Here is a 144,179-nt window from a genome sequence, read left to right as displayed (position 1 = left end):
AATTGTCGCCAGTGCTAGCCTCATACCCGTAGGTAGAAGGACCGAGGCGGGGAGCCGCGACCGCAACTTTGCCATGGTTATGTTCTCGCAGTGAGTACATGATCCATCCACGAACGCTGTCTCTGCAGAAGTTGAGAGGTAACGACCGCAACCAGGAATAACACACAAACGGAAAGGCATCTTTACAAAGATGCGTCTTTAAAAAGACATTCCGTGTATGCCACTCTTTTAGAGAAATATACTCTTTTAGGAAAATACACTCTCTTTTTTCTGCCGAAGCGCCCAGAGGCGTTCTCTGCAGTGCACCAGTGCAGAGGAGGTAGAAGCCGCTGAAATGCGCCGTCAGATCCAGCAGAGGTGAATGAACAGTCAGCTCAGTAAACATCGACCGTTCGGCTCCGAAGAGAAAATCTGAATGAGTGGTTGCATACCAGCTCCTTTTATACCCGTATGTCCGGAGGAGTGGTATGCAAATACCACTCGCCAATTTTCATTGGCCTTTTATCAAAGACCAGAGGTGTCTCGGGCTCCCAAGAGTGACCCCTAGTGTCACTACATCGACACAACGTCAAGTGAGTGACAGATAGGGAACTACAGGCCTATAGCATTAACATCGCACTTGTGTAAATGGATGGAAAAGATAATTGTTCATAGACTGTCATATTATTTAGAACAAAGAGAATTGTTAAGCCCATGCCAAAGTGGATTTCGTAAAGGAAGATGTACGGTAGATGCCTTAGTGAAAGTTAGTAATGAAGCAGAAAAAGCAATTAGTATGAAAGAGGTTATGACTATAGTATTTTTTGATATTGAGAAAGCATCTTAATGTGGAGAGAAGGTCTAATGATTAAAATGCATAAAATGGGTATTGGTGGAAGGCTATGCAACTGGGTTTTTTTTTGTTTTGTTTTTTGCTCATTAATCGAGTATTTAATATATATATATATATAATGTATAGTTGAGTGCACAAATTTGCATTCCCATTTTGCATTCCAAGTTTTCACACCCCTTTCAGAATTTATACAAAATAAGAGATAAAAGATATATTTTTTTTTATTTAGTACTGCCCTTCAGAATTTACATAACAGTATTTACATAAAGTATAATATGTAAATAGTAGTGTGTTGCCTTCTTGAGCATCAGTGAATGTTTGCACCTTGTGCAATAGTTGTGTATGAGTCTCTCAATGGTCCCAAGTATCAAAAGCTGGAACTCACATCACAAATAAATAAATTATATAATATGTACATATATATATACATATATATATATACATTAGGGGTCACTTGACTGAAATGTTTCACGTGATCTTTTTTTTTTTTTTTGTTATTAAAATTTTTTTATTGATTCATAAATTAACACAAGAAATACAACAACATCTATATAATGAATCAAAAACTTTTAACATTAAACCCCCACTATATCCCCTCCCCCTACCAAACTCTCAACCCACCCTGACCCCCCCCCCCACGATCACCCCTGTGGTCAATAGAATATAGACACACACAGAAAACTAAAACAACAACATAAAATAACATACAATAATCAAGTATAATAATAAAAAAAATAAAAAATAAAAAACTCTAAATTACTTCCTCCACTGCCCCACCTCGAGATTCCCTCAAAAATGCTAAATAATTGCTCCATTTCTTATTGTAAGTTTCCCTAACCCCCATCCTAATGCTTGACCCCTCCTCAAAGGCAGCCACCCTCCCCATCTCCGCGCACCACTCCGGGAACGAGGGTGCTCCATTCGACTTCCAACTCCTCAAAATAACCTGTCCAATCATCACAAACCAAGTCTTTCATGTACTTATCTACCAAATCCATGACCTCCCTATCTCCCAAAATACAGAGTCTGGGGCAGAACAAGACCTGAGTGCCCAACACATCACACACAAAATTTTGCACCTTCAGCCAAAATTCTTGGATCTTAAGGCACCCCCAAAAGCCAAAGCTTCGGATTTAGACCAATTGACTCTGTATCCTGAGAACTTGGAAAAGGAATGAATAATTCTGTGGAGGCAAGGCATGGATCTAGTGGGGTCGGAGACGAATAATAAAATATCATCTGCGTAAAGCAGAAGCTTATGTGCTCCTCCCGCCGTCACCCCTGGAAAATCATCCTCCTTTCTTATTGCGGCTGCTAAACAGGGCAAGACAGAACAATAATGGGGAAAGAGGGCAACCCTGCCGGGTGCCCCTATCCAGAGTAAAATAATCTGAAATTAACACATTTGTTTGTACCGCTGCTACCGGGTGTCTATAAAGTAACTTAATCCAACCAATAAATGTATTCCCGAACCCATACCTTTCCAAAATCTTAAAAAGATAATCCCATTCTACCATATCAAACGCCTTTTCGGCGTCAAGAGAGATGGCAGCAACCGGAGATTGTTCATTTGCTATTGACCACATGATATTAATGAAATGCTACAGAATGTGTAGATTCATTTACAGAACTGTTTTAAAGGTGAGATCTTCCACAAAACAAATTCCAGCTGATATAAAACCGTTCAGATTCCTCGGACAGACAAACAAATGTTCAGTGAGTCGGCTGTTATGAGTTCAGCGGATGACGTAATCATTCCAATATCCCGTTAAAAAAAACTCAGCAAAACAAACTACAGCCAGCAGGAGGAATAAGCACGAAGAACGAACAGATTAATCCACAACTGTTCCAAAGGAATGTTATTCAACAGAACAAGCCCCAGCCACTAGGCGGAACCAATACAAAAAGAAACAACACCGGCATCCCGGTTCTGCGGATGAACGAGTCAACTCACTCGGAGGCTGCATAAAAGTATATTCCCTGATTTACATAATCTGTCGACTTCATAAAAAACATCCTTTGTGTGAGCAGCATGTAGATATTTTGTGGTCATCCATAGTGTCCACTCTCAATCTGTCCGGGAACTTCAATGCAAAAGTAATCTTTTATCAATGCAAAAGTTTCTTTAAGGAAAAGTGTTATTCGCAAAACAAGCTCCAGCCGCTCGGCGCAAAAAATCCAAAATGTTGTCCAGCATCCTCAAGAGTTAGTAACAGCGAGTCAGGCCCACTCACCTGAGAAACATCCAATGGTTTACTCAGACATTAATTCTATAAAAGACATTGCCAGATTTGGACATGTGAATACTTTGCGACCGACATTCTTTTCTATTCTCAGTTTGGCAGGAAACATCAGAGCAAACGAGATCTTTTTCTGATGTAAGTGTTTCTTACATTCCTTGAACCGATCGCGTTTCTCTCTTGTCGAACTCACAAAGTCCGGGAACAAGAAAATATTACGGTTCTTCCAAGAAAGCTTCCCTTTGCTCCTCGCCTGGCGCAACACAAGATCTTTATCGGATGATCTCAGAAATCTGGCCAGAATCGATCTGGGCCTGTCTCCCTCAGCAGATCTGTGAGCTGGCACTCTGTGAGCTTGCTCAATTTCCAGCTTGTGGCCTGTTATGTCGAGCAGACTCGGAAAAAACTCGTCTAGGAATTTCACCATATCTCTTCCCTCCTCATACTCAGGAATTCCAACAATTCGAACGTTATTCCTGCGGCTTCTATTTTCAAGATCTTCAAGCTTTTCAAGGAGATGTTCCAGATCAACTTTGGTCACGGGTGGATTAGTGGTTAATTCCCTCTCCGAAGATTCCAGAAAATCGATTCGTTTTTCAACATCAGTCACTCTTGTACCTAACTCGGAGAATTTTATTTCCATCGCCGTGATCGATCGACGTATTACAGCGAGATCCTCCAAGTCAGCAAGATTCTTCATCAACATCACCGACATGTTGCACAACTGACGCTGGAATCCTTCTCCCGCCGCGCCATCCAAATCGAGTCTGTAGGCCTGTCGGGGCTTTCATCCTGAACACGTAAGTGTCTTTTAATGTCTCCCGAGCCCGAGGATTTTGACTTCTTTGCCATGTTTTGCAACAAAGGGCACATGTGTAACTGGGTGTAACAAATTTCACCAGATTATAATATGAAAATAATTGAAAATTCAGCAAAGTGCGCAGAGCTCGTCGCTCACATGTCTGCTCCTTGCATGGCGTCACGTGACCCCTTATGCAACTGGGTTTTAGACTTCTTGTCTAATCGGACATTCCATGTTAAAGTTGGAGATGCTGTTTCAGAAGATTTTAATAGTTTAAATGGTATTTCTCAAGGCAGTGCTATCAGCCCTATCCTGTTTAACATTATGATTAATTATATTTTTATTAATGTTGGTAGAGATATTGGGTCATCACTTTATGCAGATGATGGGGCAATATGGAAAAGAGGGAAAAACATTAGACATGTGACTAATAGCATTCAGAGTGCTATATTGAAGGTTGAAAGATGGTCATATGACTGGGGATTTAAGATGTCAATTGCAAAGTTATGCTACATGCTCTTTACCAGAAAGAGAAGGCCAGATAATGTGCAGCTTAAATTGTATGGTCAAAGTATGGAAAGGGTAACAGAGTTCAGATTATGGTTTGATGAGAAATGCATATGGAGGAATCATATTAAATAGGTTGAAACAAAATGTAAAAAGGTATTGAATCTCATGAGATCAATTTCTGGTTATGAATGGGGAGCAGATAAACAATCATTACTGGATATTTATAGGGCCTTAATACGGTCATGTAGTGATTATGGGTGTATGGTATATGGAGCAGCAGCTAAGTGTGTGTTGGGAGAACTTGACAGAATTCAGTTCAGAGCCCTAAGACTCAGTATTGGTGCAGGTAAAACAACTCATACTAATGCATTACTGGTGAAAGCTGACGAATTACCATTATATTTAAGATATTCAAAGTTGTCACTGGCATATTGGTTTAAGTTAAAAGGATCTGGAGAGGAACAGTCTGCAACAAAGGCCAAACACTTTAAAAACAGGAAGTTAACTAGCTAATTGTCACATTACTTTGATGTTACTACAGAACTTTAAGAATGGCTATTTATTTATATATAATATTATATAATATACAATCTGACTTTTGTCATTGCAGTTGTAAGACACTTTATAATTAATTGAAAGGTTGTGAGGCCTGGAAAATAAATCATAGCCTTAGTAACAGGAGTTTGCAACGTGTCTGCGTCTACATTGGTGACTTTAAACTACTGATTGCAAAGTTGTTATAAGGTGACTATCTTATGTATAATGTATGTAACTTTAGATAAAAAAGTAAATTAGTGTACATATCAATAAGCATGCAATATAAACATTTTAGAGGAAGCATTTTTTGTTTTCAGCCTAGATGTTGCTGTCTTGTCAATATGAGTGGTTGATTGTGTTTTATTATGCTTTCTATCCCTTGTACAAGGGTTCCTACTTACATGTCGTCCACAGCTATGCTTTTAGGCCTATGTTGTGCTTAAATTGTAATTAATAGCTGTAGTTTACTGCACCAGGGCATATTAGCCTTCTTCACCAGATACTTTTCAGAGATGACTCTTTTTAAATCATTGCTGTCATACAAATGTAGATAGATGATTTAACTCTAAATGAGAGGGAACATAAAAATGAATTTGTTATTTTTTTAACACATTTTCCAATACTCAAATTAAATTGCACACTATTTTAAATACTGTTTTTATTTTTAATCTTACAGTTTCTCCCATGAAAATAATATGTAAAAGATGACTAGGGTTGCAACAGTCTCAGAAAATATCATGGTAACATGGTGTACGGTATTACACAATTATTATTATTATCAGTTACAATGACCCTTAAAGGAATGAAAACAGAAGGGGTTTTTTTGGTTGAACAAATGTTTTATTATAATTGAAACTTGAAATATTTTTTTATTTATTTTTTTTTATTTTTATGAAAGTATGTGTAAAAAAAAAATCCTCTCCCTTTTCAAAAAAAATAAATAAATAAGAAAGCTGTACATCTCCTGTCTGAACAAAAGAAATGAGGAGGAAAAAAGGAGCGAGATCTTTAAAAAAGTAATCTTTCTTTAGAAATAAATAAATCAAACTGGACTTCCTTTTGAACAACATAAATGGGAGAGGAAAAAAGTGCAGGACCTTTTTTTTTTTTTTTTTAAATTTTCCTGAGATCAGATTATCATAGCAAAATGTATTTCTTGATTTCTTTTCAGGCCATGTTATGATGAAGAAATGTAAGCATGTTGAGATTTTCTACTGAAATCTCAAAATGCTATAATTACTCAAATACATGCTAAAATTCTACTAAAATTAACTACTAAATGAAAAATAACATCAGCTGTGTGAGATTTTAAAATAATGTCCTATGATTATTAACAATTAATATATATTATAGGCAGGGTTGGGGAGTAACGAAATACAAGTAACGGGACTACGTATTTAAAATACAAAATATAAGTAACTGTATTCCACTACAGTTACAATTTAAATAATTGGTAATTAGAATACAGTTGCATTCAAAAAGTATTTTGATTACTGAAGAGATTACTTTGCATTTTATTGTCATTTGTTTCATTTAATATTTAGTCCTTTCAGATGGAAAACATTTATACATATAAATGATGTGATCCAATGTGCATTTGAACAGCGGTGAAACACTTTCTTATGATGTGTATACGAGCAGACAGAGAAGTAAGTTTGAAGTAAATTTGGAACAGAAGAAATAGCGTAAAGCTGATAATTTACACAAGGTTTATTTCCAAGATAAAATGCTATTTCTAGCCATTTTACATGCACATGTTACCAGGCACAATTTCTTTTTTTCTAGTAAGAGCTTTGATATTAGGGCAAAAATTTTATTCTTGATAATAATTTTTTTATTGTTTTCCTGTAAAAATATCTAAAAATCCTTAAAACAAGATCAATTTGATTGATCTTGTTTTATAAACAACACTGCATAAGATATTTCGGTTTGTCAGAGAATGTAGTTTTAACATGTGTATTTTGTCTTACTGTACTGGCAGAGTTTTTATAGTCAAAACAAGTGAAAAAATCTACCAGTGCTGAAGAAGTAATCCAAAGTATTTAGAATACGTTACTGACCTTGAGTAATCTAACGAAATACATTACAAATTACATTTTACAGCATTTATTCTGTAATCTGTGGTGGAATACATTTCAAAAGTACCCTCCCAACCCTGATTGTAAGTGCGCGACAGCGCTGCCAGACTGCTCCTGTCTGTACCTTTAACTCACTCTCACACACACCTCAGCCCTCCATTTTTTGCAAACTGGATATCAGTCCTCGAGGACAACCGCCCGTTCGTTTTTGGGATATTCAAAGTAATCCCACTCTGCTGATTTTAAGTTATTTTTTGGCGGGGGATGGAGATTGATGATATCAGCCTCGCTTCTCGCTGACATTTTCTCCGCTGCATGTGTGTGTAGCGCAAGTTGACGAGTCTGACAGGCAGTCGAGGAGAAAAGGATGCGCACGCGAAGATTCTCCATCCGGTTGCATTTTTTTTTTTTTTTTTTTTTTTCAATACCGTAGACAATCAAATGTACATGGTATGATAACCGTCAATTTTCATACCATGGTATACCGGTGAAACCAGTATACTGCTGCAACCCTAGATATGACCATTTATTTCAAGGTCTGTGCTAGATAAAGATGAAGTAATGCCAGAGCTCTTATTCCAAGTCACTTGACCTGAGTAATTGCAGATCTCTTTTGAATATTTTTGTAAGATATTTGGCCCACTTACAGTCCCTCACCCCAGCCTCTCAAATATCTGTTGCCTCTATAGGAAACAAAAAAACATTTAAGGGTTAAGATCACTAGGTGATCACTTATTACTCTTACTCTTATATCTCATTTTCATACTGTCATAAATTATATTATTATTATATTCTCTCTTAACAACTTACTATCAACCGACAGCCTGAATGTCAATACAGTACAATACAACCTACTGTACATTCTATATATACTATATATACTATTTTTTTATTGAATAATGTGTATCTATATTGTGTGTATTGTATACTGTACAGTGTATGTTATTATTTGTATATTGTGTTGTGTCTAATTATGTGTATATTAGACTTTAAATTGTGTTGTGTTAATCTGATGTTATTGTAAATTGGTATATGTCTCATCACTGTCAGGACTGCTATATTGATCAGAACTGCACCCAAGAATTTCAAACACCATTGCACTAGTGTATATGGTTGTGTGACAATAAAAGTGATTTGATTTGATTATTACTTTGTTGCTTGTTTCAGTTATACTTGGCACTTCAGAATGTGGTGCATAATAAAGAGCAATCTTTTGGAGCAACTTCTCTGTGAGAGAGCACTTTTGAGAACTCCACTTGACCTGGATTACATGGAGTTTGTGTCGTTCCAAACCTGTATGACTTTCTTCTGTGGAACATATATTTTGAGACTTATGCAAGACTTTTCCAGGTCTCTCAAAGATATGATTTTTGGCTTCCTTATGATAAACACAATGGCTAATTTAATTGGTTTTTAGGAAAATATCAAAACCATTAATATTTATAATACATATTTATCCATTTTTAACCTCTACAATGTCAAATTTATTCGTTTATCTATGTTATTCTAATTTATTCTTGTTGACTCAGTATTTTGCTGTTTTCAAATGTCATCACTTGAAGGCACTGTTTGTACTCTGCTTGCTCAATTTCAGGAATAAAGTTAAGAATGAAAAATTGACACTGCTTTATTGTATATTGTGGGAAGTGTGTATAGTGTATATCAGCTCTTAAAGCCATCATAACTCATTGAATCATTCGAATTTTTGGGTTGTCAGAATACTAGATTAATGAAAAAAAAAATAATAAAAAATAAAAAAAGAATAAAAATCAAAGTACATTAACGGTTACCACGATGACTTAAAAACATGGTGTCTATTTTTTTATTATTATTATTATTATTTAATATTCTAACAATAACGACGTGCCTAGATCAGACGTACATAGTACACGTATAATTTTTTTAAATACATTTCTGATATACGCCGCCGTTACGTCGCCGCCGGTAGATGTTCCTTCCGTGCACTCGCCGTAACGTCGCCTCCGGTCTTACGTCAGCAGTCCCAATCAATCCCATTCAAAACTCGACACGGTCTGACTGCTCCTTCTTCTCCCGGGAAGCCTTTAAAATGGCACTATCCACTCGCAATACACGACTTTCTCCTTCAGTAGGGAATCGTGGCACAAAACTCTCGTCATACACTTGCGGGACATTTTTTGACATACGTGGTCATGATACCACAGCAAGTCGGAAAGATTTCTAGGTAATCGGTTCTGCGTAGAATATACTCGTCTCAAACGAGCCTAGTTATTCAAAGGAGCCGGTTCTTTTTAATCTACAGCGCAAACCATACGGTGCTTCCGGTATAGTCCGATCCCGAAAGAACCATTCCAATGTGCCAGTTCTTTTGAATCTACAGCGCTTCCGTTTACAGTTATGAATGTCCAACAAGAAATGCAATAAGAACTGTTTAAGTCTCACAAGCCTGTAGTACAAAATTAGGCTACATGCTGTTTATTTAATGATGACCTGCTGTGTCTCTATTAAATCAAGCAGTGTTACAGACTGATTGTTCATACGACAATGTATAATAATACACGAGTTTTGTTGTAATAAGTGGAATTTTATAAAATAATTAAATATGCTATCACATTTCTTGTTGGTTTAGATTTATTTAAAATCTAGTTAGGCTCAATTATTGGATTGTATTCATGTCTCTAAAAAGTCTGCAAAACAGTTTTACTTCTCTAGATTGTTTATATCTGCTCTGTAGAAATCTGAAATTATCTCATTTTTTGGTAACATTCATCACAGGGTAGTAAGTACAATAAAAAAATTGCATTTCTCATTTCCAAATAATTCTTTTAAAAAAGGTACTAAAAGAATTACTGGAATTTTACGATTCCTATTAACAATTCTGGTTCCTTAACGGTGAACCAGAATTGTTAATAGGAATCGTAAAATTCCTTTAAAAATTAATGGCTGCGATGCTCTTTTGGATCAGATCTTCAAACTGAGGTCTGCTGAACTTGTTGCACTGCTGGGATCTCTACAAACTCATTAATCCTGCCTAATATTCTCGTTCAGTTGGCTTCAGTCTAATTTTGTAACTGTAGAGAACATTAGAATTCAAGAATTCTTCAAACTGAGAGAAAAATCAGTTCTCAGTATGGAAGCATTCCATTCAAGAACAGAAGCTGTTCTAAAGCTAAAGTGTGGCTTAATTTGCCTACTGTTTCTTAATCTGTCTAAATGTATCAAATACTTCCATCACATTCAATACACAAATCAAACACACATGTAACTGAAGCTGTGCTGAATTTTAATTGAAGAAAAACTCCCAAAGAAAAACGAACAATCAAACGTAAAAGAGTAACACCAATAAGCAGTTCACCCCAGAAAACCCCACTACATTGCAGAGCCATGGGACAAATTTTTCTGTCAGGAAAGCACTACTCATCACCAATTCCATTTATCTCTTACAATTTGGAATTGTGGTTAATTTGGGAAAGCCAGGCTAATGTATACATTGTGATTATATACTGTTGCAAACCAACTATTAAAGAACATTCTTTATTTTTATGAATGCACCTTTATAAAACAGGGATAAATTTAAAGATTTCATATTTGTTGAATTGGGAGTGGAAAAAACTACTATGCATGACAGTATACAACTGGAGAATTTAAAACCGATGATGCATTCATGATGTCACATCACCCAGCATTTTGAACAGAAGTTCATGTGAAGAGCAGATGGGTCATTTCTACAGATGTGGGGAGCAAAACAGAATGAGACACATGAAATAAAGGTAATGTTCTTCAGTCTCATGGGAAACTGTCATCATCATCCTCTGCCATTTCTTTAGCAAATTCCAGATCCTGCTGCTCTCGCTCTCTTCTCTCCTGTGGACATACAGATAACATATGAATGTCTTGGCTTTTATCCAAAGTGAACAGGTGGGGAAGAGACATCTCTCTTACCTCTGCTGACTCAAGATCCTTGTTGTATGCCTTTGGTGGAAACCTCATTGCCTGCACAGAGACATGGGTTATGAAAACAAAAGTATAAAGTTTCCCACCTTTAGCAGTCAATAATGATCAATTTGATATGGAATAACCCTAATTTCAGAAACAATTTTTATTTTGTTAATACCTTTTCTGATGAAAGAAACAAGTGATGATGAAAGTCAAAATACAAAATGCAATGGATCAATATTAACTGAGTAAAAAATTTTTTTGTAGTTTGCTAAAAAAAAAATATATATATATATATATATATATATATATATATATATATATATATATATATATATATATATATATATATATATATATATATATATATATATATATATATCATTTTTTTGTAGTTTGCTAAAACATATTTTTCATATGAAAAACAAAAACATGTTTTTCCAAAATTGGTGCACCTATAAATGCATAAGTATTAAAGATATCTTAATATAGTTTTTGATTGTGGTTCAGAACAAACTTTCCCTTTAGTACCTTCTATTTTAGGCCCTATATGCTTAAAACCCCGAGATATGGGGCTCTCAATGTTGTTTTGTGTAAATTGTTACATTTTACACATATCCAATGGTAGAAAAGCAAATGTGTATGAAGCTAGTTTTTCATGTCGAACAAAATATTGATCCATTACATTTACATTTTGGCTTTCATAGTCATTTATGCATGTTTTACCAGTAAAAAAAAAAAAAATAAAAAAAAAAAACAGAGTTGGGGACCTGTGGTTGAGTTAACACTCATTCCAGCTAAAGACATTCCTTGTACCTTGACAGACATGTTGTGTATGTCCAGACAGAAAGAAATGCGCTGGTGGAAAGCAAGCTGTGGCTCTCGAGTGCTGTAGATATCCATGGTCTCTTTAGACTGAACGTAACCCTTCTCATGGTTTATGCTTGCCTCGATAACACCGTCACGGATCGCCTGGGAAATGGATGAAAATTATACAGCCTCACGATACGAGCACCAACAAATGTTTCGCTCAAACTAATTCAAGGATCCAACATAAATGTCTTTTAAATCATAAATGACACAACAGTGTCTGACATTAGCAACAAAAAGTTGAGCTCTATAATAAAGTAACAAACAAAAGCACTGCATTTATTTTGTTTGATTGTTATGAGAAAAACTCATGAGAAAATTAGTTTGTCTACACTCCAGTCATTTATATTTGTATAGCACTTTTCACAATACACAGTTTCAAAGCAGCTTTATAGAACATAATGCCTTGTTGTCTGAAAGCCCCCCGAGAGCAAGCTGAAGTGACTGTAGCAAGGAAAAAACATTTTCAATGTTATTTAGTGGTGAAAAAAAAGCACAGCTGCCTAATACAGTGTAGATCCCCCTCGTGCCACCAAAACAGCGCCAACCTGCATCTCAGAATAGCATTCTGAGATGCTAATCTTCTCACCACAATTGTACAGAGCGGTTATCTGAGTTACTGTAGACTTTGTCAGTTCGAACCAGTTTGGCCATTCTCTGTTGGCCTCTCTCATCAACAAGGCGTTTCTGTCCACAGAACTTCCACGCACCAGATGTTTTTTGATTTTGGCTCTATTCGGAGTAAATTCCAGAGACTGTTGTGCATGAAAATACTCAACCAGCCCATCTGGCACCAATTATCATGCCACGGTCCGAATCACTGAGATCACATTTTTTCCCCATTCTGATGGTTGATGTGAACATTAACTGAATCTCCTGACCCGTATCTGCATGATTTTATGCACTGCTGCTATATAAAAAAAAAAAAAAAAAAAAAAAACACCACTATATATATATATATATATATATATATGTATGTATATATATATATATATATATATATACACTATATTGCCAAAAGTATTCGCTCATCTGCCTTTAGACGCATGTGAAATTAAGTGACATCCCATTCTTAATCCATAGGGTTTAATATGACGTCGGCCGACCCTTTGCAGCTATAACAGCTTCAACTCTTCTGGGAAGGCTTTCCACAAGGTTTAGGAGTGTGTTTATGGGAATTTTTGACCATTCTTCCAGAAGCGCATTTGTGAGGTCAGACACTGATGTTGGACGAGAAGGCCTGGTTCGCAGCCTTCGCTCTAATTCATCCCAAAGGTGCTCTATCGGGTTGAGGTCAGGACTCTGTGCAGGCCAGTCAAGTTCTTCCACACCAAACTCACTCATCCATGTCTTTATGGACCTTGCTTTGTGCACTGGTGCGCAGTCATGTTGGAACAGGAAGGGGCCATCCCCAAACTGTTCCCACAAAGTTGGGAGTATGGAATTGTCCAAAATCTCTTGGTATGCTGAAGCATTCAGAGTTCCTTTCACTGGAACTAAGGGGCCAAGCCCAGCTCCTGAAAAACAAGCCCACACCATAATCCCCCTCCACCAAACTTCACAGTTGGCACAATGCAGTCAGACAAGTACCGTTCTCCTGGCAACTGCCAAACCCAGACTCGTCCATCAGATTGCCAGATGGAGAAGCGTGATTCGTCACTCCAGAGAACGCGTCTCCACTGCTCTAGAGTCCAGTGGCGGCGTGCTTTACACCACTGCATCCGACGCTTTGCATTGCACTTGGTGATGTATGGCTTGGATGCAGCTGCTCGGCCATGGAAACCCATTCCATGAAGCTCTCTATGCACTGTTCTTGAGCTAATCTGAAGGCCACATGAACTTTGGAGGTCTGTAGCAATTGACTCTGCAGAAAGTTGGCGACCTCTGCACTCTATGCGCCTCAGCATCCGCTGACACCGCTCTGTCATTTTACGTGGCCTACCACTTCGTGGCTGAGTTGCTGTCATTCCCAATCGCTTCCACTTTGTTATAATACCACTGACAGTTGACTGTGGAATATTTAGTAGCGAGGAAATTTCACAACTGGACTTGTTGCACAGGTGGCATCCTTTCACAGTACCACGCTGGAATTCACTGAGCTCCTGAGAGCGGCCCATTCTTTCACAAATGTTTGTAGAAGCAGTCTGCATGCCTAGGTGCTTCATTTTATACACCTGTGGCCATGGAAGTGATTGGAACACCTGAATTCAATTATTTGGATGGGTGAGCGAATACTTTTGGCAATATAGTGTATATATATACATATATATATATATATATATATATATATATGTGTATATATATATATATATATATATATATATATATATATATATATATATATATATATATATATAGTGGTGTTTTTTTTTTTTTTTTTTTTTTTATATATATATACACATACATACATATATATACATATATATATATACATATACATACATACATATACATACATACATATACATACATATACATATATATATATATATATATATATATATATATGTATATGTATATATATATATATATGTATATGTATATATATATATATATATATACATTTCAAAGTCAAAAGCAGAGAATTATAAGTCTCAGGTAATCGCGGGTTTCTTTTGCTGTAATTTTTTTTTTAATGAACCGTTTTCTTTCCAGCCAGGTCTCCTAAGCAACCAAATTGGCTCGGATGCTAGGGAGGGTAGAGTCACATGGGGTAACCTCTCGTGGTCGCAATAATGTGGTTCGCTCTCGGTGGGGCACGTGGTGAGTTGTGCGTGGATGCCGCGGAGAATAGCGTGAAGCCTTCACATGCACTCAACAAGCCACGTGATAAGATGCGCGGATTGACGGTCTCAGACGCGGAGGCAACTGAGATTCGTCCTCCGCCACCTGGATAGAGGCGAGTCACTACCCCACCACGAGACCTTAGAGCGTATTGGGAACTGGGCATTCCAAATTGGAGAGAAAAAGGGGAGGAAAAAAAAAGAATAAGCCATTTTCTTTTACGAAAATATTTATTTTTTTTAGTTATGAGCGTCTTGCTGTGCATGTCACACTCAAGTGTCGGCTGGGAGAGGCGGCTGTTAAACTTGCTGCTACTGCTTCTGCCTCACAAATCCACCGATTTGCACGGTGATGTTGGTGTAAATAAAACGACATGTTTGATGTACTGTAGCATCCGGACCTGACACCATTGTTTGGAAAATCGACAAGCTGTACCGCTACAGTACAATCTACTTGCCGTTTGTGTAAGTACTGTGTACTGTAGGTGTGCTGCTCTGTTGTCCTGTGAGTGCTCAACACTGCCTCTCCATGGAGGAGACTGTTCCGCCGCTCTCAATGTTGCGCTGCTTGGTTTTAATTACACTATAATGTGTTTATGTATCGTACAGTACATATGGTATTGAATCGTGAGCGTTGTATCATACGATACAATATTTTCTTACACCCCTAGTTGAAAATCATTCCATAAATACATCAAATTCAAAATCAAAACTGAAGGAAAACAGTGTGATTATCCACATTTTATCACTGCATCTTTGTGCAACAGATCCAAACAGGTAGGTGTGATAGTGACCTTGGCAACGATGAACTCTGCATCTTCAGGACTGTCCAGCTGCAGTTTTTGTGCAATATCAGCAAGAGATATCCGCGAGTATGACAAACTGATCATTCTCACACCTATACAAACACATCACAAACATCAGCTTTACAAGTGTTCTCTTTACTGTGACATCATCACCAACAAAAGAACTATACAATCTTAAAACATAGGCCCCGTTTACACCTGGAATTAAGATGTGATCGGATCACCTGAGACACATGTGGTCAGGCGAGACACACTGCCATTTACTAATGAGTATCCAGTGACCAATTGTGTTCAGATTTCAAGGGGAGGGTCTCTGAATTTCATGACTTTCTACATAAGTGTGTTACGTATGATGGTAAACTGCAAAAAATACATGGTTTTGACCACCTCAATATGTGGTTTCAGTGATCATATCACAATACGTTTTGCACCTCATCTACACCTGTTTTCACTGAACACTTGTGATCAGACCACCCGAAACACATTTTAATATCTGGTGCCAACAGGACTCATACTGATGTAAAACTAATCATAAGAATTAAATATTAAATTTGTTTCACAAATCGCTGAACTGCTAGCTAGTATTCAAGCTAAAAACACTGAAATGAAAATATTTAACACCAGTTATTCTAATTCAACATAATTATTTTTTTTTCCCTTTTCACCCAATTTGGAATGCCCAATTCCCCATGCGCTTTTAAGTCCTCGTGGTCGCGTAGTGATTCCCCTCAATCCAGGTGGCAGAGGACGAATCCCAGCTGCCTCCGCGTCTGAGACCGCCAACCCACGCATCTTATCACGTGGCTTGTTGAGCATGTTACCACAGAGACAGCGGGTGTGGAGGCTTCACGCCATCCACCGCGGCATCCACGCTCAACTCACCACGTGCCCCACCGAGAACGAACCACATTATAGCGACCACAATGAGGTTACCCAATGTGACTCTACCCTCCCTAGCAACCGGGACAATTTGGTTGCTTAGGAGACCTGGCTGGAGTCACTCAGCACACCCTGGGATTCGAACTAGCGAACTACTGAACTCCAGGGGTGGTAGCCTGCATCTTTTACCACTGAGCTACCCAGGCCCCCCTAATTCAGCATAATAAAACATAATACTGCCCAGCATAGTTAAATGTTACCCAACATTTGCAAAGATTCTATGTAAGTTTTGGTAAAAAATTAAGGTGAAGACAGATAACTTGCACTATGAGCTCCAGAACTGACCAGTTTTGATGACATTGTGTCTCAGACGGATGATCAGTGTGTAGGTGCCGTCGGCCTGGAACTTCTCTCCAAACTGATCCAATGCCTGGTTAAACTTGGCAAGATTTCCAGTTCTCACCGCTAGACAGAAAAACACATCAGCTCAGAATGCAAAAACACCACACAGAAATTTCTTAGGAAGGAAAATACAGAGTTTTTTGTTTTGTGTGAATTTTTGTTCAAATCTGCATAAGTATAAAATGACACAATGATTTTTTTTAGTGAATGTGCAGAAGCATTTGCAACAAAACAGGATGAAAGAACATTTGTGGCCACTGGATTCATGAGATTTAACATGTTATAAAATAAAACGATGACGGTGCGATTATGGGATGTACACATGGACAGGAGGATAGCTGATCAGAAGTGTTCAATTACCCTGTGTGAGCAGGAAGTATGGCATGAGCGACCTCTTGAGAGAGGGCTGACGGAACTGCAGACGGTCTGGAATCTCACCCAACAACAACTCCACTACGATCAACAGCTTATGCACCTGACGGACACACAAACGCTCACAACACACACAAACAAGATTCCAGTGTATCCTGATGCTGGAGTTGAAAAGATTAAATTTACCGTCTGTTTGAAGCCCACGGCGGTGTGCTGAGGGGCTTTGCGAAGGGCGTTTGTCAGAGTCCTTCTTGCTTCTGAATACTCAAGCTGAATGGCCTTGATACGCCCTGAAAACAGTAAACATCACAATCAAATGATCCATTTTTACTGACACCTGACTTCCATTTGAGATCACAAAGGGACATTAAACCCCCCTATTTCAGCACCACTCGTTCAATGCCTCAGATCTGATGACGACTCAAGATTTGGCTGTGGAAAGCAGAGAGAGTAGAGGGGTGGGGAGTAGGGCTGCGGTACATCATCAAAATCTGCTTGCCGATGTGTGTATTGATGCTGCTGCTTCTGTGTCAATTAGGTAGCACTTTGAAAGTTTGAGGGAAGCCATGTCTATCATGTGACTCAAATTGGCTGTTTAAATCACTTGAGCAGTAGAACATCACCACATTAAAAATGGATGAGACTCATATAGTCATCGGAAAGGGAATTATCCGTTAATCCGCCCGCGACCAAAATAGTCGTGGAAAATGTTTTGGAAAAACTGGAAGATTTGGAAATAGGAGCCGAAGGAAAAACATACGGATTGTTGGAAATCCTGAGCATTAAGAAGGCAGAGATATGGTGAAATTCATAGACGAGCTCTTCCCGAGTCTGCTCTAAATAACAGGACATAAGCTGGAAATTGAGCAAGCTCACACAGTCCCGGCTCGCAGATCTGCTGAAGGAGACAGGCCCCGATCAATTCTGGCCAAATTTCTGAGATCATCCGATAGAGATCTCGTGTTGCATGAGGTGAGGAGCAAAGGAAAGCTTTCTTGGAAGAATCACAATGTTTTCTTGTTCCCGGACTTTGTGAATTCGACAAGAGAGAAACGCGATTGGTTCAAGGAATGTAAGAAACTCTTACATCAACAGAAGATTGCTTTTGCACTGATGTTTCCGGCCAGACTGAGAACAGCCACGAAGGATGGTCACAGGGTATTTACGTGTCCCAAGCAAGCACTGTCTTTTATAAAAACAATGGGTGAGTAAGCCATTTGGGGTTTCTCATGTAGCTCCAGAGTGGATTAACTCGCTGTACTTACTCTGGCTGTCCAAGGAAGCTGGGCGCCATTTTTGTTTCTTTTTGCGTTGGTTCCGCGTAGCGGCTGGAGTTTGTGGCATGACTCCAAGAAACTTTTGCATGGACAGATGATCACTTTTACACTGAAGTTCCCGGCCAGATTAAGAATGGATACTAAGAATGACTGCAAAGTATCTTCATGTCTACACAAAGGATGTCTTTTATAAAGTTGATGGACTGAGTAAGTCATGGTGTATTTTTTTTTATACAGCCTCCGAATGAATAATACACACTTGACCATTCAAGAAACCGGGCACCTGTTTTTTGTTTTTTTTTTTTGTGCTGGTTCCGCCTAGCGGCTGGAGTTTGTTTTGTGGAATTACACTGCTTCGGGACAGTTGTGGATGAATCTGTTCGTTCTTTGTGCTTATGCCTCCTGTTGGCTGGAGTTTGTTTTTGTTGAGTATTTTTAAGGGACAGTAGAATGATTACGTCATCTGCTGAACTCATAACAGCCGGCTCACTGAACAATTGTTTGTCTGTCCGAGAAAACTGAATGGCTTTATATCGGCTGGAATTTGTTTTGTGGAGGAACACATCTTCGAGACAGTTCTGTGAATGAATCTACGTGTTCTCTGTGTTTATTCTGCCTATTGGCTGGGGTTTGTAAAACAAAGTATTTTCTGTTATGTAATTTTGCCTCACAAAATTTGTGCAGAAGCACCAGACTTGAATAATCCGATGGCAAAGTTGTCGCGGGGGCTCTCATAGGCGTTCATGGACTCGAGTTTAGAGGGATGGACGTCGGTTGGCGCTGTTGTGTGCGGGGTTAATGCGCACCTTTTTCTTTTTTCTGTTTGTTTTGTTCTGGGGGAAGTTCGGGGTTTGATTTTTGCAATAATGTTGGAATGTGGTCTGTATAATCTTGTTTTTGACACAATTTATTTTTTCTATTATTTCAAAATGTCAAATGTTAATGAGTAGGCTATCTCTCTCCACATGGAATGTGAATGGGTTGGGGCACCCCATAAAAAGGAGGAAAGTTATTTCTTAAGCGTAAAAAATATGATATAGTGTTTCTTCAAGAAACGCATCTTTCCCCGCAGGAAGCTGAAAAAATTGGGAAGATATGGGGTGGGCATGTTTTCTTTAGCGCTGGCTCAAGTAAGAGCAGGGGAGTCATTTCATTAATAAGTAAACATCTACAATTCAAATTTCTCAAACAGATTAAAGATAAATTAGGAAGAGTCATTATTGTCTTAGCAGAAATTCAGGGGCAAAGGTTGGTTTTGGCTAATATTTATGCGCCTAACGTTGATGATCATGGCTTTTTTATAGATCTTGTAGGGATGTTGCAAGCCGCTGGCACCCCTCATGATATAATATTGGGAGGAGACTTTAATCTACTGATGGACTTAGTCCTTGATCATAGTGAAGCAAAAGTGTGAAAGCCTCCAAGAGCAACACTGACGCTTCACAGGATGTGTAAAAATCTTGGTCTTGCAGATATTTGGTGACTTTTGAACCCATCTGGTAGAAACTACACATTTTTTTCATTAGTCCATAAGATTTATTCTAGAATAGATTTTTTTTATATATCTAAGTCCCTCATTTCATCTGTTGTTGATTGCTCAATTGGAAACATCTTAGTCTCAGATCACTCCCTGGTGAGCTTGGAGGTGTTGCCACATATGGAGAAAAAGAAATCATACAGCTGGTGCTTTAATGTATCACTTTTGCAAAATCCTGATTTCCAACAAATGTAAAAGACCGAAATCAACGTTTATATGGAGACCAACTGGTCCTCAGTATCCTCTGTGGGCGTGGCTTGGGTGGCTTAAGGTGGTTCTTAGGGGTCGGATCATACAGTATGCCTCATTAACCAAAAAATCCAAAGCACGAGAACTCGTGGAGTTGAAGAGAATATTAAAAGTGCAGAGGCAGAGCTAAAGTGCCAAATGTCATCTGATGGCCTCAGAGAATTGACTCGATTGAAATACAGATATAATATTTTTGTTGCGGAAAGTGGAGTTTTGGTTATTCAGGGCAAGACAGTCATACTTTGAGTCGGGGGACAAAGCAGGGAAGCTTTTGGCTAGATATATAAAGCAGAGAGAGTCTTTTTCTACCATTCCCTCAGTGAAATCTGCTGGTGGTGAAATATTTACCTCGATATTAATAATGCTTTTAATGAATTCTATCTTGATCTATATAGTTCCACGTCTTCTGATGAAGACATTAGAAACTTTGTGGAACCATTAGAACTCCCTAAATTGACGACTGAGCAAAAAAATTCTCTTGAATCTGAGATAACCTTGGAGGAGCTTGGTGAGGTAATTAAGGCCCTGCCTACTGGCAAGGCTCCGGGGCCAGATGGCTTTGCCACTGAATTTTTTAGATCTTATGCTACAGAATTGGCTCCACTTTTGTTAGAAATTTATACAGAGTCATTAAAGAATGAAAAGCTTCCCCCAACCATGATACAAGCCTGGATCAGTCTGATTCTTAAAAAGGACAAAGATCCAAACGAGTGTAAAAGTTACCGTCCAATTTCCCTGATCCAGTTAGATGTAAAAATTTTGTCAAAAATTCTGGCTAACTGATTAAGTTATGACATCTCTTATACATATAGATCAGGTGGGGTATATTAGGGGCCGCAGCTCTTCTGACAACATTAGGCGTCTCATTAATATCATGTAGTCAGTGGCGAATGATCAGACTCTGGTCGCTGCCATCTCACTTGACCCCAAAAAGGTGTTTGATATGGTAGAATGGGATTATCTTTTTAAGATGCTGGAAATATACGCGATCGGAAATACTTTTATCAGATGGATTAAGTTACTTTATAGACACCCTGTAGCGGTGGTACAAACAAATGGATTAATTTCCGATAATTTTACTCTGAATAGGGGCACCCGGCAGGGTTGCCCTCTTTCCCCATTATTGTTCTGTCTTGCCCTGGAACCATTAGCAGCCGCGATAAGGAGGATTTTCCAGGGGTGACGGCGGAAGGCATGGCGCATAAGCTTTTACTTTACGCAGATGAAATTGTATTATTCGTCACCAACCCCACTAGATCTATGCCTTGCCTCCACAGAATTATTAATTCCCTTTCTAAATTTTCAGGATACAGAGTTAATTGGTCTAAATCCGAAACTTAAGCTCTGACTGCGTACTGCCCAGTAACAGCTTTTCAACCGGGCGCCTTTCAATGGCCCTAACAGGGCATTAAGTATTTGGGCATTTTATTCCCAGCAAAATAATGTGATTTAGTTTTTAATTTTAATTGATTTAATTTTGACCCTTTAATAAAAAGGTTTGAGTGATGCGAGTAGGTGGGCTTCATTACATTTATCTATGATTGGGAAGGTTAATGTTATTAAAATGAATTGTATTCCAAAATTCAACTACCTACTACAATCTCTCCCTGTAGATGTCCCCCTCTCTTATTTCAAGCAATTTGATAGCATAGTCCTTCATTTAGAATGGAAAGCGTCCCAGGTTACATTTCAACAAGTTACATAGACCGATTGACAAAGGTGGGCTAGGCCTACCTAAGATTTTGTTTTATTATTATGCATTCGGTCTCAGACATTTAGCTCATTGGTCACTTCCACCTGAGAGAGCCCCTCCCTGGTTTGGAACTGAACAGAAAGTTATTGCCCCTATTTTACTATTACAAAGCCTATTAAACTAATTGGAGAGATTAAGTCACACCCCATTCTCTCGCATCTGCACGCGCTTTGGACAAAAGTGTCCAGAGTGTTTAATTCACACATTTTTTTAAATGTTGCCTCGAGCATATGGCTAAACCTAAAGTTGTGTATTGGTGAGTCCCCTTTCTGCTGGTCGGAGGAGATAGCGGACCTATATGAGAGTGGTGGGTTAAGATTGTTTGAAAATTTGGTCTAACATTTCAGGATTCCTAGATCTCAGTTCTTCAGGTACTTACAGCTGCGCCACCTGCTCTGTACTATTTTTGGGAGTAGCATACACCCCCCTAAAAGGGCAGATACTCTAGAAGTGGTGATAACTGCTTTTGGAAAAGGTCATGAGGCATCAGTGTATTACTCCGTTAATTCAGAGTCTGGGGGATGGAGCTTCAACTTCTCTCAAGAGATTATGGGAGAGAGATTTAAATTTGGTATTGGAGCAGGGAGTGTGGGCAAAGATTCTAAAAAATGTCAAGCCTACATCTAGAGATTCAAGGGTGCGTCTGATGCAATTAAAGATTTTGAATCGATTATATTGGACCCTCTCTAGATTGTATAGGCTTGGTCTTAAAGACACACCCACCTGCTGGCGATGCCAATCAGAAGATGGGGACACAACCCATGTTTTTTGGGATGTGTTAAAATACAGGAATTTTGGTTGAAGATTCAGGGATTTATGTGTGATGTGTTGGACACACGGTTTTCATTTTGCTCCAGACTCTGCATATTGGGTGATGGGGAGGTTATTCATTTTGGGTATAGCCACTTGAGTGGTTGGGTCCTGGCCGGAGTTATGGTGGCCAGGAGAATAATACTCGGGGGGTGTAAGACAGCTGTGGCACCCTCATTTCGGGAGTGGTGCAGGGAGATGAATGAGGTTGCGGCATTTGAGGCGGCGATCTACAGAAGGTTGGGAAAGTGGAATTTGTTTAATAGGAAGTGGGGTGGATATTTGGATTTTTTGGAGGGTTCTTGGGGAGGGGCAGTGGAGAGGGATTTTTTTTTATTTATTTGATGTGTGTGTGCACTCTTGTTTTTTGAAAGTATTTATTTATTTATTTTAGTTTGCTTCTAATTTTGTGTTATAAGAGACCACTGTAATGTGTGTTTGTCTCGGGTGGGGAGGGGGGGTGTTTGGGGGGAGGGGTTTTAATTTATATAACTGATTCCGAATTTTGTGTTGTTTATTGGTTTTTGTGTAATGGAATAAAAAATGTTAATAAAAAGAAACAGAGATCGGAACATGGCGCGATACAGAAGCGGAACGTGTGTCTATACAGGGGCACGTTGTCTCATGCCGCTCTCGTATATGCTGTCTCTACATCCGCAACTGACTAGAACGAAGCATAATGAACTTAAAATATTTTTGAACAAGTACACTTGCTAAATAGAGACAGGATGTCAAATGGATCAAACAAAAAATGCGTCGCACCTTGTCCTAAGCAGACGCGGTGCGATAAGATTCCAGCGACACACAATCTGCCTGTCCACACCAGGCGCAATGCGACACCGCTATACTAATACAGTAAAATGAGGATAACTGACAATAAAATGTCGAAAACTAACCATTCACTGACGAAACAGTCGGTTTAATGAAAGCAACTCATTTTCTCACTGAACCTCCATATGGGCTTTCGCTTTCTACGGCAAACCCCGAGGGGATAAATACACAATCACACACATACATAGTGCAAAGTTACTTAATCGCATCCTTATTTAGTCTGGTACGATTGTTTTTGTTCACGCGATACTCCTGTATTTATTTTGCCGATCTCCATGTGACAGGGAAGCAGAGAGAAAGTTAGAATGAGCCGGTTTGTCTCCCTACTACCATTGAGCCGGTATGTGTGTGACAGAGCTCTGGCTGAAGAGAGCGTACGAAAGCAGGTGTGTGACACCCTCGGCCAAAATCAAGATGCTGTGAACCAGCTAGTTCAGCAGACAAACTGGTTAATCTGAACATCTGCTAGCTGCCTTGAGACGTCACACAGGTCACATAAACTACAACACATAGAGACTGTGCCTGTTCCCCAAACTACCAAACACAAAACCCTCACTAAATCATTTAGAAAAAAATTTGATTAAGGTCAAACTTGACCAAAACAAACAAAATAAAGATAAACATCATATAAAGATAGGGCTACTAAACATTAGATCTCTTTCTACCAAAACCTCTAAAAATAAGCCGCTAAAATATAATTTGATTCTCGATGGATGTACTGTTACATCATCTTCAACAGCGAAGAACTTAGGTGTTATATTTGATACCAATCTGTCCTTTGAAAATCAAATTACCAATGTTTGTAGAACAGCATTCTTCCACCTAAGAAATATTGCTAAATTATGACACGTTCTCTGTTGCTGATGCCGAAAAGGTAATTCATGCGTTCATGACCTCAAGACTAGATTATTGTAATGCATTACTGGGAAGATGTCCAGCAAGATCAATAAATAAACTTCAATTGGTTCAAAATGCAACAGCCAGAGTGCTGACAAGAACCAAGAAATAGGATCATATTAGCCCCATTTTATCATAGCTACATTGGCTACCTGATAAATTTCGTATTCATTTTAAAATTCTTTTAACTACGTACAAAGATTTGAATGGTCTAGCTCCGCAGTACTTAAGTGACCTTCTACCATGCTATATTCCATCACGTTCATTACGATCGCAAAATTCTGGCCTGTTAATAGTTCCTAGAATAGCAAAATCCACAAAAGGAGGTAGATCCTTTTCATATTTAGCTCCTAAACTATGGAATAGTCTCCCTAACAATGTTCAAGATGCAGACACACTCACTCAGTTTATGTCTAGACTAAAGACTCATCTATTTAGCCAGGTATACACCTAATTTAGCCTTCAACTCACAATTAGGCTGCTTTAGTTAGGTCTTCCGGAACCAGAAACAGTGATCATGATCTATAACTCTGCAATAAATTGAATGGTGTCTATGCTAATATTATTTTATTTGTTTCCCTGTCTCAACCTCGGGACTCATATCCTGAGGTCACCAGAACCGGCTGGATCCAGCTCCATTCCCGCTTCGTGTTGGACTCCACTGCTACGTGTCGCTGTGTGATGATGACTAATAGCAGCCGGTGCCAGCCAAACATCACTTCAATCTATTACGAAGGACTTCAGAGGATGAACTGATTCCAACTCCAACCATAAGACCTGGGATACTTAATATGCCATTGCCTGAACCTTGGATTTAGGATAGACCTCACCGAAATTACCGGCCAGGTTGAACTGTGATGCACCTAACTGATCTCTGCCTGCATCACCTCGGTCTAATGATATACTACACTCTTGAAATGGAATACATACTATCAATTAATTGCCAACAAAACCCTTCATCAGCCAACTAACAAGGACAATTGCATCTATGTGAACTTCTGCAGTTAATCCAGGATGGACTTCAAAGATATTAGTCATTAATCTTACAATTCATACAAAATCTTTGTTTTAAACACTGACCCTTAACGCTTATTTAGTTTAATAATTTTAAACCATGTTGCATATTCATGATGTTAACCAGAGGGGAACTGGCCCCCACAGTGAGTCTGGTTTCTCCCAAGGTTATTTTTCTCCATTAACCAACATCTTATGGAATTTTGTGTTCCTTGCCACAGTCGCCTTTGGCTTGCTCACTGGGGTTATAAATACAATTATTATTTAAATATTTTTAAACATAATTCACAATCGTATTTTATCAAACTACACAATGATGACTCAAAGACATTATAGATATTACAGTTTTATCTTCTGTTAATGCCTGATCTTCTGTAAAGCTGCTTTGAAACTATGTGTGTTGTGAAAGGCGCTATACAAATAAAAATGACTTGACTAGCGAGATGCCAACCTTAAAGGAATAGTTCACCCAAAAATGAAAATTTGCTGATAATTTACTCACCCTCAGGCCATCCAAAATGTATCTGATTTTCTTTCTTCATCAAAACAGAATTTAAGACTTTTAGGATTTCATTTCAGGCCTCCTCCTCTAAACAATGCAAGTGAATGTACTCCATTTGACGGTCCAAAATGCATATTTAGGGTGCATCAAAATAATCTACACGACTCCAGTCGACAAATAAAGTTCTTCTGAATGCAAACGATTGATAATTTTGAGAAACAAAACAATACTTATATACTTTTTAACTACAAATGTTCGCTTCCGTACATCTCTGTGATGAACGCTCATGAGAGGGATGAAGTAAGCTCGTTGGTAATGTCACGCGTCACGTGGAGGAGTCAGGAAGCGTGTCATTGTTTACATTGTTTCTTTTTATTATTATTTGGAAATTATTTTTCATTTTATTTTATATTGTTTTGAAATTGTTTTGGTTTGTGAACGACACTTGTCTGTGCAAGTTTCTATTGTAAACAATGACGCGCTTCCTGACTCCTCCACGTGACGCATGACCTTACCAACGAGCTTAAGTCATACGTCATCCCTCTCATGAGCGCACGTCACAGAGATGTACGGAAGTGAACATTTGTAGTTAACAAGTATATAAGTATTGTTTTGTTTCTCAACAAGAACTTTATTTGTCAACTGGAGTCGCGTGGATTATTTTGATGCACCTTAAATATGCATTTTGGACCATCAAAAAATGGAGTACATTCACTTGCATTGTTAGAGGAGGAGGCCTGAAATGAAATCCTAAAAAAGTCTTAAATTCTGTTTTGATGAAGAAAGAAACTCAGATACATCTTGGATGGCCTGAGGGTGAGTAAATTATCAGCAAATTAAAATTTTTGGGTGAACTAATCCTTTAATATATTGCAATAAGAATAATTTTAGACCCATTTGTTGACTGCGCTGGCCGGCACAACGTCACAGATATAGAAACCATTCCAAATATAGAAACCATATAAAAAATATTAAGCCCATTCGCTCGTCACGTGTTAGGACAAACACTCTGTTTAACATGGAAAAGACACCTTTTATCGCGTGTCGCGGGATCGCGTCGCATCTGGTTAGGACACAGTGTCAGAGAATACAAGAAATGGAATGGATTGACAAACAAGCATTTTATATTTTTTTATTTTATCGAAGGTGCCAGAACGCCTTTAAGTGCCCAACTTAACTGGAATCGCCCATTCACTGCAGTACTTCACTCTGCTGACAAAAGCGCTCTGAAGTGCCAGAGCGGAGCGTTTATTTGTGAACAGTAATTTCATCTATTAACAGCTGTTATATTACTGAATTATGCTCAGGAGAAATTCTGTTTCAGATTTAACCTGCATTGCAATACGTATAGCAGGGGTAATCAATTAAAGTTCCAAGAGGTCCGGTCTCTACATTTCCTTCCCAGCAAAGGTCCGGATAGTATGTAGCTTACATGGTGTCAGTAGTTATGTGGCTAGGAAATTATGTATCTTTTTATATATATATATATATATATATATATATATATATATATATATATATATATAGTTTTTATAATTTGCCATGTTAACAGCAATAGTACTTTGTAAAAAAAACAAAAAAAAAAACAAAAAAAAAAAATCCTGATGAGGACATTGGGGGCCCAGAGACAGCTAGTGGGGTCTGAGAGTTCTTTTCTACCAAAGATTAAAATATTTCATCAAGACTTCATCAGTCGAGGGCACTTGGATGTGAATATTAAAAGATCAACAGTTTGTTTTGAAGCTGAATGACAGCAGTCCAGTTTTGTTGAAATATTTTTACATTTAGAATCTATACCTTTATTCCCGCTCTAGAGAGAAATATTACTATCTAGCGCTGAACGCTATTTATTCCTGCTCCGTGTGCGAATACACGTATGCTTACATAATCACTTAGCCAGGTGTCAGATAACTAGCACAAAGCTTCAGAGCTCGGTCCGGATTTAATTGTCCTTTGGTCCGGATTCGGACCGGAGTCTGCCTATTGAGTACCCCTGACGTGTAGTATCCTGGCCTCTGTATCGTACCGTGACATTGTTGGTGATATACAGCCCCAGTGAAGAGGGGGTCAAACTTTTGTGAATGAAGTGGGAGCTTGGGGAAATAAAAATATTAAAACTATTCAAATTACACAGTATAGGGTTCTCTGTAAGATTAATAGATATAATAATGTATAATTTTGAAAGCTAAAGCTGTGTTCCATGGTTGCTGCACAGTTTAAAAATCAAATTTAAGTCTTTTTAAGACCTTTTTCAAGACCTGAACAAATAAAATTAATACCCTATCCCCATACCAAAACAAATCTACACAATCTCAAAATAAATCATGTATCACAGACTCTTACCCCAAGTCAGGTCAACATGGCCTTAACATTGCTCATAAGTAAAACATGGTATGATAATATGCAAGTTTAAAATACTCAAGACATGTTTTCCACATACTGTAGGCCCTATATATCAGATTAAAATTGGTTTATGTACCATTATATAACTAAATACAAATTAGAGGTCAACCGATACTGGATTCTGCCGATTCGATAATGTGTTGAAAGAAAGCCAGTTAGTCTGCCAATAAATCTTTAATTGGAAGCCTATATTAAATGTTCTTAGTCTTTCCTTGCTGTGATGGGGAGGGCCAGACAGAGGCTACAAGAGTCCAAATTTAATTAAATCCCAGATACAGTTTATGGTGCAACCAAAATACCAATAACCAGGGGGAAAAAAACATTTGATTCATAGTGCGGAACTTTTAAATTTAAAGGCTGAAATACACTGCTTCCAGCTGCTCAATCAAACAGATAAGGGAAATAAAATGTGCACTCCTACAATGATCTACAGCATATTACAATATAAACAATTAAAAGTAAACACTGTTATATTTCATCACTATATTATCATCACCAATAGTTGATCTTTAGTGATAGTTTGTCATAAATTTTATGATTGTGAACTTGCTCTGCAACAGCTGATATCACACAAGCCCTTGCATGCTTGGAGAAAATACAACAGTGCCGCATTTTAACTTTGAAGGATGCAGCACGTGCATTTAATTAAATCAAATCCTATTCTTTTGAAGTTTGATTCGGACATTAGGTCATATCACGATTCCTGCCCATTTTCTAGAGTCACTCCGTTAGTTATTCTGACTCGTTGCACAGTGAGCAGGAAGAGGATAAATGAATAATGAATTTTGGAATACAATTCATTTTAATAACATTAACTTTCCCAATCATAGATAAATGTAATGAAGCCCACCTGTCCACATCGCTCAAACCTTTTTATTTAAGGGTAAAGATTAACTAACTAAATCACACAATTTTGCTGGGAATAAAATACCCAAATACTTAATGCCCTGTTTTGGCCACTGGAAGGCTCCCGGCTGAAAAGCCATTAATGGACTGTACGCTGTCAGAGCCAAAGCTTCGGATTTAGACCAACTGACTCTGTACCCTGAGAACTTAGAAAAGTTTCATTTTAAAGTGCACCTATTATGGTTTTTAAACATGCCTAATTTTGTTTTAAAGGTCTCGTACAATAGATTTACATGCATCCAAGGTCAAAAAACACTTTAATTTGCACATAATTTAAATTGGAGCATTACCTTTTTCCCCAGTGTCAAAAACGACTCCAATGATCTGTTCTAAAGGATTCATTCTAAACTCCTCCTTTCAGAGAGCCTACTCTGCTCTGATTGGTCAGATGTCCCAGTCTGTTGTGATTGGTCTACCGCTTACAGCGTGTCGGAAAGGAAACGCCCACCACCATATTAGAGTTTCAGCTCCGTCTGAAAAAATGTCTGTTTTACCTTACCAATTTGAGCACGAGTCCGATAGTGATACATTGGAAAATCAACCCGAAACCACCATTGCAAGCACACCGAGAACAGGATGTTTCTCAGTGGTAAGTTTATATGTAGTTTGACAATAACGTGAGTTAGCCGGTTAGCAGAGGCTAACAGCGTGTACTGGCTGTACATGTAAACAGACCAGAGGTGGGTTTTTTTGTTACCAAATTACATAGGTTAGTACAGGAAGTCTGGAATTTCAATTAGGTTCTTTCTTTTGGGTGTCAATAACTCCATATTTCGTGCACTTTAATTTTTGAAACTTTGCAGACTTTTTTACATTCACAAACAGCTATATAACACACTACATGAAAGGTAATATTTGAAAAACCATAATAGGTGCTCTTTAAGCGCAAGGCAAAAGCAATTAGGCCCTCTCCGACTTATTTTATCTAAAAAGCGAACTATTCAGTCAGATAGCGAATTATGAAAGCAATGCAATTACAATTTCAAGCAGTTTCAAGCACTTTATCCAAAATCCAAGCACTTTTCAAACCTTGAAAACACCACATTAAAATTCAAGCATTTTCATGGATGTCCAGCACCCGTACAAACTCTCTTTTAAACTTAATCTTAAACCTTAATCACTAGTTAACAACTTTTAGATATCATGGTGGATTGGCAACATTTCTTCACTCACCGGTGTAGTAAAGATAGCGAGCCCACTCATTGTTATTAGCGAGTTCAGGGAAAACTGATTTGGACACAAGTTTCTCTGCCTGGTCATATAAATTATACTGCAGGTAGTTCCGCAGCAGGAGATTGAGCAGCGTAGCCTGACCATCAGCATCGTGACGTAATGTAGCCGTCCTCAAGCGTGTGTGCAGGAAACTGCAGAAATTACAGAACAGATATGACCACAACCCTTTATTCAGAAAGCAACAAGACATTCTGTTTTGTCCTTCTACATTGTAAAATGAAATCGTTTCAGCTGAACCATGTCTAATTGTTAACTATACATGTGAGGCTGACCTGCGGACCACATCCAGCTGGTTTAGGAACTCGTACACACGGGAATGGTAGTAGTAACACTTGGCAGCGACTAAATCCAGAGCCCGACGGTTCTGTGAGCTGATCTTCTGTAACAGGTCATCAGACACTTTCTGAGCCTGGGCAAGAAAGCAGTCATTCAGATTATTATTAATTAAACCAGTTTATTTCTTCTCAGCACAACTGTGCGGACAACGTGTACAATAATTACATCAGTGGTTCTCATTTTTTTTGACTGGATTCTGTGATTTTGTCTGTTTTTTCCACATCACGGAAATCATAGGGTCCCATATAACTAAATTACTAGACTTGTGTTTACCTCAGTGTAGCGTTTGTTGTTGGTGAGATGGACCACTAGCAGAAGCTGTAGATAGGCCTCTACCTCTGGAATCAGCGGAATAGCAGCAGCTTTACCTGTCCGAGGCCTGAACTGCATGTCTCCCTCACTATCCACTGGCTGAAGGACAGAAAGACACAAACACTGAATATCTGCATAAAGAACTACATCCAACAAGAAGGGGGGTATAAAAGAGGCTTTTATGAAGACCTCTGCCATCATAACAGTCTGTCTGTTGGTGGGGGTGCTGAGGTGTTATGATAAACCAGATGTTGTGTAAAACTTGGTAAACAATGACCACCACTGAATTAAACATTTTAATTAAAACACGCATTTTTTGGGATGAACACCCCCATACACACAATTCTATGAATCTATAGGACCATTCCCATCACGAAAGCCCATTAAACCCCTTACCTTTCAGAGAAAAATTTGATTCAAACACGCATTCATTCAAGCACCCAAACCACTACGATACTGAATTTTTGTAAAAGATCTATAAATACAGGATTTCAGCCTGTTTGAACACTGAAATAAATGGGCAACTCACACTAACTCAAACAAAACAAAAACACAAGTATTAATAAAAAGAAAGGTCATAATATTTTTGGTACCTGCTCCAGGAAGCTGAGCAAGAATTCTTTTCCGGCAGCATTGGAGGTGAAGAAACCAGACACGGCCTTGTGTAGGACATTAGGATTGAGCCGACGGCTAGTGGAGGGCAGCGCACGCAGTGCACGAAGAACAAATCGTGGCTCCTTCCCCAACACCGCTTTCTCAATCTGCTTCACGTGCTCCCTAATGTCTGCAACAAAATGACATATTAGCCATCAGTGCTGGGTAAATTACATATGAATTATAATCAGGTCCCGATTACAAATTATATCACTAAAGCTGAAGTCAGAAATGTAATCTCTTGGATTACATTTGTAAAGTTATTAAATATGATTGCTTTTGGATTACTTCTGACCTAATTATTGTTTATTTGATGTCACATGCATTTGAGTACAAAAAGCTTGTACGATTTTGATAATGTTGCTTATAATGTGCAGTAAGAAAGAAGAAAACTAACTTAATGGATCAAAATATGAGAACTGATATGATTTTTTGTGTTTTACTCGCTATTTTTCTCATTGAGTAAAATAAAAAAAAGGCACTTAAAAAGTTCTTGCTCTGACAATTTTGGCATTACAGACACCATCAATGTGTGGTAACAGATCAGACCAGTTATATAAAAAAAAAAGTCTAAAGTTGTCAAAAAAGTGCTAAAAGAATGAATCTGCAAAATGGAACTAAACTTTATAGCACTATTGCAATCAGTTCTGCATTTATGTGTGTATTACAGCTCCATCTTTTTTGTAATTATGGTGGATAGTATCAGGACTGGATGTGCAATTCCACCCCCCTCCATTCAAATAAATGTGAAGACTTCTCAAAATGTATATCAGCTGTAGGCTGTTTTAGAATGAAAATACTTGCATTTTTCAAAATAAGAATGAAAAGGATCAATAAATTATGAACAATTTATTGCCTTTGCCGGATTAATATGTAAACATGTCATTCATATTCCATATTACAATCCAAATCTGATTACGAGTATTTAAAATTTTAATCTAATAACAAATACTTGAATTCTGTGATCTGATTACATAGTCTAGATTACATGTAATCTGTCACTATCCAGCAATGTTAGCCATACATTACAGTGCTGCACTCCTATCATTATTAAACTTCTTCAAATTCAGGATGTAGTGCAGCCTTTTAGAAAAACTGACACACTGGCCACTGGCTGTTTCAAAACCTTGCGAGTTTGGTACGTGGCTATAATGCCAAAAAATGCTAAGTAGGGAGTTAATAAGTGTGTCAATAATATATAGGATACGTTTACATTTATTCATTTACCATAACAATATTGGGAGATACAGTAATATATATATATATATATATATATATATACACACACACACGTGGGCAAAAGTTTGGAATAATGTACAGATTTTGCTCTTATGGAAATAAATTGGTACTTTTATTCACCAAAGTGGCATTCAACTGATCACAATGTATAGTCAGGACATTAATAATGTGAAAAATTACTATTACAATAAAAAAAATAAAAAAAAAATAAAAAAACTTTCAAAGAGTTACATCAAATAAATCCTCCACGTGCAGCAATGACAGCTTTGCAGATCCTTGGCATTCTAGCTGTCAGTTTGTCAAGATACTCTGGTGACATTTCACCCCACACTTCCTGTAGCACTTGCCAAAGATGTGGTTGTCTTTTCGGGCACTTCTCACGCACCTTATAGTCTAGCTGATCCCACAAAAGCTCAGTGGGGTTAAGATCCATAATACTCTTTTCCAATTATCTGTTGTCCAATGTCTGTATTTCTTTGCCCACTCTAACCTTTTCTTTTTGTTTTTCTGTTTCAAAATGGCTTTTTCTTTGCAATTCTTCCCATAAGGCCTGCACCCCTGAGTCTTCTCTTTACTGTTGTACATGAAACTGGTGTTGAGCGGGTAGAATTCAATGAAGCTGTCAGCTGAGGACATGCGAGATGTCTATTTCTCAAACTAGAGACTCTAATGTACTTATCATCTTGTTTAGTTGTATCTGGGCCTTCCATATCTCTTTCTGTCCTTGTTGTCTTTTGTCTTGGAAGACTGTAGTGTACACCTTTGTATGAAATCTTCAGTTTTTGGACAATTTCAAACATTGTATAGCCTTCATTCCTCAAAACAATGATTGACTGACAAGTTTCTAGAGAAAGCGGTTTCTTTTTTGCCGTTTTTGACCTAATATTGACCTTAAGACATGCCAGTCTATTGCATACTGTGGCAACTCAAAAACAAACACAAACACAAAGATTATGTTAAGCTTCATTTAACTAACCAAATAGCTTTAAGGTGTGTTTGATATAATGGCAAGTGAGTTTTTTGTACCAAATTAGCAATTTAGCATGATTACTCAAGGATAAGGTGTTGGAGTGATGGCTGCTGGAAATGGGGCCTGTCTAGATTTGATAAAAAATTACTTTTTTCAAATAGTGATGGTGCTGTTTTTTTACATCAGTAATGTCTTGACTATACTTTGCGATCAGTTGAATGCCACATTGGAGAATTAAAGTACCAATTTCCTTCCAAAACCACAAAATCTGTACATTATCCCAAACTTTGGCCGCCAGTATATATATATATATATATTTTGACAGCGGTCTATTAATGGATGTCAACACTAATATACAGCTGAAGTTTACATACACCTTAGCCAAATACATTTAAACCCAGTTTTTCACAATTTCTGACATTTAATTGTAGAAAACATTCGCTGTCTTAGGTCAGTTAGGATCACTATTTTAAGAATGTGAAATGTCAGAAAATAATAGAGAGAATGATGTATTTCAGCTTTTATTTCTTTCATCACATCCCCAGTGAGTCAGAAGTTTACATGCACTTTGTTAGTATTTGGTAGCATTGCCTTTAAATAGTTTAATTAGGTCAAACGTTTTGGGTAGCCTTCCACAAGCTTCTCACAATAAGTTGCTGGAATTTTGGCCCATTCCTCCAGACAGAACTGGTGTAACTGAGTCAGGTTTGTAGTCCTCCTTGCTCGCACACACTTTTTCAGTTCTGCCCCCAAATTTTCTATCAGATTGAGGTCAGGGCTTTGTGATGGCCACTCCAATACCTTAACTTTGCTGTCCTTAAGCCATTTTGCCACAACTTTGGAGGTATGCTTGGGGTCATTGTCCATTTGGAAGACCCATTTATGACCGAGCTTTAACGTCCTGGCTGATGTCTTGAGATGTTGCTTCAATATATCCACATAATTTTCCTTCCTCATGATGCCACCTATTTTGTGAAGTTTAAGAGTCCCTCCTACAGCAAAGCACCCCCACGACATGATGCTGCCACCCCCATGCTTCACGGTTGGGATGGTGTTCTTCGGCTTGCAAGCCTCACCGTTTTTCCTCCAAACATAACGATGGTCATTATGGCCAAACAGTTCAATTTTTGTTTCATCAGACCAGAGGACATTTCTCCAAAAAGTAAGATCTTTGTCCCCATGTGCACTTGCAAACAGTAGTCTTTTTTTTTTTTTTTTATGGCAGTTTTGGAGCAGTGGCTTCTTCCTTGCTGAGCAGCCTTTCAGGTTATGTCGATACAGGACTCGTTTTACTGTTGATATAGATACTTGTCTACCTGTTTCCTCTAGCATCTTCACAAGGTCCTTTGCTATTGTTCTGGGATTGATTTGCACTTTTCGCACCAAACTATATTCATCTCTAGGATACATAATGCGTCTCCTTCCTGAGCTGTATGATGGCTGCGTGGTTCCATAGTATTTATGCTTGCGTACTATTGTTTCTACAGATGAACGTGGTACCTTCAGGCTTTGGAAATTGCTCCCAATGATGAACCAGACTTGTGGAGATCAACAATTTTTTTTTTTTTTTTTCTGAGCTCTTGGCTGATTTCTATTGATTTTCCCATGATGTCAAGCAAAGAGGCACTGAGTTTGAAGGTAGGCCTTAAAATACATCCACAGGTACAACTTCAAACAGTGAAACAATCTGTCTGTAAACAATTGTTGGAAAAATTACTTGTGTCATGCACAAAGTAGATGTCCTAAACGACTTGCCAAAATGATAGTTTGCTAATATGAAATCTGTGGTTAAAAATTAGTTTTAATGAATTCAGCCTAAGTGTTTGTAAACTTCTGACTTCAACTGTAGCTAGGCTAGTACATAACAGTAGTCACATTTGACATTACAACCGCTGTTCAGGAGAAACACAAACATGCTCTAACGAAAATTAAACCACTGGTTTACTACAGAGACCATAGTTTGACTATAGCAATAATAAAAGCATAGCAACTACATGTTTACATTATTTAATCTTCTTTAGGAGGTTTGAAACGATTTTTGCCCAGCCAGCCTCTGTTGACGCCATTTAAACAAAGAAGCGCGACTGATGGACTCGTCATTTTGTTTTTTGTTTTCATGAAGAGATTCTCGTCATGCAATGTGGTCTATTAGACATAATAAATCATCAGACCTTCTAGTGTGAGTTGATCTTGTTCTTTGGGCGCTTTCTGCTCGTCCTCGTTCATTTCCACATCCTGTGGCTCGGGTCCGCTGCCGCTCTTTGTCTCTTTATCCGCTCGCGTCTTCTTCGCCGTTAATTCTTTCATTCTCAAACGCTTGTATAAACGAATATACTGAGTATAAACAAAACGCTCGTGCACTGTTTCAGCTCTCGCCGCTCACGATCAACACCGAAGATGACTGGCAATTCTGACGCGAAGCAATGAATTGTGGGTCATTCTATTCTTCTCTCTTTTGTTTCAATGTGTATATGAGAGACGCGAGATACAGTACTGCCATCTACTGACCATTCCACACACATCCAGCAGCAGGGGATCTGCACTGCAGCCTCGCAGGACCAGCAGTTTGAAGGCAGAAGCGCCAGCGCGGCAGTCTCCGGGCAAAGCTCTTTTACCTTAGTATTTTATTCGATTGCAATGTAAAGCATATTTTGCTGTAAAATAGCGTGCTTTGTTTATTATCAATAACCCTTTTATTTATATTCATATCTGTATTTATCTACATCTCATATACATATATACTGTATATTAATAGATGATTATTCAAGTGTTTTATTCAATTAAAGTAGTCCGCAGATGAGTTGCAGGGTACAATGGTTAAAAGGCTCCACTGATTTTATTTTCTCCCAAAACACTACACTGATCAGCCACAGCATGAAAACCACCTGGCTTGAAAGTCACGTGACACTATGTGAGGTTCGGATGTGTGAACGGCGAGCTCTGTGATCTTTGCTAGTTTTAATACTTTTTATGTCATAAACCGGTGATATTTGATACACCCTGGTCTTTGACTGTTCTAGGAAGACAACATGTCAAAGAATTCAAAATCCTCGGGCTCTGAAGACATTAAAAGATACTTACGTGCTCAAGCTGATACCCCTGAGCAGCAGGCCGCAAGCCAGGGAGCCCATTTGGCCGGAAAAGTGAAGGAAATTCGGCGAGAATTGTTGAACATGTTGGCAATGCTGACAAAGGTCATTGCTGACTTGGAGGATCGTGCTGTAGCACGTCGATCGATCATAGCCATGGAGACGGAATTTACTGAGGTGGTTACAAGAGTGGGGGATGTTGAGAAACAGATCGATTATCTGGAGTCATCGGAGAGGGAATTAGCTGCTAATCCACTAGCGAACAGGGTGGATTTGGAGCATGTCTGGGAGAAGTTGGAGGATTTGGAGAATCGTAACCGGCGGAAAAACTTTCGAATTGTTGGAATTCCTGAGGACGAAGAAGGTCGGGATATGGTGAAATTCCTGGATGGGCTCTTTCCGAGCCTGCTCGACATAACAGGCCATAAGCTGGAAATCGAGCGAGCTCACGAGGTTCTGAGACAGGCCCGATCAATTCTGGCCAAATTTCTGAGATCATCTGATAAAGATCTCGTGTTACACGAGACGAAGATAAAGAAAGGCTTTCTTGGAAGAACCACAGCATTTTCTTGTTCCCAGACTCTGCGAATCTGACAAGAGAGAAACGTGATTGATTCAAGGAATGCAAGAATCTCTTACATCAACGGAAGCTCGCTTTTGCATTGATGTTCCCGGCCAAATTGAGAATAGATACTAAGGATGGCTGTAAAGTATTTACATGTCCCCAGCAAGCAATGTCCTTAATAAAGTCAATGGAATAAGTTATTTTGTGGTTCTCACGTTGCAGCCAAGTGGACCGACTCACTGAATATTCACTTGACCGTCCGAGGAAACTGAGCGGCTTTTTTATTTATTTTTGTGCTAATTCTGCCAAGCAGCTGGAGTTTGTTTTGTGTAGCAGCACTCCTTCGGGACAGTTTTGTGGATGAATCTGCATGTTCATTGTGCTTATGCCTCCTATTGGTTGGAGTTTGTTTTGTGGAATATTTCTTGCAGGACATTGGAGTGATTGGGTCATTTGTTGCACTCATGTAGCAGTTGAATGGGCCAGCTCACTGAACATTCGATTGACTGTCCGAGGAAACTGAAAGGCTTATTTTTTATTTTTTTGAGTGCTAGTTCCGTTAGCGGCTGGAGTTTGTTTTGTGGAGGAACACACCTTCGGGACAGTTATGTGGATGAATGTTCTTTGTGTTTATTCTGCTTATTGGCTGGAGTTTGTTTTATAATTATCTTCTGTTGTGTAATTCTGTTTTACAAAATTTGTATAGAAACACCGGACTTGAGCAATCCAATGGCAAAGTTGTCACGGGGGTTCCCATAGGCGTACATGGACTGTTTGAGTTTAGAAGGATGGACGCCGGTTGGTGCTGTCGTGCGCGGGGTTAATGCGCATGTTTTTCTTTTTTCTGTTTGTTTGGTTCGGGGGGAAGTTTGGGGTTTGATTGTTGCACTAATGTGGAATGTGGTCTTTATAATTTTATTTTTTAAACATAATACATTTTTTCTAACATGTCAAAATGTCAAATGTTAGTATGAGTGGATTGTCTCTCTCCACATGGATGTGAATGGGTTGGGGCACCCCATAAAAAAAAGAAATTTCTTCTTAAACATAAGAAATACGATATATTGTTTCTTCAAGAAACGCATCTTTCCCTCCAGGAAGCTGAAAAATTTGGGAAGATGTGGGGTGGACATGTTTTCTTTGGTGCTCGCTCAAGTAAGAGCAGGGGAGTCATTACACTGATAAGTAAGCATCTACAATTCAAATGTCTCAAAAAGATTAAAGATAAAATAGGAAGAGTCATTGTTTTTGCAGAAATTCAGGGGCAAAGTTTGATTTTGGCTAATATTTACGCACCTAAAGCTGATGATCAGGGTTTTTTTATATATCTTGAAGGGATGTTGGTACCCCTCATGATACAATATTGGGAGGAGACTTTAATCTATTGATGGACTCAGTGCTTGATCATAGTGAAGCAAAAGTGTGTAAGCCCCCTAGAGCAACATTGATGCTTCACAGGATGTGTAAAAATCTTGGTCTTACAGATATTTGGAAACTTTTGAACCCATCTGGTAGAGACTATACATTTATTTTTTCATCAGTCCATAAGATTTATTCTAGAATAGACTTTTTATATATATCTAAGTCCCTTATTTCATCTGTTGTGGATTGCTCAACTGGAAACATCTTAGTCTCAGATCATGCCCTGGTGAGTTTAGAGGTGTTGCCACATATGGAGAAAAATAAATCATATACACTACCGGTCAAAAGTTTTGAAACACTTGACTGAAATGTTTCTCATGATCTTAAAAATCTTTTGATCTGAAGGTGTATGCTTAAATGTTTTAAATGTAATAATTTAATACAAATAAAAAAAAGTTTTTAAAATTGATGACTTAGACCAAATAATAAAGAAAAGCAGCATATAAGTGCCCAACATAGATGGGAACACTTCAATACTGTTTAAAAAGCATCCCAGGGTGATACCTCAAGAAGTTGGTTGAGAAAATGTCAAGAATACATGTCTGCAAATTCTAGGCAAAGGGTGACTACTTTGAAGATGCTATAATATAACACAGTTTTGATTTATTTTGGATTTTGTTTAGTCACAACACAATTCCCATAGTTCCATTTATGTTATTCCATAGTTTTGATGACTTTACTATTATTCTAAAATGTGAAGAAAAAAAATTATAATAAAGAGTAATCAATAATAAGTGTTTCAAAACTTTTGACCGGTAGTGTAGTTGGTGCTTTAAAGTATCCCTTTTGCAAAATCCTGATTTCCAACAAATATTAAAGGCTGAAATCAATGTTTACATGGAGACCAACTGGTCCTCAGTATCCTCTGTGGGCATGGCTTGGGAGGCACTAAAGGCAGTTGTTAGGGGTCGGGTCATACAGTATGCCTAATTGGAAGAGAATATTATAAGTACCAATACAGAACTGAAGCGCCGAATGTCATCTGAAGGCCTCAGAGAATTGACCTGATCGAAATACAGATATAATACTATTTTGTCGCGGAAGGTGGAGTTTTGGTTATTTAGGGCAAAACAGTCATATTTTGAGTTGTGGGACAAAGCAGGGAAGCTTTTGTCTAGATATATAAAGCAGAGAGAATCTTTTTCTACCATTTCCTCAGTGAAATCTGCTGATGGTGAAATATTTACCTCGGCCATTGATATTAATAATGCTTTTAAAGAATTCTATCTCGATCTTTATAGTTCCACGTCTTCGTCTATTGATGAATATTTTAGAAACTTTATGGAACCATTAGATCTCCCTAAACTGATGACTGAGCAAAGAAATTCTCTTGATTCTGAGATAACCTTGGAGGAGCTTGGTGAGGTAATTAAGGCTCTGGGGCCAGACAGTTTTGCCGCTGAATTTTTTAGATCTTATGCTACAGAACTGGCTCCACTTTTGTTAGAAGATTATACGGAATCATTAAAGAATGGAAAGCTTCCACCAACCATGACACAAGCCCGGATCAGTCTGATTCTTAAAAAGGACAAAGATCCATGTGAGTGTTAGAGTTACCGTCCAATTTCCCTGATCCAGCTAGATGTTAAAATCTTGTCCAAAATTCTGGCTAACCGATTAAGTAAAGTTGTGACATTTCTTATACATATAGATCAGGTGGGGTTTATTCGGGGCCATAGCTCTTCTGATAACATTAGGCATTTCATCAATATCATGTGGTCAGTGGTGAATGATCAGACTCCGGACGCTGCCATCTCACTTGATGCCAAAAAGGCGTTTTGAATGGACTGAGTTACTTTATAGGCACTTGGTAGCGGCGGTAAAAACAAATGGATTAATTTCAGATTATTTTTACTCTGGATAGGGGCACCCAGCAGGGTTGCCCTCTTTCCCCATTGTTGTTCTGTCTTGCACTGGAACCATTAGCAGCCGCGATAAGAAAGGAGGATGATTTTCCAGGGGTGATGGCGATAGGTGTGGTGCATAAGCTTTTGTTTAACGCAAATTATATTTTATTATTCATCTCTGACCCCATTAGATCTATGCCTTGTCTCCACAGAATTATTAGTTCCTTCTCTAAATTCTCAGGTTACAGAGTCAACTGGTCTAAATCCAAAGCTTTGGCTCTGACAGCATTCTGCCCATTAACGGATTTTCAGCCAGGCACCTTCCAGTGGCCCAAACAGGGCATTAAGTATTTGGGCATTTTATTCCCGGCTATTTTGTGTGATTTAGTTAGTAATTTTGACCCTTTAATAAAAAGGTTTTCGAGTGATGTGAGTAGGTGGGCTTCTTTACATTTATCTATGATTGGGAAGGTTAATTAAAATTAATTGTATTCCAAAATTCAACTACCTGCTACAATCTCTCCCTGTAGATTTCCCCCTCTCTTATTTCAAGCTATTTGATAGCACAGCGAAGTCCTTTATTTGGAATGATAAACGTCCCAGATTACATTTCAACAAGTTACATAGGCAGATTGACAAAGGTGGGCTAGGCCTACCAAAGATTTTGTTTTATTATTATGCATTTGGCCTCAGACATCTGGCTCATTGGTCACTTGCACCTGAGAGAGCCCCTCCCTGGTTTGGTATTGAACAGGAAGTTCTTGCCCTTATTTCGCCATTGCAAAACCTTTCTATCAAACTAACCGGAGAAGTTAAGTCACACCCTGTTATTTTGCATTTGCATGTGGTTTGGACAAAAGTGTCCAGAGTGTTTAATTCGGACATTTATTTAAATGTTGCCTCAAGCATATGGCTGAACCCTAAATTACGTATTAATAAGTCCCCCTTCTTTTGGTCAGAGTGGATTGTGAGGGGGATTACTAAACTCGGTGACCTATATGAGACTGGAGTGTTGAGATCTTTTTAGAATTTGGTTCATCATTTTGGGATTCCCAGATCTCAGTTTTATAGGTATTTACAGGTATTGTTTTTGGGAGTAGTAGCACCCTCCCCAAAGCTGCTTTGGGAGAGGTAATAGAGGGAGTTAAGTATTGATTCTGTTTGTATATGTTTTGCTTTTATTTGTTTAATATATGAATCAATAAAAAAATTTAATCACAAAAAAAAAGAATGCACATACACATATAAACTACAAATCCCTCTCCACTGCCCCTCCCCGAGAACCCTCCAAAAAAGCCAAATATCCACCCAACTTCCTGTCAAACAAATCCCATTTTCCCAGCCTTCTATAAATCACCTCCTCAAATGCCACCACCCCCGCCCATCTCCCCACACCACTCCCGACACGAGGGTGCCCCAGCCGACTTCCATCCCCTGAGGATGATTCGTCTGCCGATCATAACTCCAGCTAGGACCCAACATTTTTAATGTCTATCCCCGATATTAAAGATCAGAGGCGAGTCACTGTCAGAGCCAAAGCTTCGGATTTAGACCAATTGACTCTTAGAAACTTAGAAAAGGAATTAATAATTCTGTGGTGGCAAGGCATAGATCTAGTGGTGTCGGAGACGAATAATAAAATATCATCTGCGTAAAGCAAAAGCTAATTCCCTCTCCGATGACTCCAGATAATCGATACGTTTCTCAACATCCCAGATTCTTGTAACCAACTCAGAGAGTTTCGTTTCCATTGCCGTAATCGATCGACCTATTACAGCAAGATCCTGTTAGTCAGCAACAACTTTCGTCAGCATCACAGACATGCTTGCCAGTTGCCGCTGAATTTCTTCCACCGCACCGTCCAAACCGAGTCCCTGGTCTGTGGGCCTGTCTGAGGTATCAGCTTGAGCACTTAAGTGTCTTTTAATATCTCCAGAGCCCGAGAATTTTGAATTCTTTGCCATGTTGACTTCAAAGAACAGATATTTAGCAGAGTGTATCGAATCTCACCGGTTTATGACATAAAATAATTAAAAACTAACAAAGTGCGCAGAGCTCGTCGTTTACACATCTGACCCTCGCATGGCTTCACGTGACCGTGTATGTGCATTTTTTACGTTTTTTTATTTTTATGTTGTAATTGTTGGTGACCATTGTAGTGCATGTTTGCGTCGGATGGGGGGTTGGGGAATGTTCGGGGGGAGGGGTTTAATGTATATAATTGATTCCATATTTTATGTTGTGTTTGTTTGTCTTATGAATGGAATCAATAAAAATTGTTAATAACAAAAAAAAAAAAAACACCTGCCTAATATTGTGTAGGTCCCCCTCGTGCCAGCAAAACCGTGCTAACCCACATCTCAGAATAGCATTCTGAGATGCTATTCTTCTTACCACAATTGTACAGAGTTATCTGAGTTACCGTAGACTTTGTCAGTTCAAACCAGTCTGACCATTCTCTGTTTACCACTCTCATCAAAAAGGCATTTCCGGGGGGCCTGGGTAGCTCAGTGAGTAAAGACGCTGACTACCACCCCTGGAGTTGTGAGTTCGAATCCAGGGTGTGCTGAGTGACTCCAGCCGGGTCTCCTAAGCAACCAAATTGGCCTGGTTGCTAGGGAGGTTAGAGTCACATGGGGTAACTTCCTCTTGGTCCCTATAATATGTGGTTCTCACTCTCATTGGGGCACATGGTGACTTGTGCATGGATGCCACAGACAATAGCATGAATCTTCCACATGCTCAACAAGCCACATGATAAGATGCACAAATTGACAGCCTCAGACACAGAGGCAACTGAGATTTGTCCTCCACCACCCGGATTGTGGCAAGTCACTACACCACCATGAGGACCTAGAGCACATTGGGAACTGGGCACCCCAAATTGGGGAGAAAAAAAATAATTTAAAAACAGGCATTTCCATCCACAGAACAGCCCCTCACTGGATATTTTTTTTTTTGTTGTTTGTTTTTGGCACCATTCTGAGTAAATTCTAGAGACTGTTGTGTGTGAAAATCCCAGGAGAAAAGGAGTTACAGAAATACTCAAACTAGCCCATCTGGCACCAACAATCATCCATGCGATTATCTAATCAGCCAATCGTGTGGCAGTAGTGCAGTGCATAAAATCACGCAGATACGGGTCAGGAGCTTCAGTTAACCCTTTAAAGCCTGAGCCCAAAATTCCGAAAATTCCATTCTGTGCCAGAATATGATATTCATATCCAAATTCATATTATATTCATATTCATATAACATCACACACCTGAACTGTATATAACATATTGAAGAGAATAACTAAGGGCTTTCAAATGATATAAAATATATGTATGATTATTTAAGGCTAATCATCCTTTATCAATAAGATTTCACACAGCAATTAAAAAAAAAATCTTCTCCGGCCACTTTGACACTTTGCCTAGATTTTGCAGAAATGTACTCGACATTTTCTCAACCAGCTTCTTGAGGTATCACTCTGGGATGATTTTTACACAGTACTGAAGGAGTTCCCATCTATATATATGCTGGGCATTTAGTGGCTGCTTTTCTTAATTCGGTCCAAGTCATCCATTTCAAAAACAATTATTTTATTTTTATTTTTTAATAAAATGTTAAAGTTTTGTAATTAAATAAATTAATATGGTGGCATGATTATATTTTTGTCTACAAAACTAATTTCAAACATTTAAGCACAGGCCTTCAGATCAAAAGGTTTTTAAGATCATGAAAAACATTTCAGGCAAGTGACCCCAAACTTTTGAACGGTAGTGTATATACACACACATACACACACATACGCACTGTAACGTACACACACACATACGCGCGCACACACACACGCACGCACACATACGTACAAACACACGTACACACACACGTACACACGTACACGCACACACACAATTTGAAGTCGTTGACGGCCCCGCGACAGCAGATGGCGGTGTGCCGTTCGATAGAAGCGGAAAACGGCGAATGGAGGGAAATTTCATTGTTGTTGACGGCAAGCAGCGGTGTTTCAGGATGGGACTTCAACATAACACAGAACTTTTTAAGCCAAACCTTGCTGCTAAATCCCCATGTAGGAGAAACATGCTGTGCTAGCAGTTGAAACCGCAGAAAGAATGACTCTGAGAGGCAGCACTGCGCAGTTGGACACGTTACTAATCGAAGCAGTCAGTGAAGCTGATGCCAGGTAATGACTGCCTTAAAACTCAAAATTCATCGGAAGAATCAGAAACAACTGTGTTGTTTACAACACATGCTTGTGAATTTTTACGGCAAGATATGCAAGAATTAAAAATATAAAAAAGTATAATATGATTTTTTAACGTAGGGATCACCGGGGCTAGTTGTCACACAGGAAAGTCAAAAGGGCTATATCTCAGTTATCTCTGTTTTGAGTCAAAGGACTTCAACAAATGTTTGTTTTCATTACACTCCAAAATTATTCCTGGCAAAATTATAATTTAAACAAATGTTTAAAATTTGATTTATTTAAAATTGCTCAGCTTTGCCCAAGTGTCATTTCAGGCTGTCAACTCAATTAGAGCTTCGAGCTTCCCACAATGTAATTTATACCGTTTATATATATAGAGAGAGAGAGAGAGAGAGAGAGAGAGAGAGAGAGAGTTTCTGTTGACCAAAACAATTGTATTTTTCTGTCACCTGACCTATGCCTTTTGCCGTTTTGTAATTGAATTGCTTAAATATAGCTGAAACCCCATTTCAGTCTACAAGCTAATATAATTTCAATAGCGATATGTTGTGGAAGATGCCTTTTTACATTACTTTAGATAGTATTTCATATATCAAACAGAGTATTCTCAAATCAGTGTCAATAAACAGCAGATTCCCATTGTGTCAACTTACTCAATGTAGTGTGACCACAATTTTTATCGACTTTAATGTAGAATGACTTTTAAAAATAAACCTACCCTGAAAAATATTCACTGGAGTAAAAACGTGTGACAACTAGCCCTGGTCTTCACTATATATGTGGATATATGAGTATAAAAATGTTGTGTATAAAGGTGTGCAGAGTCTCTGCTGTCTAAGGGTGCGAATCCGAATGTAATCATCCGGGATGGTGTGGCAGCGGTTCATTTAGCTGCAGGTAAAGAATCTGAGAGAGGACTGCGGTGCCTTAAACTCATTCTACAGCACGGAGCTGACCCGAACCTCAGGTTAGTTACAACATACTTACATTAGACAACTTGTACACAATGTGTTCACTGCCACACTCATATGTTGAATTTGTTGCATAGTCTGCAGTTTTCTTGTGAAGCACCATTTTTCAGTTTATCTTACTGGAACTGAAACGTAAATTATTATTATTAGAAAGACTGACATGCAAACTTTGACATAAACGGTGTGTTTGAATTCTCCAGTATCAACAGTTTCATCTCTACAAGGATTTTAAGAGCTTAATACAATACTGTGACCATTATCTGTTCAAAGCTGTTTTCTCTCTTTTTAGGACTAGTGAAGACCTTACTCCATTACATATCGCTGCATCTTGGGGTTGTTATCAGAATCTGCGATTACTTTTGCGCAACGGTGGAAACCCAAACCTCAAAGATCAAGTACAACATTCAGTGCATTATTGCCTCCAGTATTAACCTCATAACATATAGCATTCCTGCATCAATCTTGACATTTACTACATACTTTATCTTTATTTTGAATCAAGTTTAAGTTAGACTGCACTTTTGTGCAGTGGATAACTTAAGAGCTATGTGCTGCTGTTTTTGTTTTTCCCAGAGATTTTGTTCATTTGTGTTTAAACTACTGTACTGCTTTGTTTTTAGGATGGAAATAAACCATCTGATTTGGCCAAACAGGAAGAGAACAGTAAATGTGCCAGTCTTCTTCAAGAGTATGAATCCCACACATCAGAGGAGGAACACGATGTGCCCAAATTCCAATATTGTAAGATTCTAGACTATTAGAATGTTGATAACAGTCATTTGGGTGAAGCTGGTCTTTAGATCTTCCAGAAATAGTTTGTGCTATCAGCATCAGTGTTATTTCTCTCCTGTCGGGCAGAATAAATCATGAAAATCCATCTTCTTTTGTTTGTAGCAATCCTGTCTGGCCAGTCCATGAGCGACAGCACATTCAGTCTAGATACTTCCAGTCCTGGTTCAGAAAGCATCTTAATTCTTGATCACCCTGGAGTGGGACCACTGAGCAGCACACGGTTATCCTCTTTTTCCAATATGTGTAGAGTCAGTGGAAGACCTTTGACCAGAGAAAGTCAGGCCTTCTGGCTGTCAGACGTGCCAGATCTTGAGTCACATGATTCTCATGTTTGGAGTAAAGATGAGATCTGTAAGGAATTACCCATACTGTCTAGTACATCTCTCTCTGTCTTGGACAATAAAAACAATCCAGGACTTCAACATCAAGCTGTAGATTGTGAACCTGATGTATTGCAATTTAAGAATAGCTGGCTGCCACATATACAGCACCCTGTTCAATCTCAACCTGACAATAGAAAAAGTGTCACCTTCAAAGGAATTAATGAATATTTCCCAAGCACCAGCCCAGATCATCATCTGCAGCTCTTTCTTGATCAGTCTAGTGATATTACATTAGATCTTTCTCAATATCCTGATTTCATGGACACTAAACGCATGGCTACTGTGTTACAAAATCAGGGAATTGATGTCACTGACGATGACGATGTGTTTGTGTTTTCCAAAGAAGTTGATACACTGGAGAATGAGTTTGAAAAGACTGTTGTTGGGCCAGAACCATTTGATAAGACTAATAGTGATGATGATAATGATGATGTGTTTAAGAGCACTATTCAACCCCCAGTCAGTAGTGGATCTAGTGAGTATAGTAGCTGTAGCAGTGACCCCTACAGAAGTCCAACTGAAGGTTCATTGGGAAGTGGAAGGTTGTCCAATAATGAAAACAATGGACATCCACCTTTGACCGAACCCTCTGCTCATAAACCAGATTTGAACATTAGACTGTGTGCCTCCAGTGCTAGAAATGAAGGCCTTAACTCCGTTAGAGATGGGAAAAAACAGGTTTCAGAAGCAAACAGGTGTCATAGTACAGAATCATGTTTATCCAAAATAGCCAGAGATATCGGTAATGTAGAAATGATGAATACTGAAATTGATTTTATTCCAAGTCCATTCGTGACTGGGAGAACACGCTCAAGACTTAGTCGTTGCTCAGAGAGAATGAGCCAAAATTCAGCTTCCTTTCAGTCCTGTTCTTCTCTTTTTGAACAGACCCTACCCACCGCTACACGTTCACGGCGCAATATGAGTAAGTCACCGTACGGTGTATCAAAGTACAGTCTTGATGAAGACAGTATCAGTGGAGGAAGTAAATTGGAAAATCTTGACTCTCAGATGAGCACTCTCAAGTTATCTACAAGCTCAGATGGTCAAAGCCAAGCTGACACACAACTGTTATTAGAGAGCATGGCTGACACAGTCTTAATTTCTGGAAGTAATGTTGAATTACAGCTGGAAACCTTTGAAACTTGTAATAAGGTTGCCTCTCCTTTTTGTCTCAAAGAGGATAAGCTTGATGAACTTTTGACTTTTGATATGCAAGAAGTAAAGGAAAGCTCAACAGAAATGCCAAGGATAAACTCAATTGCTGTAGGAGACAAAGAGTCCTGGGTTAAACATGGATTTGATTCTCAACAGGAGTCATTGTCATTTCAGGCAAGCTCAGAATTTGCTTCAAGTTTGAGTTACGAATCTCCCAGAGCACAGAATCCACATGGGAATCCAGGGCGCACTGGATGCACGCCTAGATATAGCATGAGTCGACTGTCGTGCCACTCACGGCAGCAGACGCTAGCAAACCTTTCTTGCTTACCAGGTGGACAACCTTTAATCGCTGATATGGATGCACCTGTGGAATACCTGTATACTGACACTGAAGAGGGCCATAAACTCATTGAGACCCATGTTCCACCAACAGCTAACACCTCTCTCAGCTCTAGCATGAGCACCAATACCTCTGAAGAGACGGTTCTTTATGATTGGCGCTCAGTTCAGCTCGGGACTGCAAGTCCAGATTATAGCAAAGAAAGCTGTCGGCCTGAAAAGGAGGTGGATGTTGGAATCAGTGGTTTAACTGACAGGGAACTCAGAAATAAGTTAATTGAACTGGGAGAGGATCCAGGACCCATAAACAGCCAAACCCGGCCATTGTATGTACAGAAACTGAAGAGATCCCTTCAGAATACACCTCGCACCCAGAAATCAGTCCATCTGAGCCCCACTAATTTCACTGGTATGTACAATGAAATTAAGTGCAAAGAATAGCATTTAGCCAAGGTACACTTTATCTAGCTCATCAGTCTTTATTTTGTGGCCTTTGACATGCCTGAATGTATGGTTATTGAAATTTGCCCTCAAAGGTTGTGATAATTAGGCAGTATGCTTATAATTTTGTACTCTTAAAAATAAAGGTTCCAAAAACAAGGGTTTTCACAGCAATGCCATAGAAGAACAATTTTTGAAGAACCTTTTTATAGGATGTGTCTCATCCTTATGTGTGAATCAGTATATTGTGAACACGAATTCAGGCACTGGCAAGAGTGTTGATTCACTGAGCATTGGGACAACGATGACTCAATTACCTGGGACACGTTTACGCGTTATTATTAATCAGCAACATCGCTGTATAAATAACACTATTGTGCTTTTTTGTTGTAGATTTTAAAACGTACAGTGTTATTATGAAAGATAAATCAAATGAATTAAGAAATAAATATGCAAAGGAGTGTATTTCTAACTCTTGTTCTAACAGATCTGATTGTAAAAATCTTTTAAAGATCGTTTTCCTTTCATGGACATTATTCTCTTTTAAAAAGAAAAGGCTTTTACTAGGCTGGGCGATAAAACAATCTCTATCGCGGAAAAAAAATTAATCCACGATATCGATGAAAAGCTTTTGAGTAATTTTCGATATTTAGATATGTTATACATCTAGATGATCAGGTGTGTGTCACTAAAAACGCAAGCAGTTCATCTTTCTCAGACTGAATTAAGTTGCTGCCTTGCTAGATTAGGCTACACCGGACACTGAGGTCTGAGTCCCGACCCTGGATTGATTCCATCCGGATTGCAAGTCTTCATGACGACAGTTGCGACCTCTCATCATCTCTAGTGAGCAGCACGACAAAACAGCAGTGCTGTATACACCGGCTCTGATCTTTCTGTGCTGTATTCTTGATTATTTTTCTCTAGCACTGAACATGCTTCATGTATGCCCTGTCCTGCTCCGCATGCCACTTTTCCCCGCATGTGAGTACACATGAGGCGCCGGATAAGTTAACATGGTTTCAGAGCGCTTTAAGTCCATAAAGTTTTTTCCTTCTAAATGTAGCTTTATTAATCATAATGTTACGAGCCTCTAATAATAATAATAATAATAATAATAAACAAAATAGATTACTGTTCTAATTTTGTGAAAATTAATCAGATGTCATTACCTCTGGCATGAGTGACAAGGAAGGACAATACAATTACTAGTTTGGTAGCCTAGTCTTTCTCACTTTAATGAAAATATAAAAACGGTCCATTCAGACTTTTTACATTTTCTAAATGTTCTCTCAGGGGATGCCCCTTAATCCCCATATAGTATCATTACTCAGTCATAAGAGCATCTATGCCCCATACTTGGGTATTTGAATGTAAAGAAATATAAAAATATATATAATCTGAATGTAAAAATATTCAAACAAATACTGGACTGCTGTCAGTTAGCTTCAAAATGAACAGATGATCGTTTAACATTCATATCCAACTGCACTTGATTGATAAACTCTATTAAATATTTTAAGATTTTGGTAGAAGATCCCTCAGACCCCACTGCTTTGGGTGTCTCTGGGCCCCCAATGCAGTTTTGTAGAGACTATTTTGACTGAAGGATTTAATTATTATTATTATTATTAATTGTTTTTGCTTATTTTTCCACTAGAAAGAACCGATTGTGCAATTGGAAGTTTCCATTGATGTTAAAGGTTCTTCATGGAACCATACATGCGGATTAAGAACCTTTATTTTGCAGAGCAATATCATTCTGACAATGCGAAAGTTAACTGTTTATACCAAAACCTCAGTCAAGCATTATATTTTATTCATCTTAATGATGGAGACAAGAAAGTAAAGTTGCTGCCTGAATGTGTCCTTTTTTACATCTCACGTTGAATTCCTATGGCATATAGAGTAAAATATATCAATTTTAGCATATAAATATCATTATTTATTTTTAAAGAAAACAAAGTTATTTCTTCCTCAGCTACAGGTTACAGCCCAGAGCTTGAAAAGGCTCTTCACAGATTTCTACTTCCAGACTGTCAAGCAGATGAGTTTGCTTTGTGTGAGCAGTTTGATCAGCCTGATCAGAATAAGAGATGGCGTGAGGGTTTCATCAAGTCCAGCTTTAACTACCTGTTGCTTGATCCACGGTATGTATTTTATCACATTTTGTTTAATTTATTTTAAAGAATTGCCAAGTTGTTTTAAACGAAACTTAAGCAAAAATGTTCCCACTATTTTATAGCGTGACCAAGAATCTACCATATCGAAGTCAATCCATGACCCCTAAAGAGTGTTTTCAGACCTTCATCAATGCTGTGTTCTATGTTGGAAAGGGCAAGCGCTCTAGACCATACAGTCACCTCTATGAAGCACTGGAATATTTCAAAGGAGATAAGACCTCAAAGGTTAGTCAAGCGTCCCCATTTATTCTTTTTTTATGTGATATTTAGATCCATGACAATGGATTAAAAGAAAAATCTAGCAAAAATCCCATTTAAAAAGCATGTGCAAAGTTCACAGGGTCTGTTCCAAAACAAAGTGAGCTGCCACACAGTCCCCTGCATACATAGGCAGCTGCTTACTATGGCAGTATCTGAACTAAAATGGAGCCTTATAAGACTATTATGAGCTATTACGAACGCTCTACATAGGCAGCAACTCCACGCACCATTCAAATAGCGCTTGGAGACTTGTTTTGCAACTTGACTTCAATACATGTGATGCAAGAGGAACAACGGTACTCTAATGAGCATAAATATACATAGCATGACACATTTTGGGTAAAATAGTCAGTTTTATATAATTTTAAAATAATTTTCTTTATTTTCTGCAATCTGCACTCACAGACAATAATTCAAAACTTGTGTTCTGAATTCACAATTGCAGACAAGTAGTCACAAATGTGTAAAATTACATTCACATAAATACAACTATAGACACAAACTTGTATTACACATTAACTTTTGTACTTTAATTCATTTTCCAACACAAATCCACACTTACAACCTCTCAAATCTGGCACTGCAACTTTAAATCTTCACGCCTTGACTTTTGCGATTACCTTTGCGAAAAAACTGTAGCAAAACTCACTTGTAAATACTTGATGTGAGAGAGCAAGACCAGTGTTTGGTGGGGGAGGGGGCAATGAAGTCATTTTATTGTTTGATGCCTAGACAATGAATGCCACCTGTGTGGATCATGTTAACTGGGGTTGTGCGTGTGCATGTGAATAACTTTACTTGCCTTTTTAGCAGATTCATTCAATGCGAATTGCCAAGGAGCAGAGAAAAGACGTTTTAACACTATAAAAAAATGTTGGTTAAATTATTAACCCTCTTTGTTTTATTGATGTCTATTCAAATTAATTTGACACAGTTTAAGAGTGATTTTAACGGTTTCACAGGGTAACATGTAACTATGTTTAACGTGTGACATTGGTTTGAATGGGTACTGTCGATTACACTTGTCAGAGTGTCAAGTGGAATTATTTTATTTGCACCACTAAAGCATCATAGTCTGAAATGTCACAGTAATTGCCCTATACACTTGAATTACATTTATTTATAAAACATAAATGGTCTAGTGGTAGCGTGTCTGCTAACCATGCATATAGGCCTGGGTTCAAATCCCATGTGAATGCCTGTATTTTTATTTACATTGTTATAACAGCATAATTTACTTTTCTAAGGTTATGGGCATGACAATGTCATATGTTTATAACTACCCATGACACTGCCAAAAGATGATCTTTCAGAACAGCAACATTTTTTTTGTGGAGAGCAAGTACAAATGCCAAATTGACCAATGGGTGAGAATAAACTCTGAGAAAGCATGAGAAATTTCTTCAGAAACTTAATTCTGTTTGTTTGGCAAAATCTTAAGATTTTCAATCTTAAATTGGTTTGACAATTTTAAAAAGCCTCTTAACGTTGTATGGAAAACCTAGTTCATATATTTTTTTCTCTCAGTAATTCAAGCATTCTCAGAAAATTCAATAGATTATACTGTAATTGCTGGCCGTCAGATTCAGTTACAATTTTGATTGATTAATTTAAAACAATTTTATACATTTTGTGTCTGTGTATGTGTTTTTACCAAATTGTTTTCATTATATGTTAAAAAAATACATCAAAATCTGCAGCAAAGCTACAAATGCATCCTGTCTGACCTGGATTTCAAATCAAATCAATCAAATCACTTTTATTGTCACACAACCATATACACAAGTGCAATAGTTGGTGAAAGTCTTGGGTGCAGTTCCGAGCAACATAGCAGTCATGACCTGAACCCAGGACCAGCATCCCAGCTCTATTAGATCCGTCACTTTGTTGATTTTCAGGTTAATCAAGTAATTATTCATTATAAAGAAATAAAGGCAATTGAAATATATTATTGACACACATCAGCTTATGATGCTTTAGTGTTGCAAATAAAATAATTCCACTTGTGATTTTCTGCTCTGAAAAGTGTAATCGCCAGTACCCATTCAAACCAATGTCCCACGTTAACATGGGAAACCAGATGTTACCCTGTGAAACCATTAAAATCGCTCTTAAACTGTGTCAAATTCATTGGAACAGAAATCAGTGAAACAAAGCGGGTTAATAATGTTACCAAAAATTTTTGTAATGTGCAAAACGTCTTTTCTTTGGACCTTGGCAATACGCATTGAACGAATCCGCTGAAAAGTGAAATTATTCACATGCACGCACACATCCCCAGTTAACATGATCCACAGTTGAACAATAACATGAGTTCTGCTTTGCCCCAACAAAAAGGCATGGGCTGGCGCTGTGGCGTGACGTCATCATGTACAAAAACATCCCATTTCATTGGCTAGGCATCAGACGACTTAATTGCCCACTCCCCCACCAAACACTGGTCTTGCTCCCTCGCATCAGTATTTACAAGTGCACAAGTGAGTTTTGCCACAGGTTTTTTGCTAAAGTAGCTGCACCAGATTTGAGAGGTTGAAAGTGCCGATTTGTGGTTGTACTACGAAAATGAATTAAAGTGCAAAAGTTAATGTGTAAACAAGTTTGTGTCTATAGTTGTATTTATGTCCAGCCTTGACACCAAGTGTCCTCATAAACCAACTAAACTAAGTTTTTTTTGAAAATGTAAAAATGCAGAAAGGTTTCTGTGAGGGGTAGGGGATAGAATATATAGTTTGTACAGTATAAAATACATTATGGGTATGGAGAGTCCTCGTAAACCACAAATACTAATGTGTGGTGGTGGTGTTTTTTGTTGTTGTTGCAGAATACAAACTATTCACCTTTTGGCTAAAGTCGCCTTTTTTGAAGCTTATGTGCCCATTTTGTTTGGTAAAATGTTCTACATTTTATTTATTAAAATCACTTGAAATTGGTACTTTAAGCTTAAACACATACAGTTCTAAACACAACCAACAAATCAACTGAAAATATACCTCTGGAACACCTGCTATGACTTTCTCACCTCTTATGAGCTTGCATCCCTGTTTTTGAGTCTGCCAGTGGGACGGCTTTGGCTAATTTACTACATACTTTTACAAATAGCATCTTACTGTGGTAGGTTATGTGGCTGAAGTCCCACTGTGAGTTGCATGCAGGTCACAAACCTGTACTTCAGTAGTAATTTGTAGTGCACTAATCATTATTCACAAACACGGCACACTACCTTATCTTTTCTTATTTGTGCTTATAAATAAAAAGATGGTTGTCTCATCTCTGCAGAAGCTCTGCTCAAAAGTGCAGCACATTCTGCAGGTCTGGAATGCTGGGCATGGAGTCATATCCTTACACTGTTTCCAGAATGTCATTGCTGTGGAAGCATACACACGTGAGGCCTGTATGGTGGATGCTATTGGTAAGGAGAATATTCTTGAATATTCTTTGCAGTATAAAGTTCTGTCTTAAAGCCTTCACATCTTTTAATAGGGCTGAAGATGCTCACAAACCAGAAGCGAGGAGACTACTATGGTGTGGTGTCAACTTGGCCTGTCCATAGGAAACGGGAGTTAGGAGTTCACTTGCTTTACCGGGCGATGCAGATCTTTTTGGCTGAAGGAGAAAGACAACTCCGACCCGCTGACATCAGATGAACCCCAGAAACACCAAGATCCACCAACCCTGGGCATTACACAAACTTCAGTACTAAAGTCAAGCAAATATTTACATTGACCATTGTAATATAAATACAACTCAATTACCATTGAGTGAGGACCAGAAAATTTCTGCTAAAAATGATCTTAGTCATGCTATAGAACTGTTTTTTATTTTTTTTACATAGTGCTTTTTGGTCATTTTCCTGTAAAATGTATGGTTGAGCAGAACTCTAAAAGATGGTGGTAACTGAATGAGCTCTTGTTAAATGTAATGCTGCTGATAAACTGCTGTCTGTTCATTCCTTGAAAGATAATTATTTGCATAAATAAAGTGAAAGACAACCTCAAATATTGGCTTTATTTGAAGATTAGATCATACTTAAAATCCAGTTTAGAAGCTGAAAGGAACTTGGGACATTACACCTGGAGTATTTAAAATAGGTGGGATTGAACCAACATTGTTTTAAACAACTAATGAGGATCGTTCTCAAAGCACATAGTTGAATATTCCACTGCAAAGGTATTTATCACTGCAGAGTTATTTGTGCTTTTGCTAGAGCAATGTTTAAGTCACCTTTTCCCAAGTGTGGCCCCAAAAGAGGGTTGTTCAGTCACACAGAACATGGTGGTCCCAATTGCCATCTTTACAACAATCATCTGTACCGAGCCGCCTCTCAGTGATGGAATGAATACTGGAAATCTTTACATAAGCATTGCTAATTCACTTGAGTACAAGTAGAAGTATGGAGAAATAATTTGACTTGAGTAAGAGTAATTAATTTACAAATTACTTTAATGAAAATTATATTTTATATGTGCACTACTGTTAAAAACATTAGAAATGTTTAAAATTATTACTGTTTGAAATATTACATTGTTATATTATTTAAACATTTTTTTTACCCATGATGGCAAAGCCCCATTTTCCGCAGTCATTACTCCAGTCTATAAGAATATACTGTGTCACCTAATGCTTAATAGTTCACCCAAAAATGAAAATTCTCTCATCATTTACTCACCTTCATGCCATCCCAGATGTGTATGACTTTATTTCTTCTGCAGAACACCAATGAATATTTTTATAATATTTCAGCTCAGTAGGTCCATACAATGCAAGTGAATGGGTGCCAAATTGTTGACGCTCCAAGAAGCACATAAAGGCATCATAAAAGTAATCCATATGACTCCAGACTTTGAATCCATATCTTCAGAAGTAATATTATAGATGTGGGTGAGAAACATCAATATTTAAGTCATTTTTTTGCTATAAACTCTAAATTCATTATACATGAATAATGTGAATCACCAATAACACAAGACGACTATGACAAGTGAAAGTTAAAGTGCAGATTGACGACTTAATTATTGATCCGTTTCTCACCCACACCTATCATATCACTTCTGAAGACAATGATTTAACTACTGGAGTTATGGATTACTTTTATGCTGACTTGTGTGATTTTTAAAAAATTTTGACACTCATTCACTTATATTGTATGGACCAAAAGAGCTGAGAAAAATCTTCTTTCGTGTTCAGCAGAACACCACACTGGCATGGCATGAGAGTGTGTAAATGATGAGAGAATTTTCATTTTTGGCTGAACTATTTCTTAATTAAATCATCCTAATATAAAGTTGAAGTTGCGGAGGTATTATGCACACGTCTCAACACTTGCAAGTCAAATTTTGGTTTTAAAAACAACCAAAAAGAAACACATTTCTCTGGAAATTGATAATTCTTCTATTTTTAGGCAGGTGAAGCCTTTTTTCATGCACTACTGTTTTGAAAGAAATCAAACTGCATCCAACCAGGAATGAAAGGGAAGTGGATGGTCCAAATGCACAATAACTAGAAGACAAGTTCTTCAGAGTCTCTAGTTTAAGAAACAGTCTCCTCACAGGTCCTGTGTCAATTAGCAGTACATTTCAAGCACTTGCATTGCTGCAAGTATATGATTCTTGGATGAACAGTAGGTTTGAAGAATACAGCATTTATTTTAAAAGAAAAAGTCATTTGAAACATTATAAAAGTGTACTGTAATTCTTCATCGATTTAATGCATCCTTGGTGAACAGAAGCATCAATTTATTTCAAAAACAAAATGTCTTAGTTTTCTAAAACTCCTGAACAGTAGTGCTTAGCCACCTATACTGTATATAGGTCTAGTATATACAGGCAGCTATATTTAAATAATATTTCATATAAGTTTTTTTTATGAATTTAGTGTCTCTTAAAACTCTTTGCTGTAATGGACACTGCTAACAGAGCTGTATAGCTCCAGTACTTCATACCATAACAATCTGTACCATTCTGTCAAGTAGGCCTATAGTTTTATTTTATGACTATAAAGATACTGAAAATATTTCTTGCATAGAAAGTGGATTTCAGTTTTGTGTATAGCCAACATAAGCACTGCTAAAGAAAATGTATTAGATTATTTAATGCCATTAAACGTATAAAAAAAATTATTTTATTAATAAATAGTGAGTTGACAGGGCAAACTGTCTTGTGGAGGGAGGCACAGCCTTCACATTGTTTGATCGCGCCATACTAAAAGGCTATACTGAGTTTCCCCCAGTTGAAGAGGCAGTTGCGGCCCACCATGGCTGTCTTGCAGGCCTACCAAGCTGACCTGCTATAGGACATGGACGAAAGTGGCCCAGACCCCGAGTCCTTCAAAGAGCTTACTGAAAAGTCTACTCCAGCTCAAACACTTCTCAGTGTCCCCTAAAACAGTGGTTCTCTACTGGTTTTGCTTAGAGACCCAGATTTTACATTGGACATCAAGTGGTGACCACCATAATATAAAACAACCTGTATTTATGTATCCTGGGTCTGATTTTTTAAAATCTTGTATAGTTTTGTTCATTGTTTTTAAAATGCATGTATCAAGTGACATTTTTATTGTTGATGAACAACAAAAGATACAGGTTGTTTTCTCTCCCCCCTTTTAAAAGTTGAGGAGCCTATTTATTTATATGAGCCCATTATATTTATTATTTAGTTTATTTCCTAATTTCAGACATCATTCAAATTTCTGATCATGACACCAGCCAGGACCCAACTCTTCATGAACCCGTCCCCTACATCAATAACCGTCCCATCGCCTAGAACACAGAGCCTGGGGCAAAATGAAACCCAAGCACCCAACACATCACAAATAAAATTCTGAACCCTCAATCAAAATTCTTGAATCTTAACACACACCCAAAAAACATGAGTTGTGTCCCCATCTTCTGATTGGCATCACCAGCAGGTAGGTGTGTCTTTGAGACCAAGTCTAGACAATCTAGAGGGGGTCCAATAGAATTGATGTAAAATATTAAATTGCATCAGATGCACCCTTGCATCTCTAGATGTAGACTTGACGTTTTTTAGAATCCTAGCCCACACTCCCTCCTCCAATACTAAGTTTAGATCTTTCTCCCATAATTTCTTGAGAGAAGTTGAAGCTCTGTCCCCCAGACTCTGAATTAACAGGGAATAATACACTGATGCCTCATGACCTTTTCCAAAGGAAGTAATCACCACTTCCAGAGTATCTGCCACTTTAGGGGGGTGCATACTACTCCCAAAAATAGTACAGAGCAGATGGCACAGCTCTAAATACCTAAAGAACTTAGATCTGGGAATCCTAAAATGTTGAACCAAATTTCCAAAAGATCTCAACTCTCCACTATCATATAGTTCACCGAGCATATTAACCTCCCTCACAATCCACTCTGACCAACAGAAAGGACATTTATTTTTTGTAATTAAATTTTTTTATTAAATCATACAATAACAATGAAATGCAAAACATATATATATATATATATATATATATATATATATATATATATATATATATATAAAATCAACATGTAAACCCCACAACCCCCCTCCCCCTCCCCAACCCTGCCCCCCCAAAAAACAACCCTGTGGTCAAACATAAGTAAATATATAGAAATAAAAATCAAACAGACATACATACATATATATATATATATATATATATATATATATATATATATATATATATATATATACATATACATACATATACATACATATACAAACATACATACACACACACACATAATAATCATACTAACTATACACTACTCTCTCCACACCCCACCCGAGAGCCCTCCAAAAACTCCAAATACCGGCCCCATTTCCGAATAAACATATCCAATCCAAGTCTTCCCGATGACACCTCCTCATAAGCTGCCACCCTCCCCACCTCCGTGCACCACTCCGGATATGGGGGCGCACCAGCTGACCTCCAACCCCTCAAAATAACCTGCCTGGCGATCATCACACAGGTCAGAACCCAGTTCTCTATATGGCCATGGGGGGGGGGGGGGGTGCTACTCCCAAAAATAGTACAAAGCAGGTGGCACAGTTGTAAATACCTATAAAACTGAGGTCTGGGGAACCCAAAATGTTGGACCAAGTTTTCAAACGATTTCAACACTCCACTCTCATATAGGTCACCAAGCGTAGCAATCCCCCTCACAATCCATTCTGGCCAACAGAAAGGGGACTTGCCAATACACAATCTTGGGTTCTGCCATATGCTCGAGGCAACATTTATATAAGTGTCCGATTTAAACAATCTGGACACTTTAGTCCATACCGAGTGTAAATGCGAAATAATGGGGTGTAACTTAACTTTTCCGATTAGTTTGATAGAGAGGCTTTGTAATGGTGAAATAGGGGCAAGAACTGCCTGTTCAATAACAAACCAGGGAGGGGCTCTCTCAGGTGGAAGTGACCAATGAGCCAAATGTCTGAGACTGAACGCATAGTAATAAAACAAAATCTTAGGTAGGCCTAGCCCATCATTGTCAATCGGCCTATGTAGCCTATTAAAATGCAATCTGGGACGTTTACCATTCCAAATGAAGGACTTTGCTATGCTATCAAACTGCTTGAAATAAGAGAGGGGGACATCTACAGGGAGAGACTGTAGCAAATTGAACTAACTAAATCACACAAATTTGCTGGGAATAAAATACCCAAATACGTAATGCCCTGATTAGGCCACTGGAAGGCGCACGGCTGAAAAGCCGTTACTGGGCAGTACGCTGTCAGAACCAAAGCTTCGGATTTAGACCAATTGACTCTGTATCCTAAGAACTTAGAAAAGGAATTAATAATTCTGTGAAGGCAAGGCATAGTCTAGTGGGGTCAGAAACGAATAATAAAATATCATATGCGTAAAGCAAAAGCTTATGCGTCATACCTCCCGCCATCACCCCTGGAAAATCATCTTCCTTTCTTATCGCGGTTGCTAATGGTTCCAGGGCAAGACAGAACAATAATGAGGAAAGAGGGCAACCCTGCCAGATGCCCCTATCCAGAGTAAAATAATCTGAAATTAATCCATTTGTTTGTAGAGCCCGACCGATATGGGAATTTTGAGACCAATAACGATACCGATTTTAGAGAGGGAAAATTCACCGATTACCGATATGGTGGCCGATATATTTAATTTTTGAGCTGGAATGAAAACAGACCTGTTCTATGTGGAATAAAGAATAAAATAAAATAAATAGCTAAATAAACATCAGTATCAGTCAAATGCTGACCATTAAAATAAAGAATAAATAAAAATAAAACAGTTAAATAAGCATCAGTACTGTTTAGTATCAGTCAAATGCTGACCATTAAAATAAAGACTAAATAAGAATAAAATAAATAGCTAAATAAACATCAGTACTGTATGTTTAGTATCAGTCAAATGCTGACCATTAAAATAAAGAATAAATAAAAATAAATAGCTAAGTAAACATCAGTACTATATGTTTAGTATCAGTCAAATGCTGATCATTAAAATAAAGAATAAATAAGAATAATTTAAATAAATAAATAAACATCAATACTGTATGTTTAGTATCAGTCAAATGCTGACCATTAATACAAAGAATAAATAAAAATAAAACAAAGTTAAATAAGCATCAGTACTGTTTAGTATCAGTCAAATGCTGACCATTAAAATAAAGACTAAATAAAAATAAAATAAATAGCTTAATAAACATCAGTACTGTTTAGTATCAGTCAAATGCTGACCATTAAAATAAAGAATAAATAAATAAAAATAAATAGCTAAATAAACATCAGTACTATATGTTTAGTATCAGTCAAATGCTGATCATTAAAATAAAGAATAAATAAAATAAAATAAATAGCTAAATAAACATCAGTACTGTATGTTTAGTATCAGTCAAATGCTGACCATTAAAATAAAGAATAAATAAAAATAAAATAAATAGCTAAATAAACATCAGTACTGTATATTATCAGTCAAATGCTGACCATTAAAATAAAGAATAAATAAAAATAAAATAAATAGCTAAATAAACATCAGTACTGTTTATTATCAGTCAAATGCTAACCATTAAAATAAAGAATAAATACAAATAAAATAAATAGCTAAATAAACATCAGTATTACTGTTTAGTATCAGTCAAATGCTGACTATATTAATACTGCCAAGTCAAGATAAACAGCAGAAGCCATGTTATGCCGTATTCTGCTATATAAATTCAGGGGAAACTTTCAGCGATGGAAAACCAGACTTTTAAATATTACATTTTATAATTGACACGACTGGAATTGTTCAGTTGAAGGGGGTACCAAACTGTGAATCCTAAACAAAACAGTTTGGTGAATACATGTTCACTCATTAGCTTTCACTCAGCTGACAACAATGAAAGTAGCTACATGATTAGCTAGTTAGCTAGAAGCTCGTTGTCACGGAGAGTAAAGATGGACATTGTTTATTTTACTTTCTAGCATTGTGTCTCACCAACTAAGTAATAACATAGCGTGAAATCAACACTCAACAAAATCCACCACCATACCGTTGTCTGCTGATCTGCAAAAAGATGCTTTGATGTTTACCTTTCAATCTGTTACATTACTGACTGCAGTGACAAACTATAGCTGGCTAACATCAAACAGACATGAGTGACATGGTTGTCAGGGACAAGGTTAACGTTATATTAGTTATATTGAAAAGGGAAAATGATGGGGTTATTTTTTATTACGTTTCCAGTATGTATTTAACAGACTAGTTAACAACTTACCGTGATGACACCGCTGAACTCCGCCCTGTCTGCAGAGCCACCGTCAGTTCAGCTCTGTAAACAATGGAGACGGAGCGCGCTCTGCTGGACAAACTATGTTATGACACCAATTCTAAAGCATTGTTTTCTGTATTATATGTTCTGAAAAAAAGTTTTCATATCGGTGCATATTGGTAAAATATATGGTGATACCAATATATCGGTGAAAGACTAATATTGGACGACAATATTGGCCGACCGATATATCGGGGAGAGTCGCGTGGTGCCATGCGGGGGTCGGACGTGTGAATGATGGGCTCTGTGCACTTTGCTAATTTTTAATTCTTTTTATGTCATAAACCGGTGCTCTAATGTTGGAATGTGGTCTTTATAATTTTATTTTTTGACACACAATCTATTTTTTCTTATATGTCAAAATGTCAAATGTTTATATGAGTGGATTATCTCTCTCCACGTGGAATGTGAATGGGTTTGGGCACCCCATAAAAAGAAGGAAGTTTATTTCTTTTCTTAAATGTAAGAAATTTGATATAGTGTTTGAAACGCATCTTTCCCCCGCAGGAATCTGAAAAATTTGGGAAGATACGGGGTGGACATGTTTTATTTAGTGCTGGATTTAAGAGCAGGGGAGTCATTACTTTGATAAGTAAACATCTACAATTCAAATGACTCAAACAGATTAAAGAAATTAGGAAGAGTCATTATGGCTTTTGCAGAAATTCAGGGGCAAAGGTTGATTTTGGCTAATATTTATGCACCTAATGCTGATGATTAGGGCTTTTTTATAGATCTTGAAGTGATATTGCAAGCCACTGGCACCCTTCATGATATAATGTTGGGAGGATACTTTAATCTTTTGATGGACTTAGTCCTTGATCATAGTGAAGCAAAAGTGCGTAAGCCCCCTAAAGCAACATTGACGCTTTACAGGATGTGTAATAATCTTACAGATATTTGGAGACATTTAAACCCATCTATACATTATTTTCATCAGTCCATAAGATTTATTCTAGAATAGATTTTTTTATATATATCCAAGTCCCTCATTTCATCTGTTGTTGATTGTTCAATTGAAAACATCTTAGTCTTAGATCACGCCCTGGTGAGTTTAGAGGTGTTGCCACATACAGAGAAAAAATAAATCATAAAGTTGGCGCTTTAATGTATCCCTTTTGCAAAATCCTGATTTCCAACAAATGTTAAAGGCTGAAATCAATGTTTATATGGTGACCAACTGGTCCTCAGTATCCTCTGTGGGCGTCGCTTGGGAGGCACTTAAGGTGGTTCTTAGGGGTCGGATCATACAGTATGCCTCATATATCAAAAAATACAAAGAATGAGAACTCGTGGAGTTGGAAGGGAATATTAAAAATGCAGAGGCAGAGCTGAAGCGCCGAATGTCATCTGACCCAACTGAAATACAGATATAATACTATTTTGTCATGGAAGGTGGAGTTCTGGCTATTCAGGGCTAGACAGTCGGGGTATAAAGCAGGGAAGCTTTTGGCTAGATAAAGTTGTGCTCAAAAGTTTGCATACCCTGGCAGAAATTGTGAAATTTTGGCATTGATTTTGAAAATATGACTGATCATGCAAAAAATAAAACTTTTTTTGAGGATAGTGATCATATGAAGCCATTTATTATCACATAGTTGTTTGGCTCCTTTTTAAATCATAATGATAACAGAAATCACCCAAATGGCCCTGATCAAAAGTTTACATACCCTTGAATGTTTGGCCTTGTTACAGACAAACAAGGTGACACACACAGGTTTAAATGGCAATTAAAGGTTCATTTCCCACACCTGTGGCTTTTTAAATTGCAACTAGTGTCTGTGTATAAATAGTCAATGAGTTTGTTAGCTCTCATGTGGATGCACTGAGCAGGCTAGATACTGAGCCATGGAGAGCAGAATATAACTGTCAAAAGACCTGCGTAATAAGGTAAGGGAACTTTATAAAGATGGAAAAGGATATAAAAAGATATCCAAAGCCTTGAAAATGCCAGTCAGTACTGTTCAATCACTTATTAAGAAGTGGAAAATTTGGGGATCTCTTGATACCAAGCCAAGGTCAGGTAGACCAAGAAAGATTTCAGCCACAACTGCCAGAAGAATTGTTCGGGATACAAAGAAAAACCCACAGGTAACCTCAGGAGAAATACAGGCTTCTCTGAAAAAAGATGGTGTGGTTGTTTCAAGGAGCACAATACGACGATACCTGAACAAAAATGAGCTGCATGGTCGAAATGGTTGGCAGAAAGAAGCCTTTACTGTGGCAATGCCACAAAAAAGCCTGTTTACAATATGCCCGACAACACCTTTACATGCCTCACAGCTTCTGGCACACTGTAATTTGGAGTGACGAGACCAAAATAGAGCTTTATTGTCACAACCATAAGCACTATGTTTGGGTCAACAAGGCCTATAGTGAAAAGAATACCATCCCCACTGTGAAGCATGGTGGTGGCTCACTGATGTTTTGGGGGTGTGTGAGCTCTAAAGGCACGGGGAATTTTGTGAAAATTGATGGCAAGATGAATGCAGCATGTTATCAGAAAATACTGGCAGACAATTTGCATTCTTCTGCGTGAAAGCTGCGCACGGGACGCTCTTGGACATTCCAGCACAACAATGATTGGTTACAGCAGAAAAAGGTGAAGGTTCTGGAGTGGCCATCACAGTCTCCTGACCTTAATATCATCGAGCCACTCTGGGAAGTCTTTGCATGACCTGGATGCATTTTGTCAAGATGAATGGGCAGCTATACCACCTGCAAGAATTTGGGGCCTCATGGACAACTATTACAAAAGACAAAAGGAGGCAATACACAGCATTAAGAACTAAGGGTATGCAGACTTTTGAACAGGGGTCATTTCATTTTTTTCTTTGTTGCCATGTTTTGTTTTATGATTGTGCCATTATGTTATAACCTACAGTTGAATATGAATCCCATAAGAAATAAATGTGTTTTGCCTGTTCACTCATGTTTACTTTAAAAATGGTACATATATTACCAATTCCCAAAGGGTTAGGGTATGCAAACTTTTGAGCACAACAGTATATAAAGCAGAGAGAGTCTTTTTCTACTATTTCCTCAGTGAAATCTGCTGGTGGTGAAATATATACCTCAGCCATTGATATTAATAATACTTTTAAATAATTTTATCTTGATCTTTATAGTTCCACATCTTCGTCCACCAGTGAAGATATTTGAAACTTTGTGGAACCATTAGAACTCCCTAAATTGATGATCGAGCAAAAAAAATTTTCTTGATTCTGAGATAACCTTGGAGGAGCTTGGCGAGGTAATTAAGGCCTTGCCTACAGGCAAGGCTCCAGGGCCGGACGGCTTTGCTGCTGAATTTTTAGATCTTATGCTACAGAACTAGCTGTAAATAAATAACTTTTGTTAGAAGTTTATACAGAATCATTAAAGAATGGAAAGCTTCTGCCAACCATGACCCAAGCCCGGATCAGTCTGATTCTTAAAAAGGACAAAGGTCTAACGAGTGTAAGAGTTACCGTCCAACTTATCCAGCTAGTTAAAGTTATGACATCTCTTATACATATAGATCAGTTGGGGTTTATTTGGGGCCGCAGCTCTTCTGATAACATCAGGCATCTAATCAATATCATGTGGTCAGTGGCGAATGATCAGACTCCGGTCATTGCCATCTCACTTGATGCCGGAAAGGCGTTTGATATGATAGAATGGGATTATTTTTCAAATATACGGGTTCGGGAAGACTTTTATTGGATGGATTAAATTACTTTATAGACAGCCGGTAGTGGCAGTACAAACAAATGGATTAATTTCAGATTATTTTACTCTGGACAGGGCCACCTGGCAGTGTTGCCCTCTTTCCCCATTATTGTTCTGTCTTGCCCTGGAACCATTAGCAGCCGTGATAAGAAAGGAAGATGATTTTCCAGGGGTGGTGGCGGAGGTATGGCACATAAGCTTTTGCTTTACGCAGATGATATTTTATTATTCGTCTCTGACCCCACTAGATCTATGCCTTGCCTCCACAGAATTATTAATTCCTTATCTAAGTTCTTGGGATACAGAGTCAATTGGTCTAAATCTGAAGCTTTGGCTCTGACAGCATATTGCCCAGTAACGGCTTTTCAGCCGGGCGCTTTCCAGTGGCCCAAACAGGGCATTAAATATTTGGGCATTTTATTCCAAGCAAATTTGTGTGGTTTAGTTAGTTAATTTTGACCCCTTAATGAAAAGGTTTGAGCAATGTGGGTAGGTGGGCTTCATTACATTTATCTATGATTGGGAAGGTTAATCTTATTAAAATTAATTTATTCCCAAATTCAACTACCTGCTACAGTCTCTCCCTGTAGATGTCCCCCTCTCTTATTTCAAACAATTTGATACCATAGCGAAGTCCTTCATTTGGAATGGTAAGCATCCCAGATTACATTTCAATAAATTACATAGGCCGATTGACAAAGATGGGCTAGGCCTACTCAAGATTTTGTTTTATTATTATGCATTCGGTCTCAGACATTTGGCTCATTGGTCGTTTCCACCTGAGAGAGCCCCTCCCTGGTTTTGTATTGAACAGGAAGTTCTTGCCCCTATTTTGCCATTGCAAAGCCCTTCTATCAAACTAATCGGAGAAGTTAAGTTACACCCCGTTATCTCGCATTTGCGCACGGTATGGACAAAAGTATCCAGAGTGTTTAATTCAGACATTTATTTAAATGTTGCCTCGAGCATATGGCTAAACCCAAAATAATGTATTAATAAGTCCCCCTTCTGCTGGTCCGAGTGGATTGTGTGGGAGGTTAATACGCTAGGTGACCTATATCAGAGTAGAGTGTTGAGATCGTTTGAAAATATGGTTCAACATTTCAGGATTCCCAGAACTCAGTTCTTTAGTTATTTACAGCTGTGCCACCTGCTCTGTACTATTTTTATGAGTAGCATACACCCACCTAAAGGGCCAGATACTCTAGAAGTGGTGATTTCTGCTTTTGGAAAAAGTCATGAGGAATCAGTGTATTACTCCCTGTTAATTCAGAGTCTGGGGGACGGAGCTTCAGCTTCTCTCAAGAGATTATGGGAGAAAGATGTAAACTTGGCATTGGAGGAGGGAGTGTGGGCTAGGATTCTAAAAAACGTCACGTCTACATCTAGAGATTCAAAGGTGCGTCTGATGCAATTTAAGATTTTGCATCGATTATAGTGGACACCCTCTAGATTGTATAGACTTGGTCTTAAAGACACACCCACTTGCTGGCGATGCAATTCAGAAGACAGGGACACAACCAATGTTTTTTGGGGATGTGGTAAGGTACAAGAAATTTGGTTGAGTGATTTGTGTGTGACATACTGGACACACAATTTTCATTTTGCCCCAGACTCTGCATCTTAGGTGATGGGGCGGTCATTAATTTTGGGGATAGCCACTTAAAAAGTTGGGTCCAAGACGGAGTTATGGTTGGCAGACAAATTCTCCTGAGGGGGTGGAAGATGGCTGGGGCACCCTCGTTTTGGGAGTGGTGTGGGGAGCTGGGTGGGGTGGCAGCAGTTGAGGAGGTGATTTTTAAAAGGCTGGGAAAATGGGATTTGTTTGATAGGAAGTATTGTGGATATTTGGCTTTTTTGGAGGGTTCTCGGGGAGGGGCAGTGGAGAGGGATTATAATTTTTTAGTTTGATGTGTATGTGCATTCTTGTTTTTTTAAAGTATATTTTTTTAGGTTTATAAAAATATATATATTTTTATGCTATATTATAATTATAATTATATTATAATTGTAAGTGACCACTGTAGTGTGTGTTTGTGTCTGGTGGGGGGTGGGGAATGTTCAGGGGGAGGGGTTTAATTTATATAACAGATTCCGTATTTTAAGTTGTGTTTATCTGAAACAACAATGACTCTTCCTAATTTATCTTTAATCTGTTTGAGACATTTGAATTGTAGATGTTTATTAATCAATATAATAACTCCCCTGCTCTTACTTTAGCCAGCACTAAAAAAAAACACGTCCACCCCATATCTTCCCAAATTTTCAGCTTCCTGCGGGGAAAGATGCGTTTCTTGAAGAAACACTATTTCATATTTCTTGCGCTTAAGAACAGAAATAACCTTCCTTCTTTTTATGGGGTGCCCCAACCCATTCACATTCCATGTGGAGAGAGATAACCCATTCACATTAACATTTGACATATCGATATAATAAAAAAATAAAAAAATGTGTGTCAAAAACAAGATTACACAGACCACATTCCCCATTAGTGAAACAATCAAACCCCGAACTTCCCCAGGAACAAAACAAACAGAAAAAAGAAAAACGTGCACATTAACCCTGCGCACGACAGCGCCAACCGGCATCAATCCTTCTAAACTCAAAAGGTCCATGTACGCATGCGAGAACCCCTGTGACGACTTTGCCATCGGATTATTCAAGTCCGGTGTTTCTGCTCAAATTTTGTGAGGCACAATTACATAACAGAAAATACTTTGTAAAAGAGACCCCAGCCAACAGGCAGAATAACAGAAAAAACATGTAGATTCATTCACAAAACTGTCTCGAAGGTGTGTTCCTCCACAAAATAAACTCCAGCTGACATAAAGCCGTTCAGTTTCCTCGGACAGAGAAACTTTTGTCAACACTAAATGCATGTGCGAGATAACGGGATGTGTCTTTACTTCTCTGGGCAGCTTGGTAGAAAGACTTTGTAATGGCAAGATAGGGGCAAGGACCTCCTGTTCAATAAAGAGCCAGGGAGGAGCCCTCTCCGCTACTGGGCGTCTATAAAGTAACTTAATCCATCCAATAAAAGTATTCCCAAAACCGTATATTTCCAAAATCTTAAAAAGATAATCCCATTCTACCATATCAAACATCTTTTCGCTGTCAAGCGAGATGGCAGCGACCAGAGTCTGATCTTTCGCCACTGACCATATGATATTGACAAAACGCCTAATGTTATCAGAAGAGCTATGGCCCCGTATAAACCCCACCTGATCTATATGTATAAGAGAAGTCATAACTTTACTCAATCGATTAGCCAAAATTTTTGACAGTATTTTTATGTCTAACTGGATCAGGGAAGTTGGACGGTAACTCTTACACTCGTTGGAACTTTCTCCTTTTTAAGAATCAGACTGATCCGGGCTTGGGTCATGGTTGGCGGAAGCTTTCCATTCTTTAATGATTCCGTATAAACTTCTAACAAAAGTGGAGCTAGTTATGTAGCATAAGATCTAAACATTCAGCAGCAAAGCCGTCCGGCCCTGGAGCCTTGCCTGTAGGCAAGGCCTTAATTACCTCGCCAAGCTCCTCCAAGTTTATCTCAGAATCAAGAGAATTTTTTTGCTCAATCGTCAGTTTAGGGAGTTCTAATGGTTCCACAAAGTTTCTAATATCTTCACTGGTGGACGAAGATGTGGAACTATAAAGATCAAGACAGAATTCTTTAAAAGCATTATTAATATCAATGGCTGAGGTAAATATTTCACCACCAGCAGATTTCACTGAGGGAATGGTAGAAAAAGATTCTCTCTGCTTTATATATCTAGCCAAAAGCTTCCCTGCTTTGTCCCCCGACTCAAAGTATGACTGTCTTGCCCTGAATAGCCAACACTCCACCTTCTGCGACATCATTATGACATTCGGCGCTTCAGCTCTGCCTCTGCACTTTTAATATTCCCTTCCAACTCCACGAGTTCTCGTGCTTTGGAGTTTTTGATGAATGAGGCATACTGTATGATCCGACCCCTAAGGACCACCTTAAGTGCCTCCCAAGCCATGCCTGCAGATGATACTGAGGACCAGTTGGTCTCCATATAAACATTGATTTCAGTCTTTAACATTTGTTGGAAATCAGGATTTTGCAAAAGGGATACATTAAAGCGCCAACTATATAATTTATTTTTCTCTATATGTGGCAACACCTCTAAACTCACCAGGGCGTGATCTGAGACTAAGATGTTTCCAATTGAGCAATCAACAACAGATGAAATGAGGGATATATATATATATATATATATATCTAGAATAGATCTTATGGACTGATGAAAAAATTTATAGTCCCTACCAGATGGGTTCAAAAGTCTCCAAATATCTGTAAGACCAAGATCTTTACACATCCTGTGAAGCGTCAATGTTGCTTTAGGGGGCTTACACACTTTTGCTTCACTATGATCAAGGATTGAGTCCATCAAAAGATTAAAGTCTCCTCCCAATATTATATCATGAGGGGTGCCAGCGGCTTGCAACATCTCTTGCAAGCCCTGATCATCAGCGTAAGGTGCGTAAATAATAGCCAAAATCAACCTTTGCCCCTGAATTTCTGCTAAAACAATAATGAATCTTCCTAATTTATCTTTAAACTGTTTGAGACATTTGAATTGTAGACATTTACTTATCAATGTAATGACCCCCCAGCTCTTGACCCAGCACTAAAGAAAACATGTCCACCCCATATCTTCCCAAATTGTTCAGCTTCCTGCAGGGAAAGATGCATTTCTTGAAGAAACACATATTTCTTACATTTAAGAAAATAAATAACCTTCCTTCTTTTTATTGGGGTGCCCCAACCCATTCACATTCCACATGGAGAGAGACAATCCACTCATATTAACATTTGACTTTTTGACATATGAGAAAAAATAGATTGTGAGTCAAAAATAAAATTATAAAGACCACATTCCACATTGATGAAAGAATCAAACCCCGAACTTCCCCCAGAACCAAACAAACAGAAAAAAGAAAAACATGCGCACCGTGCACGACAGTGCCAACTGGTGTCCATTCCTCTAAACTCAAAAAGTCCATGCACGCCTATGAGAGTCCCCACGACAACTTTGCTGTCAGATTGCTCAAGTCCGGTGCTTCTGTACAAATTGTGAAACAGAATCACACAGCAAAAAATTTTCTATAAAACAAACTCCAGCCCATAAGCAGAATAAACACACACACAAAAAACATGTAGATTCATCCACTTAACTGTCTCGAAGGTGTGCTCCTCCACAAAACAAGCTCCAGCCTCTAGTGGAACCAGCACAAAAACAAACAAAAACAGGCCGTTCAGTTTTTCAGGCAGTCAAACTCACTCTAATGCCCTGGCAAGAAATATTTCACAAAACCAACTCCAGCCAACAGGAGGCATAAGCACCCAAAACAAGCAGTTCATCCACAAGCTGTCACGAAGAAATGATACAACACAAACAAACTTCAGCCGCTAGGCGGAACCAGCACAAAGAGAAACGAAAAAGGCATTCAGCTTCCTCAGACAGTCGAGTGTGTTTAATGAGACCGGTCCACTAGACAGCAACATGAAAATCACCAAAAGGCTTACTCACTCCAATGTTTTTATGAAAGACAGTGCTTGCTGTGGGCATGTAAATACTTTGCGGCCATCCTTAGTATCTATTCTCAATTTGGCCGGAACATCAGTGCAAAAGCAATCTTCCGTTGATGTAAGAGATTCTTGCATTCCTTGAATCGATCACGTTTCTCTCGTCGAATTCGCAAAGTCTGGGAACAAGAAAATGTTGTGATTCTTCCAAGAAAGCTTTCCTTTGCTCCTCGCCTCGTGTAACAAGATCTTTATCGGATGATCTCAGAAATTTGGCTAGAATTGATCGGGGCCTGTCTCCCTCAGCCAATCTCCGAGCCGGGACCCTGTGAGCTCGCTCAATTTCCAGCTTATTGCCTGTTATGTCGAGCAGACTCAGGAAGAACTTGTCTAGGAATTTCACCATATCTCTGCCTTCCTCATGCTCAGGAATTCCAACAATTCGGACATTATTTTGCCTACTGCAGTTCTCCAAATCCTCCAATTTTTAAAAAATGTGTTCCAAATCAATCTTGGTGGATTAGCAGATAATTCTGTTTCCGATGACTCCAGAAAATCAATCTGTTTCTCGACATCCGACAATCTTGTAACCAACTCAGAGAATTTTGTTTCCATCGCAGTAATCGATCGACGTATTACAGCGAGATCTAAGTCAGCAACAACTTTCGTCAGCATCACAGAAATGTTGGACAGTTGATGCTGGATTTCTCCCGCCGCACCTACCAAACCAAGTCTCTGGTCTGCGGGCCCGTCAGAGGTTTCAGCTTGAGCACGTAAGTGTCTTTTAATATCTCCAGAGCCCAAGGATTTTGACTTCTTTGCCATGTTGACTTCAAAGAACAGATATGTAGTAGGATGTGTCGAATCTCACCGGTTTATGACATAAAAATGATTAAAAATTAGCAAAGTGCGCAGAGCTCATCATTTACACGTCCGCTCCTCGCATGGCATCATGTGACTCTCTCACTGTCTCGCTGCTTTAACCATTTGGACTGGAGCTCAAACCATGGACTAAAAACGGTCCATGAATGAAACTGAAAAAAACTAATGTAATTTTTTGCAGAACGTAACCAAAAACGGGAACAAAGTGATTTTCAATTGTTCCAGAGTGAAAACGTTATTTTTAAATGCTGGTGTAACAGTTTAAGGATGGGCAAGGAGGAGGCGGGAACCGGCTGAACAGTCAACATAAAGTTTAATGGTAAACAAATTTAAACAAACTTAAACCAACATAAAACATAAGGACACACACACACAACGCGGCCACGTACGTCTCTCTCTCTCTTTCTCGAACTGACGCTAGCTCGCTTCTCCCCCGGCAGATGGCAGGAAGTCCTCCCGCCCTTGCCAGATGGAACCACTCCTCCCCTTCTTTGGCGGAAGGCAGTGGTTCCTCTGGCTCTCGGCAGCTGGCAGCGACCCCTCCGTCCTCAGGCAGATGGCCACGGCTGCTCCCCTGGTGGATGGCAGCAGCGAGAACTCTGCGTCAGCGCATCCATCCTCCCTCCCGGGTTTCGGCACCACTGTAACAGTTTAAGGATGGGCAAGGAGGCGGCAGGAACTGGCTGAACAGTCAACAAAGTTTAATGGTAAACAAACTTAAACCAACATAAAACATAAGGACACACACACACAACGTGGCCGCGTGTCACTCTCTCTCTCTCTCTCTCAAACTGGCGCCTCCGGCTCCCCTTTATCTCGCTCTCGCACTGATCAGCTGATTCAGCGCCAGCCGTGCACCATTATGGCCTGGCCACACCCTGCTCCTCGTCACAGCTGATAACTGGTTATAACCGGTTAATTTCGTTTTGATAATTTAATAATGAAACCAATGACCATAAGGTTTATCACAGTACATTTGTGGTCCTACACCACTTCATATTGCCAAAAGTATTAAATTTTAAAAATTAAACCTGTGCTTTGCTCCTCAAGGAAACTGCTGCATCACATTTCTTTGCCTAATTTTTCCAGACCAGGTTGCTTGTCTCTTTTGCGAGATCTGGCATCACTGCAAATGGTATTTCACCCACTCCTTAGCACAGAGTACTGTCATTTTAAAAAGAACACTATTAACCATTCTTTTTATTTTGTTCCAACTGATTGCCATTTAGAAAGGAGGCTGCGGAAAAATACAGATTTTGCTGAGAATGAACCGAATGAAAACTATTCAATTTTTAGTCCCTGGCTCAAACGACCTGGCACATAAGTTGTCTGGAACTACTCGCTGTATTTCTAGCATAACTGGCTTTCGGGCCAATCGTCCAAGGGTTTCATGATCTGATCAGAACAGACAACACGCCGGTTCTGGCTTACAAAAATCGCCAAGGGTGAGTTCGGTTACAGGCATTGACAAAGTTGGCACACCTTCTCCTCCGAGGTCAACCGAACCACGGCACAGATTTGATTTCTATACAAGGAGAAGAGAGACTTTGTTCTCAGACTGTTCTGATGATATGCTATCTATTCAGGGAAGCTGAAATTGAACTATTTGCATCACCGGAGATAACACATTGTTGCCTGTGGTACTTCTGACTCATGCTCTACTGGGCCTGGATGCTCTAGCCTACAATTGTCCAGCAGGACACCAGAATGCATTCCCTCCCATCCACTTACTTCAAAATTCCAGAGGAGGAGGAAACGGCACTGCTGGTTGCACCAGAATGGCCCAACTGCCCATGGTTCCCAGAGTTAAAGGAGCTCTTGGCTGTCCCCCCATGGCAGATTCCACTGAGCAGGGATCTGCTCACGAAGGTGGGGGCCACAGTTTGGTATCCACGACTGGAATTGTGGAAACTTCACGTGTGGACACTGAACGATGCACAATTGATGTGCACGGGATCTCGCAACCGGTGCTTGGCACCATATTACAAGCCAGAGCCCCTTCAATGAGACGCTTAAACACATTGAAATGGCAAATGTTCACTGACTAGTGTTCCTCTCGATTCAAGGACCTTGTACAATGCACCGTACAGCCTATACTGTACCACCCTTTCTGCAAGAACATTTAGAAGTGGTTCTCACCCAGTCTGTGCTCAAAGTGTATGTAGCTATCACAGCAACCAGACATATCCCAGTAGGCGGTCTATCAATAGGCAGACGTCCTTTGATTGTGAAATTCTTACATGGTTGAGACTCTCGATTGTACGAGACAAATGAGACTGTCGGATCTGCTCTTTGTCTGTGTCACAGGCCACTGTAAAGGTTTTCACATTGGATAGTGGATGCCATTGCGCTCGCATATGACTCGCAAGGCATCCAGTGCCCTATGGAGTAAAAGATCACTCGACTAGAGGCATGGCCTCTTCATGGGCATTGTCTGATGGTGTTTCCCTTGAAGTCATCTGTCTAGCTGCAGGTTGGGCTTTCCCTTGCACTTCCCCTATACAACCTGGTTGTCTCCTCTCTCTTACCATATGCTTACTGTGAAGGAGAGCTACACCGTGTATCCTACTGCTTACTACCAGCACAGTCAGCAGTCACCTTATATACATTTTCACTACCCATTTGGTTAGTGTCTTATATACTGGCACTAACCAAATATATATTCACACATCAATGACTTAATTCATCCAGCGATGACTGCGCTACACAAACTGGTTAGCATCGTTGGCATGTATATCCATCTATGCTATATTCTGCTTCTCCCTTATGATATGAAGAGGAGACTCTGTGGGTGTCTTTTACTACCCATTGGCTAGTAGGCATCGTTGTGTGTGAATCAGTAGCACGGCATGATGGTATACATTCCCCTAGAATCAGCTTAAAGTGACGCAGCATTGGAATGACTGACTTTAAAGGGAAAGATAAGGTTACGACTGCAAACTGAGTTCCCTGAAAGGAGTAAAATGAAATGCTGCATTAGCCCACCATGTTACTGAATCCTCGCTCTGTACCCTTCAGTTGAATATTCTGAAGCGATAGCACTGTATATACACAGCATATGTCCTATGATGTGCTATCTGCCAATTAAAATCGCCGTGATTTTAAGAGTCTTCAGAGATAGGTTGTACCTGTGGAGATAACCCCTAGCGCCTAGCTAAAGTGACGCAGCATTTCATTCCCTCCTTTCAGGGAATCGAGGCTACAGTCATAAGCTTATCTTTACATGGGGTTTAGTATGCGCAAATAAAACTCCACGTTTGCTAGCACTCAGTGGCAGATGTCTTATGTCTTGGAGTGAAAGTGGCTACAATTACCTTCCAGAACTATCAGACATCAATCATTTTGATGACAGGCTTTGTGTCCGCCGTTTCAGAATACCCAGAGCAGAGTTTCAGATGCTATGTGATGATATTGGTCCAGTTAAGAGCAAATTATTCAGTCACATGACTTTTTAATGTGCATGGCATAAATCAGAATAAAATCTGATCAAATGCCTCATACTGTTATGCTAAAATTTTTTTACTTTGGATTGCAAATACAAAGTACAAACTCATGGTGTTCAAATTTAATATTTATTCAAGTCTCATCTACTTAGAAATGCATTTGTACAAGAAATTGCACATAACCCGATTATACTTTTCACCAAGATATAAAACTCTTGTCAGCAGGTTTAGTTGAAACCTCCAATGAAATCTCGTTTTCATCATTTCAACTATATTATTTGAACTGTTTGAGGCATTACTCAGTATTAAAGTACTTCATACAGCGAGATCATCTAATAGCATTCCATGAGAGAGATTACATCCAGCTCTTAAAATTAATAATTTAAGAGTAAACACTATAGACAGGAAATATTTACACAGTCAAACTGATACAGGAAACTTAAAACATTTGTATTAAACCACAAAATTTATATTAATAAATGAGATCTCTACATGCCCCTTAGGTGTAACATCCAACAGTCCATTACAGTCTGAGGGAAACAATTAATATAATATTCAGGCTTTGACTGTTGATCTTTAATTTTTAAAGTCTGAACATATTTTTATGTAAAGGAAACATTCAAACAATATTTTCATTTAGCAGATTCCTAACACATAATATTGATAAACTAGGGAGTATTTTGCACATTATAACAATTAAATCACTATTCCATCACTGACATCAGTAAAATGGAGAGACGTGTGGCTTGAGGAATATCATGGTTCGGAAAAAACATGCTCCCAAAACTCATTCCTCATGGCACCACTGTTCCACACAGGACACCCCCAAACCCCCATTAACAGTCACCAGCAGCACTCATGCACTAGTCTGTGAATAACTTCATTGCCAGTGGATGAGCTCTTTGGTTTGTAATATATAAAATTCAAACCAGTTACATAAAATACATCTATATACATCCACTAACACTAGTGACAGATTAATCTTTAATAGAATACTGTGACATCACCAATCCCATCAACACCACAAATCCAGATTGTCAGTGTTGGCAAATCCTGGACTCTCACGAACCTTCCAGTAGGTTCCGTTTGTCACCCACACTTCTCGTCCAGCGTGATCCGTGGTTTTTCTGATCAAAGAATAAATAATTGTACAAAGTTAATAATAATAAAAAAAATTAAAATACATGTATACACACACACACGATGAAATCAGTGTTTATTTCTGGCAGAGTATACTGGTAAAATAGATACACTAGGTGACAAAACACTGGGACTCACTTAAAGAAACGTGGGAGATGCTCCTCTCCCTTCTTGGCCAGTTCCTTCCGTCTGTCCCGCTGTTTTCCCTCTATTTCATCCTTACATTTATCAGCTTCTGCCACTTTACCCTCTTCAAGAAGTCTAGAGGCAAACAAAGACCCTTTTAACGAGTCTCAAACATCCCATTTATGGAACTTCAATATATTTCAACAGCCTCAAAGCCTTTCCTTTATGATGGGGCTGCTGAAGGAACTGTTGACTAGAGTTGGGTACTGAAAACCGATTCATAATTCAGAACATTTTTTTTTTTTTTAAATAAAAAAAATACCGGAACTAAGTGATTTATGACTTTCGGTTCCATTAACAGTTCAACAACTCGATGTGCATTCTTTTGCCGATGGAAACTGGAAACCGTGCTAAAATACTCTGACAGTGTTTTCTGCGACCACACAGCAGCACTGAAAAACCGCTATTGAATTAGCAGCACAAAACATACAGCACATCCAACTGTAGAGCCAGTTCTTTTGAATCTACACTGCAAACATAAGAGCACATTTCCTACTGAATGGATTACTTTTATCAGCCTGTTCTTTTTAGTGAAACAAAAACTTACTGACTCAAACCAAGAATTCAGAGTAATTACTGAATGGCTGTTGACAATGTGTAGTTCAAGATACACATTGAGTTTTTTTTTTGTAATTAGTGCCGCTTTATAAAAATTACTGAATAAAATATCTTAATTAAAATATGTGTAAACACACTGTTTGCAAGAATTTGTTCTAAAACTGAAAGACTTGCATGAGACAATGTACAAGGGGGGAAAAAGACATTATTTAGAAAGAAAAACAAACTTGTAAACAGTGATTGTTTACTTCATTAAAAAAAAAAAAAAAAAGTCAGTAATCTGGTTATGATTTTAGAGAAGCAAATAGTAATTTGTATTGGATTACTTGGAGTAACTTGTTTAGTTGTTGGTCATGAGTAAGAAAACCTATGCAGTTGAAGAGAAATCAACAGCAACGTTTTGGTAGTACAGGCGACGTTAACTTGTGTATTATTTAAAGGAATAGTTCACCCAAACATGAAAATTTGCTCATTTACTCACCTTTATGCCATCTAATAATTTACTCACCATTATGCCATCTCAAACTCATGTGTACGAGTTTCTTCTGCAGAACACAAATGAAGATTTGTAGAAGAATTTCTCAGCTCTTTTGGTCCATTCAATGCAAGTGAAATATCCAAATATGTAAGCTCCAAAAATCACTTAAATCAGCATAAAAGTAATCCATAACTCCAGTGGTTAAATAAATGTCTTCAGAAGCGATATGATAGGTTGGGTGTGAAACATGAATAGTTACGTCCTTTTTTTTTTTTTTTTTACTATAAATTCTCCTCCCTGCTCAGACAATCTCCACTTTAACTTTCACTTTTGCATTCTTTTGTTTTTGGTGATTCACATTCTTCGTGCATATCACCCCCTACTGGGCAGGAGGAGAATTTCTTGCAAAATTAAAAAAAAAATAAAAGACTTAAATATTGATCTGTTTCTCACCCACACCTATAACATACAACTTGTATGGATTCCTTTTATGATGCCTTTGTGCTTTCGAGAGTCAAAATTTTGGTCACCATTCACTTGTATTGTATGGACCTACAGAGCTGAGATTTTCTTTTAAAATCATACTTTCTTCTGCAGGACACAAATTAAGTCATACACATCTGGGGAGTAAATGAGAGAATTTTCATTTCTTTAAGCTGTAGAGTTATTAAAATTGCAGTTTTAAGGTTGTTTGAAAATTTTATATAACTTTACACAGAAAAGGTTAATAAGCGATTTTATCACCCTAAAATCAGTTTAACACGCATTAGATGTCTATTTGACGTGTGTATTTATATCTGGAAGATGTATTTTTTAGATTGTTTGCTCATCTGCAATGTGTCTACAGGACATTTCCACTCGAATATCAATAAGATATTCAGCAGATGTCTTTGAGACGTCTATGATTTAAAAGTAGATATACTTTTGTGATAAAATCAACATTAATTCTGCTGCATTGTGCTTCACAGAAACCTGGCTGAGTGAAGCCATTCTGGACAGCGAATTACATCTGCCGGGCTTCCTGCTGTTCAGAGCGGATTGCACCGTGGAGTTAATGGGGAAAACAAGAGGCGGTGGAATGTGTTTTTACGTCAACTAATGTTAGTGTACAGATGTAACAACGCTGAAGATGATGTGCTGTCCTAATATAGGTGTGCTCATCATCAACTGTAAGCCTTTCTACTTGCCATGGGAGTTTACTTCGTGTTTTCTTGTAAGCGTTTATATACCTCCACACACGTGTGAGCGCAGCGCTGCAACAGCTGGCTTATCAGAGACATGAAGCAACAACACCCAGACTCACTTATTATTATTCTTGGAGATTTTAACAAGGCAAATCTCACACATGAACTGCCCAAATACAGACAGCACATTACATGCCCCACCAGAGACATATACTGGATCACTGCTACACAAAGGATGCATATTGCTCTGCCCCACGTGCAGCTTTAAGACTCTGATCACTGTCTGGTTCATCTTCTGACCTACAGGCAGAAACTTAAATTAGCTAAACCTGTAGTAAAGACTGTAAAGATGAGGACCAATGAAGCAGAGCTGGAACTACAAGCCTGCTTTGACTGCACTGACTGGAGTGTTTTTGAAGCTGCAACTACTGACCTGGACGAGCTCACAGATACTGTGACATCATATCACTTTCTGTGAGGACATGTGCATTCCTACTAGGATGACAACACCACCACCACATGGTTTACAGCAAAACTCAGGCAGCTTCGTCAGGCCAAAGAGGATGCTTACAGAAGTGGGGATAAAATCTTGTAAAATGAGGCCAAATACAGACTGACAGAGGAGATTACAGTGACTAAAAGAAGCTACTCTGAAAAGCTAAAAAAAAAAAAAAATTGGTTTTCTGCTAATGACCCTGCATCAGTGTGGAGAGGCCTGAAAGACTACCAACTACAAGACACCATCCCCCAGAATTGTAGGGAATCAACAACTGGCTAACAACCTGAATGTGTTTTACTGTAGATTTGAAAAGCCCAGTCACACACCCCACACCCGCTCAGACCTTCACAGCACACAAACATTTACACCTCCTGCCACCACCCTCCTCCCCTCTCCTGCTACTCAACATGCACTTACGATCTGTGAAGTTGATGTGTGCCGGGGCTTCCGGAAACAGAAGGCAAGAAAATCACAGGGCCCAGATGGTGTTTCACCCATTTGTCTAAAATTCTGTGCTGACCAGCTGGCCCCCATCTTCACGTAGATCTTCAACAGATCACTGGAGCTGTGAAGTTCCCTGCTGCTTCAAATGCTCCACAATCATCCCCGTTCCAAAGAAACCCAAGATCAAAGGACTTAATGACTACAGAACCAATCGCTCTGACGTCTGTGGTCATGAAGTCATTTGAGAGACTGGTGTTGGCCCACCTAAAGGATATCACTGAACTCTTTCAGGATCCCCTTCAATTTGCTTATAGAGCAAACAGGTCTGTGGATGATGCAGTCAAAATAAGACTGCATTACATACTTCAACATCTAGACAGACCAGGGACTTACACAAGGATACTATTTGTTGACTTCAGTTCGGCTTTTAACACAATCAACACTGCTCTCCAATGAACTTAATTAGCCCAGCTCTATCTGTCAGTGGATCACCAGCTTTCTGACAGACAGGCAGCAGCTAGTGAGAATGGGGAAATTAATTTCCAGCACATGTACTATCAGCACTGGTGCCCCCCACTACACAAATGACTGCAATTTCAAGGACTCCTCTGTTAAGCTCCTGAAGTTTGCAGACGACACTACAGTCATCAGCCTCATCGTCATCTTGGATGAGTCTGCATACAGAAGGGAGGTTGAACAGCTGGCCATCTGGTGCAGTCAAAACAACTTAGAGCTGAACACGCTTAAAAACAGTGGAGATGATGGTGGAACACCCCAGCATTAACCCCACTCACCATTCTAAACAGCACTGTGGCAGCAGTGGAGTCATTCAGGTTCCTGGGCACTACCATCTCACAGGACCTGAAGTGGGAGACCCACATTGACCCCACATTGAGGCCCAGCAGAGGATAGTTCGGACTGCTGAGAGGATTATTGACGCTCCCCTACCCACCCTGCTAGAACTGTACACATCCAGAGTGATGAAAAGGGCTGGTAAAAATCACTCGACCCCATTCACCCACCACACTTCCTCTTCGAACTGTTAGAGCACTGAGCACCAGAACAGCCAGGCACAGGAACAGTTTTTTCCTCTCAGGCCATCCACCACATGAACAGTTAAAACTGCCCCCAAATACTTTCCTTTGGTCAATACAACCATGTGCAATATTCAATCCATCCATTCCTACTTATATCCATATTTCATTTATATTCTTTAACATATCCTACCTCTTCTTCAATACATTACCTGCACATAACTGTATTTCTGTATATAAAATATTCAAACAACATTATTGTGCTATTGTATATATATCTGTTATTGTTTTTTATTATTTTTTTATTTTTTTTTGTGTCACTATGTGTGTGTGTATGTTTAAATGTAAGTTTGTATGTATGTATATATATGTTGCATTCTCTTGCACTGGAAGCTTCTGTCACCATGAAAAATTCCTAGTGTGTGCAAGCATACTTGGCAATAAAGTTCATTCCGATTCTGCCACAAATGCTGTCGAATGAGCTTAATTTGTGTTGAACCCAGAATATTCCTTTACACGGATACAGGGTTCCCACTCTTTTCAAGGCACACATTTCCAGTACATTTTATGCGCCCAGCAAGTATAATTTAAGCAAAAACTCATGCGTCCATTTAAATAGTGAAGTTTCTCTCACAGAAATAATGACAACATGGACAGGTCCAAGGATAAATATTCGATGTAATAACTGTTGCATTGTTTCCGTCCCGCAGGTTTCATTTTCTTGGCATTTATGTTCGGTTTTAGTTTGAGGCTAAAGCTCCAGCCGAGTAGTTCTCTTTTTTTTTTTTTTTTTTTTTTAAATATTATTGCTTGATTCCCTTCAACTAATTGTGCATATTTGTGACGTAACCTCAGGTTAATAAAATTAGTAAACTCTGTTTTTCCTTTTGCTCAGAGTTTAAAATTAGCACCCACCAACCTGCCAAATGTAGATATTTTATGCGCTGTGGTGGGTTCTGAGTTGGGCGACATGTGACAAGAAATACTGTCAGACACAAAAGACGCACACTTGAAGAAACACATTTGATTATATTTTGAAGAACAAATGAAAGAAAACCCTCTGATGCGAATATCTGATTCGCTGTGTATTCAGAGGCACTCTGCCACCCATAAGCGCAGCGCTTCTCATGGAACACGCGCATGCAGAGTGCTCACCGTTTCTGCTGTTTCAGTCATATGAAAATAGTTTGCAACTACAAGAACAGTGTCGTCCATGAGAACGCTGCAAATTATCTCAGACCATATCAGGAGGTGCTCAAAGTTTAGTTCGCTTGATTTCCACGGAGCATTTCACTTTTACCCGCATTGTGAATGCAACATCGCTTAATTCCAAACATTTGTGGCTGAATACATAACCATACAAAGCAAATGACATGCAGCGACATTAATGAATTGTCATGCGTGTCATCATAATTCACTACAGCCTAAGAAGTGGTCTTTTATATACCTTTATGAATAACAAAGCAGCTGGTAAAAAAATAAAAATCAAAGTGGCTGGTGAAATGGGCATTCACAGCCACTGTGGCCGGTGGGCAAAAACATTTTGTATTGTTTTACCCCACAGTTAGCTATGAAAACAAAATTTTTCCATTTTCCTGCTCCAATTTGCTCCACCGCTGAACTACCAGCATCACTAAAGAATTTATATTTTGCCCACATAACAAGTGTTTCAGTAGGTGTCACGGAGGAATTTATGATCTTGCCATGCAAGAAAGTGGGAGATGGGCACAATAAACATTGAAAACATTTATTTGGAAGAGAGAGAAAAAAAAAAAAAAAAAAAAAAAAGGCAATTGCTTTGATTGCAGAGAATAAGAGGACTCGTTTATGTTTAGGTCTTAGGTTTTTTTGGTGAATTTAATTACTGTAATTCAATAACTGGGGTCCCTGGATACTCTGAAAAGATAAGGTAATAAAAATAAATTGAGACATTCAATTTCTCTTCAGAAATTTGAACACATTTATTTTTTTCTCCCCAATTTGGAATGCCCAATTCCCAATGCGCTCTAAGTCCTTGTGGTGGCGTAGTGACTCGCCTCAATTTGGGTGGCGGAGGACCAATCTCAGTTGCCTCCACATCTGAGACCTTCAATCCGCGCATCTCATCACGTGGCTTGTCGAGCGCTTTACCGCGGAGACACATCGCGTGTGGAGGCCCACGCTATTCTCTGCGGCATCCACGAACAACTCACCACGCGCCCCACTGAGAGCAAGAACCACACATTATAGCGACCACGAAGAGGTTATCCCATGTGACTTTACCCTCACTAACAACCAGGCCAATTTGGTTGCTTAGGAGACCTGGCTGGAGTCACTCAGCACGTCCTGGATTCGAACTCGTGACTCTAGGGGTGGTAGTCAGCGTCAATACTCGCTGAGCTACCCAGGCCCCAAATTTGGACTGTTTTAAAATATTTATTATAGCTTTGTACTCCAAGACATCATTTGTGAGGCAAAAACGTGTGAAAAAGTTGGGGCCGAGGTTGCGCTGACGCGTCACTTCATAGACGTCAATGTATTAGGCAGCACTGACGCGAGTCATGTGAAAGCCCGTCAACGTGTATAAGAATCAGTCACTTACGCATTAATAACCCTTCCGCCCTTTTCTCTCAAGGTAGCAAGGTAGACTCAAATGCTGAGGTGAACGAACAACATGCCCCTCTCATTCAGTCGCTCCGTATATGTACCAGGTCATTCAATATGTTTATGAATGAGAAGTTTCACAAGTGCCGCTTGTCACACCGGGTTTACACATCCATCGTGACTGTACGTTTCCAATGGCGCAGAAGAACTCCGCTCATTGTTGCTCGCAATGATACAATGCTCCCGCTTTGGGGCGTGGTACAGCAAGTTTGTATTGTCTACGGATGTCTTCTCAAATGGCATACTATACACATGTGCACTATCACTATGCTTCTACCATATTGATCCATGGCAAAAATAGTAAGAGTGGTATGGTAAGCCAGTCTGGATGGCACCCCGACCTGAATTAGGTGGTGGAGGAGTGTGACGAGGAGGAGGGTGTGACCGGGCTGTGAGGATGCACGAGGGAGTTTTATTACTTGCATTAAACAGATTCTTTGAGGTCACGATTAGTTCGTACCATGCAGGTTTTTGAACAAAGATAATAATCTGTATTGTCCTAATTGAGAACATTTGTTTTAACAGTGGTTCACGAGCACATTTATAATGATCTAAGCTGCACGGTCGTGACCGGTCCGCGAGTAAATGCCTCTGCGTTCACGCCACTTTATCCATTGAGACATGCTGATAATTGGTCCAGATAATGCGGTCTCGTTTAGCTTTTGGTGGGAAAAAATTTAGGTTGGGATAACAGGGGAAACCTCTTTAAATATTGATGAGAAAAGCGCTTACTGATTGGTCAGTTGGACGTTCCCTTCACCTGCCATCCTACATTTCAGAAATTAGCTTGCAAGGCACATGAAACGAGGTGGCGGGCCGGATTTGACCAGTGGGCTTTGAGTTTGACACCTGTGCAATAGGTCAAAATGATTATTGATGTTCACTCTTCATCTCTTTGGGTAGTGTACCTTTGGTCTGGACGGAAGCGTGTGTCTGTTGGGGGCAGTTTATCCTTTATGCCAGGGGTCAGTTCATTGAGCTCTCTGGCATACTGAGAGAAGCCAAAGTAGTCAAAGTAATCATCTGGTTGAGCATCTGCAAATTAAAATACAGAAAATTACATCTCAGAACATCCTCAACAACTGAATGTGAACAGTTTGACATTTTGTTAAAACAAAGTTCAGTTATGACAACTCAGAACAAATTGAAGGTGATATAATATAGGGCTATGACAAGTTGGCAGGATTGGTCTTGGTAGACTGGATCTGCCATGCTACTGTTGCTGAGCAAGTACAAAGACCTTCTACTGCTAAAGCATCTCCTTGAAGCAGATCTAGACAGGTCTTTGTGTGCTGCAGTGAACCCAGATTATCTATAAACGATGGAGCAAATTAAATGTTGACAAAAAGAGTACATACATTTATTGGCTGACAGATTACATGCCAAAGGGCGGTCATCTTGTACCTTGTGAGACGATTTTTTCATGACTCAACCTAAAATCATTTAAAACACACTTATGCTATCCTTTGCAGATGTGTCAAATACTTGCTGATCTAAATGATTAGTTGAATACAAACAAAACTCATGTTCCAATTGAAATTGTTAATGGTCAGTTCGTCACTCACTGGGCTTCCAGATGCATTGTGGACTGGGCAGTGTGTCACAGAAAATGCCCTCATGCCACGATCCACCGAAGCGATGCACGACTCTGCCGCTGCGGTCCAGGACACTGCCCTGCACCTCATTCTTACTGTTGTCTTCACCCCAGTAACGTGACTGAACAGACAAATTTAAAGCATAGCAAGTGTCAAATTGTTTGGTTTATAGATTAAACAGTGGAAAGGAAAATATTAAAATGGTGAATGGGTTGTCTTAGTGTAAATTCTAATTAAGCCATCTTGTTCATCCAATTTATTAAAACGATCTGTTATCATGTTAATTACATGTTGTGTTCTAATCACTGAGCGGATGCACAGGTTACAAACTCACCAGTGAGATTTAATTAATACTTTTTGTAACGTAATGACATAATTGACACATAAAAACAGAGGCCTGTCTCATGGTAATTTCCATTATAAAATAAGTCCTTTTGACCTGCATTAATGCTAATGATAGCATCCCATTAGCTTTGAGCAGACAGTGAAGATTGCACTTTCATGAATCTAAATTGAACTGAAATTCACAAATATTACATCACTAAATGTGTAATATATTACATATTTTGTGGACTTAAGCTTTACTATTTACAGAGAGTCTTACTTCATCCTGTACAGGACATGCCATAACTGCATACTGTTGCGATAATGTGAGTAGTGTACCAAACTCACTTTGACAAAGGTGATTTTGCAGGTGCACTCGTCGCTGTTGATGTTGCGAATGAGGACGTCACCGTAGTGCTCGAGCCATCTCTGCTGACTGAACACGTTGTGAATGCATGTCACTGCTTTATTCCACTCATAATGATCATCGTAGCTGAAGAGAAACAGATCAATTATTAATTTTGCAAAAAAAAAAAAAAAAAAGAAATTAGATATCAGCACAATCTCATGTTTACTGCTCGTAGATATAAAGTATGAGATATACAGTTGAATGTTTGATTTGCAAAATTCAGAGTATTATATATTTTGTTTTTTTTTAAACCAGGCCCCTGATGAATCACGTCCATGACTTTAAAGTCGAGTGCACTTTGATAATTTAGAACTGAAAGGGTACCTTTTTCAAATATACAGAATTGGCAACTTCATGTAACTATTATATTTGGAAGAATCAAAATGCAACAAAAATCCTCAACTACATCTATTTTTTTTTTGTTTTTTAAATGAGCTGTTCCCCCATCTTTCACAATTTTCTTTTTTGAAAGAAGGTAACCTCAGAACACATTCGAAATACTCACTTAGGTAGAGCGACATTAATCATGCCTGTCGAAATGAATTCCACAGACTTCCCCCAGAACTTATTCTTCCATCGCTGGTCTGAAGGGAATTTAGGAAATGTAAGGATTAGGGGACATCTTTCATAAAGATATACCACTTTCTTTCACAGAGCATTTAAGTCAATTATAAAAGCAAAATACGAGCAATGCTGATTTTACTGAAGCAATCCACATGAATAGTAAATGACTATGTGAGGTAAATTACCTTGCCAAAAGGCAAAGTTCTCAGACTCAGCGTGGCAAGCTGACAAAGGTGGGTGATGACTGACCTAGGAAAAACATAAAACACCAAAAAGCAAAGAAATAAAAAAACAATACCCTTCCAATGTGGACTTCAACAATATATAGTAAAGCGCTCATACCTGCTCTGCAACATAACGGAAACCGCGGTCCTCACGCATACTCTCGTACGTTTCTCCTAGAACGGGGTTAAAGGGTTTGTACCGATTACGCCAGCTGGCCCAGGCATAGCCCGAGATAGAGAACGCAGCCACATAAACCTAGAAAACAAAAAACATCACCCTTTAAAAGAATCCTACAAGCATATAAAGTAATGCAGCAAATGCAGTACATGACTCAGGTCAGCTCAGAATAACACTACAGTATTCAAATGTTATCGCATCCACACTGCCCTGGGCTTTATGAAGGATGCCTTATTTGTCCGATGCATCTAGCTGTATGGTAGCACGTTAATTTATGTTCAGCTCTAGGTAACAGCTCCCAGTTGCATCGTTTCACGCACACGGTTGGAAAATGGCAATGGAAAATGCTTCTTCCATTTTCATTCTGGTCTTGCATAGCTGCAAACAGGACCTACTCAATTCATTTGACATTTTTAGATAATGTTCACATATCACGGTTGAGACACAGAAATTAAGTAAAATTACTGCAGAAGGTGTCTACAAAAAGTAGGAGCATCTGTGAAACTTTATAAAAGAGGTATATATATATATATATATATATATATATATATTTTTTAAAACAAACCACTTCCTTTGCAAGGTCATTGAAGTAATGTTTATTTTAAAGACCTTGTTTTCATTTCCATTCTTAAATTTAAAATATATTTTAATCTATATGAAGTATTAAGTTATGGTTAGAGGAGAGCTGGTTTAAGGGGATGTGAGTGATAATGTCAGAATCTTGATAAAATTAGAAAATCAAAATGATATTGCACATTTGTGTCAAGATAGTCTCTTCATTAATTTCCCAGTAGAAATGCAGTTATTTTCAAAACTAACGGCAACAAACATGTTTTGTCCCATGTCTCAGGTGCTTCTCCATTTTCTTTGGTCATGCCCCCTTTAAAACAAGAAAAACTTTTGCACCCCACCCTTTAATCTGATGTTTAAAATGTTTTAATTGAAAACACCTCTTAAAACAAATTTTTTTGATGACATGAAGTTCAAATACAATGAAAACTAAACGCATTGTGTTTTCACTGTTTTGCTGAATACTGAAAAAAGTTAGACAAAAAAAAAAAAAAACTATATGAAGTATCTTCTGTATACTTCATGCTACATAAATACAAAAATGTTTTAATTATGCCTATCCACATCCCAAAATATAATAAGTGATACTGCTTGAAGGAACAATGTTAATATATAAAAGCTCGCTCAAATAATTAACTTCCGTCATCGTTTACTTCTGTCATTACTGTTTACATATGTGCAGCAAGCACGCCTGACACCATACGAGAAGAAAAAGGTGAAAAAAAGGGCATGCATTGATTCTTGCATTCTTCACATAAAATTTCAATGTGTGAAAGTGAATGAGGCAATCTTCCACGCCACACTTTGAGAACCACTGTCTCAAAAATCTGTGATTGTGTTCAAATTGTTTTGAGATGTAAAACGTGTACACTGATAGTAAATAAACCTTCAAAAGATAACAGTAACTGAAGCAGGGTCTGCTGCATCCTGCAAGACTACAAGAATCACACTTCAAATAACCTGTGAAACGCTCACAAGAGTCGTCAACCGATAACTGCTGATCACAAACTTAAGTTCACATCTTTATTAAACTAAAAATGGATGAAAGAGACTCTGTTCTTACCATTCTTTGGTAAGGGTCATCTGTGTGGTTGGCGATATCCAGCAGTTCAGAATATTCCAGCTCTTCACTGACACGCTGCAGAAAACTGAGTGGCTCATTGAGAGCGACAGGCATGGAGACACGCGACAAATCCTTCCCGATGTTGTTGTACAGGATGGTGAGGATGCCGATATGGCTGTTGTCAGTGCTGTGTGCAGGAAGCACCGTGCGTCGTCCCGTGTCCTGAGCGGTAGAGGGCAAATCTGGCGCACTAGATACATTGGCTCTGTACTTCATAGTTACTGTGGCTGTACAATTGAAGACAAAAGAAACATACTGATGAACAGATGAAGGTGTATGGATAGTGGCCCAGTGTTGGGAAAGCCATTTTAAACTGTAGCTTCCCAAGCTTAATTTCAAGCAGTTAAACTATCTTTTTTGAAAGAGTTACTTGACTCGTTAACTACACTACAAGCCTGGAATGGCTAACTAATTATTCAAAAGCTACTTGTTTGAAAACAGATGTCATTTAAATGCTTTGAATCTAGACTTCACAATCGGACCAACTCTTAACTGCTGTTATTTTAAGGTGGATGTAACATGAAACAGAAATGTGCCTAAATTACAGTTGTATGCTGATTCAAATGAGAAATAAAAGACACTACTTTAAAAAAAATTGTCTGGTGCCCATTTATATGAGTATTTAGATTAAGAGAATAACACATTTCTAACAGATGTAATAATGCCTTAAACCATAATGAGACGATCAATGAACAGCATGTACAAACACAAATCTCTGTATACATAAAGAATATATATGTCAGCAGCCAGACTGTGCGCGTAGCGGTGGTTTGTGTGTTGTGTGTGTGTATTGTGCATTGTTTGTCTCATGTCATGTCTGAATTAATGTAATTACGAGATGGCAACTCAGAGGTTCACAACACAACAAAATTAGCCACAATGCAACAGAAACAAGCAACAAAAAATTAACTGAAAATAAATTTTTAAACACTGCATTTTAATTTGTGTGGCAGTTCCAACTCAATGCAGGTGAGATCATGATTTCATTCAGTCTTATTTAGGTTGTGTTGTGGTTTATTCCTGTTGTGTTTTTAACAAATATTTGCTTAGTTAATTTTTTTTTTGTGTAGGCCACCGTAGTTTTTGGTTTCTACGCCAACACTCATAATACCAAAACGGCTTTGGTGATAACAGCAAAATATTTTGCACTACATTAATTCATTGATTAACCTCTATATATGTTGTTGCAAAATGTTTAAGGACAAAGAAATCACTCCAGGTAATGATGGCATAATAAAATAGTAGACTATGTCAAACAGAAATGTGTTCAGTTCCTTTAACTGTTGAGGATGCTGCCATTTTGGTTCTTTTTGCATGACAACACAACCATCTGCGACCATCCCATTGTGTAACTTATGAAATGTGATCACAATAATCAGAAAGGGAATAGGCAAAAACATCATACAGATCAAATAGTCATGATGAGTCGTAACAGAAGTCTCAACCTGCAAAATACAACAAACTCATTGCTTGGACTAACAAACTAGTGTTTTTAGCCATCTCACCTCGCTGTGAGAATTATTTCAAGATATATGCACCTTGTGATGGTGTGTTTGGGCTAGTTTTAATCAGGATCCTTTGCTGTAAGTAACAGTATGCCATTTTCAATATTTCAACAGAATGATTGCCCCGAAGTAACACACAAACATGTTTTTGCCCGATTAAAACCAGCCCTGAAGCAACGTAACAAGGTGCAGAGATGTTGAAATAATCCTCATAGAGCGTCACAAGCTTGTATCGCAACACTAGCCTGTTTTTCACTGTCAGACACACTGTGTATAGGCAGGCTCACTGACACGAGACTGTCTGAAGGAGGGAAGATGCAAGAAGTCAGAGATTCACAGCCGCAAGCAAAAAAAAGTAACAAATTATCGGCAGTAATTCCTTCACAGGTGCCATAATAATATTTAGATTATATAAATATATCAGCCAGTGTTCTTGACCACCGATATATTGAGCATCACTAGTATTTGTGGTAAAACCATAGTAACCACAAAATTAACCACAGATACTACAGACATGGTTATGTACAACATATCTAAAGTAAAACCATGGTTAAATTTACATAAGGTTATAAAAACACAAATAGGGCACCACATTAATGGGTTAAACTTTAAATTGAACATAAATTTAAACCTAAACACTGATAAAACTAGAAAACATCCTATTTTATATAACTGAATCAAAATAAAGTGATAAACAGCAGCAGTTAAGCAAACTAGTTAATTTACATGAACTGTCCAAAAGAACTGCCGTAAGTTCCTAACGGCAAGTATAAAGGAATTGTTCATTGTAACCGGATCATTTACATGAACTCTGAAACTTTCTTAAATTCACAAAATTCAAATTCACCTTCCAAATGATTCACTTCACCAATTCAGTTTCCCAGCGCTACTTGAGCAAGAGAGGACAGTTTGGGTGAGTGTGTTTGATTACTCGCTCAGCTCCAGTGCTGCGTTCACCATATGACAAATGTGGAGTTTTGTGAAACTACAGTGCTTACTCATTGGGAAATGTAGCTCATTACTGGGAAAGCTACAATATTGTGAAATTGCTGAGCTACTGTTATGCTGCTGAACAATGTGGTTAAGCTAATAGAGTCGCTACTTCTAGTTACCCCTCAACACAGTTGTATATAACCGCATAAAGTATTTATAAACTTTGTGGTTGTCAAACGCATGTGGAACATAGAGTTGAAGTCAGAAGTTTACATACACCTTAGCCAAATACATTTAAACTCAGTTTTTGGCAATTCCTGACATTTAATCGTAGAAAACATTCCCTGTCTTAGGTCAGTTAGGATCACTACTTTATTTTAAGAACGTGAAATGTCAGAATAATAATAATAATAGATAAACACATGCTTTGTCTGAATGTCACTGCATTAGATAAAAGAATTTAGTGTGGTTTAAGCACCAAAATAACTTTTGAACTGAACTGTACATCACTCAATACAACTTCCCTGAAAATAACTACAATAACGGATCATTTTGGCCCCATATATGCTCATGATTTACTCTAAAGTAACGATCATCCTGTAAGCAGCTGATAATTGTGATAATTTAGTGTTCTAAAATTGTAGATGTACCGTGACCTTCCTCAGGTTCAGAGTTGCTTGTGGTGACGTCGCTCAGGCCAGATTCATCAGAAGTCTCATTTTCAGACAAAGTCTCACAAGCCACCTCACTCGCATCAAAATACTCCGCTGTTGAGTCAGTCGTTGAGAGTGTGCGGTACAGCTTGCGGCCCTGAGAGGGGCTGGGCTGTGAACAACACAAACACATTAAGAATCAATCGAAGTCCATCAAAATAAGAGACAATTTGAAACTGAATGGAACATGAACACACCTGATCCTGACGCACCGTGCAGTAAGACTCATCCGAGGATTCAGACGACAGCGACACAGAGTGAACTCTGGTTAAACGCGACTGCATCTCAAGCTACATACAAGCAAAGACTAAAAGTTAATCAAAGCACTTTATTTTGTAACAATAGTGTTCAGAAGGTTGTTCAGAAGGTCACCTTTGAGAGGGTCGTGCACAGTGTAGCCAGCTGATGTGATGTGGACTGCCGAAGGTCCGGCCCCGCCCAAGCCTGTCTGACCCGCTCACGCTCCACGGCGAGGGATTCATGGATGGATTTTAGAGATGCATGAACTGCAGAGACACATAATTTTTTATAATCCCATGGCTTGTTGATCAGCAAATTGTTCTCAACTAACAGACAGCTGTATCCGAAGTATGAATGTGTACCTCTTTCACACGTCGCATAGATGTCCAGCTGCAGTTTCTGCCCTTCCGGTGAGGACACCTCCGGTGTGGACAGCTGGGAATAAACGTAGTTTGGGATGGACTGAAGGGAAGCGGCCAGACCAGACGATGTTCCCAAATGACTAGAGGAAAACTGCAGAAAGAAAAGCCAGAGATGAGGACAATATAACAACACCTGGACGTATAGATAGCAGAAAGATGACAAGACATTGAAAACTGGTAATTATTTTTTTTTATCTGAATTTTAGAATGTCACAAAATGCTGGATGGAAACACCAGGATGTGAATAAAATCTCAAATTAATAAAATTATATATATATATATATATACATATATATATATATATATATATATATATATATATATATATAAAAAGCCAACAATTATCCATGCGATTATCAGCCAATCGTGTGGCAGCATAGCAGTGCATAAAATAATGCAGATACGGGTCAGGAGCTTCAGTTAATGTTCACATCAACCATCAGAATGGGGAAAATGTGAACTCAGTGATTTCAACCGTGGCATGATTGTTGGTGCAAAACGGGCTGGTTTTAGCATTTCTGTAAATGCTGATCTCCTGGGATTTTCACACACAACAGTCTCTAGAATTTACTCAGAATGGTACAAAAAACAAAAATCATACAGTGAGTGGCAGTTCTGTGGACGGAAACGCCTTGAGGGGTCAACAGAGAATGGCCAGACTGGTTCAAGATGACAAAAAGGCTACAGTAACTCAGATAACCCCTCTGTACAATTGTAGTGAGCAGATTAGCATCTCAGAATGCACATGTCGAACCTCGAGGCGGATGGGCTACATCGGGTTCCACTTCCGTCAGCCAAGAACAGAAAACTGAGGCTGCAGTGGGCATACCATCTGTGTACTTCAGTAGAAATCCAGATTTTTGTCAGACCAGGTGATGTTTTTCCAATCATCTACTGTCCACTTTTGGTGAGCCTGTGCCCACTGCAGCCTCAGTTTCCTGTTATAAGCAGACAGTAGTGGTACCCGGAGGGGTCTTCTGCTGTTGTAGCCCATCCGCCTCAATGTTTGATGTGTTGTACGTTCAGAAATGCTTTTCTGCATAGCATTGTTGTAACGCGTGTTTATTTGGGTTACTGTCACCTTCCTGTCAGTTTGCACCAGTCTGGCCATTGTCCTCTGACCTCTGTCATTAACAAGCCGCTTTCGCCCACAGAACTGCTGCTCATTGGATGTTTTTTGCACCATTCTCTTTACACTCTAGAGACTGTTGTACGTGAAAATACCAGGAGATCAACAGTTACAGAAATACTCAAACCAGCCCGTCTGGCACCAACAATCATGCCATGGTCCAAATCACTGAGATCACATTTTTTCCCAATTCTGATGGTTGATGTGAACATTAACTGAAGCTCCTGACCCATATCTGCTTGATTTTATACATTACACTGCTGCCACATGATTGGTTGACTGTCGATGTACAGGTGTACCTAATAAATTGCAGATGAGTGCAATTAATGATATATATATATATATATAAAATTTTGCTGGCTTGACGTGGATACTTTTTTCGTTCAATAAGACATGCATTAACTATGATGGAAACACATTTACTGAATACAATATCGTCACATAGCATCTTAAAATGTTGCTCCGGTTCTTGTGAAATGTCGGATACAAAGAAAATCATCAAAATGATTCTCTACTATCACTATCAAGTGGCGATTTTGTTCTCTTGAACACATGGGATGGAAATGCTGCTTTATTCACAAACTGTTATGCCATAACTATTTTTCGTATATATTAAATTCGCAACTTGGATGAAAACATGAAACCCAAACAAGAGACATGATAAAGTGCTGAGGTGTTACCAGAGCTTCATAAGCAACATAAGAGGATAAAGAAAAATTGAAGATTGAGGCAAAATTAAGACAGAATATATACAACAATCTTACAACACCAAGAGATTCGACTTGTGACAGTGTCCGTGAGTGATCCCAGATCTTTCCAGCCTTCTTTTTGGGCTTCTCAAGACTGAGATTCTGAAAGACAATCACGTGATCATGTTTATAATATTTAAATCTGTGTGATTGTACAACACTATTGTGGTCTCATATGATAGTGACCGAAGGCTTTGTGTTCACTGGCTAATAATTGACTAAGACCACACTGATGTACCTGCATGCTGATGCGGCGCTTCAGGTCAGTGTCTGTAAAGGGAAGACCGCCCTCATGACAGTGAAGTTTCTGGATTAAATGGGAGAGTTCGGCCAAATCCACATGACACCGAGCCAGTTCTGAGAGACATGTGAGGAAGTGAATCATGTCACATATCCTTGCAGTGCTCATCATAGACAGCTCTGACCACTGTGTAATGTTATCACTGCTGTATTGTGCACAGTTTTTCAATCTGGGGTCTTCAATCCAAGGTCTGTTGGTGACCACAGCCCAGTTTTGATTAAAGGGGAGAGTATTGAGCAGGTAAAAACACACAAGTACTTAGGTACTCATTTTGATTCTCAGTTAATCAAGTAGAGTATGTTTGTTCACGAGTTTGGCAGCATTGGCATTTTTTGCAAGGCTCAGGGTCCATGGAGTGGATAAAAGCATTGTTATTGAATCTATTATCCGCTATGGTATCACAACATGGTTTGGTAATCAGTCCGTTAAACTCGGATCACAACTCCAAAACTTGATTAGAAGGGCTGGAAAGTAATTCATCTCTTCAGGAGATATTTGAGGAGACTGTGAGGAAGCAGGGCCTTAAAATCATTTGTGACCCTAATCACATCCTTCACAAAGAGTACGAGCTGATGCCTTCGGGCAGAAGGTAGAGGTTACCAAACTGTAAGTTGAACAGGTATACATTTTCCTCAGTTCCACTATCAATCAAACTATTGAATAAGAATAATGAAGTGTTTGTGGGGGGGGGGGGTTATGGCTCTCATTGAGGAGGGGATGTGAAATATTTTGGTGTAGGGCATTTGTACAATATTTAGGTGTAGGACATCCATGCAATAGTATGGTATATAGTATGGTATAGGGCTTTGTGCAATATCTGATGTGTAAATGCATGTCAATTGTAGTTTATTTGTATGTTTGCTGCTATGCTGACTGTGTTCTTGCAAAAGTCCAAGACAAATGTCTCCTAAGGGAGACAATAAAGGCTAATCTAAATGTCTTTGTCACTTTGACATTTCAAGATTCTTATGTTGTTGTACATGGCCCTAAACTGGTTTTCCATACACTCATGGTGGTTTTAGGAAGCACAAACCTTGCTGACACATGTCGGCCTCCTGCGTCTGCTTGAGCCAATCAGAAACTTTACTGTTCACACGAGACGAAGAGGCTGATGGTGAACCTTGTGTCTCTGACCCGAACAGTGATGCGGAGCTCTGATAGTGTGGAATCTGGGAAAATCAACGAATAAAAAAAAAGATGTGAAAGACATACTGAAAACAGGAAAAATCTAAATTTATTTCAACAAACTGTTAAAAAGCCTCTTTGTAAGCCTCTGGAAACAAACATCAAACATTCCCAAGTGTGAATGTGGAATCAGTTTTTCAAGCAATAGCCGATGCATCTCAGTGGAGAATCAGCTTTACAATGTAGTGTCTGTGTCCTTTAATAATTCAACACTTGGAAACATTAAATTACATACTTGAACTGTAAACTGTAAATGTCTCAATTTTCTCATTAGGCAAAAAGCTGCTTCAGTTGTCTAACCATCACTCGGTTTCTCTGTGCAAGACTCGCCATGGCAGGCAAAGTGCTGCTGTTTCCTGTTGAGAGTGCTTGTAAAACACCCTGATGGACATTTATGGCCTCATTCTTCCTGAAGAGCCGATGAGCAGTTAGTTTAGTAAGCCAGATGTAGAAAATGTCATCACTCTTTGCCTGGAAATAGAAGTCACTTCAATTTAATCCACATATTAATCGATTACAAAATTCAATTTCAATACATGGACATTGTCGGTCAGACACACACCTTCACATGGTACAAGCTGTCTCCTGCGTCAAGATCAATGCGTTTAGATTTCTTGTTCACAGACATGACGGCAAGACTCACATCTAGAGCACCGTGGACCTTGCCTCTGCCGATCTGAGGATGAGCATACACACGTTTAGATGAACACAAGAAGTTAAAAAAAAATAAATAAATAAATAAAAAATCTTTGGGCTTACATCCTGTTGAGTTTTGGAGTATTTCAGAATTCCTTTATCCAGTACAAAATATCTCTAAAAGACAAAAAATGCAGCACATGATACACATGGTACATACATATATTGTATATGAAATCACCAGAATGAGTAAAAGTAACCATGCCATGTCATGTCACGTTACGTTACTCACTTTATGCCAGCCCTGTAGAGGATACTTGCGTTTTTTCATGAGGAATCCCTCACAAATGCCAGGAACACCGTTATTCCCTGTGACGGATGCAGCAGATTCTGTATCTGATATTACTTCCCAATCCCTGGAGTTCTGTGGCAGAAAATTTAACATTTATCAGTAAAATAGAAAAGCCAAAGTGATTCTGAGGCCACGTCCACACTAATCCATTTTCACTCTCATCCACACTAGAATGGCATTTTCCTCCACTGGAAATGGAGCATTTCAAAAACACACTCCATTACCGCATGATTTGGAAACTAAAAATGAAACTTTAAAACAAAAACTTAAGTGTGGATGTGGCTTGAGATTGCTCAAAGTCTCTTAGGTTTTCATTCAAAGAATACCATGTGAAATTTGTATCAAAGCGGTTAAATGTTGAAATGAATAAATTCACATACATTATGGTAGGAAGTTCTACACAGAATGTAAAAAAGTAACAGAACGTTTCTAACATTAAAGGATGTAGCCAAATAGGCCATTCAATATTGGAATCGGGTCTTTGACCTCCCCAACTCGACATCTATGACGCTTATGGCTCTGCAAACACTTCAGACAATAATTAATGCCAGCAGTACACTGACCTGTCGAGAGTGGCGTGAAGATCCTGAGCTGCCATTGCGCGAGTGTGTGGGTTTAACAGCCGAGATGACTGTCGATTTATCCAGAGCACTCATCACTGATTGGCTGCTACTCATTGGATAAGCGTAGTCGACCACTGATACAATCAACATATGTCTAGAAATCAAAGCTGCTCAAGGGCTCAATTTCTTCTTTCCATCAAATTAAATAAGTTCTGAGACACAAAAGACAAGCACAGAAATTAGTGAAAAACCATGCAGAAAAACCAGAAGGTCTTTAGACCAATTCACTTCAGGTTATTTCTCTTTCGCTCTACATTTTTTAGTGCAGATGAAACACGAATATGAGGAATGTGAATAATGTAAGGCAGACCTGGGCAATTGTCACAATTCTTACATTTTCCCTCTAAACGCACAGACTAAATCTACCTTCTATCTATTCTTAAAATAAACGCATACATTTGTTAATAGACAAGTCTAATTAGGACCTACATTATATGAAATTACTTAAAACCTTTTATTGATAAGCTGATAAGTCAAGAACAGTCTTCTTATTTCATAATTAGTGTTACAATAGTGCAAAAGTGACCACACACATTTTCAACCAGCTTGAATCCAAAAGTATTTTCCCCATTCATTTTTTTTTTTTCCATAGGGAGTTCACAACACCCTTCATAAAAGCATGAACCAAACCAACCAGCTCCAAGGTGAATCACAAAATACAAACTTTGATTTGAACCAAAAAGTATTTGAAAACTGGACAAGACAAAAAGGTAAAACACATCTTTCATGAGGGAATGAACTACAATGCCATGAACCATTGCGAATGGGGTCACTGTAGAGCTCTGTGATTATCTGATTGGTGGATCTCTCTCTTCAGTAGTCTAGTTCTTCACCAAGAATTCTGCTTTTAAACACGATTTCTAAAACATTTAGTTGAAATAAAATTTACTAAATGAAGTCTGACTCGATAGCCATGACAAAAATATATGTTCGGTACACTGACAGTGTTAACAGCATCTGTTGCTCAGGTTAACTTTTAACCAAAAACCCAGAGACAAAAACAGATAACCCAGTGATTAAATGCAAATGTATCAAAACTTTAGACAGAAGAAAAACACTGGACATCTTTCATATCTCAAAATAAATTTTTGTTGAGAACCTCATGTTCTTGTGGACTTGTTCAACGTCATCATTCACATAAAATTACCCAGGCCAGATGCGTTCTTGATCAGGCCGAATATCGATAATGCATCAGATGGTAACTTGTGGGCAAGAACCTCTTTAAAGTCCCAGAAGTCATAGCTGCACTACAGTGGCAGACGTTTGTTGCTTTTCCCAAAGGAGTTTCCCCACTGAGTTTTTGAAAGTCTGACTGCCCATGAGAATAGTCATCCACCTGTCAACATTTGCTGTTTTGCTGGGCGTCATTTTAATAAGTAGTGGTGGTGGCGTAGTGGGCTAAAGCATAGAACTGGTAAGCAGAATGTTGCCGGTTCAATCCCCAGAGCCACCACTATTGTGTCCGTGAGCAAGGCACTTAACTCCAGGTTGCTCCAGGGGGATTGTCCCTGTAATAAGTGCACTGTAAGTCGCTTTGGATAAAAGTGTCTGCCAAACGCATAAATGTAAAAATGTAAATGTAACAAAGAAACACTTGGAGTATTAACAGACTTTTGTTCTTTCAAGTTAGCATGACAAGACATTCATAAGATCGCAAGTCCACTCTATGTGTTCTTAGCATTGAGAAACACCCTGTCTCCTCTACAGTCTCTGCATTTCATTCTAAACAGGCCAAAGGTCACACATCAAACAGGAAAGAATGACACAGACAAAAACATCTGTAACAATGACCACTAAAATGTACAATCTACAGTGCTGTGTAGTAGTATTTGCCCCATCCTGATTTCTTCTGTTTGTGTATATCTCATTACATAGTTTCATAGTTTTTAAATGATGTTATTTATTGAAGCAAAAATGTTGTCCAATACCAACTGGCCCTGTGTGAAAAAGTATTTGCCCCATTAGTTACTAAATCCCCAAATCTATGAAACTGCATTCATAATGGGGTTCAGCTGGACTAGACACACCCAGGCCTAATTACTGCCAGCCCTGTTCAAAACAACACCTAAATAAAACTTTTCCAGCAGCACGAAGTTGGCTAAAAGGTCTCACCCAGTAGCACACTATGCCAAGGCCGAAAGAAATTCCATAAATGAGGAAAAAGGTGATTGAAATACATCGGTCTGGAAAGGGTTACAAGGTTATTTGAAAGGCTCTGGGACTCCAAAGAACCACAACAGCCTAGTTTCCATCCACATTTCGTGCTATTTTGTTATCGACAAAGCAAAAATGTGTAAAAAATGTTGCAAAATTTGACGTCTTCTGCCCGTTTCCATTTAAATGGCCTTTTATCGATAAAATTGGTGTGCGTGATGACGTCATGCCTAAAAAGTCGCATAAGTTTTGGTTTATCACAACAGAAATCTGCCCTTAAGCCCTTTCCATACAAAAATGTGTGTTTATAACTAATTCGCCTCCCTGATGTCCCTACTTTTTTTTTCTCCAAAGTTTTGGTAAAATGGAGTATTGAGACAATTCATTGAAATTAACCAGCTTACTGTCATCATAATTTCACAAATAAATGCAATCAGAAGATGAGAAATTGCAATCAAAAGAGAGCAGTTACCCTTCTGATAGGACTGTAATATTGGTCCTGATGTTGCGCCTATCGCAGGTTGCCACCGGTTCCAACCCGAAAGCAAATCGTCATTGCCCTGTTCAAGCTGGCATCCTGCACCAAGTAGTGGGGGAAACTTTCGGTCTTAGTATAAGGACCATCCATCCATTGTGTATATACTGTGTGCACAGCTATTAAAGAAAAACTGATGCGGTGTAATATTAGGGTTTACATATGATACATTCCTGATATTCAATAGGCTATTTTGAACAATCATCTAAAGCATTGCCTCTCAACTGCATTATGTCCCACATATTTGTCCCGTAACTTTTTGAACTTGATTGTCATCTCAAATTTTATAGTTTATATGTCAATCAGCTGACTTTATTAGTCTACAGAACAGGGTAAGGCTAATTTAAGTCTGTGTAAAGAAAAGGCATATATAGGTCTAAAAATATCATTTTTTTTGTTTGGTAATTCATTTTTTTTTAATTTAATGCTTTATTCGTTTGGTAATTTATTTAATTTAATATAGGGAATTTTGCCAGCATTTTTTCAAAAGTATAAACAATCATTTTATAGAATTGGGCTATTAGTGTTCCAAAAAAGCACACTGAAGCTTTTCTTCTAGTATTGTGCATATATTTTTAATTTAAAACATCTTTGTGCACAGAAATGATATGTTTTATGCTTTGTGGGCTAATTCCGTGTCTGCCGTCTATTATTTTGAATGGTGTGGAAAAGCAACTTTAATAAATAAATGGATGTCTACCACAAATTAATCACAAACAGTGGCCATTCATTTGTTCTCTGTGCACTTGTTGATGTGAACTCCTGGAGTGTTATGTTTGCAGTATCGGATCTATATGCTATTAAGATCAATCCATAATCACGTACAATAAATTGGCTTTTAAGGATGTATTCCTTGTCGTCATGATTAACACTGGCTAACGATTGGGGTAAATTCTGTCATGACACTATATTTTTGCATTAATGCCAATTTTCTCGACAAAGTGTTTCCAAACCAGTTTTTCGCGACATTTGATGTATCGACGTAGAGTTTATGCGCTAGAGTTAAACGGAAAAATATTATGTCAACACAGCGATAATTTGCGTTTCCATCAGCTTTACTTTGATGCGCTAAAACTTTTTTCGCAAAAAATCCTTGGATGGAAATGTAGTTAGTGAGAGCCATTATCTCCAAATGGAGAAAACTTGGCACAGTAGTGAACCTTCCCAGAAGTGGCTGATCTTCCAAAATTCCTCCAAAAGCACAGCGACGACTCATCCAGGATGATCCTCAAACCTTTTGGGAGAATGTTCTGTGGACTGATGAGTCCAAAGTGGAACTGGCAGGAAGATAGGGGTCCCGTTACATCTAGCGTAAATCAAACAAAGAATTCCACAAAAAGAACATCATACCTACAGTCAAGCATGGTGGTGGTAGTGTGATGGTGTGGGGATGCCTTGCTGCATCAGGGCGACTTGCAGTAAAAAATGAATTCTGCTCTCAACCAGAAAATCTTAAAGGAGAACGACCAGTCATCAGTCCGTGAGTTGAAGCTCAAGTGCAACTGGATTATGCAGCAAGACAATGATCCAAAGCATAGGAGTAAGCCCACCTCTGAATGGCTCAAAAGAAGCAAAATTCAAGTTTTGGAATGGTCTAGTCAAAGTCCTGACTTGAACCCGATTGAGATGCTGTGACAGGATCTTAAACGGACAGTTCATGCTCAAAAACCCTCCAGTGTGGCTGAACTGAAGCAGTTCTGCAAAGAAGAGTGGGCCACAATTCCACCACAGCATTGTGAAAGACTGATCTCCAGTTATTAAAAGCATTTGGTTGCAGCTAAAAGGTGGCACGACCAGCTATTATGTTTAAGGGGGCAGTTCGTTTTTCACATGGGTGATATAGGTGTTGGATAACTTTTTTTGCTTGAATAAAAATATATATATATTTGAAAACTGTATTTTGTGTTTACTCAGGTTGCCTTTGTTTTATGTTACATCTTGTTTGAATTTTTGAAACAATTTAGTATGAAAAAATACAGCAAAATAGAAGAAATCAGGAAGGGGACAAATACTTTTTTTACAGCAATGTACTTAAACTTGCCAAGATTAAGTTTTATCATTTACAGAAAAAAATAGTTTGTGGAAATTAAAACTCTGAAAAACTGAAATTAATGACAAAACACAATTTAACACTGACAAACAGTAAAAATGCTATAACTGACATCAGTTTCCTCATGAAACATTCATTATGTGCGAGTGTGTTCAACTCCAGTAACTTACAAGAATCTGAGCGATGTGATCCATCCGGTTTGAAAAACAAAAGATGTTTCATTTAAACTATTTTAAACTGTTAGTAAAGGTATGAACAGGCCACTGCCTTCTACTACAGTATCTATTCTTGGTCCCATAAACAGTCACGAAACAGCTCAACTGTTATACTATTAGAAACACATCTCACTGAGATTGAGTCTTTAGTAAATAATTTAAAGTGTTCAAACAGAACTGTGTGTGTGTGTGTGTGTGTGTGTGTGTGTGTGTGTGTGGAATGTGATCAGACCGCCCAGGTGAGTTCAGCGGAGTTTCACTGTACATCTCTCTCATACTCAAACATGTGCTGATGGATTTACTGTTTGTTTGGGATGCTCCAATTAAAATCAACGCAGATTTAAGTTACCACAGGATGTCTTTACCTAGACTACATAAAAACACATTCAAGTCATTTGGCTCCATGAAGCGAGTCAAAACAGATTATGGTAATCAGACTTTTCAGGAAATCACAGTCACCTGTCATTTGATTGGGCTTGTTTCGACTGTTTAATTGTTTTTAAAATAACACCAGTTCGAGTGACACGCTAAAGTCACACTAACTCATGACAGTGTAAAGTTCTAATTGGAAATGCCCCATCACGAGCTGGAGTAATTCAATAAAGGTTGTAGTTCATCACCAACTACAACAAACAATTCACAATATAACCGTCCGTAAATGAAAACATCTGTTTGTCTAAGTATATTGATGGCAAAAGAAGATATAAAGTTCACGCTGTCAACACAAACAGCTGCTTCTTGTCTCATAACACTGCTAAAACACAGTTTTCTTTAGAGATGAACCTATTCTTACCTGACACATGTGATGAGTTCCGCGTATCTCACGCGCTGCAAACACGCGCGCTCTTACTGAATCCCGAGCATGACGTCACACTGGCATGTTCACGCCCGCGAGACCCAATTTATACATTAAAACATAAAGGCGTACAAATCACATAACACAAATGGCGTAAACCAACCTGTTCATTTACAAGTTTTTGATCAAAATCCTGATAATTATGAAATTTACTGAATTTGAACCTTTGTGTGCTGTACAACAACAAAATGTTTTATACAGATAAATACAAATGTCGGCTTCAATATTTCACATCTTTCATTTACTTTGAGAATGCATATAACTGTGAACCGAATAGTAAGTTCTAATGTTCTAATGTCTTAGTAGGGTACAACGGGGATAAAGTCTAAAATGTGCCTTTTCATTTTTCGAAGGTTTTTTTAATATTTAATGTAGTCAAAAAGGTATTGCAAAACTTGGGGTTCTAGTGATATTATAGGGGCAATAGTTATAGAGCAACATCTATCTGTCTGTCTATCCGTCCGTCCGTCCACCCATTATCTATCTATCTGTCTGTCTGTCCGTCCGTCTATCCACCCACCCATCATCATCATCATCTATCTATCTATCTATCTATCTATCTATCTGTCTGTCTGTCTGTCTGTCCATCCGCCCATCCATCCATACACCCATTATCTATCTATCTGTCTGTCTGTCCGTCCATCTATCCACCCACCCATCATCATCATCATCTATCTATCTATCTGTCCGTCCGTCCGCCCGCCCGTCCGTCCGCCCATCCATCCATCCATCCATCCATCCATCCATCCATCCACCTATCATCTATCTATCTATCTATCTATCTATGTGTCCGTCCGTCCATCCATCCACGCAACCACCCACCCATCATCTATCTATCTGTCTGTCTGTCTGTCCGTCTATCCACCCACCCATCATCATCTATCTATCTATCTATCTATCTATCTATCTGTCTGTCTGTCTGTCTGTCTGTCCATTCGCCCATCCACCCATCATCTGTCTGTCTGTCCGTCCGTCCGTCCGTCAGTCCATCCACGCAACCACCCACCAATCTATCTATCTATCTATCTGTCCGTCCGCCCATCCATCCATCCACCCATCATCTATCTATCTATCTGTCCATCCGTCCGTCCGTCCGCCCATCCATCCATCCACGCAACCACCCACCCATCATCTATCTATCTGTCTGTCTGTCCGTCCGTCTATCCACCCACCCATCATCTATCTATCTATCTGTCTGTCTGTCTGTCTGTCTGTCCATCCGCCCATCCATCCATCCACCCATCATCTGTCTGTCTGTCCGTCCGTCCGTCCGTCCATCCACGCAACCACCCACCAATCTATCTATCTATCTATCTATCCGTCCGTCCGTCCGCCCATCCATCCATCCACCCATCATTATCTATCTATCTATCTATCTATCTATCTGTCTGTCCGTCCGTCCGTCCGCCCACGCAACCACCCACCCATCATCTATCTATCTATCTATCTATCTATCCGTCGGTCCATCCATCCAACCACCCACCCATCATCTATATATCTATCTATCTACCCGCCCACCCTCCCACCCATCATTCATCCATCATTCATCCATCCATCCATCCATCCATCTGTCTATCTATCATCTGTCCGCCCGTCTATCTGTCTATCTATCTATCTATCTACATTAAGTACAGTGAGCCAGAGTCTCTCATCCGTTTTGAGTTTATCCACATGGAAAAAGTTATTTCCCGACATCTGCGCTTTAAACTAATGGCTGTGTCTATTAGAAGTGGTCACTAGACATTTGTTCTTCTGCTGAACACATAAACTTCAAGTTACGTATATGTAATTAAACATACTGACATTAAATCATCTACCCTGAGTGAAGTTAGTGTTTAAGAGATGTACAGTACTCTGAAAAAATGGTTTAGCCATCACGAAGCGTATCATATAAACAGACCCGTAATGTATTAGCAGGACAATGGGGTGCAATGCGTCTTTCAAATACCTTTTGACAGACAAAAATGTCCAGTAACATTATAAAGAAGGCACTTTGTGGAGTCACATGACGCCATGCGAGGGTCGGACGCGTGAACGGCGAGCTCTGCGCACTTTGCTAGTTTTAATACCTTTTAATGACATAAACCGCTGAGATTCAATACACTCTGTTCCATAACTGTTCTAGGTGGACAATATGTCAAAAATTCAAAATCCTCAGGCTCTCAAGACATTAAAAGACACTTACGTGCTCAAGCTGATGCCCCTCAGCAAGGAGTCGATTTGGTCAGAGAAATTAGGGAATTTCGGCGAGAAATGTTGAACATATCGGCAATGCTGACGAAGGTTGTTGCTGACTTGGAGGATCTTGCTGTAATACGTTGATCGATCACTGCCATGGAGACTAAATTCACTGAGGTGGTTACAAGGGTGGAGGATGTCGAGAAACGGATTGATTATCTGGAGTCATCGGAGAGGGAATTATCTGCTAATCCGCTGGTGACCAAGGTGGATTTGGAGCATGTCTGGGGTAAATTGGAAGATATGGAGAACCGTAGCTGGCGAAATAACGTCCGTATTGTTGGAATTCCTGAGGGAGCAGAGGGTCAAGATATGGTGAAATTCCTGGACGGGCTCTTTCCGAGTCTGCTTGACATAACATGCCATAAGCTGGAAATCGAGCGAGCTCACAGAGTTCCGTCTCGGCGATCCACTGAGGGAGACAGGCCCCGATCAATTCTGGCCAAATTTCTGAGATCATCCGATAAAGATCTTGTGTTATGCGAGGAGTAAAGGAAGGTTTTCTTGGAAGAACCACAGCATTTTCTTGTTCCCAGACTTTGCAAATTCGACAAGAAAGAAACGTGATCGATTCAAGGAATGCAAGAAATTCTTACATCAACAGAAGGTCGCTTTTGTACTGATATTCTCTGCCAAACTGAAAATAGATGCTAAGGATGGCCGTAGGGGAGGTCACGTGACACCATGCAAGAAGCAGACGTGTGAACGACGAGCTCTGCGCACTTTGCAAAATTTTTTATTATTCTCATGTTATAATTTGGTGAAACTCGATATACCCAGTTACACATTTGCTCTTTGAGGTAAAACATGGCAAAGAAGTCAAAATCATCGGGCTCTGGAGACTTTAAAAGACACTTACGTGTTCAGGATGAAAGCCCCGACAGACCTACAGACCGGGGACTCGATTTGGATGGCGCGGAGGGAGAGGAGATCCAGCGTCAGTTGTCCAACATGTCGGTGATGCTGACAAAGCTTCTTGCTGACTTGGAGGATCTCGCTGTAATACGTTGATCCATTACGGGGATGGAAATAAATTCTCTGAGTTAGTTACAAGAGTGTCGGATGCTGAGAAACGAATTGATTATTTGGAGTCTTCGGAGAGGGAATTAACCGCTAATCCGCCTGCGACCAAAGTTGATCTGGAACGTACTCTTGAAAAGCTTGAAGATCTTGAGAATAGAAACTGCAGGAATAACATCAGAATTGTTGGAATTCCTGAGCACGAGGAGGGCAGAGATATGGTGAAATTCCTAGACGAGCTCTTCCCGAGTCTGCTCAACATAACAGGCCACAAGCTGGAAATCGAGTGAGCTCACAGAGTCCCAGCTCACAGATCTGCTGAGGGAGACAGGCCCCGATCGATTCTGGCCAAATTTCTGAGGTCATCCGATAAAGATCTCGTGTTGCGCCAGGCGAGGAGCAAAGGGAAGCTTTCTTGGAGGAATCATAATATTTTCTTGTTCCCGGACTTTGTGAGTTCGACAAGAGAGAAACGCGATCGGTTCAAGGAATGCAAGAAACTCTTACATCGGCGAAAGATCTCGTTTGCTCTAATGTTTCCTGCCAAACTGAGAATAGAAACGAAGAACGGTTGCAAAGTATTTACATGTCCCAATCAGGCAATGTCTTTTATTGAATCAATGGGTGAGTAAACCATTGGATGTTTCTCATATGAGTGGGTCTGACTCACTGTACTTACTCTGGCTTTTGAGGAAACTGGGCATCATTTTGGTTTCTTTTTGCGTTGGCTCCGCCTAGCGGCTGGAGTTTGTTTTGTGAATAACACTTTTCCTTAAAGAAGTTTTTGCATTGATGAAAGATTACATTTGCATTGAAGTTACCAGCCAGTTTGAGAGTGGACACTACGGATGACCGCAAAATATCTACATGCTCACACAAAGGATGTCTTTTATAAAGTTGACGGATTGAGTAAGTCATGGTATATACTTTTATGCGGCCTCTGAGTGAATTGACTTGACCATCCGGGGAACCAGGATGTCGGTTTTGTTTCTTTTTGTGTTGGCTCCGCCTAGCGGCTGGAACTTGTGCCATTTACGAGACACTGGAATGATTACGTCATCCCCTGAACTCATAACAGCTGGCTCACTGAACATTTGTTTGTCTATCTGTGAAACTGATTGGTTTTATATCAGCTGAAATTTGTTTTGTGAAGGATCACACTTTTAAAACAATTCTTTGAATTAATCTACATGTTCTACATGAATTGTGAATATTAAAAATATTAATTATTAAATATTAAAATATTAAAAATGCCGAAGCAGAGCTGAAGCGTCATTTGTAATCCGATGGCCTCAGAGAATTGACTTGATTGAAATACAAATATAATACTATTTTGTCACGGAAAGTGGAGTTTTGGTTATTCAGGGCAAGACAGTCATACTTTGAGTCGGGGGACAAAGCAGGAAAACTTTTGGCTAGATATATAAAGCAGAGAGAGTCTTTTTCTACCATTCCCTCAGTGAAATCTGCTGGTGGTGAAATATTTACCTTGGCCACTGATATTAATAATGCTTTTAAATAATTCTACTTTGATCTCTATAGTTCCACGTCTTCGTCTACTGATGAAGATATTAGAAACTTTGTGGAACCATTAGATCTCCCTAAACTGACGACTGAGCAAAAAAATTCTCTTGATTCTGAGATAACCTTGGAGGAGCTTGGCGAGGTTATTAAGGCCTTACCTACAGGGGCCTGACGGCTTTGCTACTGAGTTTTTCAAATCTTATGCTACAGAACTTTTGTTAGAAGTTTATACTGAATCATTAAAGAATGGAAAGCTTCCGTCAACCATGACACAAGCCCAGATCAGTCTGATCCTTAAAAAGGACAAAGATCCAAGCGAGTGTAAAAGTTACCGTCCAATTTCCCTGATCCAGTTAGATGTAAAAATGTTGTCAAAAATTCTGGATAATCGATTAAGTAAAGTTATGACATCACTTATACATATAGATCAGGTGGGGTTTATTCGGGACCATAGCTCTTCTGATAACATTAGGTGTCTCATCAATATCATGTGGTCAGTAGCGAATGAACAATCTCCGGTCGCTGCCATCTCACTTGACGCTGAAAAGGCGTTTGATATGGTAGAATGGGATTATCTTTTTAAGGTTTTGGAAATATACAGGTTCGGGAGTACGTTTATTGGATGGATTAAGTTACTTTATAGACACCCAGTAGCGGCGGTACAAACAAATGGACTAATTTCAGATTATTTTACTTTGGACAGGGGCACCCGGCAGGGTTGCCCTCTTTCCCCATTATTGTTCTGTCTTGCCCTGGAACCATTAGCAGCCACGATAAGAAAGGAGGATAATTTTCCATGGGTGGTGGCGGGAGGTATGGCACATAAACTCTTGCTTTATGCAGATGATATTTTATTATTTGTCTCTGACCCCAGTAGATCTATGCCTTGTCTCCACAGAATTATTAATTCCTTTCCTAAGTTTTCAGGATATAGAGTCAATTGGTCTAAATCCAAAGCTTTGACTCTGACAGCGTACTGCCCAGAAACAGCTTTCCAGCCGGGTGCTTTTCAGTGGCCCAAACAGGGCATTAAGTATTTGGGTATTTTATTTCCAGCAAATTTGTGTGATTTAGTTTTAGGTTTTCAAGCGATGTGGGCAGGTGGGCTTCATAACATTTATCTATGATTGGGAAGGTTAATGTTATTAAAATGAATTGTATTCCAAAATTCAATTACTTACTGCAGTCTCTCCCTGTAGATGTCCCCCTCTCTTATTTCAAGCAATTTGATAGCATAGCAAAGTCTTTCATTTGGAATGGTAAGTGTCCCAAATTACATTTCAGTAAGTTACATAGGCCGATTGACAAAGGTAGGCTAGGCCTACCCAAGATTTTATTTTATTATTATGCATTCGGTCTCAGACATTTGGCTCATTGGTTGCTTCCACCTGAGAGAGCCCCTCCCTGGTTCTGTATAGAACAGGAAGTTCTTGCCCCTATTTTGCCACTGCAGAGCCTTTCTATCAAATTAATCGGAGAAGCTAAGTTACATCCCGTTATCTCGCACTTGAACTCTGTATGGACTAAAGTATCCAGACTGTTTAATTCTGACATTTTTTTAAATGTTGCCTTGAGCATATGGCTGAACCCCAAACTATGCATCAACAAGTCCCCTTTTTGCTGGTCAGAGTGGATTGGGAGGGGGGTTACTACACTCGGTGACCTGTATGAGAATGGAGCGTTGAGATCCTTTCAAAATTTGGTTCAACTTTTTGGGATTCTTAGATCTCAGTTCTATAAGTATTTACAGCTGTGCCACCTGCTCTATACTGTTTTTGGGAGTGGTTTACACCCTCCTAAAGCAGCAGACACTCTGGCAGAGGTGATTACTGCTTTTGGAAATGGTCATGAGGCATCGGTGTATTACTCCCTACTAATTCAGAATCTGGGAGACGGAACTTCAACTTCTCTTAAGAGATTATGGAAGAAAGATCTAAATTTGATATTGGCATCCAGAGACGCAAGGGTTCACCTCATGCAATTTAAGATTTTACATAGAGTCTATTGGACCCCCTCTAGATTGCATAGGCTTTGTCTTAAAGACACACCCACCTGCTGGCGATGTCAATCAGAAGATGGAGACACAACCCATGTCTTTTGGGGATGTGTTAAGATGCAAGAATTTTGGATGAGGATTCAGAGTTTTATGTGCAAGGTTTTGGCCTCTCAAATTTTATTTTGCCCCAGACTCTGTATCTTGGGAGATGGGGCAGTCATTAATTTGGAGAATAAGCACATGGAAAACTGGGTCCTAACTAGTGTTATGATCGCCAGACAGATCACTTTGAGGATTTGGAAGTCGGCTGGAGCGCCCCCTTTTCGGGAGTGGTTTTCAGAGATGGCCAGAGTGGCAGCTCTTGAGGAGGGGGTATCCAGAAGACTGGGGAGTCTGTACATGTTTGCGAAGAAGTGGGGCAGATATCTGTCTTTTTTGGAGGGCTCTCGGGGAGGGACAGTGGAGAGAGAGGTGTAGGGGTTTTCTGTGTGTGATTGTTTTATTTATTTTATTTTTTTATTAATTAATTTATTTATTTTTGTTGTGTGTCTATGGTTGTGTGGCCACTGGGGTGTTGTTGGGGGTCGGGTGGGGGATTGGGGGGGTGGGGATAGTGGGGGTTGTATATTAATTCTGTATATGTGTGTTCTGCTATGTATATATTTAATGGTTGAATCAATAAAAAATGTTAATAAAAAAAATAAAATAAAAGGATGGCCGTAAAAAATTTACATGTCCATAGCAAGCGATGTCCTTCTTAAAGTTATTTTGTGGTACTCATGTTGCATCCGAATGGACCGACTCACTGAACATCCACTTGATTGTCTGAGCGCCATTTTTTTTTCTTTTTGGGCTGGTTCCACCTAGCGGCTGGAGTTTGTTTTGTTAAGTAACAGTCCTTCGGGACAGCTGTGTGGATGAATCTGCATGTTCTTTGTGTTTATTTCACCTATTGGCTGGAATATGTTTTATAGGTAAATTTTGTTGTGTTATGCACAAGCACACGTTCTTTGTGCTTATGCCTCCTATTGGCTGGAGTTTGTTTTGTGGAGTATTTCTTGCAAGTCATTGGAGTGATTAGGTCATTTGTTGCACTCATGTAGCAGCCAAATAGGCCGGCTCACTGAACATTCTTTTGGCTGTGCGAGGAATTTTTTTTTTTTTTTTTTTTTTGGTGCTGGTTCTGCCTAGTGGCTGGAGTCTGTTTTGTGGAAGAACACACCTTTGGGACACTTATGTGGATGAATCTACATGTTCTTTGTGTTTATTTCGCCTATTGGCTGGAGTATGTTTTATAGGTAAATTTTGTTGTGTAATTCTGTCTCACAAAATTTGTATAGAAACACCGCACTTGAGCAATCAGACGGCAAAGTTGTCACGGGGTCTCTCGTAGGTGTAAACGGACTGTTTGAGTTTAGAGGTATGGACACCAGTTGGCGCTGTCGTGTGCGGGGTTAATGCGCATGCTTTTCTTTTTTCTGTTTGTTTGGTTCGGGGGGAAGTTTGGGGTTTGATTGTTGCACTGATGTTGGAATATGGTCTTTAGAATTTTGTTTTTGACACACAATCTATTTTTTCTAATATGTAAAAATGTCAAATGTTAATATGAATGGATTGTCTCTCTCCACGTGGAATGTGAAAGGGTTGGGGCACCCCATAAAAAGAAGGAAGTTCATTTCTGTTCTTAAGCATAAGAAATATAGTGTTTCAGGAGCTCATGTGACGCCATGCAAGAAGCAGACATGTGAGCGACGAGCTCTGTGCACTTTGCTAAATTTTTTATTATTTTCATGTTATAATCTGGTGAAATTTGATACACCCAGTTACACATTTGCTCTTTGAGGCAAAACATGGCAAAGAAGTCAAAATCCTCGGGCTCTGGAGACATTAAAAGACACTTTCGTGTTCAGGATGAAAGCCTCAACAGGCCTACAGACCGGGGACTCGATTTGGATTGCGCGGCGGGAGAGGAGATCCAGCGTCAGTTGTCCAACATGTCGGTGATGCTGACAAAGCTTCTTGCTGACTTGGAGGATCTCGCTGTAATACGTTGATCCATTACGGGGATGGAAATACAATTCTCTGAGTTAGTTACAAGAATGACTGATGTTGAGAGACGAATCGATTGTCTGGAGTCTTCGGAGAGGGAATTAACTGCTAATCTGCCCGCGACCAAAGTTGATTTGGAACATCTCCTTGAAAAGCTTGAAGATCTTGAGAATAGAAGCCGCAGGAATAATGTTCGAATTGCTGGAATTCCTGAGCATGAGGAGGGCAGAGATATGGTGAAATTCTTAGATGAGCTTTTCCCGAGTCTCCTCGACATAACAGGCCACACAAGCTGGAAATCGAGCGAGCTCACAGAGTCCCTGCTCGCAGATCTGCTGAGGGAGATTGATTCTGGCCAAATTTCTGAGATCATCCGATAAAGATCTTGTGTTGCGCCAGGCGAGGAGCAAAGGGAAACTTTCTTGGAAGAACCATAATATTTTCTTGTTCCCGGACTTTGCGAGTTCAACAAGAGAGAAACGCGATTTGTTCAAGGAATGTAAGAAACTCTTACATCAGCGAAAGATCACTTTTGCGCTGATGTTTCCGGCCAAACTGAGAATAGAAATGAAGGACGGTCGCAAAGTATAGAATCAATGGGTGAGTAAACCATTGGGTGTTTTTCATGTGAGTGGGTCGACTCGCTGTACTTACTCTGGCTTTTGAGGAAGCTGGGCATCATTTTGGTTTCTTTTTTCTTTTGCGTTGGCTCCACCGAGCGGCTGGAGTTTGTTTTGTGAATAACACTTTTCCTTAAAGAAACTTTTGCATTGATGGAAGATTACTTTTGCATTGAAGTTCCCGGCCAGTTTGAGAGTGGACACTACGGATGACCGCAAAATATCTACATGCTCACATAAAGGATGTCTTTTATAAAGTTGACGGATTGAGTAAGTCATGGTATATACTTTTATGCGGCCTCTGATTGAATTGACTCGACCATCCAGGGAACTGGGATACCGGTTTTGTTTCTTTTTGTATTGGTTCCGCCTAGCGGCTGGAGCTTGTTCTATTGAATAACACTCCTTTGGAACAGCTGTGGATTAATCTGTTCGTTCTTCGTGCTTATTCTGCCTTCCAAATCAGTCAGAAATCTATGGGTAACCATCGACAACAGACTAATTTTCACAGTCCACATCTCAAAGACCGCAAGATCATGTAGATTTACACTCTACAATATCAGGAAGGTAAGTCCCTTCCTCTCTGAACATGCCACACAACTGCTTGTCCAGTCACTTGTCATAACTAGACTGTAATGCTCTCACTGCAGGCCTCCCTGCATGTGCAATTAGACCCCTGCAAATGATCCAGAATGCAGCAGCACGTCTGGTCTTTAATGAACCAAAGAGAGTGCATGTTACACCACTCCTTGTCTCTCTCCACTGGCTGCTGGTTGATGCATGTATCAAATTCAATGCTCTGATGTTGGCATACAGAACAGTCACTGGGTCTGCTCCAGCATATCTAAAATCATTTATTGAGAGCTACGCGCCCACTAGAAGCCTGCGGTCAGCTAAGGAACGTCGCCTTGTTTTACCAACACAAAGAGGCACCAAAACACTTTCTCGGACTTTCAGCTTCATCATACCACGCTGGTGGAATGACCTTCCCAACTCCATCCGTGAAGCTGACTCACTCTCTGACTTCAAAAAAATGACTAAAAACACATCTTTTCCACGAGCACTTAACCAGTCATTAAAAAAAAAAAAATAATTCCTGTTGCACTTTATTCTGTTTTGAATACTATTCTGATGCTAGTGAAACTTTGTAATACGGCACTTTTGATACCACTGTCTCCTTAAGATGATTCGCATATGTTTTCCTCTTTTGTAAGTCGCTTGGGATAAAAGCGTCTGCCAAATGAATAAATGTACATGTAAAATGTATTCCTCCTGCTGGCTGGAGTTTGTTTTGTTGAGTATATTTACGGGACATTGGAATGATTACGTCATCCGCTGAACTCATAACAGCTGGCTCACTGAACATTCGTTTGTCTGTCCGAGGAATCTGAACGGTTTTATATCAGCTGGAATTTGTTTTGTGGAAGATCACACCTTTGAGACAGTTCTGTGAATGAATCTACATGTTCTTTGTGTTCATTCCTCCTATTGGCTGGGGTTTATTTTACAAAGTATTTTCTGTTATGTAATTTTGCCTCACAAGTCACAAATTTGTGAGGCAAAATTGAGCAATCCAATGGCAAAGTTGTCGTGGGGGCTCGTGGGCGTTCATGGACCTTTTGAGTTTAGAGGGATTGTCGCCGGTCGGCACTGTCGTGCGCAGGGTTAATGCGCACGTTTTTCTTTTTTCTGTTTGTTTTATTCGGGGGGAAGTTCGGGGTTTGATTGTTGCAGAAATAGGGAATGTGGTCTGTATAATTTTGTTTTTGACACACAATATGAGTGGATTGTCTCTCTCCACATGGAATGTGAATGGGTTGGGGCACCCCATAAAAAGAAGGAAGGTTATTACTTTTCTTAAATGTAAGAAATATGATATAGTGTTTCTTCAAGAAACACATCTTTCCCCGCAGGAAGCTGAAAAATGTGGGAAGATATGGGGTGGACATGTTTTCTTTAGTGCTGGCTCAAGTAAGAGCAAGGGAGTCATTATATTGCTTAATAAATATCAACAATTCAAATGTCTCAAACAGACTAAAGATAAATTAGGGAGAGTCATTATTGTTTTAGCTGAAATTCAGGGGCAAAGGTTGATTTTGGCTAATATTTACGAACCTAATGCTGATGATCAGGGCTTTTTTTATAGATCTTGAAGGGATATTGCAAGCCGCTGGCACCCCTCATGATATAATTTTGGGAGGAGACTTTAATCTTTTGATGGATTCAGTCCTTGATCATAGTGAAGCAAAAGTGTGTAAGCCCCTTAGAGCAACACTGACGCTTCACAGGATGTGTAAAAATCTTGGTCTTACAGATATTTGGTGACTTTTGAACTCATCTGGTAGGGACTATACATTTTTTTCATCAGTCCATAAGATTTATTCTAGAATAGATTTTTTTATATATATCCAAATCCCTCATTTCATCTGTTGTTGATTGCTCAATTGGAAATATCTTAGTCTCAGATCATGCCCTGGTGAGTTTAGAGATGTTGCCACATATAGAGAAAAAGAAATCATATAGTTGGTGCCTTAATGTGTCCCTTTTGCAAAATCCTGATTTCCAACAAGTGCTAAAGGCTGAAATCAATGTTTATATGGTCCTCAGTATCCTCTGTGGGCGTGGCTTGGGAGGCACTTAAGGCGGTTCTTAGGGGTCAGATCATACAGTATGCCTCATTCACCAAAACATCCAAAGCACAAGAACTTGTGGAGTTGGAAGGAAATATTAAAAGTGCAGAAGCACGTATGTCATCTGAGGGCCTCAGAGAACTGACAAGATTGAAATATAGATATAATACTATTTTGTCATGGAAAGTGGAGTTTTGGTTATTCAGGGCAAGACTTTGACATACTTTGAGTCGGGGGACAAAGCAGGAAAACTTTTGGCTAGATATATAAAGCAGAGAGCACTTTTTCTGCCATTCCCTCAGTGAATTCTGCTGGTGGTGAAATATTTACCTCGGCCATTGATATTAATAATGCTTTTAAAGAATTCTACTTTGATCTTTATAGTTCCACGTCTACGTCTACTGATGAGGATATTAGGAACTTTGTGGAACCATTAGATCTTCCTAAACTGACGACTGAGCAAAGGAGTTCTCTTGATTCTGAGATAAACTTGGAGGCGCTTGATGAGGTAATTAAGGCGCTTGATGAGGTAATTAAGGCCCTGCCTACAGGCAAGGCTCCGTAGACTGACGGCTTTGCCGCTGAGTTTTTAAAATCTTATGTTACAGAACTGGCTCCACTTTTGTTAGAAGTTAATACGGAATCATTAAAGAATGGAAAGCTTCTGCCAACCATGACATAAGCCTGGATCAGTCTGATTCTTAAAAAGGACAAAGATCCAAGCGAGTGTAAAAGTTACCGTCCAATTTCCCTGATCCAGTTAGACGTAAACATTTTGTCAAAAATTCTGGCTAATCAATTAAATAAAGTTATGACATCACTTATAGATCATGTGGGATTTATTTGGTGCCGCAGCTCTTCTGATAACATTAGGCGTTTCATCAATATCATATGGTCAGTGGCGAATGATCAGTCTCTGGTCACTGCCATCTCACTTGACACCGAAAAGGCATTTGATATGGTAGAATGGGATTATCTTTTTAAGATTTTGGAAATGTATGGGTTCGGGAGTACATTTATTGCTTGGATTAAGTTACTTTATAGACACCCTGTAGCAGCGGTACAAACGAATGGATTAATTTCAGATTATTTTACTTTGGATAGGGGCACCCGGCAGGGTTGCCCTCTTTCCCCATTATTGTTCTGTCTTGCCCTGGAACCATTAGCAGCCGCAATAAGAAAGGAGGATGATTTTCCAGGGATGATTGCGGGAGGTGTGGCGCATAAGCTTCTGCTTTACGTAGATGATGTTTTATTATTCGTCTCCAACCCTACTAGATCTATGCCTTGCCTCCACAGAATTATTAATTCCTTTTCCAAGTTCTCAGGATACAAAGTCAATTGGTCTAAATCCGAAGCTTTGGCTTTGACAGCGTACTGTCCAGGAACAGCTTTTCAGCCGGGCGCCTTCCAGTGGCCCAAAGTTAATTTTGATCCCTTAGTAAAGAGGTTTTCGAATGATGTGGACAGGTGGGCTTCATTACATTTATCGATGATTGGGAAGGTTAATGTTATTAAAATGAATTGTATTCCAAAATTCAACTACCTGCTACAGTCTCTCTCTGTAGATGTCCCCCTCTCTTATTTCAAGCAATTTGATAGCATAGCGAAGTCTGTTGGAAGGGAATATTAAAAGCGCTGAATGTCGTCTGATGGCCTCAGAGAATTAACTCGATTAAAATACAGATATAATACTATTTTGTCACGGAAGGTGGAGTTTTAGTTATTCAGGGCAAGACATTTATACTTTGAGTCGGGGGACAAAGCAGGGAAACTTTTGGCTAGACATATATAGCAGAGTCTTTTTCTACCATTCCCTCAGTGAAATCTGCTGGTGGTGAAATTTTTACCTCGGCCATTGATATTAATAATGCTTTTAAAGAATTCTATCTTGATTTTATAGTTCCACATCTTTGTTTACTGATGAAGATATTAGAAACTTTGTAGAACCATTAGAACTCCCTTAACTGACGTCTGAGCAAAAATGTTCTCTTGATTCTGAGATAAACTTGGAGGAGCTTGGCAAGGTAATTAAGGCCTTGCCTACAGGCAAGGCTCCGGGGCCGGATGGCTTTGCCGCTGAATTTTTTAGATCTTATGCTACAGAACTGGCTCCACTTTTGTTAGAAGTTCATATGGAATCATTAAAGAATGGAAAGCTTCCACCAACCATGACACAAGCCCAGATAAGTCTGATTCTTAAAAATGACAAAGATCCAAGCAAGTGTAAGCTTTAACGTCCAATTTCCCTGATCCAGCTAGACGTAAAAATATTGTCAAAAATTTTTGCTAACCGATTAACTTTACTTAAGTTATGACATCTCTTATACATATAGATCAGGTGGGGTTTATTCGGGGCTGCAGCTCTTCTGATAACATTAGGCATCTCATCAATAGTATGTGGTCAGTAGTGAATGATCAGACTCCAGTCGCTGCCATCTCACTTGACGCCGAAAAGGCTTTTGATATGGTAGAATGGGATTATCTTTTTAAGATTTTGGAAATATACAGGTTCGGGAATATTTTATTGGATGGATTAACTCTTTCTCCATTATTGTTCTGTCTTAGCCTGGAACCATTAGCAGCCATGATAAGAAGGGAAGATGATTTTCCAGGGGTGGTGGCAGGAGGTGTGGCGCATAAGCTTTTACTTTACGCAGATGATATTTTATTATTCGTCTCCGACCCCATTAGATCTATGCCTTGCCTGCATAGAATTATTAATACCTTTTCTAAGTTCTTAGGATACAGAGTCAATTGGTCTAAATCCAAAGCTTTGGCTCTGACAGCATACGGCCCAGTAATGGCTTTGCAGCCGGTGCCTTCCAGTGGCCCAAACAGGGCATTTTATTCCCAGCAAATTTGTCTGATTTAGTTAGAGTTAATTTTGACCCCTTAATAAAAAGGTTTTAGAGCGATGTGGGCAGGTGGGCTTCATTACATTTAAAGTTTTAATAAATTACATAGGCCGATTGACAAAGTGGGCTAGGCCTACCCAAGATTTTGTTTTATTATTATGCATTCGGTTTCAGACAATTGCCTCATTGGTCGCTTCCACCTGAGAGAGCCCCTCCCTGGTTTTGTATTGAACAGGAAGTTCTTGCCCCTATTTTGCCGTTGCAAAGCCTTTCTATAAAAGTAATCGGAGAAGTTAAGTTACACCTCGTTATCTCGCATTTGCACACAGTATGGACAAAAGGGTCCAGAGTGTTTAATTCAGACTTTTTATTTAAATGCTGCCTCAAGCATATGGCTGAACCCTAAATTATGTATTAATAAGTCCCCTTTCTGCTAGTCAGAGTGGATTGTGAGGGGGGTTACTACACTCGGTGACTTATATGAGAGTGGAGCGTTGAGATCTGAAAATTTGGTTCAACATTTTGGGATTCCCAGATCTCAGTTCTATAGGTATTTACAGCTGCGCCACCTGCTCTGTACTGTTTTTGGGAGTAGCACACACCCCCCTAAAGTGGCAGATACTCTGGTAGAGGTGATTACTGCTTTTGGAAAAGGTCATGAGGCATCAGTGTATTACTCCCTGCTAATTCAGAGTCTGGGGGTTGGAGCTTTAACTTCTATCAAGAGATTATGGGAGAAAGATTTAAACTTGGTATTGGAGGAGGGAGTGTGGGCTAGGACTCTAAAAAACGTCAAGTCTGCATCTAGATATGCAAGGGTGCACCTTATACAATTCAAGATTTTACATCGATTCTATTGGACCCCCTCTAGATTGTATAGGCTTGGTCTTAAAGACACACCCACCTGCTGGCGATGCCAATCAGAAGATGGAGACACAACCCATGTTTTATGGGGGTGTGTTAAGATCCAAGAATTTTGGTTGAAGGTTCAGAGCTTTATATGTGACATTTTGAGCACTCAAATTTTATTTTGCCCCAGACTCTGTATTTTGGGCGATGGGGCAGGTATAAATTTGGGGGATAAACACATAAAAAATTGGGTTCTGGCCAGTATTATGATTGGCAAACAAATTATTTTAAGGGGATGGAAGCCGGATGGAGCGCCCTCATTTCCGGAGTGGTGTGCTGAGATGGGGAGGGTGGCTGCTTTCGAGGAGGGATCATGCAGAAGGCTGGGGGTTCAGAATTTGACTGGAAATGGGGCAATTACTTTGGGGGAGTTTCGGGGAGGGGCTGTGGAGAGAGTAGTTTAGTTTTAATTACATATGATTATTATATATATATATATTTTTTTTTTTTCTGTGTGTGTATTCTTATTGGTGACCACAGTGGTATTCGTTGGGGGTCAGGGTGGGGTTTAAATGTGAAATGTTGATTCAATGTATATATGTTGTGTTTTTTCTTTGTTGTATATCTATGAATCAATAAAAAATGTTAATTGAAAAAAAAAAATTAGGCAATTCTTTATTTTGGCCCTTTGGTAGTATTTTGTATTTGACACGTGTTCCAAGTGTAGGTGATTGTTGAAATACTGTGACTGTCTATAGTCTTCATTATTATATTTTATGACACACACACACATGCATTTAATCACAGGCTTCTGTATCTTTAGAGGGGCATTTATGATCCCTCACAATGGATGTCATACTGACCTGAAATCAGTGTCTAGCTTTGACTCAGAATTATTAACACTGCTTTTGCAGATAAAGGCAATTAATAGATTAACAAAATATGAACGCATTTTTTTGTGGAATCATAACACATCATTAAATAAACAGGAGTGTCTTCCAAAAAAGCAACTTATAAAAAAAAAAAAACATTACCCATATACCTTTAAAATACAAATACCTTTTCCAATGCAGGCCTGATGGTAATTTTGTAAAGTAGAGTTTTGATTGGCGATGTGGCAATCTAAGTTCAAAAAATTCACTTTGATGTGAGATGGTGGTACAAATAATATATATATATATATATTTTTATCTTAAACAGAAAACTATTAATATATGTATTTTTGCCTTTTAATGAGTACTTTAACATTCTGATCAGTGTATGTTAGTACTTTTCATTTTTTTCTTAACATTTCTGTGATAAAGAAAGGCCCTTATTGCATCAGAACAATACATAAATTCCAAAGGTTTTGGTTCAAAGTAAAGTTCAAAATGAGCACCGTTAATGGAAAAGGAGGGAATAGTCATCAAAAGGTTTGAATGGAGCAGGAGTCTTTTTGGAGGTAACAGTACTGATAAGTTGATAAGCTTTGACGCTGGTGTTTTATTCAGCCGGTTCTCCTGTATCTCCTTTAGTTTTGGGCTGTTGCCACCACTCAGCCAGGAAAGACTCCTCGTAGTCGCCGACTCCCTCAAACTCTTCATCAGGAGGATGTGAGGGAGCTGATGCTGCTTCCTCTGCACTCACTGCATCCTGTGACACACACAGCTCAAATTCACATCATCTCTATGGACACTGAAATTACCATTCCTCATTTTATGAAAATGTTTCCACACTCATTTTAAACATTATTAAGGTTAATATAATTACTATCACAGAGTTAATAATTAAAGGAATATTCCAGGTTCAATACAAGTTAAGCTCAGTCGACAGCATTTGTGGCATAATGATGATTACCACAAAATATAATTGGACTTTTCATAAAAATAAAAAAAATTCAGGGTTACAGTGAGGCACTTCCAATAGAAGTGAATGTGGCCAACACTGAAAACCCTAATAAGTTAGAAGAGCTCAAAAAAATTGAGGCAATCAGTTACATTACATTTGTTAAATTAATAAACTCCAAGTTTAGGTAAAAATGACTTTCAGATTTTGATTTTGTAATACACACGCATGTTAATTGCTCTTAATATTAAATATTGAGTAAGCTAACTCATACATTTTGATGACACTTAACTTTTAATTTAACTCTTTGGCTGAACTTAAAATTACCATGTAATCTCAAATTATACTTCAAGTAGAGGGAACCTAACTAGCTGGTAGTAGTTAGAACTAGCTAGTACAGTGAATGCTAGCATGCTGAATGCATGCTAATTGGAAACACTATGCTTTAATTAGCTTAGCAATTGCTCAATGTGTAAAGCAATTTAGAACAATCTTACAGTAACTTGTACCAATCTTCCTGAACCGAAGCTCAAGCTCCACTCTTCACCATAACAGTAACCCCAAAAACTCCAGCATTACAGAAACTAAATACACAAAAAAACTTTAAACACTAACAAGTCTTTGCTATTTACATTCATCTTGCACAAAGACACATTATATAACACTTAATTTTAACATGTACTCTCCCTGTCAAGTGCCATACAAAGCATGCTGGGAAATCTCCTGCCAAGTTTCAGTCAACCAAACAAAAAATATAATGTTGTCCCAACACAATTAGATTTAGTAAAGTTTATAAAAAAATAAATAAAAAAAAATAAAAAATAAAATAATTTAAAAACAATAAATAAATAAATAAAATAAATAAAAACCAGAGGAATGCCCAATTGCCACTTTTTCAAATGTTCAGATCTGACGGTTATTTCCTTTAAAAGCCGCTCCTAACCGGCAAAGTTTAAACTCTTGTTTTAGTGCAGCAGTTGATTGACAGGTGAGGGGTGGTGCTTTGCTGCTGCCAGGACGCATACAGGACGGATTAGCCTTTACACCTCAAATGTGATGCATTCAGGTGCATTTTTGACCACATTTGTATGTGGTTTTTGTGATCCGACCACACAACCTTTTAGACCCCGTTTAGACCTGTATTTAGCACTGACCACATATGATCTGATCACCAAAAACACATCTTAAAGGTCTAAGTTCAAATGGACAAGTTACGTTTCTGTAAATTTAAAGAGACAAGTTCATTAAACTCTAGGGCTGACCCCTGGTAGCCAACCAAAGGTTAGTCCATGAGAAGAATCTTGTTTGACCAAGTTTTGATTGGTCGGTTGGTCGCAGAAAAAACTCCAGGTAAAAACGAGAACATCGGTATTACCGCTGGCTGGACGCTAGGTGGTACTATGTGGTAATTTTCGTTAAGCAGGGTTAGGGTTAAGCCTACACAATAAAGCAAGACACTTTGACTTCAAACTTTGAACTTTATTTTTTATTTAATTTAACTAAAAATTCAAATGAAACTGGAAAAGAAATAAGCGCAATTAAAATGTGTGTTGTTTTTTAAAGATGATTTTACAACAGTTGTCAACATCTCTCTGGCAAAGAACCTACTTCATCTGTGCATTCTCTACCGGTCAGATGTCATATAGCACAGTGCTGACCTGAAATCAGTGTCTAGCTCTGACTCAGAATTATTAACACTGCATTTGCATCATGTAAGAATCCGTCTTAACATCATGGCGGAAAACTACTACTACAAATGAAGACATAAAAACAGTAATAAATGTAAAAATAATAATTATAATGATGATAATAATCACTGAAATATAAATCAATGTTCGAGGTGAATGTGTTTTTGTATTATTTTATATATTTTGTATTATTTTACAGGCTGCATAGTTGCATTCACAATGAACTGCTCAGTAGAAATAAAGCGAATGAACTCAAAGCACCTCCTGAGTTGAGATGTCTGAGGTCATTTGCAACACTCATAGATGATACTGTTCTTGCAAAAAAAAAAAAAAAAAAAAAAACAACCGGAAGACAGAAACAAAGATAGAGTGGGAACCTTTTAGATGCGCGTGTTCCACGAGACTGCACGCCTCAGAACAAACAGCGTGTCATACATGCGCATAGATGGCTTTTCTGTCATCTGTTCTTAATAATGTAATAAAGTGTGTTTCTTCAAGCACGTGTCTGTGTGTCTACGGGCAAATTATTTGTTATATTAATTTGATAATAATAATAGCCTAATAATAATAATAATAATTTAATACATTAATGGGAAAACGAGCCAAATATCGTCTTAACATCGTCAAAGGCATCAGCTATTGGCGATCACTCTGACCATCGTCGATCCCCGAGATCATCGTCTGTCGGCACAACCCTAATGTGCATTTCTCTCTATAAATTAACAAAATGTTCAGACAGTCTCCTTGCTGGTTTTTCTGACACAATCAGAATCATTACTGCTTTTGCCGGTGTCGCTGCGTTTCACTTCGTGCGAGCGCTTGTAAAATTTATATTTTAAAGGCTCATTATTACGGTTTAGTGTTTCTCTGTAATGTAGAACAGTGTTAGCAATGTTACTTATTCTTTCTCAGCCCTGGAACTCAAACCATTTTCTGATATTTAAGTAATTAAATTAATATCATAAACGTGCGACTAGTTGACTAATGGCTTAACTTAATGCCTACTAGTCGACTAGGAAAATCTTTGGTAGGGGGCAGCCCTATTAAACTCAAAACAAAACAATTCAGGTTACTTAAAAGGTGTCAGTTTCGTGAACTCAAAAGAAAGAGAAAGTTCTAAATACTCATCAAGGTTAATTTATTTGAACTAATTTGTATGATTTAGTTTTTCCCCCTACTCAAAACAATTCATTATTTTGAGCATTAGGGTCTACAGTGAATCCGTAAACGTTAAAATACTCACTGTTTCAAAAGTATAGCCACAAGATGTAAACAATGAGTGTTAACATGATTTTAGTGTGATAAAATCGCTTACCAACTTCGTTTTGTAAAGTTATATCCAATTTTAAAACTTTGTTGCAATGACTTCATAATGCTGTAAACCCTGTAATCCAGGTAAATGATGATTTAAACAACTTTACAGCTCAAATGTTTTAACAGTAGAATGTAAGTGCTTTTTTAAAATTATATGCCTTCAAACCCTCATAAAATCGGCCCCTCACTGTACTCTCTGTAACAACTGTATGTTTTGTGAAAATCAACATTATGCCTCAAATGCTTTTGATTGAGCTTAACTTGTTTTGAACCTAGAATATTATTTAAATAATACAATTTTAAAATTGAGGCTGTGTGTGGATATTTCAAGGTCAAGGCTGATTATGCATTGCATATTTAATCCTAGTTTACTATTTTTTTTTTTAAATAATAATTTATGCTTCACTGTACATGTCCTTGTAGAACACAGCAAGTCTAATGCAGCCCAACACATATTAAATGATACAGTGTAACTTGTGTACTACTGTATGTAAATATGTGATTCATGTGTAACATTGTGTATTTTACCTCATCATCTGTCTGTAAATAGTTCTGTGCAAATTCCAGCAACTCTCTCTGTTTAGTCGTTTGATTGTGATATCTCAGTGCTTCCTGTACAGAGACAAAGAAAGACATGTTTGGAGCTTCAAAATTTTGATCACCATTCACTTGCATTGTATGGACCTACAGAGCTGAAATATTCTTCTAAAAATCTTCATTTGTTTTCTGCAGAAGAATGAAAGTCATGTGTAAATGATGAGAGAATTTTCATTTTTGGGTGAGCTATTCCTTTAAGTAGACATAACACAGTGGCAGTTGATCTTGCGTTTCAGGAAATTAGCCGGATTTACTTAGTAATGGCTCAAACTGATTCAGAATTGCTTTTGTTTCACTAAAAAGAACCGGCTCATGAGATTCATTCTTTAGGGAATCTGCCTGCACTGGCCTGTCCCACACTGGCGATCTTGCCTACATAAATGTCCATGCACTTAACGGGGTTAAGTGTGACAACACCAGCCATAAAACAAAGGACCCTTCAACAACCACTGCATCCCTGCAGGTGACTTCAAAAACCCCAAATCATTATCCTGAGGGCTTTATGACATTTAAGAAATTAGCGCAAGGGGGCCTGGGTAGCTCAGTGGTAAAATACGCTGGCTACCACCCCTGGAGTTTGCTAGTTCGCTAGTTCGAATCCCAGGGCGTGCTAAGTGACTCCAGCCAGGTCTCCAGGTCTCCTAAGCAACCAAATTGGCCCGGTTGCTAGAGAGGTTAGAGTCACATGGGGTAACCTCCTCGTGGTTGCTATAATGTGGTTTGTTCTCGGTGGGGCGCATGGTGAATTGAGCGTGGTTGCCGCGGTGGATGGCGTGAAGCCTCCACACGCGCTATGTCTCCGTGGCAAAAGCCACGTGATAAGATGTGCGGGTTGACTGTCTCAGACACTGAGGTAACTGGGATTCGTCCTCCACCACCCGGACTGAGGCGAATCACTATGCGCCCATGAGGACTTAGAGCGCATTGGGAATTGGGCATTCCAAATTGGGAGAAAAAGGGGGAAAAAAATCCCCAAAAGAAAAAAGAAAGAAAAGAAATTAGGGCAAGATTTTCTGTAAAGCTGCTTTCAAACGATTTGTATTGTAAAAAAAAAGCTATACAAATAAAATGCCTTGACTGTCTCACACGTCAGGCGGCTCTTTTCAACTTTATGTGCTATACAGTACATACCAAGGAAGTTATTCCTTTCTTGAATTTGAATTTAATTTGAATTTATTCACCAAGTAAAAAATATACAAGGAATTGTTGGTGCAGATGGTGACAATACAGACAGCAACAACAACCACAACAAAAACAAAGGGCCACTAAAAAAATCAAAAGTTCCTAAAAAATCAAAGTTCACAATTAGGGGATGTGGGGACGACCAGCAGGAAAAATATGCTTAAACAAATGCAAGATAACAATAAAAAATTATGATGACCAAAATTATAGTGAACGGTGCTATGAGTAATGTTCATTCTTCTTTATACTAATGGATACTCAATGGTTATAGTTAATTGGAATCATTTAACAGCATTCAAGTCATTTATTTTCTTGTTTGTCTATACTGCGTCATACATTTGGGTCACAGGACAATGCTCACATTCCTGAATGAAGTATATCTGAGAACGTATTTATACTACTCACCTGCATACCTAAAGAACATACTTTATATTTTTCTCCATCAAATGCAGTACATACTGTGCTCTGATAGTATGCAGATTTGGAAACTGAGGCCAAATATCGGAAATACGCGAAATAAGTACAAATACTGCGTGTGGTTATCGGGACAGGCCAGCTGTATGGTTTTGACTCACTAATAAGAACCGTAGATTCAGTAGTGAGGCACACAGACTTGCGCTGCAGCTTCAGTTTTAATGAGCTCTGATCAGTTTTTGAAAAAAAAAAACCCACAGCATAAACAGAATCAAACATATGTTGTCTGCATCCAAAAAACTGGAAAATGCTGTCTTTGCAGGTTGTATACAGAGGTAGAATGAAAATAAGGTGCTTTTCAAACTGTTCTGAGATCAGTTTCCGTTAAGAGATCCATTCATTCAAGAACGGCTGTCGGTAAAGCCGTTAACTAATTAGGCAGCAAGTCAGATTAGCCTTAGTTTTTGGATTCAGCCATAATGTAAAAACTATAACTACCAACCAACCATTACCTGAGTACTCTTCAAGTACACTTTTGTCTGTTTAACTTTTGTGGTGAATCTCACGTGTATGTTTTGCTTTTATCTCTGGTCATGTCACATCAAGTCGTGTCTCAGATGAAGGTTTTAAGAAGCCTTTACTTTAAGTTTTCTTTGGACTAATAAACACTGCATTTGGGATAAAACTGTCATGAGCCTTCTGTTACAGAACCACAAGCATAAAGGGTATACTGACTTCTGTTGTGTGCATTTGTGTGCTTTAGTAAATTGTTTCACATAAAGCTCAAAGACGAAACCACCAGAGAAAATACAAACTTTACTGTCTCTGTACTGTCAGGAGGAATTTCAACCATTTACCTTTTTTTTGTTGTTGTTGTTGCAAAAAATGAGTGAAAACTTCACATTTGTTTACATGCAAGTAGTTGGTGTACTCACAGGCCGGGGTTTGAAATGCTCATCCAGCAGTCCCCATTGCTCTCTGTAGAATTGATAGTAAGCCATATTCTGCTGCATCACCTTATCATCCATATCAAACAGCATGTAGCTCGCTGCACACGGCGCTGCATTACGCACGTCATTTACTATTGAGACAAATATACACCCTCTAATTAATAAATATGAATAATTATCAATATATTAATGAAAGTTATTGTTTTATTATTTTCTTTGATGAAACACTGAAGTCTATTCCTCTGTGAACAGCTTGTGAATGTGTTTAAGCATTAAATGTTTGTGAGAATAGAAAACAGTGAAACCTTTGTAGGGATGCTCAGTTCTGGACAAATGGTCACTTATTCCACATTTTCCATATTCCACATTTTCACACCTACTTAATGATATACTTCACAAAATTTTTTCAAATTGAATTGCGTAATCTTAACAACATTTTATTAATAAAACTTTTGAGTTTAGTAATTGAATATATCATTGTGTTGTTTTATTGTAAATATATTGTGTAAATTATTTAAAGAGGCGTAAAATTATTGATCTTTATTTAGTTGGCGTTAGAGTATTAAGTTTTTGCGCTGCCTGCGTGGACGTGGCATATGTGCGCATGCGCAGTTTCAGGACAGATTTGAACAGATTCAACAAAAGCAAAATACATTCAGTTTTCCTTTTTTTAAACAAATAACCGTTATTATATCAAATTAAGAAATATTTACTATAAGATTCGGCACTGTTTCTAGGTCACTCATCATTTCATGGTAAGAAAATATGCGGTCATTAAGCAAAAGGGGGACATGCCAAATACTAAGACATTCTGATTTTCATGCACACTTTTCAATTCAACTTTTACCTCAATATAATTTAATATGATTTGTAATGAAAACTCCTGTATTCAATTAGGACATGCACTTCCACAAGTGGCCTCAGACATCTGGACCTCAATGTAAATGCTTTTAAAGACTGCTGACAGCACATTTATAAAGGTGATGCAAAGTGCTCATGTGAGATACAGTGAAACATTTATGTCCCCTTTAATCTATTGTTAAAATCCATCATGTTTCCCATTAAAACCAAATCTGTATGCTTATATGACACACTGGAAGACTCCTGTAGGCAGACACATCTCGACAATGAGAAATGAGCTGTATGTGTGTGTGTGTGTGTGTGTGTGTGTTACTCACATTTATAATAAGCAAACTGCATGTAGTGGTACATAGTGGCAACAAATTTCTCCACAAAGTAGCCACCAACATTTGGCGTCAAATTCTCCTCACATTTTACTTTACACTTCAAGACCTCAAAATAGAAATCTGGTGGAGAGAGCGAGAGAGAGAGAGAGAGTATTTATGGTTATATTATAGAAAATAAACCATCAAATTAATTAACATTATCAGCTGAATTCAGGTAATTAGATCAGTTTTTGATTGATATGACTGTCATAATGTAGCCAAATTTACCTGAATTTACCCGTGATCTATTATATATAGTACTTACACTACCAGTCAAAAGTCTGGACAGACTTCTTGACTAAATTCGTGGTCTTGAAAACATTTGGCTTATAAATACATAGAAATTATTTTAGTTGACAAATATACATTATGCATTACATACAGTATGAAAAATTGAAATTTGAATGTTTGAGTTGAAGGGGAAAGCAGCCAACAACTGTCCAACATGTGAACTCCTATAATTGTTCCACAGCTCCACAGTACTTAAAGGGGTAGTTCACCCAAACATGAAATTTCTCTCATCATTTACCCATCCTAATGATATCCCAGGAGTGAAAAAGATAAATATTATCTTGTTACAATGGCACCTGTCAAGGGGTATATTAGGCAGCAAGTGAATAGTCAGTTCTTGAACTTCATGTGTTGGTAGCAGGAAAAATGGGAAAGCTTAAGGATCTGAGTGACTTTGACAAGGGACAAATTGTGATGTCTAGATGACTGAGTCAGAGCATCTCCAAAACGGCAGGTCTTGTGGGGTGTTCCCAGTATGCAGTGGTTAGTACCTACCAAAAGTGGTCCAAGGAAGGACAACCGGTGAACTGGCGACAGGGTCATGGGCACCCAAGGCTCACTGATGGTCATGGGGAGCGAAGGCTAGCCTGTCTGGTCCGATCCCACAGAAGAGCTACTGCAGCACAAATTGCTGAAAAACTTAATGCTGGCCATGATAGAAAGGTGTCAGAACACACAGTGCATCACAGCTTGCTGCATATGGGGCTGCGTAGCCGCAGACCGGTCAGAGTGCCCATGCTGACGCCTGTCCACAGCCGAAAGTTCCTACAATGGGCACGTGAGCGTCAGAGCTGGAGCATGGAGCAATGGAAGAATGTGGCCTGGTCTGATGAATCACGTTTTCTTTTAGATCATATGAATGGCTGGGTGCGTGAGTGTCGTTTACCTGGGGAGAAGATGGCAGCAGGATGCACCATGGGAAGAAGACAGGCCGGCAGAGGCAGTGTGATGCTCTGGGCAATGTTCTGCTGTGAAACCTTGGATCCTGACAGTCATGTGGTTGTTACTTTGACAAGTACCACCACCTAAAGATTGTTGCAGGCCATATCCACCCCTCCATGGAAACGGTATTTCCTGATGGCAGTGGCCTCTTTCAGCAGGATAATGCACCCTTCCACACAGCAAGAATTGTTCAGCAATGGTTTGAGGAACATGACAAAGAGTTCAAGGTGTTGACTTGGCCTCCAAATTCCCCAGATCTCAATCCGACTGAGCATCTATGGCATATGCTGGACCAACAAGTCCGATCCATGGAGGTCCCACCTCGCAACTTACAGGACTTAAAGGATCTGCTGCTAACGTCTTGGTGCCAGATACCACAGCACACCTTCAGAGGTCTTGTGATTTTAATGTTGTGGCTGATCGGTGTATATTCATGCTGTTCAACCAGAGGGGAACTGGCCCCCACAGTAAGCCCTGATTCTCCCAAGGTTATTTTTCTCCATTAACCAACATCTTATTGAGTTTCTTTGTTCCGTGCCGCAGCACCTTTGGCTTGCTCACTGGGGGTCTAAATACAAATATTATTTACTTATTTAGGCACAAACTACAATCACAAATTTTTATCAACCGCATGGAATAATTTTCTGTAAAGCTGCTTTGAAACGATGTCTGTTGTGAAAAGCGCTATACAAATAAAAATGACTTCACTTGAATACTGTTTAAAAAGCATCTCAGGATGAATCATCACATGACGTTGCCTGAGAGAATGAAAAGAGTGTGCAGAGCTGTGATCTACTGTACACAAACAAGCTCAAATATAAGAGCATTTGGATTTGGTTAAAATTTGTTTGACTTTAATGTTGGTTTTTGAATAACTTTATTATTATTCTAAATAGTAGAAAATATTGAAGAATGAGTAGGTGTCAAAACTTTCTACTGGTACTGTTACTGTATGTGGCAATCAAGGATAATTCACGTATAGATTTGATAAGTCAGATGATTTCTGTCCTTCTCATCTCAGATCCCTTTGAACTTGGTTTTCAGTATGATAGTCAGGGTAAATGTGCCTTAGTGGTGTTTGACAATGCATCATGTTGTCACTTACCAGCAAGTGTGGGGTAAAATTCTTTGAACTCCTGCACGTCATATGACCCCTCACAGGATGCTAAACACAGGTTGTATGTTTTGAAATACTCTGTAGCTGCCAACTCCATGTCCCGAGCACTGCTGCTGAAATCCCCAGTATTATACAGCTTCACCGCCTTCAGGAATAACGCCTGAGAGGAATATCAGTATTAGTTTGTTTTGAGGGACAGATTCAGTGAGACTGAAATGATGAGTGTGTGAACACACCTCATATGGTTTCTCCTCATGGTCTATGAGGAACTCCTCCACATCAAACAGGCTTTTGTAGTAGTTCAAACTCCTAGATAGCAGTGGGTCCCCAGGGTTACGCTGGAGATATGTGTGCGCTGCTGAAACCGCTTTCTCCAACTCATTCACCTAAAGACACAACACACAACACACTTCAGCATCTGGCCTCGCTCTGTTTCATATATTGCTATGCAGTTTCATAGTTCCCCCTATATGTACAGTAAAAAGTATTGTTTTGTTTTTTTTCTAAACTACATTCTGCATAAAGGCAGAACAACAAATACTACCATGATATAAAGCCTACATACAGTACTTTACTATTTAAGTAACATGATTTATTAAAGTGTGTGTGTGTGTGTGGGTGGAAGATATCTGTTATTGTAGCTGAATTGTGAAGAGCAAATTAGAACAAGGAGGTATAAACAAAATATATGAAATGCAAAATCTTGATCAATTTTCAGAATGGCAACGTTTGTTTACAGCAATATATATATATATATATATATATATATATATATATATATATATATATATATATATATTAAACCTGGTTAAAAGCGGATTGGCGGTCTCAGAAGCGGAGGCAACTGAGATTTGACCTTTGCCACCGGGATTGAGGGGAGTAACCGCGCCACCACGAGGACCTACTAAGTAGTGGGAATTGGGCATTCCAAATTGGGAGAAAAGGGGATAAATATAAAATAAAAATAAAAAATAAAAACCTGGTTAAAAACTACACATTACATTAGCTGACAAGCTTAACTGTCTCACAACAACAGATTTGGTTCGGGGGAAATGCATATTGAATATTACAGCTTGGTAAAGTTAAACAATTGAAAGCATGCTTTCTGAAGTCACACAAAATTTACCTCCAAACAAAATATGCTTAAAAAATATCAAGATTTTTTATAATAAGCTGCTTCCTAAAAATATTTTCAAGGAGGAAAAAAAGAAAACAAATCAATCTTGGCTGGGGTTTCTGTGGGTGGAAGTGAAACGCGTAAAATCGACCAAGGTATAAGTGTTTGTACACGCCAAACATTATTTTAGCTTGTTTTTAAGATTTAAGCATTGAATTTCATAACAAAATTTTTTCAAATTGAATTGCGTAATCTTTAACAACATTTTATTAATAAAACTTTTGAGTTTAGTAATTGAATATATCATTGTGTTGTTTTATTGTAAATATATTGTGTAAATTATTTAAAGAGGCGTAAAATTATTGATCTTTATTTAGTTGGCGTTAGAGTATTAAGTTTTTGCGCTGCCTGCGTGGACGTGGCATATGTGCGCATGCGCAGTTTCAGGACAGATTTCAACAGATTCAACAAAAGCTCAAGCCGAATGATATCGGCTAAAAGTTGTGTACAAACGTTAAGTATGAACAATTTGGTATGTTGCGGTTATTGAAAGTGATAGCGAGAAATTACGGGCAATTGCATACACATTTTCTGAGGATGTTTACATCCCATTTACAAACGCGAACGCTCACAGTGTCAACGAAGCTGTCTGCAGTATTTAACGCGAGCGTTCTAGTTTGTCGCGTCGAGCTCTTGCAGTTTTCACTGGGCGCAGTGTCCTTCAATTCCATACTAGAACCAGAAGATGTCTGACCTGGTAGTGGACATACTGAAGGTACCGGTAGGGTATCCTCTGCTCAAAAGCATCCAATGTTTCTCTTTTAGGATATGATTTGGAGAACACAGGAAAGTTCGTTTTGCACTTTTTCAGGCATGCGGCCCGCATAATAATGTGTCCCATGATCCATAGGGTCTTGTCCGTACTGTTCTCCTCATCGTCCCGTCTTACACCGCTGCAGTTCTGGCTGCAGTAAGCTTCGCTGTCCTTCAGCAGCCGGTGGAGCCGCAGACTCAGCTCCAGATATTTCACCGTTTCCTTCCAGTTCTGAGACGCGTACATGTCCAACGCGTGTCCGTACGCAGACTCTAGCGGCATGAGGTCGTTTTGAGGAAAGCTTTTGAAGCTGTATTTCTCATACTGAGCCTTTACTGTAGAGAAAAGACATGCGACAATGAAAAACATAAAAAAACATGCTACTGATTTTCGGGCCATGCTTCAGTCCTCAGAGTAAGCACCGATCCCAGTGTAACAGTCCAGCAGAAAGTAGATGCATGTCAGGCTGCACGTAGGAAGCCAGAGCCCGCTGGGATTGAGTGAGTTTTAGGAGTTTACGGTGATGAAAAAACGAGAGGGTCCTCGCTGCAGACTGTAGCGTGATGACGTAGTGGATCTAATCGTCTGCGGAGTGGATTTTGGTTTTTATGCATTTTGCATATTCGAAATTTGTTTAATATAGCTTAGCTTTTAAAAATGGTCAAAACCTTTTTCTTGTTTTTCCTCCACCCACAGAAAACAAATATATGAATTAAGCAATATACTCTTACTACTCACTATAATGTGCTCCTCATTTAACATCTCAAATCAATCAATCAATCAAATCACTTCATTGTCACACAGCCATATACACAAGTGCAATGGTGTGTGAAATTCTTGGGTGCAGTTCCGAACAACATTGCAGTCGTGACAGTGATGAGACATATACCAATTTACAATAACATCAAATTAACACAGCACAATTTAAACATCTGATATACACATAAATACACTCAACAATATACAAATAATAACATACACTGTACAGTATACAATATGCACTATATAGATACACATTATTCAATAAAAATAAAAAATAAAAATATATTTAAAAAAAGTATATATATATATATATATATATATATATATAATGTACAGTATTGTACTGTATTGACATTCAGGCTGTCGGTTGATAGTCAGTTGTTAAGAGAGAATATAATATAATAATAATATAATTTATGACAGTCTGGTGTGAGATATAAGAGTAAGGGTAATAAAGTGCAGTGCTGATGTATTTGATCGTGGGAGATCAAGAGTTCAGAAGTCTGATTGCTTGGGGGAAGAAGCTATCATGGAGTCGGCTGGTGCGGGTCCTGATGCTGCGATACCGCCTACCTGATGGTAGCAGTGAGAACAGCCCATGGCTCGGGTGGCTGGAGTCTCTGATGACCCTCCGAGCTTTTTTACACACCGCCTTGTATATATTTCCTGGAGGGAGGGAAGCTCACCTCCGATGATGTGTCTGGCAGTTCGCACCACCCTTTGCAGTGCTTTGCGGTTGTGGGCGGTGCTATTGCCGTACCAGGCGGAGATGCAGCCAGTCAGGATGCTCTCTACAGTGCAGGTGTATAACCGTGTGAGGATGTGGCGGTTCATTCCAAACTTCCTCAGCCGTCTCAGGAAGAAGAGTCGCTGATGAGCCTTCTTCACAACGACTTCAGTGTGGATGGACCATGTGAGTTCCTCAGTGATGTGGACACCCAGGAACTTGAAGCTGCTGACTCTCTCCGCTGGTGCTCCATTGATGGTGATGGGACTGTGTTCTCTGTCTTTTCTTCTGAAGTCCACCACAAGCTCCTTTGTCTTACTGACGTTGAGGGAGAGGTTGTGCTCCTGACACCAGTGTGTCAGAGTATGCACCTCCTCTCTGTAGGCTGTTTCATCATTGTCAGTGATCAGACCTACCACTGTCGTGTCATCAGCAAACTTAATGATGGCATTGGAGCTATGTGTTGCCACACAGTCATGTGTGTACAGGGAATACAGGAGTGGGCTGAGAACACAGCCCTGTGGGGCTCCAGTGTTTAGGGTCAGTGAGGAGGAGATGTTGCTGCCTATTCTAACCACCTGGCGTCTGCTTGACAGGAAGTCCAGGATCCAGCTGCACAGCGAGCTGTTTAAGCCCAGAGCCCGGAGTTTCTCATCTAGCTTGGAGGGCACTATGGTGTTGAATGCTGAGCTGTAGTCTACAAACAGCATTCTCACATAAGTGTTCTTTTTTTTCCAGGTGGGAGAGAGCAGTGTGTATTGTAGATGCAATGGCATCATCAGTGGAGCGGTTGTTGCGGTAAGCAAACTGCAGTGGGTCAAGAGAGAGAGGCAATACAGAGCAGATGTAATCTCTGATTAGTCTCTCAAAGCATTTGCTGATGATGGGGGTCAGAGCAACAGGACGCCAGTCATTTAAGCAAGTTATTTTTGATTGTTTTGGAACAGGCACAATGGTGGATGTTTTAAAGCATGTGGGGACTACAGACAAAAAGAGGGAAAGGTTGAAAATGTCTGTAAAAACACCAGCCAGCTGGTTCGCGCACGCTCTGATGACGCGGCCCGGAATACCGTCTGGGCCCGCGGCTTTGCGGATATTCACCCGTCGGAAGGATTGGGTTACATCCGCTACAGAGACGGAGAGTGAACTAACCTCTGTAGCTTCAGCCGCGAGAGCTCTCTCCGTGTGGGCGGTGTTATTTCCCTCGAAACGAGCATAAAAAGTATTTAGCTCATCCGGGAGAGAGGCAGCGGTGTTCATGGTGGAGTTTTTATTCCCTTTAAAGTCCGTGATGATGTTAATTCCCTGCCACATGCTTCTAGAGTTGGTGGTGTTAAACTGTCCTTCAATCTTGCTCCTGTACTGGCGTTTTGCGGTTCTGATAATTTTTCGGAGGGCATAACTGGCTTGTTTATGCTCCTCCGCGTTCCTGGAATTAAAAGCGGAGGTCCGCATATTAAGTGCCGCACGAACATCGCTATTAATCCAAGGTTTCTGATTCGGATAGATCCGTATTGTTCTGGTCGGAACCACGTCCTCTACGCACATTCTGATGAAACACATTACGCTATCAGCATAAAGCTCAATGTCATCATCAGAGGCGGACCGGAACATCTCCCAGTCCGTGTGATCAAAACAGTCTTGTAGCGTAGAATCTGATTGGTCCAACCAGCACTGGATCGTTCTGAGGGTGGGTGCTTCCTGTTTCAATTTCTGCCTGTAAGCGGGCAGAAGCAGAATGGAAGAGTGGTCCGATTTGCCAAATGGTGGGCGGGGGAGGGATTTGTAGCCATCCCGGAAGGGAGAGTAGCAATGGTCCAAAACCCGGTCCCCTCGTGTGTTGAAACTAAAGTGCTGGTGGTATTTTGGTGTGACTGATTTTAAACTGCCTTTATTAAAGTCCCCGGTCACAATGAACGCGGCCTCAGGGTGCGCGGTTTCCTGCTCACTTATACTCCCATACAGTTCCTTGAGTGCCCGGTCTGTGTCGGCTTGTGGGGGAATGTACACAGCTGTGATAATGACCGCTGTGAATTCCCTCGGTAGCCAGAATGGTCGACACAGAAGCATAAGAAATTCCAGATCAGGAGAGCAGAAAGACTTGATAGAATGTATGTTCCTCTGATCACACCAGGATTTGTTGATCATAAAACATACACCACCTCCTCTACTTTTACCTGAGAGGTCTTTCGCTCTGTCCGCTCGGTGCACGGAGAACCTCACGGGTTCAATGGCTGAGTCTGGAATCTCCGCAGACATCCAAGTTTCCGTAAGGCAGATAATGCAGCAGTCCCTTGTATCTCGTTGGAAAGAGATCCGCGCTTTCAGCTCGCAGAGCTTGTTATCCAGAGACTGAACATTTGCTAGTAGAATAGTGGGTAGCGGGGGTCGATTTGCGCGGCGTCTTACTCTGATGAGAACGCCGGCTCTGTTTCCCCTTTTCCTTTTGCGTTTCCGCAGCCGTGCTGCCCAGACAAAGGGCTCCGCTTGCGTGTTTGTAAACAGCGGGTCGGCATTGAGGAATGTGAAGTCCGGTTTACGGTGTGAAATTGCTGAACCAATGTCCAAAATTGTTTGTCTGTTGTAGACAATAAGTCAGACAACATCCAAGACAAAAAACATAAGAATTGTGAACAAAACAAATAAAACACTACTATGTTGTGTCGGAGCTCGCAACGCAGCAGCCATACTCGGCGCCATCTTGAGTCCTTCTCTCCTCTGCTGTACATAAATGCCATGGGGTGAATTATTTGTATAATAACATGTAGTGGTCAAACATACTTGGAAGTATGCAAAAGTGAAATAAAAGTGAATCTGGAGCACTTTGCTCAGCACACGGAACAGAATGGTGCACATCTGTTACTCTGAGCACGAGATGGAGTTGTGGAGCACAGAACCGCTCTGAATACACTGTAAAAATGCTTATACACAATACAGACAGAACAGAACAGTGTGTATAGACTTTGAAGCGAACAGCTTGATTTATTTATTAATTTAATTAAATCGTCGAAGCCCTTTGCGGTTTAATAATCGCACAATGTCATACCGCGATTTTAATTTAATTAATTGTCCAGCCCTAATATATAAGTGTGTGTTTTTATATGAATATATACTGTATTAATGACCGTTAAGTACGCTACAGTAATAAAACATTAAAATGTAAATATGCTTGCGCATTAAAACATCCACTATATCACTACAATCCAATATGCATGAGATTAGATCCACTACGTCATCGCACTACAGTCTGCAGCGTGGAGTTCTTGGGAAAAAAACGCAACAGCGATCTGCAAACATTTCAGAGTCTGCAGGACTGTTTCCCTGGGTCTGAAAGTCCGCCAATTTCAAGAATGTCTGACCAATAGTTCCTAAACTAAACATATAAGCTGTTAAAATGAGTAACAAAACACTTTGTGACAAGAAAAGGCGGTTAATTTAAAGCTTGATGGATGAAGATAAAGCTTGGACAGTCATTCTGTTTTTTTTTCCAACTTATGGGAATTTAACTGATACCCACAGACTCTGAAAATACGCCTTGACATAGACCAGCAAAGATCATGCACTTTGGGAAAAATGTGGTCAAAATAAAGTGGCTTTTTATATAATGTAGGCTAAACACCTTCTTATTAAATGTGCATTAAAACACCTTGAGACAAGACCAGCTAGCTGGAAGCATGCAAGCATTGACGTTCTCATATCCATATACAATGTTTGATATGATTAGCATTTAGGGCTCTGAAAGACTCTGAAAATGCTCTTTGACAAAGCTATACCATTAAAATTAAATGTTTATTTCATGTGAAAACCTTTTAATTAATACCATCAATCATGTAAAGCTTGGGAACAGTAGTGTTGCATGAAGCTAATACTGTCTGAATGACGCTTCTGTCCTGAAACTTGGACTGAATATTTGATCTGAGCCCTAATCTCTTCAAACCTCTATAAATTACCCAGTCCTCAAAGAAATGACTTTTCTTTACAAAATCTCATGTAAGGAATAGTTCACCCAAAAATGAAAATTCTCTCATCATTTACTCACCCTCATGCCATTCCAGATATATGGCATAATATTTCACCTCTGTAGGTCCATACAATACAAGTGAATAGTGACCAGAGCTTTGAAGGTCCAAATGTTGAAGGACTCCAATGGTTTAATCAATGTCTTCTGAAGTGATCCAATTGGTTTTGGGTGAGAACAAACCAAAATACAACTCCTTTTTCACTGTACATCTTGCCATTGCGGTCTCTATAGGCCAAATCATGATTTCAAGCTTGTTTACACTTCTTAGTGCTTGAAACATGCACAGAGCCAAACACTGCATTCCAAATGGGATAAATCACCCTCTGAAGGGCACTTTGAAGGGAGTACAATCATGCTGTAAGATTGCTTCAAACAGAATTTCCAATAAAATGACTTAAAAAGTGAGTTCTAAATGACCCTTATTTTGAGCCCCACACCTTTCAACCCTCAAAAGCTCTCACAGTGGAGGGTAAAGTCTTCAAAGGAAGTAAGGCATAAGGATGATCACTTCTGAATAGAATGCACTCAAAGGCTTTTTAGCAAGTCAGTTTACTTGGCGGCCACCTTTGAAATGCGCTTGGGCAGCTATTTTTCTATGAATACAAGCGGTATGCCAAAATCTCATAAATGGTTTGTTAAGATTACGATCAAAGAACATATTTCAAATCAGCAGTAAAATCTGACAACACTGGTATCATACATTGTGCTTCTATACCTCAGATTATGCTAAAAAATGAAAATTTTGTATAGCTAATGCGTGTTCTCTAATTGATTGAAGGGCGATGTCTGTATCTAAAAGATCATTGGCTCTTTTACCTGTAAGGTGGGACTTCCTTTCTACATCCGTTGACCATTCTAATTTCTCCCATTCATTTTAATAGAAGTGACCCGTCTCTGCTGAATGGCGGTACAGGATGTGTGAGTGAGCTTGAAATCATGATCCCCAAGGAGACTGCTGTCAAGATTTATAGTGAAAAAGGAGTTATTTTTGTCTGTTCTCACCCAAAACCAATTTAATCACTTCAGAATTCATTAATTTAACCACTGGAGGGGCCTGGGTAGCTCAGTGGTAAAATACGCTGGCTACAACCCCTGGAGTTCGCTAGTTCGAATCCCAGGGCATGCTGAGTGACTCCAGCCAGGTCTCGTAAGCAACCAAATTGGCCCGGTTGCTAGGGAGGGTAGAGTCACATGGGGTAACCTCCTCGTGGTCGCTATAATGTGGTTTGTTCTCGGTGGGGCGCATGGTGAATTGAGCGTGTTGCCGCGGTGGATGGCGTGAAGCCTCCACACGCGCTATGTCTCCGTGGCAACAAGCCACGTGATAAGATGCGTGGGTTGACTGTCTCAGACGCGGAGGCAACTGGGATTCATCCTCCGCCACCCGGACTGAGGCGAATCACTGTGCGACCACGAGGACTTAGAGCGCATTTGGAATTGGGCATTCCAAATTGGGAGAAAAAGGGGAAAAATCCCCCAAAAAAATAAATACAAATTTAACCACTGGAGTCATATGGATATCACATATGAATATGTGATATTTGGACCTTCAAAGTTCTGGTTACCATTCACTTGTATTGTATGGACCTACAGAGCTGAAATATCCTTCTAAAAATCTTCATTTGCATTCTGCTGAAGAAAGAAAGTCATACACATCTGGGATGGCATGATGGTGAGTAAACAATGAGAGAATTTTTATTTTTGAGTGAACTATCCGTTTAAGTCATTGGAATAGCTTTATGTTGCCAATTTATTCATTTTCAAATTATCATCTTAATTCTTTACCTCATTTTTATTGAAAAAAACCCTGTCACTTCTAATATTTATTCATTTTACTAAGATGGTGCAATAGCCATTTTTGACCATTTATTTCAGAGACTTTTGTCTCTGTGTGTGTCTGTAAAATCATTCTTAATGACCAATTTAAGTGCTCTAAAAATATTTCACATCATTAATTTGTTAATTTTATCACTACATCTGCTACTGTTGTGCCTGGAATTTTGTTAGTCGGTGAATAAATACATGGGTCTGCAAGCATAGACATTAAGACTCACTGTTCTCATGGTAAAATTTTCACCACTACATGAAGTTCCGGGTTCTAATACGACCTAATATAACTTTTTATTTTAATAAACCAAGATTACATCTTTACGTCAGTAGATGTATATCATGAATCCGGACACATTTGTTTGTGTTTTGCTTTGCGATTTAACTGGGCAAGTGCACGAGCTGTGAAACAGTGGAGCCTGCATGCACGAGAGAACATTGCTGCTGTCACCCTCTCACACAGTGTCATTTAAAACAGCCACAACGAGCACTCATCATAACATTTAAAACATTTGATAACACATTCCAGTGCTGGATCGGCAATTATAATAACACACATGAACGAAATGAAAACTTAAGAACTGTATATGATTCTTATGCAAGACACTTGCTGACAAAAGCTATTTCAAAAAGTCGTGGGGACAAAACGGGCCAAGGCAAAAAGTGGTGGGAACATGTCCCACCCGTCCCACCCATAAATGATGCCTACAGCATATATATATATATATATATATAATATTATAGTAGTATTTAAATATCATACATTTATATTGTTTGTATTGTTCTTTTTCGATAAAGAAACATTTAGAGTCTAAAATTGTTGTGGGTTGTTAGTGCCAACAAAGGATACACTTGCATCCTCCGAATTCCTGTGAAAGAAGGTCGCAGTCGAAAGCTGCATCCGGAGTGTCCTACTTGCTTTTCTGAAACAAAACATCCTCTGTGACGTATGTAGCTTACAAATGGGACCGCCGGAGCACACAGCCTTCGAAATGAGACACAGTTATTTGTAGTAATAAATATATTAGATCTATTTGCAGTAGTAATAGTACCCCCCTAGTGATGTCTATTGGAATATCAGTGTAGAGTGTATTAATTGGAAAAACGTATGGACTCAATGTAACAAATACTTTATAACTAACAAAATTAAAGAGGTCACATTCAAGATTATTCATAGAATATACCCTGTCAAAGATTATATTATTAAAAGATGTAAAATTGAAATAAATGATAAATGTGCATTCTGTAAAGATGGAACAGAAACATTATCCCATCTGTTCTGGAACTGCCTCATTGAGTCCATTTACATGCACACCAGTATGCTGATTACTCTCTAAAGTCAGCTTATTTAAAAAATCTGACAAGGCAAGAAATCCGCGTTTACATGGCATTTGAAATAATCACGTTATTCTCTACTTTTGACGTCAAATTGTAAAGAGGCATGCTCTTAACACGTGCGCACATTGGATGAGCCGATAAAGGAACGCGGTTTATTGTTTATCGTTTACATGACCACGTTGTCGGCTTATTAAGCATAATCGATGTAAGAACGTGCATTTACAACCTATTACTTCATTTTCACCACCGTAACAAAGATGCCAACCTTTCTTTTATAACAAATGTCTTAATTATTTATGAAAGATATGTTATACGTAAGATGATATGGTTGGAAAATAAATCTTCAAAACTTCAATGAATTTCTGATAGAATTGCAGTGTTATCATAAGATGATAAAGGTATGTAAAATTAATAAAGCAAAAAGATTTGTTAACATTTTTGATATGTAAAACTTAACATGTAAATTATTTTTGTCTTTTAAACCCATTTTTTTTCTTTTGCTTTTTTGTAATGTCTGCATTATATTTGAACATGATTACCATGTTTGCTGTTTCAATAATAATAATTAAAAAAAAGTTACAGAGTTAATGATAAACTTTAATTTTTATTAGTTAATATCAGGCAATGCGTCGAAGTTCCTGCATTTCATGATAATAAACCTGACTAGCAAACGTTTTGGCAAAAATCTGGCAGTGGGGTGCCTTTATGGTCGGAGATCGGAGATATCAAGTCGAAATATAGCTGCAAGCAGCGATGACGAGCACAGACACAACTGCTCCATTTCCACCCCGTGGCTTTCTGAAAACAATGCAAGGTGGACACATGCATTTGGCATTTGACATTATTCTAAACAATTTTGAAGGAATTTGAGTAAATATAAGAGGACTATTTTAAAGTCTGTTGTAAGAGCCACACTTCCTGCTGCCAGGTGGTGGCGCTATGACTGTGACCCAAAATAGTCAAATCCATGTGATTAGCCCCCAAGACGAGACATACAACTAATTTTTTTATCTAAATCACACATTGCACACAAAAGATATGAGACACTTCCTGTTTTCCATTTTTCGCCATTAATTTAATACCTCACCATGGCAACACCGTTCGATATATTAAAATCAGTTCGCAATTTAGCACCTTCAATGTCTTGGCATAATGTTGTCTAAATGTGGTGACAGTCTCATGAATCACCTAGGAAGAGTATTTAAAAGTTCAGAGAATTCAGAGAATCTATCTATCTATCTATCTATCTATCTATCTATCTGTCTGTCTGTCTGTCTGCCAATTTTAAAAAGTTAATTTACATTTTTTTTGCTAACTAATTAATTTTAAAATTTAAATGTGTAGATCTAAAGATTATATAGTAATGATATACCATTTTTATTTATCCTTAAAATGGCTTTAAATTAAATGAACAAATGTAATTCAAGGCATTAGGTGTTAAGATAGTCTAAGTAAATTTTAATATGATCACAGAAGTCATTTAGGCTTGTAATTTCGTTGCAATTCTGTGGCAATAGGTTTCAATTTCTTTTATTGTTGCATTTTTTTCTCTGTTCACTGTCAAAATAAATGAAGTACATTAACTTTGAGTCTGCATTCGTTATTCATACGCACAACTGTTTAAATAGCCTCTAAATTAATGTTGGGCAAATGAGGACATAAAGTAGGTTAGAATACTGCATGTCTGCCCATAGAATAATTATTAAAAGCAAAAATTATCAACTGGTTACTAACAAACAACTACTGATCCACAACATTGCCACACCATCGTCGTGACGGACTGGCACCATTCCATAGTTAGGGTGTGGCAATGAATCCAGGAATTTCACTTTTCCAGTTGTAACAATGTAATCAGTTACATTGCCATGACAAATGTTTGGTCATCAAATTACGGTGCAGTTAGGAAATGGCTACGTAATTTGGCTAGCTGGGATTACAAAATGACTGAATTTGCTGCGGCTTTTCTCAAATTTTGCAATGCACTTTTTAAGCTTTTTTTTTTAAATGGATCTTTATCTTTATCTGTCATTTTTTTTGATAAAAATAGTTAACTGATGAACATAGTTACACATACTTAGACTACACATAATGTATGAAAGAGGGATCCTTTCTAGACACGACCCGCAAAATCCTGGAGGGCCTGAGAAATGGTATTTTTGGGAATCATTCAACAATGGACCTTGGCTGCCCTCTGTTGGACATTTCTGGTTCTACGTCTGAACAAGTTAATTCCCATTCAGAATTAGGTTAGACATATGGCTTTGATTTTCTAGTATTTTTACATTTCAGTTTATATATTTATTATATATATATATATATATATATATATATATATATATATATATATATATATATATATATATAAAATTGTGCAATACATTTTCATTACAATAAACTTAGACTTCTATAGCTTTTTTATTTCACTTTAAAAACTGCTTTCACTTGCACAATAAATTGCCATGGCAACAGTATTTAAGATATCAAATATCCCTTTACAATTT

General features: G+C 38.9%; 4 protein-coding genes across 7 annotated transcripts; 1 reads left to right on the top strand and 3 right to left on the bottom strand.

Annotated features, from left to right (window-relative positions):
• Window positions 1-10,244: 10,244 nt before the first annotated feature.
• On the bottom strand, window positions 10,245-36,400 carry psmd3 (proteasome 26S subunit, non-ATPase 3). Its single transcript, XM_051663799.1, has 12 exons — window positions 36,121-36,400; window positions 31,680-31,870; window positions 31,048-31,185; window positions 30,711-30,847; window positions 30,379-30,569; window positions 17,213-17,316; window positions 17,015-17,129; window positions 16,598-16,717; window positions 15,362-15,465; window positions 11,731-11,886; window positions 10,921-10,971; window positions 10,245-10,842 (listed from the first exon to the last, which is right to left on the bottom strand). Exons 1-12 carry the CDS (start codon window positions 36,254-36,256, stop codon window positions 10,765-10,767), a joined length of 1,521 nt encoding a protein of 506 aa, XP_051519759.1. The 5' UTR covers window positions 36,257-36,400; the 3' UTR covers window positions 10,245-10,764.
• Window positions 36,401-44,825: 8,425 nt separating this feature from the next.
• Window positions 44,826-55,615, top strand: ankle1 (ankyrin repeat and LEM domain containing 1). Of its 3 annotated transcripts, none has more exons than XM_051663784.1 (9): window positions 44,826-45,064; window positions 45,968-46,055; window positions 46,349-46,454; window positions 46,680-46,800; window positions 46,954-49,143; window positions 51,157-51,325; window positions 51,421-51,583; window positions 54,896-55,028; window positions 55,100-55,615. In XM_051663784.1, the coding sequence occupies exons 1-9, from the start codon at window positions 45,058-45,060 to the stop codon at window positions 55,261-55,263; spliced, it is 3,141 nt and encodes a 1,046-aa protein (XP_051519744.1). In that variant the 5' UTR covers window positions 44,826-45,057; the 3' UTR covers window positions 55,264-55,615. The 3 variants fall into 3 exon arrangements, with proteins under 3 accessions (XP_051519744.1, XP_051519743.1, XP_051519741.1); XM_051663783.1 differs by having other exon boundaries at window positions 45,903-46,055; window positions 51,163-51,325; XM_051663781.1 differs by having other exon boundaries at window positions 45,903-46,055.
• Window positions 55,616-76,108: 20,493 nt separating this feature from the next.
• On the bottom strand, window positions 76,109-103,702 carry LOC127421056 (oxysterol-binding protein-related protein 7-like). 2 transcript variants are annotated; one of them, XM_051663785.1, is made up of 22 exons: window positions 103,681-103,702; window positions 97,874-98,085; window positions 97,251-97,382; window positions 97,082-97,135; window positions 96,885-96,998; window positions 96,623-96,793; window positions 96,171-96,306; window positions 95,075-95,193; window positions 94,852-94,938; window positions 92,899-93,049; window positions 92,669-92,802; window positions 92,494-92,586; window positions 92,234-92,408; window positions 89,086-89,372; window positions 87,393-87,530; window positions 87,236-87,299; window positions 86,992-87,070; window positions 86,426-86,570; window positions 85,724-85,874; window positions 85,067-85,193; window positions 77,271-77,393; window positions 76,109-77,119 (listed from the first exon to the last, which is right to left on the bottom strand). In XM_051663785.1, the coding sequence occupies exons 2-22, from the start codon at window positions 98,021-98,023 to the stop codon at window positions 77,008-77,010; spliced, it is 2,742 nt and encodes a 913-aa protein (XP_051519745.1). In that variant the 5' UTR covers window positions 98,024-98,085; window positions 103,681-103,702; the 3' UTR covers window positions 76,109-77,007. The 2 variants fall into 2 exon arrangements, with proteins under 2 accessions (XP_051519745.1, XP_051519746.1); XM_051663786.1 differs by lacking the exon at window positions 103,681-103,702 and having other exon boundaries at window positions 92,240-92,408; window positions 97,874-98,087.
• A 16,425-nt stretch (window positions 103,703-120,127) lies between these two features.
• Window positions 120,128-133,508, bottom strand: p3h4 (prolyl 3-hydroxylase family member 4 (inactive)). The gene is made up of 7 exons (XM_051663800.1): window positions 132,944-133,508; window positions 131,309-131,458; window positions 131,061-131,232; window positions 128,675-128,803; window positions 127,482-127,627; window positions 124,882-124,965; window positions 120,128-121,159 (listed from the first exon to the last, which is right to left on the bottom strand). The coding sequence occupies exons 1-7, from the start codon at window positions 133,400-133,402 to the stop codon at window positions 121,010-121,012; spliced, it is 1,290 nt and encodes a 429-aa protein (XP_051519760.1). The 5' UTR covers window positions 133,403-133,508; the 3' UTR covers window positions 120,128-121,009.
• Between the last annotated feature and the right edge of the window lie 10,671 nt (window positions 133,509-144,179).

The sequence above is a fragment of the Myxocyprinus asiaticus genome, chromosome 30, assembly GCF_019703515.2.
Source record: "Myxocyprinus asiaticus isolate MX2 ecotype Aquarium Trade chromosome 30, UBuf_Myxa_2, whole genome shotgun sequence".
NCBI classification, from domain to species: domain Eukaryota; kingdom Metazoa; phylum Chordata; class Actinopteri; order Cypriniformes; family Catostomidae; genus Myxocyprinus; species Myxocyprinus asiaticus.
The sequence above is the reverse complement of the archived record's forward strand: the minus strand, read 5'-3'. Positions and strand labels throughout refer to the sequence as shown.

Bases quoted from the DNA above. Each gene is read 5' to 3' on its own strand.
- psmd3 (XM_051663799.1), bottom strand. From the start codon at position 36,256: ATGAAAGAATTAACGGCGAAGAAGACGCGAGCGGATAAAGAGACAAAG. The intron at 31,871-36,120 runs GTCTGATGATTT...ATTTTGTTGCAG, and splicing joins AGATCAACTCACACTAGAAG to ACATTAGGGAGCACGTGAAG. The intron at 30,570-30,710 runs GTCAGCCTCACA...TAATTTCTGCAG, and splicing joins CAGCTGGATGTGGTCCGCAG to TTTCCTGCACACACGCTTGA.
- ankle1 (XM_051663781.1), top strand. From the start codon at position 44,994: ATGACTCTGAGAGGCAGCACTGCGCAGTTGGACACGTTACTAATCGAA. The intron at 51,326-51,420 runs GTATGTATTTTA...ACTATTTTATAG, and splicing joins TACCTGTTGCTTGATCCACG to CGTGACCAAGAATCTACCAT. The intron at 55,029-55,099 runs GTAAGGAGAATA...ATCTTTTAATAG, and splicing joins CTGTATGGTGGATGCTATTG to GGCTGAAGATGCTCACAAAC.
- LOC127421056 (XM_051663785.1), bottom strand. From the start codon at position 98,023: ATGTTGATTGTATCAGTGGTCGACTACGCTTATCCAATGAGTAGCAGC. The intron at 96,307-96,622 runs GTTAGACAACTG...TGATTTTCCCAG, and splicing joins CACAGAGAAACCGAGTGATG to ATTCCACACTATCAGAGCTC. The intron at 93,050-94,851 runs GTAAGATTGTTG...TTCTTTCTGCAG, and splicing joins AAGTCGAATCTCTTGGTGTT to TTTTCCTCTAGTCATTTGGG.
- p3h4 (XM_051663800.1), bottom strand. From the start codon at position 133,402: ATGGCCCGAAAATCAGTAGCATGTTTTTTTATGTTTTTCATTGTCGCA. The intron at 127,628-128,674 runs GTGAGTAACACA...TTGTCTCAATAG, and splicing joins GCAGTTTGCTTATTATAAAT to TAAATGACGTGCGTAATGCA. The intron at 124,966-127,481 runs GTGAGTACACCA...GTCTCTGTACAG, and splicing joins AGCATTTCAAACCCCGGCCT to GAAGCACTGAGATATCACAA.